Source organism: Archocentrus centrarchus, chromosome 24 (assembly GCF_007364275.1).
Source record: "Archocentrus centrarchus isolate MPI-CPG fArcCen1 chromosome 24, fArcCen1, whole genome shotgun sequence".
NCBI classification, from domain to species: Eukaryota; Metazoa; Chordata; class Actinopteri; order Cichliformes; family Cichlidae; genus Archocentrus; species Archocentrus centrarchus.
In genome coordinates this window covers 648,486-792,664 of record NC_044369.1, presented here as the reverse complement: position 1 = coordinate 792,664, position 144,179 = coordinate 648,486, and the positions used below count along the sequence as shown (strand labels likewise).

General features: G+C 43.4%; 3 protein-coding genes and 1 long non-coding RNA gene across 12 annotated transcripts in view; 2 read left to right on the top strand and 2 right to left on the bottom strand.

The window, feature by feature from the left end:
- Nucleotides 1-28,169: 28,169 nt before the first annotated feature.
- nmbr (neuromedin B receptor) lies at nucleotides 28,170-96,702 on the bottom strand. The gene is made up of 5 exons (XM_030722043.1): nucleotides 96,293-96,702; nucleotides 66,759-66,900; nucleotides 64,742-64,957; nucleotides 31,224-31,462; nucleotides 28,170-28,329 (listed from the first exon to the last, which is right to left on the bottom strand). Exons 1-5 carry the CDS (start codon nucleotides 96,700-96,702, stop codon nucleotides 28,170-28,172), a joined length of 1,167 nt encoding a protein of 388 aa, XP_030577903.1.
- Nucleotides 96,703-111,745: 15,043 nt separating this feature from the next.
- On the top strand, nucleotides 111,746-118,701 carry gje1a (gap junction protein epsilon 1a). 6 transcript variants are annotated; one of them, XR_004019159.1, is made up of 5 exons: nucleotides 112,350-112,723; nucleotides 113,292-113,474; nucleotides 114,224-114,421; nucleotides 116,273-116,611; nucleotides 116,735-118,701. XR_004019159.1 is itself a non-coding variant. In XM_030721143.1 (4 exons), the coding sequence occupies exons 2-4, from the start codon at nucleotides 113,349-113,351 to the stop codon at nucleotides 116,468-116,470; spliced, it is 522 nt and encodes a 173-aa protein (XP_030577003.1). In that variant the 5' UTR covers nucleotides 111,746-111,833; nucleotides 113,292-113,348; the 3' UTR covers nucleotides 116,471-118,701. The 6 variants fall into 6 exon arrangements, 4 of the variants coding, with proteins under 4 accessions (XP_030577003.1, XP_030577001.1, XP_030577002.1 ...); XR_004019160.1 differs by having other exon boundaries at nucleotides 116,273-116,615; XM_030721143.1 differs by lacking the exon at nucleotides 112,350-112,723 and adding an exon at nucleotides 111,746-111,833 and having other exon boundaries at nucleotides 116,273-118,701.
- Nucleotides 118,240-126,008, bottom strand: LOC115774082 (uncharacterized). Of its 2 annotated transcripts, none has more exons than XR_004019162.1 (3): nucleotides 125,887-126,008; nucleotides 124,434-124,654; nucleotides 118,240-119,638 (listed from the first exon to the last, which is right to left on the bottom strand). It is a non-coding gene; the product is annotated as an uncharacterized LOC115774082 (long non-coding RNA). The 2 variants fall into 2 exon arrangements; XR_004019161.1 differs by lacking the exon at nucleotides 118,240-119,638 and adding an exon at nucleotides 123,182-123,558.
- Nucleotides 125,389-144,179, top strand: part of vta1 (vesicle (multivesicular body) trafficking 1) — an 81,115-nt gene continuing 62,324 nt past the window's right edge. For all 3 annotated transcript variants that reach the window (XM_030721139.1, XM_030721138.1, XM_030721137.1), the window contains exon 1: nucleotides 125,389-125,585. In XM_030721139.1, coding sequence (XP_030576999.1) covers nucleotides 125,495-125,585 — 91 coding nt within the window. In that variant the 5' untranslated portion in view covers nucleotides 125,389-125,494. The remainder of the gene's footprint in view (nucleotides 125,586-144,179) is intronic.

Sequence of the window (144,179 nt, the reverse complement as noted above, 5' to 3'; positions counted from 1 at the left end):
CCTTTTAAATATAAGCAAAGGTCTTTTATCCCAAACCACAAATCTCAGAAACCACTCAGCCACCATGTGGCAGTCAGTGGTTGGGAAATCCTCTGAGCGGTTGTGAGTGTTTTCTGGAGATTTCCAGCAGTGATGAGGTGAAATTGATCAGAAAGAAGCATATGGTGCTGCACCACAACCCTCCTTAAGGTTTCTTTGACCACTGGCAGATTACCATTCTAACTACGTGTTATAACCACGAACTAACATGTCTGCAAACACCCTCCAACTGTTCTCCAAGCTGTAGTGAAACTGAAAACTGTGATACAGAAACAGGAAATAGTGGCTATTTGCCAGTGGCCAGTGGCCAGGAATCAAACCACCAACCTTCTGATTAGCAGTGACCTGCTCTACCTCCTCAGCTACAGCCACCCCAGCAGTGCTGCACTTGGTGAGTTGGCGGCAAGTCGACGTTTTCCATGCGAACTAAAGGAAACTGTGGGAGTCTGCGAGACCACGAGGAGGTTTGATGAATTCTTTGCATCTTGGCGACTGTGATCAACCTCCAGCAACCACTCACAGTCGGGTGGAATATGCACAGTTTTCCTGAGCAACCAGAGAGTTGCAGAGGATGCCAGGCTGGCATCTTCGTCTGTGTGACAAAGGCTAGACTGACCCAGTTTAAATCATACCGTTTTTTTATGTGGGGACTCACAGAACTTTATGTTTGCACCTCCTATGGCAGACTTTGCCACCATTGAAAGCAATACATTTATGAACATGAGACCATGAACTGCTGCGAGTCTCTGCTGACTCACAACTCAGCCGTGGAACATTCACATTAAATCATGACTAATGCTTAAAGTGATCTGTGCTTTGTGAAGGTTGCAGCTGAATGAATTTGGGACTAGGAGCTGTCCTCTCCCTCTCTCCTCAGGTGCTGCCTTTTCCTGCCTCTGCAGCAGATGATTGAGCAGAGCTCCCACTACTCTGCTCGTCAAGACCAGTAACACAAAGGTCAAGAGAGAAGGTGCAGTCGGTGCTGGCTGGGCCATTAAGCAGCACTCTGCCAGTGTGTGGCCACTTGTCTCTGCAGGAAGGTGAGGGCTTTGCCTGCTTCCATTAGTTTCCCTTTTTACTCCCTTTCAGTTATTTTTGTGGTTTTCTGTTCTGAGTATTTTTCACCTTCAGTTAATAATACCATTCAGGTTTTACTCATAGTTCTGCCCCCTGCCTTTTCTTCAGTCCCGTTATCAGAACATAGGAACACAGTACTGCATATAAGGACTGACAGTGAGGTCTATGAGGGAAATGCACCCAGATGTCGAACATTCCTTCAAGCAAGCCATCCAAGTAGCCACAAAAAGGAAAAAAGTGGGATCATAGCAGCTGCTTTTTACAAGCATTTTGATTTTGACTCTTAAATCAAGGAGCTCAAAGACGTCATCAACACCTCTCTGAGTCAGGCGGTTCCCACATGCTTCAAAGCTATCACCATAACACTGGGATCCCATCAGGCTTCAGTCCCTGCCACCCTGTTGCACTGACCCCATCACCAGAAAGAGCTTTGACCTCCCTCCCTCTCTGGACTCCTATCACTTTGCATATCGGGTCAACTGGTTGACTGATGATGTCATTTCCTCAGTCGTCCACTCGGCCCTCACTCACCTGGACACAAAAAGTCCTGTGTCAGAATTATGTTCATATACTTCAGCTCAGTATTCAGCACAATCTGAGTATTTAATACACAACTGGGACGAGCTGGGCCTGAACACCTGAGTACCTGGTTGCTCGACTTCCTCACTGGGAGACCACAGGCAGTTTGGGTTGGCACTGGGACCCACGCAGGGATGTGTGCAGAGTCCTCTGCTTCAGCAAACTACAGCAACAACCGCTTCATTGAATGTTAGCAACAATCATGACCAGAACTACTGGACTGAGGTGAACCAGCTGGCTGTGTGGTGCAGTGATCTCTGCTTAAATGTGGAGAAAACAAACGAGGTTGCCATCTGAGGAGAGGGTGAGCAGCACCAAATTTCTGAGGGTGCACATCACAGAGGACCCTCCTGGATGAAGAAAGCACAGCAGCGCCTCTACTTCCTCTGCAAACTGAGGAGAGCGAGGGCCTGGGTACCCATCAGGTGCTTCTTCCACCGAGACACCATCAAAAGCATCCTAACCACCTGCATCACCTCCAGTAAGAGCAGCAGGAAAGATCATTGGTGCCTCCCTCCCCTCCCTCCTAAACATCTACAACACCTGCGTAGCCTGCAAAGCATCACTGTGGGGAACTCCACCCACAGCGTTCTCAGTCCCTGAGACTCCTCCAGACAAAGTACCTGTGTGTGTGTGTGTGTGTGTGTGTGTGTGTGTGTGTGTGCGTGCGTGCGTGCGTGTGTGCGTGCGTGCGTGCGTGCGTGCGTGTGTGTGTGTGTGTGTGCGTGCGTGCGTGCGTGCGTGCGTGTGTGTGTGCGTGCGTGCGTGCGTGCGTGCGTGTGTGTGTGTGTGTGTGTGTGTGTGTGCGTGCGTGCGTGTGTGCGTGCGTGCGTGCGTGCGTGCGTGTGTGCGTGTGTGTGTGTGTGTGTGTGCGTGCGTGCGTGCGTGTGTGCGTGCGTGCGTGTGTGTGTGTGTGTGTGTGTGTGTGTGTGTGTGTGTGTGCGTGTGATAATAACTGAACTGACCAATGAAGTCTGACAGCCCCAAACATTAGTTTCCTTCGGGGGATTTTAATGGCCTCTCTGCCTCATTGCCTGAAAAACTAAATATCACCAAGAGGGATGAGGAAGGAGAAAAGGCCGCCCCTGACTTCCTCTGACAACCAAAGATGTGTGTGTTTGTGGGGAGGATTCAAATATAATCCCAGCCCATAATAATCAGCTGCTATTACCAGTCAGCACAAGAACTTGTCACATCCTGTGTTTTCCAGTTTAGCTGTTTTCATTTGTGATCTCCGGTTTGTTTTGTGTATTTCCCTTTCAGCATCCATTTCTTAGTTCTGAGGTATTGTTTATATTGTTTCATGTGTTTCCTCTCTAGTATACTTAGTTTCCTCTGTGTGTCTGCCTTCCTGTGTCTGTGTTCTTGTCTCCATGTTCGACTGTTTCCTGTTTTACTTTGTCGTCTCGTTTTGTGATTGTGTTCAGCTGTGCTCTTTAGCATTTCAGAGTGCTCCCATTGATTTCTAATTTGGATTGGCTGAACTGTCTTTAGCCTGATCAGACCAGCAGGGGGTTGGGGGTGAACGGCACACAGGGGGTGGTCTGGAGGGTACTTGAACCCAGGACCCTGGGCAGGTGGTCCATACACCAATGGGTATATGGACCACCTGCTCAACCCAGTTACCGCCCTGATAGATCACATGACTGACAAGCCATCAGCCAATGACGATGTAGCCTCTCTGTTTCAGTCAGAGCCACCTGTGGCTCATTATGCCCAGTTAAAAAAAACATGTTGGTACATATTCTCCTTTATGATCACTCCTCTGATAAAGCCCATTAGTTATCTCAAAATGCATTTTAAGGAAACTTTAGTGCTTTGACATAAAAACAAAGAGACTGGCTCTTTTTGTTTGACCCTGTAGAAGTTAGAAGTGTGAAACTATGTGTTTTAATTGTACCACATATAACACACTGATGGATAAGCTTTGGTAAAAGTGGAACCTTTATTCATCCTCCCCTGGATGGTTTCCTGGGACTCTGCTCACATCTGGCTCAGGTTGAACTTTAAATATCAGAAACCTGGTTGTGTGTCTGTTTGTGTGTCTGATGCTGTTTAAAGGATAACATCTCTTCCTGTGCAGCTGTAATCATCATCAGGTGCACCAAAACTGACAGGTTTTTGTTTGTGGCAAAATTAATGTTGATAAAGGATCAAAGTTACCAACTGTTAGTAAAATATGGAAACAGGTTTAACGTCCCGTCATTACCCACACATTACACATTTATTATGATGATGTGTCATTGAGACCATCGTGTTCTCTATTTAAAAAAAGCCAAAGAAGCCCTGAAGACTTCCCTCTAATGAAAAACATGGAAATGAGGAGAAAAACCTGCGAGTTTGAAATCCGGTGGTAAAAAGCTGCTTCCTGAGCTGGAAATTTATCCAGATCCAAATTTATCTTGGATCATTTTGAAATTTTGACAAATCCAGTGGCTAATGGGATTTTTTAAAACAACACGTTCATCCACATCTAAAAGATTCTTCCAGTTTCCTGCTGCTCTGTGATTAATGCTGTACACTTGAAGAGGCAGCATCACTGAAACATGCTACCTGCAAATGGCTACAACTGGATACTGCATTTACATTGTGAGCCAGCCAGTTACAACAAGTACTGCACAACAAAGGATATTTACTGCTCAAAGGGAGGCAGCTCCTCACAACCTGAGATCTGCTTACACACACACACACACACACACACACACACACACACACACACACACACACACACACACACACGCGCGCGCGCAGAGGCACACAGGACTGACCCCAAAGTGCGCTAAAACTCAGGCTGGTGTTGCATTGACCTGTAACGTGTTGTCAAATCAGGCCACTTTAACTGTCTGTGACACACACACACACACACACACACACACACAGATCCCCTGTCAGTGTGATTAGCACTCTTTGACTGTTAATCAGTTTAATTAGGCAGCTGAAAAGGCCAGTCTGTGGTTCACTGGTAGATGAACGAGCATGAACTGGTCGCCCTTTGTTTAATGCAGCTGTGGAGGATTTAGTTTGTAGACCTGCTGTGATAACAGGTTATGACTCTAGTGCGATGGTTAAATCTTGGCCTGCGGATGCAGCCACACATAATGAGGACAGAAGATGATCCTTTATAGTCTGAAGTCCTCCGAGTCCCTGCTGCTCGCTGCAGGCAGCCTGTTTTCTGACAGTCAGTAAAGATCATCCCTGAAATCATATGATCATATGATACACTTGTCATTGAAGAGTTAAAACACAGCATCATTGGTTATTTGTTGACTATATCATTCATGTCCAGATAAATGTGTCACCATCGAGCCGCTCTCTTTCTAAAGCTTCCTTTAGCCCGGAGTCTCTGCAGAGTCAACAGCGTAGCCTACACAAGCTGCCAGCTTTCATGGCCGTGCCGCTCTGCAGTTTTGCTGCCCAAACACAGTTTGTGGTGGAGTTTCTCTCTTTGAGTTTTCCTCCTCCAGTTGATATAAAAATGGTTGTGGAAGAAGTAGCCAAAAATGCAAAGGAAGAATTGAAGGTACTGAACGGGCCAATCACAGTGGCTGTGGGCTGTGATGATGTGACGTACAATTACGTTTCTATGGAGCTGCACGTTTCAGCAGGGATTCCACTGTCAGTCTTTGGAACGTCCTCTTCCCCTTTCGTGTTTTCCAGTTCATGCAGGGATCCGTGAAGCTTCCAGGTCAGATAAGACCATTTATCTCAGTAGTACATTATGGGAGTTTCATACCAGGTTGTATCAAACCTGGAGAACGTGCAACACCACAGGTTTACCTGGGGGCTCGTGTATATCCACACACCTGCCTGATGACCCTCACCTTGCACAACTCTTGAAAAGGAGAGGTTCCAGGTCCTCTTTTTCCATAATAATAGGTCCTGTTGTATTTGTTCAAGCTGCTGTACACAGAGCAGACAGGTCCTTTGAATCCTCCAGTTCTCATAGGAAGGTTCCTAACTGAAAGAAGTGACCTGGAAGCAGCTGCAGGTCAGCTATAAAAGAGCTGTTTGAATTCTCCTTAGGAAGGAAGCTTCAGTGCTTCCTTTATGACCTCCTTTAGCAGAGGATACACTCTTTATAAAGGAGAGGAGACAATGCCATCAGCCTGTGTCCCATATCACCCCCCCCCCCCCCCCCCCATCCAAATAAATAAACAAACACACCTGGGAGCAACAATCACAACTAGATCAGCATTAAATTTAATGCTTTCTGCAGTGAATTTCATGCTGCAAACCTAAATCATGTTTGCATGATTCATTTCAATGTCCTGAAAGGAAACGTGCAGATGCCATAAGGCCAGCAGCACAAACGCCTTTCAGTCAGAAAACTGATCATGTAAATCATGCGTGTGTGTGTGTTTGTGTGTGTGTGTGTGTGTGTGTGTGTGTGTGTGTGTGTGTGTGTGTGTGTGTGTGTGTGTGTGTGTGTGTGTGTGTGTGTGTGTGTGTGATCAGCAGCATACTTCGTGCCGCTGAGCCAGTTGAACACAGTTGCAGTCAGTTGAGAGATGCGGTGGCCTGTATGAGCATCAGTCAACAGCAGGCTTGGGACTGGTGGCTGTCTGAGTGTTCAGCTGTATTGTTTCAGTTTCCAATAAGTGTGTTATTGAAACTGTCACTCTGAAAGTTCAGTTGAAAAGATGCATCTCAAAATGCCTTCAAGCCAATATATGTAATATTGTCAAAGCCATCTGGGTGTCGGGTATACTTGCCTAAAAATGGCCACAGGTATGTAGATATGCACAACCTAAACAGTAAATCTGCAGTCAGTCATTTTAAAGCTGTCATCAGTCTGCAGCATTATCGCACACACAGACTTCTGGCTTTACCCTCTAATGGAGCCAGACCTGGAAAAACTCAAGCAGCCACCCCCTGGGCTGAAAACTGCAGTTCCTCTAATTGCCACCGGAGGCACCAGAGGCAAGTATTTCCCCTTAGATCCCCATCTTAACTTTACAGCGTATTTATGTCTGAAAAACGGTTTGATTTCGATGGATAGAGTCCACCTTTATAACAGCTGTTCGGGGTGAATCTTTTATACTATATAAAATATACTGGACACTGGAGTTAGGGGCGTGGCTGCTTTCACAGGTGTGCAGCACAGGTGGCTGTAGCTGCTAGCTGTCTGCCAGGCTTCTCTAAACAGAACCTCTTATTCGTGATTTTGTCACCTTTAGAGCATTTTAATTATCGCACAGGTGTGTGGTCCAGTCCATCCGAGAGGTTTGTGCCTCAGTTTTGGAGAGTGAAATTCTAGCATTTTATTAGTCTGTTAATTAGCACTAATTAGCAGATATAAATGCACTCCCAGTGCTGTTTCCAAACGTGTGAACATGCAGATCATAAAGAATGAGATTTCCATCCCAGAGAGGGCAAGGCCCAGTTTAATAATGGCTGCCTCCAGTGCTGCTGGTCAGCAGGGTGGAAACTGCTACTTTTGGCTGAAGACAAAGGAAGGGGAGAGGGGGAAAGGTGTGTTAGTAGGCAACAAGAGACAAGGAAAGGCAGCAGGGCAGAGGGGAGAGAAGGGACTGCTAAAGGGGGAGAACTGGCTGATATGATGGAGAGATGGAAGGTAGACCAAGCAGAAGGGAAGCAAAGTCTGAGAACTATTCCTCCATGCAGTGTTGTAGTCAAGACCACCTAACCCGAGACTGAGACAAGACCAAGACTTTTAGGATCCAAGACCAAGCCCAGTGCCTGACCCTATATGACACAATAAAATGTGAAACATGATCAAAATCACTTCTCAAATTGATCTGAAAGATCCACATTCCCATAAAAACAGCTGGATATTAAACACTCAGAGCTGAAATAAATGTAACCATCTTTATTTAATCCTCCTGGGTGACTTCCATCATTTATCACAGATTTAAAACAATTATTCATAGTTCATCACAATAGTCTTAACTGTCCTCTGCCTTTCATAAACAATACATAAAGTTATATTGTTTTTAAAACCAAAAGCAATCTTTGTAAAAATGTGCGCTCTTTCAAAACCACATAGCTAAATGTGTAAAAATGGCAAACAATCATCGACAGTAAGAACTAAAGCCACAAGTTTCTCTCTTATACAGATTAAAGCTGCAGCATGTAACTTTATAAATCTGTTTGTTACATATTTGTTAAAACTGTCACCACGTCAGGACAGTATGAGACAGATAATCTGTGGAAAAAAATCAAGCTCCTCCACCTTCTCCCTGAACTGCTCCTAGTCAAAAACAACCAATCAGAACCAGGATGAGGGTTAATCACTGTCAATCACTCCTCGTGTATGTGCTGCTCAATGTAGTGGTGTACGATACTTCAAGATTTGGTATCGATTCGATGCCAAGTAAACACAGGGCCATTATCACCGATACCCATACCGATACTTTTTAATAATTATGAAGATTTTTCATGAAGTTTAACTGGTTTGAGATTTTGTTCCTTTGGATCATTAATTAGTTAAAACCCAGGATAACCCTTTCTGAATACAAGTAGGGCTGCAACTATCAACTATCAATTATTTTAGTAATCAAATATTCTATTTATCACTCCACTAATTAATCAAGTAATTGGATAAGAAATAATTTTTCATTTTAACAATTCATCAGCATATTTTAACTTCCATACTGCAGATATTTCTGATTTCTGATGATCTATTTCTGATCAGGTGGTTGATGAAGGACCTCCAGCTGTTTTCCAGTAAAGGTTTTAACGTGGTTACAGGAACAAGAGCTCCTTTTGCTCCACCTGAGCTCACCGTTGCTACTTTTCCACCACCGAGGTGCCGGTGCTCGTGCCAGTATTGGTGCTACGAAATGCTTAAGAACGCGCTTTGTGAACTGCTCCTTTACATATGAATGTGGGAGAACACGCTCACCTTTCTACTCACCAAACTCCTGCAGCATGTGTGTGCAGCACAGAGGGAAACACAGACAGATTACGAGCAAGACGACAAGTACGCACTTTGCATTTGTGTCGAGGAATTTTAATAATCGAACTGAGTTACTCCAGGAATTATTGCAGCCCTAAAACTTGCATTAAGTTTTCAATTTGTGTATCAAATACATGAAGGTTGGTATTTACCTTTCATGCTGGGATTTTTTTGTTGAATCGGAAGCCTGAAATTTTCCTTTGATCTTCATTTTCCTTCTTACTTCTCTTCGTGTTCATGCCGTTTGTTATTTCGATTTATGCAGCACACGCGTGACCATAGTGAGATCAAACGTGCACATTGTGAATGAAACTGTCCGTGCTCTGTGGTAGATTGCAAACTGCGGTGAAATGATACAGGCGTAAGCAGCGATAATAGCAGCGACCTAGCCGGGGCGGAGTCTGCGAGGTGCTCCTTTGAGAGGCAGAGGAGCGCAATCTTTGTTGGATTTGAATCAGTACGTTTGTATCCAATAAAAGCAAAGATGTTACCAAATAAATTGGACAGTATTCTGGCAATTTAATGATATTTCCAGAGCTGTGGTCTTGACTGGTCTTGAAATAAAATCCCGAGTCCGCAATGTCCGAGTCCATGACAAGACCGAGACCATCAAAAAGCGGTCTCGAGACCAAGACCGATCTCGAGTACTACAGGACTACCTCCATGGTATAGATGTGGAGAGAAATGGAGTAGGGGTAACCATGAAGGAGCATGTGAATGGTAGTCAGGCCATAAGAAGTTCTGGGCGACACATATTTGCATCTCCTTTTAAACTTTATTATGGATCAGATTGGGTAGTTGGATAGAAAATTCAAAATGATTTCATATATTTTATGTTAAGATAACTGAGCAGTACGGTGGTGACCACTGCTGCATCACAGCAAGAAGGTCCTGGGTTTGAGTCCCTTTGGTGTGGAGTTTGAATCCCGCTTCTTCACAGATGTGTGTGTTGGTTCGTTTGTGATTCTAATTTGGCCGCAGGTGTGAATCTCTCTCTCTGGGTTAATCCTCTGACAGCTGTCACAGGTCACCCTCTGACAGCTGGGGGGAGCCTCCTGACCCCTGCGACCCTGACGTGGATAAGCAGAATAAGATGGATGGATCATTTAATATTATAGGAACAGCTGTTTAATGGACCTTTTGCTTTGATTATATACAGGTTTACCAGAATGGGTTTCAACCATCTGCAAAAAAACATGGAACATATTTCTGCACACATTTTTAAAAGGCTTTAAAACTCCTGACTGTGGTCCAGCTGGTGGTTTGGTGCAAGCTGTGGAAGTAAAGTAGTAAGTAGGTGTGGGTGTTCACCTAAACAATAAACTGGACTGGACTCATAACACTGATGCGCTCTACAGGAAGGGTCAGAGCAGACTCTACCTGCTGAGAAGGCTGAGGTCTTTTGGAGTGCAGGGGACTCCTGAAGACCTTCTATGACTCTGTGGTGGCATCAGCCATCTTCTATGCAGCAGTATGTTGGAGCAGCAGCTTGTCTACAGCTGAGAGGAAGAAGATAGACAAGCTCATCAGGAAAGCCAGCTCTGTCCTAGGATGTCCTCTCGACTCAGTGCAGGTGGTGGGAGACAGAAGGACTCTGACCAAAATAACATCACTGATGGACAAGGTCTCCCATCCCATGCATGAAACTGTTGCTGAGCTGGAGAGCTCCTTCAGTGACAGACTGCTGCATCCTAAATGCACAAAGGAGCGTTACCGCAGATCCTTCCTCCCAGCAGCTGTAAGACTTTATAACCATCACTGCTCCCAACAAAAACCACAATAACCTACACAATGTAGGATAATATATAATATACTGTAAATAGTCCGGCCTGTTAAGGTTCAACACACAGGCACATCATGTACATTGTATATAGTGTTATTATTATTATTAGTAGTATTAAGGTTAATCTTGTTTGTTGATTTTATATATATTTATATTCTTTTCTTAATAGTGTGAATTATTATATTTTTACTTATATTTATAATAACTGCGGCTGCTGTTACACCCAAATTTCCCCTCTGTGGGACAATAAAGGCTGTTTCTTCTTCTTCTTCTTCTTAAAGTCACTGCAAACACCAAACGGCACAGCTTCTGGATTTGGTTATTACTCCTACCAGTCTTCAGGTGTGACGGCGGAGGAAGAGGCGGAGCCGGACGTCACACGGTGGATGCGTGTTTACAGTAATAAGTGGGGGAAATGTACAAATTCTGAGAGTATCACTGATGGATGCTGACAGATGCGGGGCTGTATCCCTCACTCATGGCTCTTTCAGCGCTGTGACATCTTGCTGATGTTACAGCTGCTTACGGAAATCGTGACTTGCAAATACAACTGTTAAGTCATTTGAAATAATTCAGGGACCATGTAAATTCTCCAGTGAGCGTCCTGAAAAGGCGAAGCTGAGCATTCAGTTCTCAGCTTCTCAGGTGTGGAGTGAAGATAGTTGCTGTCATTCTGTGATATTTGCTTTGGCTGCCTCAGCTGCAGCACCGTTACGTGTCCCAGCGTGGGGATACAACTGAATGCTTTTGTGAGTGACTGATAAAGCGTGACAGTGTTGTTAAGTGAATCAAAACCACATCCAAGTCTATTCAAATTCAGCGTTTTTTGTTATTATTTCTTGACAGGTGCAGCCAGCGATAAACGACAGACACTTTGTGGAATTCATCTTTTTGGAACATAAACCCAGAGGTAATAAAATAATAATCCCCTCGTATTTCATGACCGGTTACTCGATTTCAAGTCACTGGATTTCTGAAGTTCAGCTGCAGCAGTTCATCTGCCGACCTGTTTCACAGTGACCGCAGGACAGCAGGGGAACGAAGCAGAGCAGCCCTGAAATCACCGAGGCAGCTATAAAAGTGTGAGCCATCATCTGAAGGTACAGCACTATCCAACCACTCAATGAAATTCAAAGAGCGCTTCACATACATGACCACACACGTCCTAAATTCTTGGAAAGCATCGAGAGACAGTGAATCCAGTCTGGTGGTGCTTTCAAGTACCTCTGTTTCTTTGGAAATTAAAGGAACAATGAAGTAGTGACTCAAGCCTGTGATAATGCACCATTACTAAAGCAGTATGCAACAGTGTACTTTTACATCGTGGTCTTACAGCCTTTATTAAAGAGAACTGAATAGTACATAATGACTGTAACATGCATTGCTTACAGCACTGTTCCCATAAGCTTTCTGTCTGTCTGCCTGTGCAGCAGGCAGGCTGCAGAACTCAGGACACAGGAACATGGAGCGAGTCTTTACTGCTGACTGTTCAAAAATAGCAAAGTCCAAAAGTAATCCAGGCAAACCAAGGGAAACACACCTCTATGGAACCAGGGAGCATGGAAAAGAGGAGCACACAGCACAGAGGGACGACACAGTGAAAGGCAAGAAACATTATATACACACCAGCTACAGGTGGGAAACACAGCGCAAACAAATCAGGGATAACGAGACAACTCAGTTAATTCAATTCAGTTTTATTCATATAGTGCTAAATCCCAAGAAACAGTCGCCTCAAGGTGCTTAACACTGTAAAGGCCCTTCAATGATTACAGGGAAAACCCAACAATCAAAATGACCCCTATGAGCATTTGGTGACAGTGGGAAGGAAAAACTCCCTTTAAACAGGAAAAAACCTCCAGCAGAACCAGGTTCGGGGGGGGCCACACTGTGGACAAGTGAAGGCAAAAGAAATTCAAAACACGAGACCAAGACCACCAAAATAAAATAGTTTACAGTGAGACAAAGACTCAAACATACAAACTCGACACAGAAAACCACGGAGGACTGGAGGAACAGAACGAGAGGGAACTAACGAACCCGCAACGATCCAAAGAAAAGACCTAACAACACAAATAACTCAACAGTGCCAGAATAACAAACAGCAAACCAGCAGTGGCACAGAGGCAGGTTATTGCTCTGAGGCTAAAGCAGGGAGCCGTTTACTGCTGAGAGATTGATGGAAGCTTGGCCACATTCCTCATGTAGTTTTTCTCCTTAGTTTTTTTCTGTTAATGTCTTTCACTTGTGTCTTCCTCCTCTCATTATCGCCTGTCCAAGCATGAGCCAGTGAGAACAGCTTTAATCGGGGAAATCTGATTGGTTATGATGGTAATCTGCCATGATTCTCACATAGCTGCACAGATGCAGATAAAAGTTCGCTGCCTTTGCAGAGCTGTTATTTGCTATGGGGTGTTTTCCACAATCATGTTCAGTGACTTTATCTGTAAATAAGAAATAACAGAACACCCCCCCCCCCCCCCCCCCCCCCCCCCCCCCCAGTCTGCAGACAGGCCCGAGTCTCCAATTTAGCAGCACCAGATAATTTGACTCAGATTGGTGTTTCAAACCATCAGGAAGCAGAAAGCTCCATCTTTCCTTTGGTCAACAGAAGGTCTTAAGAACAAAATCCACTTATGTGATTCGACTTTTCCCAGAGGCGAGGCGGTGCTGGTGATAAGAAACAAACATGAAAACTCAAATCTCTCTTGCACACAGGGATAAAAAATCCACAGTCACTCCTTTTACCTGTTTCTGCTTATTTTCACTTATCTTTTTCACCTTTAATATTTCTTTGGGTTAGAGGAGTAAAATCAGCCTCTATGACCAGCTTCTGCTCATGGCTCAGACATCTCTGAATGTCTATGTGACACATTCATCATCATTAAGAGCCGTCTGCTGACAGGTCAGACCTCACCGTGTCAGCTTTATCCTGCTGAGAAGCTCAGGTGGGTGAAGACATTTAAGATGTGACAGAATGGTTGCCAGATAAGGAATGGTGCTACATTGGGTGCAGCAGTATGCAGTAACTGTACATGTGTGCATGCAGTAACTGTACATGTGTGCATGCAGTAACTGTAACTGCATTTGCATCCTCTGCTTTTTGATTTTACAGCTTCAAATAGATGCTGCATGAACCCAGATGTGTGCTTGTTATTGGTGCTGCTTTTCATCAGTGGGGTTTAACCCTCTTTGTCACTCATGTCCTCCCAGAGACTGATGGTGGCAGTCACTGTTCCAGCAGGTAGCTCATTTATATTCAGCACATGTCAAACTGTGGGAGACTGATCTTGCTCTCAGACTGTATCACTTTCATAAGATTGGCATCAGAAGATTGAAGTTTCTAGCATTGTCCTGCCTTCTTTCATCTCACTGTTGGCGTCTTCTGTTTCCTGTGGGTTGTGTTTAAGTGGCTCTCTTTCTGAGCTATTGGATCCTTTTATCCAGAAGAGGCTGGTGGTGGACAGCAGGAGGCAGGAGCCATAACTCACAGATCAAAATATATATGCTGAAAACTTTTTAAAGTCTAAAAACTTTATTTTATAAGCTTTGAAAGTGTAATGAGCAAAGAGCGTTAATGATATTTTAGACATACAGCTGGAGTTGTCACTCCACCATTTTCTGGTTGGGAACCATGGGCTCATACTGGGATGTACTAATTCTCATCTCAGCCACTCCACACGCACCTGAAAGCATCCCAGTACAAACTGGAAGTGACAACCATCTGCAAAACCTCCGGAGACCACTGAGGCCAACACGATCATCCCTCGGCTGATCGGTGCAGCGTCTGCAGTAATGTGGATGCTTTGCTGACCTGTTGTAATGAAGAGAAAGCTGAGAGTGAAAACAAAGTTATCAATTTACTTCTGGCCGTGAGCTGTGGGTAATGACTGAAAGAATGAGTGCGGGGCAGAAATGAACTTCCTCAGAAAGGTCAGCCTGAGGGGCGGCGCGAGGAGTCATTGTCGAGGTGGTTTGAGCATCTGACCTGGATGCCGCTGAGGTGTTACAGGCATGTCCAACTGAAGATGGGAAGTCCAGGGGCTGACCCAGGATATGCTGTTCACATGTTTTATAGCCTCAGTAAACACTTTCTTTGTTTACATTGTCAATCATGCATGTCAGGCCTTGTTTATTAGAGTCTTCTTCTTTTGGCTGCTTCGTTTAGGGGTCACCAAAGCAGATCGTCCGCCCACGCCAGAGCCAGTGTCTGTGGGTCCAACGCTGCCTATGTCAGAGGTGTTCTGTCGACATCACCCCCCAAAGAATTCCCTTCATCGCCGGCCACCACAGAGCTCCCGTCTTCTTCGTCAGCCACGGTCAAACCATCAGAAGGTCCGGTCGCCTTCCCCGAAGCTAGTCTTCAGCGAGTCTTCTTCTTCCTGCCAAGATGCCGAATGTTTTCGTCTTCAGCACTGGCCACACGGCCGCCCTCCTGAGCTGTTTTTCTTCCTCTGCAGGTTCCCTGATCAGACTCCTGAGCTGCACCCCTGCTCTGCTTCGCCCCCAGCATCCTTGAGCTGCCACCTTTTGTTTTGGTTATATAAATTAATATGAAATCATCAGTAAACATGAGCAACTTTTTCCATGTTCAATATACTGTTTTGTTAAGTGAATACATACAAAGAAAAGCATCAGTCATCTCAGTGGGTTTTCTCTGTATTATTGTAGGGTCTTTACCCACGATGCAAAGCGCCTTGAGGCGACTGTTTGTTGTGATTTGGCGCTATATAAATAAAACTGAACTGAATTGAATCACAAAGTAAATTGGCTCTTTCAGTATGGTTTAAAGTATTCCCTGTTGTTTTTCCATGATCACAAACTGACATGGCAGCACTTTTTTCCCAGTTATTCACATGCAAACACACCGTCGGCCTTCTTATCTCAGCTCTTTAACAGCGCTGATCATGAGGACTTTAATATAAAGAGCTGTTTGACCTCGATGATGAATAAATCTGTGGCAGTCTAAATGGGCCTTATTGATCGGAAACAAACTGTGATGCATTTGAAACTAAAGAACGTATTATGGAAGCTCCCACTCAGCCTCCCCACTCTGTGTTCCACACTGATTACTGCAGTGTGCATGTTTAAGCTGCAATACATCCTCCTGGTTCTTTATTAGCTCTCTGAGCAATTAGTCAACATCTCATAGTAGCACATTATCCTCAGGCTGTTTGCACCACAAAGCTGAATGTGTTTCTATTATAAAGTAATAATCAGACGTCTTTCACTCACGTCTGTGTGCCATTAAAATTCTTGTCTGGTGGGATAGTAATCAGATTACTTGCTTTAAAGCCTGTTGAGCTGATGTTTATGGAGCTCATGGACAGAGAAGAAAATCAGAATCTGTCAGAGGTTAACAACCTGTTCAAGAGTGAATTACAATAAAGACGATCAGACTTTGAATCCAAGGAGGTTTTAGCCTCTTTTTTACATTCAAGAGAAAGAAAATAGATAATAAAGAAGTATTTAAACAATGCAGTTTATGAAGCTGCATCTCCGGCACATCTTTAATGCTGTGCTGTTTAACAAGAAAAAGAGAAACCATCATGGTGGTGTTTGCTGCTCAGCCTTGGCGGCGTGCTCTCTTCCACTTCCTGTCATTTCTCAGGGATCAGCTTTGTTGTGTCCTAAACCAGCCTGGAAGATTGATGAAACCTGAGTGTTCCCAAAAAGGCTTTTTGTCTGCAGCACAAAATCTCCCATTAGCACTCCTGCTTGTCATGTCTGACCACCTTTGAAAGGAAAAAAAAACCCTATTAGCAAGTCTGGAGACCGGGAAGCGTCTCAGCTCACACTGTATGTCATTCAAGATCACAGACATCAAATCCTGTTGCATGACTTCTTCTTTCAGCTGCTCCCTTTAGGGGGCGCCACAGCAGATCATCGGTCTCCATCTCACCCTGAGGTTTTCCTCCTCTTTTCCTCTTCTCCTCCTGCCTGGCAGCTCCATCTTCATCATCCATTGTCCACTATATCCACCAGCAGGTCTCACCACCATCTTTAAACCTCTCCTTTAGTGAGATGCAGCTGTCTTTAGGTACCTCCACAGCCTTTCAGTCTGGACTCTGACTGGCCTGTTGCAGCACTGTGATTCTTTCTCAGTCTTTCTGTTATAGATTTGGTGCCGTGCTTGAAATCACTGCCCAAGTGCAGCAGTTATTGCATGACAGACGGCCTCACATGTGACTGTAGAAAACTTTGGTATCCAGAGGAGTTCATGGTCCACTCAGTGACTGCAGGGAGCCCACATCCTCAGTCCTCCCCCACCGTGCTGACAGCTGCTCTGAGGTGTTTGTGCTGATGTGCTGAGTTTGGTTTCCATGCTGCTGTGTATTATGGACAAACATCTGTCCAAAGGACATCGTTCCAGGAGTCTTGTGATTTGTTCAGATGCAGCTTTGCAAACCTACACTGTGCTGTCACGTTCTGTTAGGCTTTCTGCTGCAGCCCTTCTAAACAGGTTGTACTTGTTCAGTCTGTTTCTAATGTTATTGTCATGACCTTTAACCTTTAACATGCTAACTGAGGCCTGTAGAGTCTCAGATGGAGCTCTTGGGTTTGTTGCAGTTTCTCTGAGTGTTGCACCGTCTGAGCTCGGGGTGAATTTACTGAGACGTCCACTCCTGGGAGGATGTTGTGTTGTGTTAACACACCTGAATGCTTCAGACCAACAAACTTCTGTTCAATGAAATCTTTCTTCATGTGACTGTAGCTGCTGCAAAGTCATGTTAAAGTCACCTTTTTATTTCAGCTCTGAATCTTTAACTCAACTTGGGAGAAATTTGAGTCCAGATAAGAATCAAATGGCAGTAGATTTAGAGGCAGAGCCAGTAAACCACTGCAGGAGAAAAGTGCAGTAACACAGTGTAACAGGTAGAAACATGACAGTGTGTGTCTGTCATGTTCAAGGTTAAAGTTTTCTTTGATGCATTTTGTTCTGATCGAAACTGATGATGAGTGGGAAATATGTTTCAATTAAGGTCAAATCACGCTTTTGACAAATCCCTGAAAATAATCGACATCCTGCAGTGCAAACAGTGTGTTTCTCTCTGCAGTGGTGACAAAAACATGCTCACAGACCATATGAAGAAGGCTTTTCTTTCTCTGGAGAATCAACACTGAACACGTGAATACAGGAGCGTTGGAAACCCTCAGACATTCGCCCCGAACAGCCAGCATGATGAGGATGAATAGAAGCAATAGCTGGAATCAAGTAACCTAACATCAAGTCCCACAATGTTGCTCGCTTTCCCCTTTTTTCCTGCTCTCCACGTTAAAGAAGTTGAACCCAATCAGCTTCAGCTGCCCCACCAAAGGGATCCTTGAGCCTGTCCATCCATACATCCCAGCTGTCAGAGGACGAGAGGCGGGGTACACCTGGACAGGCCTCCCTTTTGCATTTTCAGTGGCATCAAGAGAATCCCAGCTGACGGCTTTTTGTGATGCAACATGAAGCAAATTTTTTGTTACCAAAGTTAAAATATTTGGTAACATTTTACAGTAAGTGTTAGCAAATATGTAAAGAATTCACCTCAGCGAACAGAGTTTGTATGTAGCCACGCTGTGCAGAAACTTCATGTTAGGTGAGAATGCACCGTCAGGACGAACCCATCTGTGAGTCACAGTTTGAAGAGCTTGTCTAATATTTATTGACATGCTCTGACCTGCAGCAGCTGTAGAGCAATAGTCAGAAATTCCCATTTTGTTAAAGGCTCGATGTGCCAGATTATGGCATTATTGAGACGGCCTGTCATTCCCAACTGCAGCAGGAAGAGGAACTGCTGTGAAGGGAATATTTTAACCCAAACATCAGCCTTTCCTTGAACATAGGCAGGAAGTTGTAAATGCCTAAACTGAACCTGGGGGTGAGAGCTAAAGTAACAAAAATGTGTGATAATCAAACTAAACACTAAGTTGGGAAAAACAAAGTGCACCCACAGCAGTGATGAACCTGAAGCTACCTTATACCTAATGAAGTGGCGTGCTTGTTGGTTGAAAACAGTGTCTTTGTGCTTGATAAGAGCTCTGACTGAGTGCATGTTACAGAGTCAGGTGACAGCTTTTTATAATTACAGCTGATGCATTTTACCTGCCATTTTTGTAAAAATCCATAAAAATCCAAAACGGTTTCAAATCAAACGTCTCGTTCATGCACACGTACAAAGCTGGAAGCCAGTGACTGTACTTTATTAAGGTCACATTACAACATGCATCACTGTGATGGCAACACATTCAGAAAAGTAGCATCATCAAAGTGTCAAAATACACAAAGAATCCTAGAAAGAGGAAAAGCTCAGTTTGAACATTATTAAACTAAAACTCTGACATTTAACATCTTTATACATGAGATTCAACACAGTTCAGCTTCATTCATGTGATGCCACGGCTGAGTTTATGCTCTTAATATTAAACTTCAATCGGGCAGAAAGGTTTCCAAGTAGTTTCTTCATCATTCAAGTCGTCAGTGATGCCAATCTTACATAAATCTCACATTCAAACAGGTCGCCTCTCTTTGAACAGCTCTTCTGTTTTCTCCAGGAAGGAGATCAGAACCTGTAATCCTGACTAATTAAAGTCTTTAATGTTATAATTGCATGTCGGTTCCTTTGGACCAACATCAGCCGCATCTTTATCTTCCTTCATACTAATGTAACACAAGCAGTGACTTCTTTAACCCGCTGTCATGGACGCGTTTAGGAGCCGGCTGTGAACTTTTTTCTGTAGCATCTGAAGGTCACTGGGGGTCTCTGGGCCTGTGTGACGAAGGCCCAGGTAACCAGACTACAGGGCTGTCACCTGAATCACCGGCTAACCTAAACCCATGCATGTGTTTGGGAAGAAGCCCGAGTACCTGGAGAGAACCCAAGCAGACTTCACACATAAAGAACCCAATCAAACCCAGGACCTTTGTACTGGGAGCCAACAGTGCTGTTTTAAATCTATATGTCTGTAATTGATCCAACAATCCAACAAAAACGAGCATCTCTTCTCTGACTCTCAGCTTCAGCCACACGCTTTCTCACTGAAGCATGTCTCTGATAAGCAGCTCATAAATGCATGTTTGCCTGTTTGTTTTTTTAAAATATGATCTGTATTTATCTAAAACAGCAGGTCACTGTAATTTCTCTCAGACTCACCGGAGGAAACTATTTTGTTGGCCTTTTGAGAGGAAATAAATTTTGGTGTTCTTGTGAGTATTTGCAGCTGCAGGATGGTCACTGTGAGACTCAATAAAAACACTGCAGTGAACGATCTCACTGAAGATGTCGTAGTAATGAGGATGTGTCAGTGGGAGCCACATGAGGCTCACTCGTGTGTTTGAAGGGAAGTAATGGAGCTGTTTGAAGACTGTGGAAACAGAGACAGTTGGAATGTGAATGAGATCTCACAGATGTATGAAAAATAATCTCTGTAATTGCTGAACTTGATTACATATAATCATCTTTTGTTCGCAGTGACTAATAATGTCGTTTCTGCACTTGCTTTGGGAACTGAGCCGATCAGCTTGAATCACCTTTTGGCTGCATTAACCCGACATTTTCTCAGCTCACAAAGAAGCTTCAGTAACAGCTGCTTTCAGGAGCTTTACAGCATTCAGTGAACTGTGCAGCTACAAACGCCTCATCATTTTTACCTATTTTCCTGTCACTATCTGAAGTTAATAATATAATATAAGCATAATATTCTTTAATATAAAGCTGCTCACGGTGACGACACTTTCTGGTTTCTGGAAGACTGTTTGGTTTATTTAACTGGACGTGACCAAACTTGGTGAAAGGAGTTACCAACTCACGCTGGGAAGCTTCCTCTGATAGTCAGGAAGCAACGTTAATGCCAAAAAGAGAAAATGACCTTAACTGCTTCTTTTACAGTTATGAGGGAGGGAAATCAGCTGTAGAGACCAAACATGAATATTAATTTAATCTGTGGGGATTCACTCACTTTGGAACAAGCCTCACGTGGCCACCGCAGGATCTGAGGTTTGGGTTCATTTTCTGCTCTAATCCAGGCTGTAAAACCAGCAGCTCATCAATAATAATATTAATATTAATAATAATAAGAGTCATCACTGATCCGCTGAGACTTTGCTGTTACTGCACCCACAAACATGCCTGCCCTGAGTCTGACTGTCAGAGGCTTTACTGTCCCCAGCTGCTCACTAACAGCAGTTAATAAGATTCAGCCTCACAGGTTACACATCAACCTCTTCACATCCCCGAGGTCACCAGAAACCAAAGCTGGAGTTTTTATTTATTCCTTTTTTATTTATTTAGCTTCTATTTTTCCAGGTAAAATGTTCTCATTTACAAACATGACCTGGCTAAAGCTCTATCCCAAAGCCTGTGAGGGCCTGAAAAAATGCCTTTTTAAAACTTTGTTTCCTAAGTTTTCACATTTACATTAACATGCAAATAAATAAATATGTGATAAAATAATGATTTTTCTCTTTTTATTGTCCATTTTTAACTTGAAGATGTCAAACAGTCCTTGTTTTGAATTATTGTGGATTAATAACAATGTTAATAGATAGTGACACAATTATAGCTGGTGGCTGTGCCTCAGGAAGTAGAGCAGGTCATCTACTAATCGCAAGGTTGGTGGTTCGATTCCTGGCTGCTCCAGTCTGCCAAAGAATCCTTGGGCAGGACACTGAACCCGAGGTTGCTCTCCAATGTAATCCTGAGAGCGTGGATGTGCAGAACAGAGCTGTATAAGAACGAGTCCATTTACGTTTATTTGATTAAACCTCTGATTGATCTGCTCAGCATCATCTCCACAGCCTAAAGACCACAAAGGGGGCAAAGCCGACGGGCCGATTGGACACCCTGAGCTTTACGTGGCTGTGCTGGGTTTTCCCCTCACAGCTGGGAGGTTTGCTGGGCGAGGATTTGAGGTGCTCTTTATGCAGCAGAAACTATTGAATAATCTAATTTTGACCGAGTTCTTTTATGTGCAGACAGTGAATAAGATAAACAGCAGAAATGCTGGAAAGTTCCTGCTTGGCTGCTTTTGTGTGCAGCTGTGATTTTCACACAGGTGACCCAGCATGTTTATTCTCAGACTCAGGTCCAGTTTGCCGAGCTGCAGTAACCGGGTGATGCTGGAAGAGCACAGACTTCTTTTGCCTCCTGTTATTTAATGATCTCTGTTATGTTAGTTTGTATCTGAGGTTGTGTTACGCTGCTCGCTGGCTCTAATCTGTTGCTGGCATTATCTGCAGTCTGTGCAGTGGTTGTGATCCTTTTATTGAGTTTTAGATAACCATTTGAAGAAGTGGCCGAGGACAGCGGAGGAAAATTAGCCCATGGAACAAACTGTGGCTCATTTACTGTTACCTCTGTCTGGATTAATGCACACTGCCCCTGTTAAATAAATGAAATGAGGAGGAGGGAGGGTTCTTGGACCTAATGTTCTCACCCAGATATTCTCAGTCAGACCTGTTTTAGAATCATCTCATTATCACCTGCACAGAGGTAATATACGTCCATGCAGCGCCTCATTTCCAGCCCTCTCATATGAGAGCTAATGCAAATATGCATTCAGCACTGCATGAGCTTTCAATTATATTCAGGCCATATCTTTTGATTATGCAGAAGTCTCATCCACACTATGATCTCAAGTGTGACAGGAAACGAAAGAAATGAGCAAAGCAGTTTTTAGTGCTATAGGTTAGCGCAGCGAAGCATGATGGGACACGGGGCCCTCGGCCCTGCACGGCATCCATGTTAATCCATCCAAGCTCCCAGCTTCATGTTAGTGATTTCCAGGTTATCATCATGTCTCTGATGTTTGTCTTTGAATAAACCTCATCACTAAAATTCTAATCTTCAGTACTGTGACACATGCAGAACTGAAATTTCCTTTGTTAGCTCTTAATGTAAATTCAACCAGTCCATGTAAAGTTAGAGCGCGGGCTCGAGTGCTGCTCCTCTGTGAGCAGGGGCTTCGTGGCCGAGCACCACCTGCGGGTTTGTCCACGCAGCAGTGTGATGAACCAACAGACTCCTCAGTGCTGTTTTTAATGGGCCAATTCTTTTAAAATGACCTCAAACACATTTTTGGCATTTTGCTGCTAAATATTGTAACTTTTCAGGTGAAATGAAAACCGGAGTTTATTAAATTAAGCCGATGTGGAAGAACCAAACACTGCTCCAAAAATGAGTCTGTCCCCATAGACGTGCATGTTGACATTTATAGCAGAAATAAGCATCTTTACAGCCTGCAGGTCAATAACACTTCATTAAAACTAAAATTAAAAATCAATCAGGAGTTTGGGACATGTGACTGATTTGACTGAGTTCAAAGTGGCTTCAAAAGTCCAGCTTGGAAGCAAACCAGTGTATGACATCACTGCTGATAAATCCATCTTTTACAGCCTGTGGTTAAAGTCCAAAATAATAACATACTGATAAAGTATATGTTTAATAAAACACTAAAGTTCCTCACCAGCCCATCTTTCTCACAGTGCTGTGGAAAAGTATTTGCCCCCTTCCTGATTCCTTACTTCCTTCCATATTTGTAAAACTTACATGTTTCAGGTCATTGAACACATTTTAATGACAAAATGCAGTTTCTAAATAATGGGTTCATTTATTAAGGGGGAACAAAGCTCTCCAAACCCACCTGCCCCATGTGTGAAAAAGTAACTGCCCCCCTTTGTGAAATCATGAATTAACTGTGATTAACCACCTTCTTAGGAAAGCTGAGTTCAGTTTCAGTGCCACACTCAGGCCTGATCACTGCAGACCTGCTCAATCAGCAACAAATCCCTTAAATAGAGCCTGTCTGACAAAGTGAAGCAGGCTAAAAGGGCTCAAACAGCAGCACATCATCCACGATCTAAAGAAGCACTGACATCTATCAGTCTGAGAGGGTTACAGAGACATTTCTGAGGCTTTGGGACTCCAGAGAACCACGGTGAGAGCCGTTATCCACACACGGAGAAAACCTGGAACAGTGGGAACCTTCCCAGGCTACCAAAATTACTCCAAGAGCATCGAGGACTCATCCAAGAGGTCACAGAAGAACCCAGAACAACATCTAAAGAACTACAGGCCTCACTTGGCTCAGCTAAGGTCAGAGTTCACGATTCAACAATCAGACAGAGACAAAGATGGCCTCCATGGGAGAGCTCCAAGGAGAAAACCACTGCTGACCAACAAGAACACAAAGGCTCGTCTCACATCTGCCAACAAACATCTGGATGAACCCCGAGACTTCTGGGAAAATATTCTGTGGACCGACGAGACCGAAGCGGAACTTTCTGGAAGGTTTGAGTCCCGTTACATCTGCAGAAACTAACACAGGGTTTCATAAAGAACACCAACAGTCAGACATGGAGGTGGGAGTCTGAGCAGGTAGAATATCAGTTGGGTTTTTTTTAATGGCTTTTTTGTGGTGCTAAAAAAAGAGTGTGAAGATGACACAGGACCCGTGATCTGGGAACCTTGAATGAGCCACTGCTGAAGAGACGTCCTCTAAAAGGAAGTTTGATTATAGAGTGAAGTTTGCAGAGACAAACGCAGCAAAGTCAAAGAGGTGAAACAGGAAACGGAGGATTTCAGATTTCAGGAGCGGAACAGCTTTTTCTCATTACGTTTGTCATGGACACAGTTTGATAGATTGGAGATGATTGGATGCAGCAGGGCTGCTGTTCTCACACAGTGCTTAAATAATGCTTAAATAATCAGATTAAATAGTTGTTAATGCCTAGCTCATTTTAATAACATTCAATCAATTTAAAATATCTCCTGATCTCAGTTTGTGAAACGCTCAGAGTGTCGCTGCTGCTTTTATGATGCTGAACAAACAGATGAGACGTTTGTGATCATCCACATGAAAACAGCATTTCCCTCCTTCTAACAGGCCTGTGAGCTCCTCTTTGAGTTTCTCTGTTCTCCAGTTTACAGCACAGACCCGAGCGAAGACGCTTTCCTCACAATCAACAGCTCAACAGAACAGGTGTGACTGCTCCCTTCAGGCGTGCCCGTTCCAGACCAGTGCTGTTTCCTGTCTCAGAAAAAAAAAGTATTTTGCACTGGAAAAATAAAATGATTGGAAAAACCAATATGAACCAACATGGTCAATGAGCCAAGCAACAACAGCTAATCACATAAAGATTACTAATCAGAAAACAGATGAGCTGAGTCGGAATCATCAGCCTGTAGTTCTCAGATCTGAAATCCTGCAGCTAAAGTTGGGCCTGTTGGTCTGATATATAAAAGGGTGTGTGAAAAAAAAGACAAATTTCCTGACGTTTGGTGGAACATGAAATCATTCTTTTATATGGATATGAGTCTTTCAAACTGCTAAAAAGCTCACTGACCTCGGAGGAAGCAGCGGAGTGTCCTTCTCATTCTTCAGAAAGTTTGGAGCTGCACTAAAACCTACAATGTTCCTCTTTGTTCTGTGGACGCATGTTTTGATGTGACTGTGAGCACGCTAAGAGATGCGACTAAATCAATAACTGTTACCCCGGCAACAATGTTGGTATATTTTGAATCAACAGCACGCAGGAAGTTTACTGCCGGCTTCATCCGGAGCACAAATACTGCTCACCCTGCTCAACACACACACAGAATCAGTTCACTTGAATGATTATTAAAGAGGTCGTGATTAACTTTCGAGCCTTTCGTGGTTCAGCAGCTGCCTACAGCTCCATACAGCTCTTCTGATGAAGGTCAGTCTAGACTCAGTCCTGTTACGCTGTGAAATCGGGTGGTGCTGAAACCATTCACATATCTGAGTGAATCACCGAACCTCACTTTTAATGAACCAGCTTTTTCCTTATTCAAACCTCCTCCAGATGTTGTGATGAACCAGCCGCCGACTCTGCAGCCACTGCACACCGACAGCCGCCTGCTTGCTGTCATTCCAGCTCTTTATATTTGATTGTCTACTTTAAAGCTAAGAGCCTGAGGTGACAACCAGCAGCCAGGCTGCCCTGAAACATCTCCTCTCTCGCCCTTTAATCTGCCTTTAAAAATACGTTTCTATGAGAAAGATGCTGCAGGGAGCTGATGTGTGAATGTGTCTGTGCAGAAACATTTATTACACGAGTGTCTGAGATTCAAACATGAATTTCTAGCACAGGAAGGTGAAGCATGCATGACATCAAAGAAAAAACTCAGTTTAAAGGAGAATAAAAACGATATCAAAGACAGCATCTCTTTGAGTATGCAGCACATTGATCTGTGCACACAGACTCCATCCAAAGCACAGACATCCACATGCACAGCTCTGTTAGCCTGTGCATCCACCAGGAACCTTTGTTAGCAGCTCAGATTCTTCAGTGACTCATTTGTAAAGCAGCTGGGCGGCTTCGGTTTTCCAGCGGTTCTCCTCATCCCGACAGCTTTTTAGCACTTCCAGTACTGGAGATTGTAGGGCACTGCTGGTAAACTAGTTCCATGGATGGAACCTAAAGGTTAATAATTGGAACAGGATTTATTGAGGATATCAAAAAATTGAGTGTGACCTCAGAAAAATGTGGATTGTCACAGCTCTGTCCTCAAGAGCATGAGTCTGAGTAATTCTTCACTTCATAGGTCCATAAAAATGCAATTAGTTGGGAAGGAAAAGGCAGACTGAGTTCAAATGAGCGACTTTTCCTTGATTAATTCCAAATATCACCTAAGGAGTCCTCATAAAGTGTAGAGCAGAGCAATGCTGTGCACAAATGTAGGATCTCTCTGCAGGCAGGCACACGATTAATTCACCAAATCATGTTTGTTTTTCAGCAAAGCGTCTGCTGTAATTTAGCTCATCTTAAGCATCCGAGGAAATATTTGGAAAACACCCCGAATCCGTATTTAAAGCCCTCCAGTTTCTAAGTTTAACAGCTTCTTAAATTGGACTTTTTCTGATATATCTCCTGTTCTGATGCCAAATACTCACATCAACCATGACCAAAGTAACAAATAATGAGGTCAGTGTAATAACTCCAGAGGTCCCCTGTGAGTGTAATCCAGTGTGTAAGTAATTTGGAAAGATTAAGTCTGCGTCGCGTTTCAACCAATAATAAAGTCTTTTTCGGCCTCATTCGTGCCTTTGGTCCGATTCTCTCCTGCATCAGAGTTGTTGAGACTGCGTCGGCTGATTTAAATGAAAGTTTGGAATCGTGCCGCTACACACAGCACGTAAACCATTCACAGAAGAAGACATTTCAAACCTATCAGCAGAGCAAAAGCCTCAAAGCTTCGAGGATAATGAGACGGATGACGTGAAAAGCGAGACGCTTTAAGGAACATTTTGCTGTCTTTCAAAGGACTCAGCAGCTATTGGCAGCTAAATAACAGCAATGTTAAGGTCTGCAGCTTAAAGACAGAAATGTCAGGAAATGCTGAGCAAACACTGAAACGCAGGCGGGGGTTCAGAGCTCTGCTAACACCAAATCATGTTCACACCGAAACTACAGCAACACTAGCATTTCTTTTTAAATAAAAACAAGAATTGTTTGATGGAATCTCTCTTGTACAAATATACATTAAATTAAATCAACTGTCTCAGCTTTTAATTAGGTCACTTGTAACAAGGTCATGATCTTCTCAGTGTAGACTGATGGGTTAATGGAGAGCTTTGACTGAAGGCTCAGTGGAAACCGTCTGCCTGTTGATCACCTTCTATCTTTGTCACACTTGTGAACAAGACCCGAGACTTCCAGCGGAGAATAATGGCTGGACTTTCTCCGGTCGATGATGCCGGCAGCGAGTACTGCCCTCAAAAACAGGCCGTACTGGGTGCTTCCCTAACACCCAGCTGCACCTTGAGATTTCTCCATGAAAACACAAACAGGACCTTGGTGAAGACAAATGCCTGCTGGCTTCCTGCTGAAAGCACCTGCATTATTTTTCAAGGACTAGAGGGCTAATAAGAGCAGCCCTGACAGACCCTGTTCTCATCAAAGGTCCTACAAGTTCAACAAACACAGCAAGTTAAAGAGTTTAAGGCTGCTTGCACTAATGTGACATCCAGAAAAACAGAAGCCAGAACCAGAGTCGCACTTTTCGCAAAAATGTGTTGAACACATTAGCTGCTAAAACCTGGTGGATACAGTGAGCAACAGACCAAACAAAGAGTTACAAAACAGATTTAGGTTCACAAGGCGTCACAAGTTTACAGCTGAACTCATTAATCTCTGAAGGCGTCTTAGCAGGAGTTCAGATAAAGAGCGATGGCATCCTATAACTGTGGAGTCGGTTGTTAAAGCATCCGGTGGTCCAGAGCGTCCCCGGTGATATCCCTGGATAAGATGTTTTTCCTGTGCGGATGTTCAGACCCTCCAGACAAAAAAAGACCCGCTCGGTGAAATCAATACAGGGTCAGCAAACAGACGAAAATGGCTTTTTAGATGAATCGATCGGCGGCGAGCTTTCCTGCAGCAAAGCACAGAGAATCAAGCATTAGCGGTGGACGTGCTAGCGTGGCAGTCCGCTCTCAGCTGTAAAACAGTTTGTATTCCATCCATCTTTTTTTTAATCCAACAACTTTGACAAAATCTGGAGAATCGAGGCTGTAAAAGTCAAAAATTCTCCGTCTTCATACTGTTCATGTTGACCATTTCCAAGAGGCACTTTCTGTTTGTTTGCCAAGGATGTAAATGATTAGTCTGATGGGACAGGACCAACTGGTGCTTGTACAAGGCTTGCTGACTTTCTTCTGTCCATCTGTAGTTACTCTGCACCAGAATACTTCTCCTGCATTCTCCTACGTTTGGAGAACACTCAGGAAGAGGTGAAGCCCAAAACGTCAGACTCCCAGCGTCCTGCTTCACAGAGCCACTTCTTGTCTGTTGGGGTTGCCGTTGGCTGCTGGAGCGAGGGCAGCAGTGGGTGTGTTCTTCTTGATGGAGGTGAGACGGATGTGGGAGGTGCTGTGCAGGTAGCTTGCTTGGCGCTCAGGGCGAGGACCTCGACCACATCGCAGCTGACTGAGAAGGAAGAAAAAGGCAAAACTGAGTGCAGATTTTAGTGGTGTGGATTTCTCTACCAGACTTTTTTATCAGTAGGATTTTGTGTATTTGGTGCATGAATGGGAGCTTGAGATGTAATTGTCCGAGTGGTCAGTAAGGCTGGAAAATCCCTCTATGAACACCAGCCCATCTACTGTTTAATAGATGAAGTGCAATTCATGGAGAAAGTGCAGCGTGACTGCTGAAGCTGAAAGCATGCAAGATTATAGCATCAAAGTTTGACAGAACTATAGTTTTTTAACTGAAGGGGCAAAAAGAAATCAGTTCTAGTTTTATTTTATTTATTATTCACTGGATTCTGTTTTCATAAGCTGGCATTTAAAACTTTTTGCTGCTTTGTTCCATAAAAAGTTTTTATGCATTTGTTTCATTATCTTGTCTCTGAAAGGTCTGAATAACTCTGACAGAGAAGAATTCACAGTAACTGCTTAAATATCAAGATTTCTAAGTTTTCCATGCAGTTTAAAACCTGCTTTGTTTGCAGCAGCTAGCAGTCGCCTTCTCTGACTTTCTCTGGCCTACTGCTGTGACTCTTGGTGCTCCTGCAGTCAGCTGTTGACCATTACAACAACTTTAAACCACGAGCACCAAATCACAAAGGATCCAAGTGAACATGCTCAATAGCACCACTAGTGGTCAAAAACCCAACAGGTAACTTTAATGTGACAAGTAAAGAAGACAAGTCAAAGTAGATGAATCAACCCAAAACATCCAAAACACTCACACTGAGACATGAAACAAAAGGAGCACAGCGAAGGCAGAGACACTGAACTACTGACACTCTGCTTTCTAAGGAAGCTCAGATCCTTTAATGTATGCAGCAGATGTTGGAGATCTTCTACCAGTCTGTGATAGCAAGAGCCTACTCTGCTGTTGTCTGTTGGGGGGGGGGGGGGGGGGGGGGGGGGGGGTGCCAGAGATGCCAGCAGGATCAACAAACTGATTCACAGGGCTGGAACCATCACAGGGCAGAATTTGGAGCTGTTGGAGTGGGTGAGGGCGCTTGCAGCTGTCTTTCAGATTCTTAGTGTACATATTACTTATTAATGCAAATTATTAATGCACAATGTCAGTCTTACTATGACTCTTCTTTACCTACATTTAGATATTTTATTTATTTTTATCACTGTTGTATATGTACTCAGAGTTTTGGACTCTGTGCCTGTGGCACTTCTACTCTCACTTGTTATTTATTGTAGATTTTTCTATTTTCTTTCTGCTGTTACACAATAATTTCCCTTCCGGGATCAATAAAGCATCAATAAATCAATAAATCATACATCAATAAATATGTATGTATGTATGTATGTATGTATCTCTGTATCTATCTGATCCTCAGGAGCAGGAAAACATGTAAATTGGCTCTTTATGTGCAAAAGGTGAAGAAACGTTTCTGTACTTGAAGTAAATCCTCACTTGGACCGATTCAGTTGTTCACCTGGTTACATTCTTTGAAGCAGCCAAAGAGCTATAATTGCTTCCCAAAGGCACATTTTCTTTTTCCTGCAGCTTCTCTGCAGCATCTTGATTTGCTGCAAATCCAACCTAAATGGCAACAAAGCCCAGGTCACGGTTTCCCAGTTTTTGGGAAAGTTGTGGCAATGTTATGGTGAAGAGTTTAATCCATCCCACAGAGGCAGAAACATGATGAGTTTCAGGATGTTTAGTGGGAGTGGGAACACTCAGTTCCTGGTTATTTTTCAGGAGTTACAGAATCCATTCAGAGTAACGAGTGAAATACTCACTCTGTTTTATATGAATCCTTTTCTGAATACTCAGTGTTGTACAAATGTTCACCCTTGTAGAAAGTTTTGATTAGCCTGCAACTGCATTTTAGCACAATGTGCACACTCAGAGTGCGAAACAACACGCTGCCAGTGCTGAGCAGCAGGAGACGAAGCGAAGCCTCAGCGCTCTGCACACGTTTCCTCCAAACGTCCATAAATCATGTGCATTTGCAGCTTTGATACAATCAGTAACTCATTGGAGCCTTCAGCCTTTGCTTGTTCTCCACCGTTTTATAGTGACAGCAGTAAATGTGAACAGTGCGCTCTTTCTCTCTGCAGGCTCCAGTAAATCAGCAGCTGTGAATGTTTCTGCCGATAGTGAAACTAAATGGCAGCATGCAAACTTAAATTCTTCTTCCTATTACGGAAGCTTATAAAGTAATAAAATATGTTTTATGTGTATTTTTTCCTTACAGCACAGCCGGGATGAGTTCCTGCATTCACCGACTGACATCGAGCATCTGTCTCGATGTTTGAAGCTCATATTTGTATGTGTGAGTTTAACACACAGTAACTATCCTGACACAGTGACGTTTAAATTAATGCAGAGCAAAACCATCTTCACTGACAGGCTGTCTGACTGAAGTACTCACATGTTTGGGATTATTTAGAGGCTGAGGTGAGACAGGGTTAGGGTAGTTAGGGGAAGTTAGTTCTGGTCTTTCTAAGACAGCAGCAAAAATAAAGCAAGAGAAACATTCAAATTAATTTTTTTCCATGTGGTTATTTTGATTTTGTGTTTTTATTGTATTTTTCCATTTCTTTCTGGGAGATTTGTGTGTTAAAAAAGTGCCTGTCTAATATTTTTTTAATCTAAACACTGCAGCGCCATCATGAATAAAATCCTGTAGGAGCTCCGCAGCGTGCAGTCTTTCCATTTTTCCTGCTATGAATATATTAAATGTAGAACTTTCCCAACTTATTCTTCATGAAATGTTTGTATTATTGTGCTGAAAAATGAGATATGCTGTCTGTAAACTTCTGCCAACACGGTTGGTCTGTTCTCTGCTGGCGAACATAAGGATGAGGTTCAGAAGTCACAGACACATGTTGGGAAACTCTGACCTGTTGAAGTGTCTGCGGAAACTCTCACTGAGCAGGTAGAGGGCGAAGGGGTTGACGCAGGAGGAGGAGAAGCTGAGGACCCGAGCCAGAAGAGTGATGACGAGGTGGGCGAGCGACAGATCCATCTGGTGGTAGTGGAAGGAGCGGTACATGTAGAGGACGTGGTTCGGGAACCAGCACAGGGCGAACAGGCCCACGAAAACCAGCACGATCTTGGCCAGACGCTTCCTCGTCTCCATCTGGAAAAAAGGATTTAAAAGGAAACAATGAGGTGTGATAAGCTGAGTGGACTGAAGGGGCGGAGGAATACTAAACACTTTGGTCCCACAGCTGAAAGCTTTCAGGCTTCAAATGGATCTCACACATCGAGCTGGTCATTCAGTCTGACTGATGAAAGAAATCTGTTTGCACGTTGGACTGCCTGATTCTCACACTTTGGCCGAAGTCGGTGTCAGAACACGAGGACCGGACACGGCGGCAAATGGCAACTTTGCTATTTCATTAAAAAAAACATTAAAAAGACTTAGTAGCACTTCCACATACCCACAATGTTCATAAAGCAGAGGTTATAAACTAAATGTACATTTAAGAGAAGCAGTTCTGTACTCAGCTACTCTGTATGCAGGGCTCAAAGGCACACAGACAGGAGCCTGTTCACCATCTTTGTGAGGACATTTATTGGCTTTAGAAGCATGTTTAATCTGAGGATCAATGGGGGATATGGGACTCCTCCCACACATTTTATTTATTGTTGCTTAACCTTGTGATTTTTTTTCCTTTACATTGATTTATAATGGAAAGATCTTTGTAAAGAAAAGCACAGAGAATCAGGAACCAGGTGACAGTTCACACACACACACACACACACACACACACACACACACACACACACACACACACACACACACACACACACACACACACACACACACACACACACGTGATGCTTAAATAACTCCGCCTGCTTGAGTTTTTAGTCTTTGGAGGATAAAGTCATCACTGCATGGATTGTCTCACTAATGAGTGTTTTTGAAAACAAAAAGAGTCGACTAATTAGAATTGAAGAAAAACCCACCATCTCCTCCCAGAACACCACAAAAGAACACTTGTCACACAGGTTGAGTACGAGCATTTTGTGACAGCTGGGAAGTCCACGAAAAGCTTTCCATCAGCATGTTTTTTTTCCTTAAGTGGAGCCGGCTCTTTGCAAAGAAGTTTTCAGTTGGAAGTGAGTTGCATTTAAAGAGGAAGAAGAAACCTGTCTGGAGACCAAAGCAGAAAAAGCTGTGAGGGAGGATGGTGAGGTGGAGGGATGGGTCAGCAGAGGGTGAAGGTTCACTGGTTTCTGTTCCATCCTGTATCCCACCAGTCAAACATGTTGGTTCATGTTAATAACAGCAAAAGTCTTCCCACAACCTCAGTTTGCTTTGTGGTTGCTGATCAGAAAACAGTCGTGCAATTCTCTGGTTAAAGCACTCTCACTCATCTAGGTAATTCTTTTAGATTTACCTGCATGCTCAGGTTACCTGAATGATGTTTTACCTCTCACCTGAAAGAGAGGTCAAACCTGAAAGGCGAGAGGTCTTCGAGAACCTTAAAGAAGTCCAGTTGCCTTTTTCAAGCTCCACAGATGACCTTGACCTGGATGACTGAGAACCTACACAGACAAACTATCATCTGCATAGCAATGATAGGAGAGTCCATTAAAACATTAAGCAGATGGCCCAGAGGTAACATACATATAAAAACAAACAAAACAGAATTGGTCCAAGGATTGAGCCCAGGGGTGCAGATGAGGACATAAATTGGTTAATATGAATTCTGAAGAGTCTGATGATCGACTGTATGAAAGGCTGCAAATAAGTCGAGGAAGACTAAAGGGGAATGCTCCCTTTTATCTGTGACATCGTCACAGTAAAAACACCCAGTTAAATGCAGCAGTTTTGCACCCACAGTCATTTATTCTGGTGTAAAAATCCCGCTGGGGTCTGCATGCTAAAAGCTTCCAAATGTCCAGTGATGAGCGGAAACAGAAAAAGAGCAGAGAATCCAGAAAATGGATTTAGGATTATTATACCAGCAGATATATGGCGTGCACACCATCATATGGGAAGCTTGACTTTGTCAGGCCAATGCTTGGAGATCGTCAGAGACATACGAAAAAAGGTCAGTCGTGTCAGCCAAATACATTTTACACAGGTCACCCATCTCTGCACGCCAGACTCCAACTCGACACAAACACACAAAAAATGTCAGCAGCTTTTCTTTAAAGAGCTTCTCTGTGTGCTGCAGACGTCACACGTGTCAGATCTGCCGACTTTTTGATGCTCACGATCCTTCAGAGCGGCACACGGCCCGTATCCTTTGGCTTCACTGTTTTCTTTTTAAATTCCTCATGTGCACAAATTAAACTCTGAGTGAATTCAACCACTGTGAACACAGAAAGAAGCAGAAAATCAGCTCTGCAGTATGATGCTTGACACAAAAGGCCACACAGAGCACTCGTGGAGGATTGTATTCCCCCTCAGGTGCGCAGAGGTTGGGTTTTTTTTTGTTTTCCTTCTCTTTGCATGCATCTCTTTGATAACTTGGTGACTCACTGTAAACGTCACAGCACTGCAGTGAAGTGGAAGCAGAGACGCAGACTGTCAGTAACAATCAACCGGTGCAGAGAAACAAGGTCCGGGGGCGATCTGTGTGTCGACTTCATCATATCCTCTGCTGATTGGCTGTCAGAAGAGTCACCGAAAGCCTCTCAAGACTTGTTTAAGTCTTTGAAGTTTAATTTATTTTAGTCATTTGACCAGAATCCCAGTTAGTTTTCAATTCTTTGTTATTTGATGTGTGAGTTTTAGTCAAAGTTCAGTATTAATAATCTTTACCCTCAGTAAATCCACTTATGAAATAAGCTCTGTTGTTCCTGTTCACTAACTCACAGACCTGTACCACATACCTGTGTCAAAGAAATACTGTAAGGACTTCTAGTTTCATTCAGAGCACTTGCAAGCCTCCATGAAGCCGTAGTCTAAAAGCCTAAAAGCCTAAATTTCATGGCTTAGAGGATTTTTCTTCTGGAAGTTTTCATGTTGTGATTTGCGAGGTAGAGACATAGATTTTTAAACAGATTTTAATTGCAGTAAAACCCCTTCTGTGACCATCTGCCAGTTTGATTAGAGGCATTTGTAGCAGCGGCCTCCCAACAGCATCACCTGCAACCACCACAACCAGCTGCTCCTTCTACACACATGGAAGTTTCTGATGAGCTTTACCTGTGCTCCCAACACCTGTCTTACTTTTCGCCATTAAGGGAGTTTGTCCTGTTATTTAACCAACCAGTTAGCATGTGTTAACAGAATGCTAGTATTTTATTCTTTATGAACTGTAATTTCCCCATTGTGGGATCAATAAAGTATCATCATGAATTAGTGTTTTTCATGTTTTATTTGGTGTTTTATGTTTTTATGGTGTTTTATTTCAGGCATCATCTGTACATTCTCTATCTGCCTCTGTAGTAAAAACTTCCATAATGTAGTGGTTAGGGAGCTGCATGAGGAAGGGTATCTGAAAAATATGCATCTTCTGCAGCTGAGCACAGCAGAGGACTCTTGTTAGCAGGCTGGCTAAAATGTAGCTAATTTCTGTACAGTGGTATTAACAATTTCATCAAGCACCTGTGTTTGATGACAAGGAAGGTTTTCTGATTCTGATGTGTTTGTTTATTTGTTTGTTTGTTTATTTGTTTGTTTGTTTGGCTGGTTGGTTGGTTGGTTGGTTGGATGGCTGGTATTTGTTAGTATTTGTTGGCCTCCTTGAAAATTCAACTTGTAGAATAATTAACTTGTGTATTAATCAGGGTTTTGTCATATTACCAGTTGAGTATTTATTGTTCTGATGTGATGCTGAACAGTGGCATAAGTTGGGTCTCCTTCCTTTTTTGTTGTGTTTAGTACACACACCTCCACAAATATAATAAGTGTTAGCAACTCTTTGACTAGGAGAGCAGCTGGAAAGTTCTTTTACATTTGTTAGCATGTTGTCCAAATGCCAAGTTCATTTCAAAAAACATTAAATTTTAGTTTTTATTAGTTGGCAGACAGATCGTGAAATTTCTCTTCTTGTTTTCAGAGGTTTCTTTTAGTCGTTTGTGTGTTTTTGTTTTTAAAATGCTTCCATAGGGTGACAGCAACACTAGTTAAACATCTGCAGAGATTTCCCAGGTCCTGAAATCTCCACATATGTTTAAATGATGTATCAAAGTGTAATTTGTGCACAATAAGAGGATTATCAAAGTATGGAAAAAATAAATGGAGGATTACATTTGTTTTTGTGGGCTTTTTCTACAATGAACTTCTTTCATTAATACGTTGTGCTGAGTGAAGACCAGATGTGGTTTCCAGCTAAGCATCATTAAAAGTGTGCAGCTGCTTCTCACTTCGTCTGACTCGACTCTTAAAGATGAGAAACGTTTGGGAAATAAAAAAGTTAAACTAACAGCAAACTCTGCTGATTGCAGAGCAGGAATCATCTCAGTGCTGCAGGCTGGCTGCTGATTTGTGTTTGCTCTGATTTGCTGCCAGCACTCGGACAGAATTTGGCATCCTTCCCAAGATCCTCTTACTGTAGGCACCTGCTGCTCCAGGCCACTACTCATCTGGACGGGTGGATTATGTCACTGTGTGTTTGCTGTGTGTGAACTTTTAGAGCTACAAATGAACTTTTTTACTTGTAATTTCTTTACAATTTATAATTTATTTATTCTTGTGTGTGCCTGTGCATGTGTGTGTTTGTGCATAGATCTAGTTAGTCTGTAATCATAAGAGAAAAGTAAAGTAGCCAGAGGAGGCAACTGCCCCTCCTTGCTTCTGAAGCCATCTGGGAGTTGAGAGCTGTCGGATCCCATTAGAGTTACGGCTGAGACAGATTGACAGCTGAGGTGAGGTGAGCCATCAAGCTGTCGTTTTTCTATCATGCTCCACACACTGAAAAATGCCAAAATCCAGAGAAGCCACTTCTTCATTTGTGTACTTGCTAACCTGTTGGGTTGGAGATGAAGTGTAGTTTCTCTATGGCAACTAAAGAAGCCTCCCATCATGCACTAGTGGAAAAAGCTGCCATCAAGTGTTTTCTGCATCTATCATGTAGTTAGTCATCTCTTGGTTGATAAGATAAAACCATTTACATTACAGGCAGTAGCAGAAAGACGGGTGAAAAAGGGGAATAAAGTAAGCAGGCTTCAACATGAGCAACACCAGGGACAGAATTAGAGTGTGTCAGGCAGCTGCTGGGCTATTTGGGCCAGTGAGAGTGTTTCTATCAAAGTCTAGCTGAGACAAAAAACTTATTTCCTGTAGTCAACATTCTTCTGGTGTTTTCAGACAAAATATTTATCAAAGATTATCTACAAAGTCATAATTATAAGCTTATCGTAGCCATTTGGAGGCAGTCGGAGGTAGGTGAGTACAGAGTTTAACTTCACTTTAATGTACAGACAAAAGAAAAGAAAGTAAAAATTTTAACTTCTTGGTAAGTTCTGAATATAGCAACAGTCACCTGATCCAGCCCTAACTATAAGCTTGATCATAAAGGAAAGTTTTAAGCCTAATCTTAAAAATAGAGAGGGTGTCTGTCTCCTGAATCCAAGCTGGAAGTTGGTTCCACAGAAGAGGGGCCTGAAAGCTGAAGGCTCTGCCTCCCATTCTACTCTTAAGTATCCTAGGAACCACAAGTAAGCCAGCAGTCTGAGAGCGAAGTGCTCTGTTGGGGTGATATGGTACTATGAGGTCTTTGAGATAAGATGGGGCCTGATTATTCAAGACCTTGTAGGTGAGGAGAAGGATTTTAAATTCTATTCTAGATTTAACAGGGAGCCAATGAAGAGAAGCCAATATGGGAGAAATCTGCTCTCTCTTTCTAGTCCCTGTCAGTACTCTAGCTGCAGCATTTTGGATCAGCTGAAGGCTTTTCAGGGAGCTTTTAGGACAGCCTGATAATAATGAATTACAATAGTCCAGCCTAGAAGTAATAAATGCATGAATGAGCTTTTCAGCATCACTCTGAGAAAGGATGTTTCTAATTTTAGAAATATTGCACAAATGCAAAAACGTGGTCCTACATATTTGTTTAATATGTGCACTGAAGGACAAGTTATTGGAAAAATGTATTAATTAATTACTTATTAATTATAAATTATCAAATAATCAGGTACACTCAACTAGCTCTCATAGTAAGAGTTTAATTCTTGCAAGAAAAAGAAGCAGCTGCTATCAGCTCAGGCAGCAGTGAATGCACACTGGGCAGTCCCAGCAAATCACTCTTTATGCAAAGAGAATGCATACCATGAAGCCGACAAGCCTGAGAGCAAGGTAAAGACAGGAAACAGGCTCCGTGACTTCCTACAGGACTGGAATGTAATCTTTATGTCCCAGACATTCCAATCTCTGGAACAGCCATGGAGACAGGAACAACTTAAAGGTTGTTTACAATTCACTAGTCTGTCTTTAAAACACCATGCTCCAGGTTCAATAGTTCACACTCCTGCTTACTGTGAGATTAGAACATATCATTTTAACAAAATATCTCCTGAGAGGGCATACAAAGTTTATTTCCTCCAGTAAACACTTCTCTGTTTATATAACAATTCATACAACAATTCATAAAAGTATGAAAATTATAATTAGCAAAGCAACTACTTTTCTGACACATATCCTGGTCCAAAATGACTCCAAGATTTCTCACAGTGTTACTGGAGGCCAAAGTAATGCCATCCAGAGTAAGTATCTGGTTTGACACCATGTTTCTAAGATTTGTGGGGCCGAGAACAAGAACTTCAGTTTGATCTGAATTTAGAAGCAGGAAATTAGAGGTCATCCAGGCCTTAATGTCTTTAAGACATTCCTGCAGTTTAACTAATTGATGTGTGTCATCTGGCTTCATTGATAGGTAAAGCTGAGTATCATCTGCATAACAATGAAAATTGATGCAGTGCTTTCTAATAATACTGCCTAAGGGAAGCATGTATAATGTAAATAAAATTGGTCCTAGCACAGAACCCTGTGGAACTCCATAATTAACCTTAGTGTGTGAAGAAGACTCCCCATATACATGAACAAATTGGAATCTATGAGATAAATATGATTCAAACCACTGCAGTGCAGTACCTTTAATACCTATAGTATGCTCTAATCTCTGTAATAAACTGTTATGGTCAACAGTATCAAAGCTGCACTGAGGTCCAACAGGACAAGCACAGAGATGAGTCCACTGTCAGAGGCTGTAAGAAGATCATTGGTAACCTTCACTAATGCTGTTTCTGTACTGTGATGAATTCTGAAACGTGACTGAAACTCTTCAAATAAACCGTTCCTCTGCAGATGATCAGTGAGCTGTTTTACAACTACTCTTTCAAGAATCTTTGAGAGAAAAGGAAGGTTGGAGATTTAGTCTTTGGTGCTGGTCTGAGAGCAGGCACCGTCTATGGGGATGGGGTTTTGGGGGGATGGCAGGAGGAGAGAAGCTGCAGAGAAGTGTGCACTCTGCTTCCTGGTCTCAACCCTGGGTAGTCAGGTTTTAGGAGGGTTAATAAATTTGGCCAGATTTCTAGAAATGAGAGCTGCTCCATCCAAAGTGGGATGGATGCCGTCTCTCCTAACAAGACCAGGTTTTCCCCAGAAACTTTGCCAATTATCTATGAAGCCCACATTATTCTTTGGACAGCACTCAGACAGCCAGCAATTCAAGGAGAACATGCGGCTAAACATGTCGCTCACAGTGTGTGTTTGTGTGTGTGTGTGTTGGGGTTCCCAGTGACATGGAAAACTCATTAGGAGCAAAATGGTTGATCATGACATCCTTATAGGTATAAGTTATGGTGGAACTGCAGCCTGTCCTCTAAGGCGCAGACACATTTGGGCCTAATCAGTGCTACTTTTGGCCTACAGCAAAGTGCCATAACTGATTTAAAAGCTCCAACAGTCCTGAGCTGTGCTGGAAGTGGGTTACAGAAAGTTTTTATGGCTCATCTGTGACCTAAATGTCACAGCACACCTGACATTTGGCCCATATAAAGTTGACCAGTGGCTGAATTGAGACAGCCAGAGTCAACACCATCAGTCAAACAGAATGCAAATATTGGCTATATTTAGGCCTGACAGTTATTGCTATCTGGGAGCGGGCAGCAAGGAGGTGGCCCTGCCGAGGGGACCGGACTTCAGGTGAAGTGAAAGAAAGCTTTTGTAAAGTTAACAGCTGCACTTTTTACCACAGTCCCAGTCACAGCTCGAAGACACCTTCATCTCACCACCTGTGTGATCACGTAGAAAAGCTTTTCAGTGTCCTCCACGCACCGGCAGCATGTCTGACACAATCACAGCAGGCTTTGTAGCTTGATGGGTTTTTATGATTATGGACATAAAAAGCGTACATAAAGTCACTGATTATATCTGATCAAAACAGCACAATTTAATTCCTGCCCCCAAATGAGGTTGTAAAAAGCTTCTACCACCATCTTTGTTTTAAATTCAGGATTCTTTAAGTACATATCTGTCTCTTATCATGCCTCTAGTTAGGCACTGGGAAAATATCACATTCATTTACAAAAATGTGACCAGAGAAGCAAATGGGAGGTGTGTCAGTGAGAGCGAGTGGGAGATGAGGATGGTGAACAACATTAAGGTTAAATTCTTCAACAAACTCACAACAATGAGTTTGTACAGTGTGATGCTTCCCCGTATCGTAGGCTGTAAACAGGCTGCTTCTTCCGTCCTTGCTCACCTCGCCTCATGTCTCCTTTTCCAGCTACCAAGAATTTCCTTTTCTTTTGTTCATGTCATTTTTCATTTATACATGTCAGTATGCCATTTGTATTTGCCTTTCTGGTTAACACATTAGATGTAATTAGTAATATTTTTTTTTGTGCTTTCAATTTAACTATGATTTTGTTATTCAGCTCTGCTCTGACTCTCAGCCTGAGATAGAATTGACTATCAATCATGCAGATCACAACCACCTGAGCGATGAATGTGTTCCTCTTGCCTGTTCTGCTTTGCAGCATCATGTCTGCAGCACCTGAAAGGATCTCTGTTCGATCAAAATGCAGCTCTATGAAATGAAATTTGCTGAGAGCATCTTATCTGTGCATCTATTGTCTGACTTCTGCCTTCAGCTTGTTTTTGATCCGTACGGCTTGTTTGTCTGAGGAAAAGGCGCAGCGATGATTAAAAGCAACAAACTCTGATTGTTAGCAGGAAACAAGACGGGAATCTGAGCTCACGATCACACACACTGTCAACACATCCATCCACCTGAGCCTCTTCACCTTAAAGGAGTGCTCCACCTTATCAAACATGCAGCACAAATACATTTTGATGCACTGCACTATACAGACTTTAAATGTCTCCAGAGGAAGCCGAGCATTCTGCGGTCATGTCACTAGACTCGGTGCTGCATGGGTGACAAAAACAAGTGTGAAAAGTCAGAGAAATCCAGGAGCATGAAGAGAAAGAGCTCCTCCTGGATACATGAGCCAACGTGAGCATAGATTCATATTTCTGATGATGAACTGTCAGTGTGATCGTAGGTTTTGATAAGAAAGAAACATGTATTAATGTTACATAAAAAACAGCCTGACTTATAGAAACACTCAAGTATTTATGAATAAAGCTAAAAGGATTCTGCTGGAACAAAAAGATTCAGAGCTACATAAAATCCTGAGAAAAGATAATTACAGCCTTTGATTCAATAGCTTATTGAGTCACTTTTACAAGCAATAACTTAAAGCAGTCTGTGTCACTGCTGTGGAGAAATGTAGGTCCTCTCTTTTTCACAGCATTGCTTCAGGTCTTTGAGGTACGCAGCACTCATTTATGCACAGCTCTCTGAAGGTCCAAACGACTTGGTTCCAGAAGTCTGTGGTTTTGTTCAGATGCAGCTTTGCAAACATCATCATGTTTTCTTAGAGAGCAGAGGCTTTTTCCTGCAGCCCTTCCAAACAGGCCGTGCTTGTTCAGTCTGTTTCTAATTGTGCTCTCATGAACTTTAACCTTTAACATGCTGACTGGGGCCTGCACAGCCTGGGATGGAGCTCTTGGTTTTTTGCAGTTTCTCTGAGCGTTGAAGCTCAGCGTGAACTTGATGGGACGCCCACTCCTGGCACTGTGTTACACCTGAGTGCTCCATACCAGCAAACTGCAAAACCTCTGCTTTTATAGAGGTGCTCAACTTACTGATGATCAGTTAATCAAGTGCATTTGATGAGCAGCACCTGGCTGCTACTTATCCTCTTAATTCATGTGGAAGTAGTGAGGGCGCACTTAGTTTTCAGGACTCATGCAGTCTCTTTTAGAACAGACAGAACTCTACATGTGTGCAATGGCAGTCATGCTATTCTGCAGATTTAGCTGCCCTCCTCTGATAGATTATTTACTAATCTTTGTTTAATTGTGGGATATCAGCCAGGCCCCTATCTTCATCTCCATCCAGCTAAATGCACTTACAGTAACTCTAACCTTAATCTATTCTAAACTAATGAATCCTAAAGCCAGGTCTTAACCCTAAAACTCATCCAGGTCCTCATAGAGCCATAGAAGAGCGCCCCTCCACACACATGCACTCAGACTCCATCTACTACAGTTTCGTTTTGTAAACTCTGAGGCTGCAGGGCTTTTCTGGGGGCTTTTCTTTTGTGAGCATTTCATGAATAAACATGAACTTTTGTTGCTGTTTTCATATCACAGACAGAAAATGGAAAAGTCTGAGTTAAACTGCTGCTGCAACAAGCTCTGTCTGTTTTTGAAGTGACAGCTTTTGTGTGTGTTGTTGTTGGCCTTACTGCTGCTGCTGCCATTGTTACAGGTTTAGTTGAAAGCACATGTGACAGCAAAAAATAGAAAGAGACAAATTATGATGTGTACTCCAGTGTTTGAGCAGCTGCTGTGAGACAGAACATATGAAAGCTTGAAACTACTAGAAAGTAGTTCCACCCGTAGGTGAGAGCCACATGTGATTTACACTGTTCAAAGGAAATAAAAGAACACTGAAAACACATCTGATCTCAGTGGTAAAAATAAAAAATCCTGCTGCGCATCCACACTGACATGTCTGCGTAATGTGTCAGGAATGAAAGGATTCCACATCGTTTGATGCAAATGAAAATGATGAACCTACAGAGGCTGAATTCAAAGACACCCTGAAAAATGATGCAGCAGCTGGAACACTGCATTCACTGCAGCAGCTCAAAATGGTGCTCAGTGTTTGTATGACCCCCTGGGTGCTTGAATTTAGTGTCGGGGCTCCTAATGAAATGATGGATGCACTGTAAACCCAGATTTTGATTCCACTTAAAAATATTGAGTTCATATTACTTAAAATTGCCTAGAATGTGAACATTACTTGTTAATGCTGAGTAGACTGTACTTTGTGATGGTCTATCTTATTGTAATCATGTGTTTGACTTCAAACAACTTAATATCATCAAGTTTTGCACCTGCAAAAAATCTAGTTTATACCAGTTTTAACAGAGTGGATTAAAACGCTGCTGCATGGTGGCATGATGGTTAGCAGTGCTACCTCACAGCTAGAATAGCTATCTGATAGTCTGGGTTCAATTCCACCTTAGCCCGGGACTCTTGCTGTGTGGACTCATGTATGTTCTCCCTGTGTCTGTGTGGGTTTCCTCCCACAATCTGAAGACATGCAGTTACTGGGGTTAGGTTAATTGGTCTCTCTAAATTTCCCACAGGTGTGAATGGTTGTCTGTGTCAGCCCTGCAACAGGCTGGTGACCTTTACGGGGTGTACCCTGCATTTTACTGCCTTGTCAGCTGGGATGGGCTCCAGCCCCCACCACCCCCACACAGCCATGAAAAGGATAGGGGGGATTGATTGATCAAAAGACATTTTATTTTTTCATGAACTATAAAAGATGAGTTTGGTCAATTAGAACATACAGTTTAGTTCAATTGGAAATGGAGTAGTGCTTACTTAACAGGCTGAGTTAAATGAACTGTTTCATTACTTAAAAAATTTAAGGCAACGAGTTACCTTGGTTTTTTAAGCAGATTCAACTTATCCGGGTTTACAGTGTGAAGTCTTGGAGGATCTCCTCCCAGATCTGGACCAGTGCAGGGTCTGTCAATGGCTCCAAGGATTTCATACTGATACCTGATGGCAGTCAGGGTGCTTTTGAGAAGGGAAAAATGTGAGTGTCCTCCGCCTGTAAAACCACTCCTGTTTGGAGGTTGTCTCATTGCTGCCCCTCATTGTTGTACAGAGACTGATTAATAACCCCCTCTGATACTTACCTGACCACATCAGTATCACAGAAGTTTAAATGACTTGATGCTAAACTGATTAAAGCGTTCCTTTAATTTTTTTGGAGCAGTGCACTTCAGCATGCATGCATAAACGAAGTGACAATAACTCATGTGGACGTACATGTTCAACCAGATGATGAATGAATTTACTGAAATCACAAACAATTCATAATCAGCCTCATGATGTGTCATACTTTTACCTAGCTAACCTTTTTTGTTAATCCAAAATAATTAATGGAAACTGGAGCTAGCTGAAAACACTGGATTTGTTGTCTTAGAGAAACCATTTGGCTCGCTCCAACAAATCCAGATGGTCCTCCAACCAGCGTATTGTTGCAAAGCAGGCTCGTTTCTGCTCTTTCCAGTTCATTAAGCTAATTCTTTTTCCTTGGAGGCTTCCCAGCATGAAAATAAAGTTTGTAGAAAATCAACATATTGCTTCAAACTTGACAAACTCTCAAACAAAGTGAAAAGTTTTGTTTACTTGTAAGCAAAGCGAACATGAACTAAAACTTCTGTGAACAATCATAACCACAGCTTCAGCAAAGATAATTGTCTTCTTTCTGCTCAATGCTCTGCACATTATTTTGGAGAAAAATGTTTTGCCACACTAAACCACCTGCTGCTCTGAATATTATCGCACTTTTTCTGCTCTGTTGCCAAGATTATCTGGGAAAAATGGACAGCTTCCTCCTCCTGCTCTACCAGGTGCTGATTGGTTATTATTTTCTTGAAGACCATTTTGATTGAACAATAAACGAGTGTGACTAAACCTTTTCATTTTGTCTGTTGGTCTCTGTTTGTGTATAAATAGACTTTATCCTTAGCTAAGCTCCACATGCGCAGAAACAGCGGTGGTGGTTTAGTTACCATGTAAGCTGCTCAGCCACCATTATTGGACAAACATCTACTATCTGAGCCACGGCTTGCGTGTGTGTATACCTTTGTTTCCCCTCAGGCCGCTCTGCCCTGATGCTTCACTGAATGTAAGTGGGAGACCCTAAAAAAGGAGGTGTGTTTGTGTAAAACCACACCCTCTAATTTTAATCTAGCAACACTTTTTGTGATCTCAGTCTCAGAAAACATTTTGGATGCACCTAAAAGAAAAAGCTGCAGCAGCCGTCTTTACACTAAACTGTGTGGAAACAAGATCCAAAGACAGAGTTAAGTTTACCAGCAAGTGCAGCAACCTGTAGATGCTTTCTGTGGGAATAGGATGGGAATAACAGCCAAATTTCATGGCATCCTTCTGAGATAGACCTGTTTAAAATGCAGGATATTTGCAGCTTTCACAAACCTGCTGCTCTGACACTCACACCTGCACACTGTTTGCTGCGGTCATGTTTTTTCTGTTTAGTGTTTTTCAGTCTGTTCCCCTTCATCTCTCTCTGTCTCTCTTTAGTATTCCTTCTCGCTGTTTCTCTGAACGCTCACCTCAGTCACCTGCCACCCCTCTCTCTGCTTACTGTCAGTCTCATTCACTCAGTGGTAGCAACAGTGGAAACAGAGACTGCAGAAAAGCTGCTGCTGACAGAGCTGAGAGATGTGAAAAGCTTCATATGGAAAAAGGCTGGCATTCACATAGCTCTTTTCTGGTGTCACAGACCATTCAAAGAGTTTTATACTAGAAACAAACATTCAAACAGTTTATTCTAGGGAATTCAAGCTTGTTATATATCCTAAATTCACACTGACAGCCAATTTAGAATCACTAATTAACTTAACATGCATGTGTTGGTCTGTGGGAGGATGCTGGAGCAGCTGAGGATGTCATGTTTACACTGTGTGAACCCAAACGCAGGACTCCTGAGACAAAATGTAAACTCAGAAACTCAAAACTTTATTACTGTTATGCAAAAATGAACCAAACACATGCAGAGCAGGGCAGTCTCATCTGGAGACAAAACAGAGGGTCACACACCCATGAGGGGAACAGAGGAAACCTCAGGGCTTAAATTCACACTGGGGTAATTATGGAAATGAGAAACACTACGGGACATGGCTGAAACCAATCAGAGAAAGACAGAGGGAGCAAAAATAAACACACATGACACAGGAGACTATTAAATAAACAGGAAGTAACGAAACACAGGACACAGGAGGGCACGGAGACAAATTTGACACTGCAGCTTAAAAGCATCGTTCCCACAATATGGCACATTACCCTGCAGCCATCAGAAGATGGTACACTGTGGCCATAAAGGGATGGACAGCAACAACAGTCAGGGAGGCTGTTGTAGTTAAATGGCGCTCTATTGGTGCTAAAGGACCCAAAGTGTGGCAGGAAAATATCCCCAACACCATGACGCCAGCAGCAGCCTGAGCTGTAGGTACGAGGCAGGATGGATCCACGCCTTTATGTTGTTTACACCAAATTCTGACCCCATCATCTGAATGTTGCAGCAGAAATCCAGACTTAAACCAGGCAAAGTGGTTCCAATCTTCTGTTATGTTGTGTGTGAACTGTAGCCTCGGTTTCCTGCTCTTAGCTGACAGAAGAAGCACCAGCGTGGTCTTCTGCTGCTGTGTGGACATCTGTTTGTTTGATGTGTTGTGCATTTAGACATGCTCTTCTGCATACCTTGGTTGTAACAAGTGGTTATCTTCCTGTCTACCCAAAGCAGTCTGGCCATTCTCCTTACTGGATATTCTGGGCCATTCTCTGTAAACCCTTTTAATAGTTTTTTTGTGGGAAAATCCCAGTAGATCAGCAGTTTCACTTTCAAAGTCATTCTCTTTGTTGACTAAGCTCCTATAACTTAAATTTCAGTGGGTGGTTTTCTGTAAGATGTGTGTGGAACAAAGGCCACAGAGCAATGGTTCCGGCTCTGTGGGGTGGCAGACGTTTAATCTGGGGTGGCCGTGCTGTGATAGACAGCAGTGATGTAGTGTAAACAGCTATTTTCTGCATGTAGCTTCTTCTCACATGTAGCTCCACAGTGTAGTGGTTTACACATTTGCCTAATATATGAAAGGTCCTCAGTTACAGACCAGAAACTCGAATCAGTGGAGGTACCCACTGTGGCAGCTCCCTGTGAATAAGGGCACAGCCAAAAGCAGCTTCTCAGTTTCTTCTTATAGAATTTCCTTAGACATCAGATTAATGCAGCAGTTCCAGCCTGTGGTTGGTGACCCAACACTAAACTGTGTGTATAGATTTGAGTCACTGACATTACAAATTATATGCATCCATGGGTACAGCCTCACTGGCTGCAGTAGATAAAATTTTCCATGACATTTTGAAGCTTTCAATCTCTGTGTGGAAACTGTATTTGGAGAGTTGAAAATAATTTGAATTAACCCTTTAATGGACAGCTGTCGAGGGCGAGATGCCCCATCTTATTGTTGCCGACATGATTGGGCACTTTGCATTAGCGTAATTACACGACAATTTGTTGCCTTGGAAAAATCCAAATGGTTCCTGAAAGCTGAGCAGGCCAGCAGTCTCGTGGTAAATAAAGGGTTAAAACTGGTTTATTATAGACACAGACAAAACTTAATTGAAAATGTGGTGGCTGTAAAAAGGTGCACGATGACTTTGAGCCACAAACCAAACAATCATGAGGTGGGTACATGCAGTACCTGAGCTCACAGTTCTGCCTCCAGCAAACTTCACAGTGCAGCTCACAACATCTTCAAATGATTTACACGAGCTGTTCAGTTCAGAGCAGCTTAAAGGAAAAGTTTAGACTTATAAAAAGAACGCAGTGAGTTTCATTTATGCTCCTGCTTATGAATGTCAAGACGTTAAAGTTGAGCTGAAAAGCCTTCAGTAGATTGATGATGGTGACAATTTCTGCAGCTGAATGTGCACTGAGTGATTAAACAGGCAATGGGGACAATTTCACCTGCAACAACATCCACACACGGTTTCCAGTGACGTGTGTAATCTGGTGGTTTAGTGTCGAAGGACACTACAGGCATGGAGATATGAGAGATTCTCTGTGGATGGAGAACTCAATCACTGTGGATTATAGGTAGATTTTTCACCTTAATTTGAAAAAATGAGTTCAGGCTTTGGTGAAACGATGTCCGCTGACAGTCTCGGGTCACAGATTCCACATTAACGCTGCTTCATGACGTCGTGGCATTATTGGAAATGCAGCTCGTAGATGTGATGAATTTCTACTCACACTTTGTGCTTTCACAGTCTTTGCTGTATCTGGTGTCATTTAGGTAAGAGTGGACACACACACACTCACACACACAACAGGCAACAGGCAGGATGAAGACTGTGGATGCAAGCTTCCTCTGGAGAGTGTGTGCTCACTCTTTGACACACAGTAACAGTCAAAGGTTTGGACACACTTACCCATTCATATGACTGGGTAAGCTTTGCTAGGATACTGAGTAGATATGCCTACCACCACACAGCTGAAACTGTTCTGAATCCTTTACGTGATTGGCTAATACGTTCTGTGGCTCAGCTGTTGATTGGCTCTTTGGGGACAGGGGAAAGACCACTGCCATCTTTTCCTTTAAGGGAATTCTCCCAAAACAACACAGTGGTGTTGTTAGCACTGCTGCTTCAAGCCAAGAAGTTCCTGGGTTCTAGTCTGCATGTTCTCCCTCCCGGTGCCTTCTGGATACTCCAGCCTCCTCCCACAGTCTGCGACCATGAATTGAATAAATGGTTAAGTGAATGGATGAATGGGCTGGAATCCTTCCATCGATTCATGTGAATTTTTCTCTGAGTGCTTTTATACAGTAGTGGCTCTGCTTGTATCACTGCAACTGTGTTAATTGATACCTGAATATTCCTCTTTTTGATGTGAAATATTATTTCTTCTTTTTTTTTTTTTTGGACGTTTGACAGCTGTTTTAGATTTGTTTTAATTTACATGAATTTTTCTGTAAAGTGATTCCAGAAAACATGCAATTTCAAATCAGCTCGATTTAAGCTGTCAGATACAATTTAGAATAGCGATTTTATGGAGTGCAGTTTAAAATAAAACACATTGTTGCTTTTGTGAAGAGACTGGAGGCAGCTTGTCTTTTCTCTGCAGGAGGAGGCTGTGCACAAACAGTCTCCATCAAAAGAACCATGGTGGTGGCACTGATGATGATGTACAGTGGCAGGTGAAGCAGGAAAGTGATGAGGCCTGTTGAGCTGGTGTATTATATCCCAGAGGAGAAAGTGAGGGAGGTCAGCGCAGACTCAACACTGATTTTCAGTCTCATGAGATGCCGAATGGCACAGAGCGCACTGAAAATATTTGGAGTTTAAAAAAGACTTGAATCCCCTGGAGAAGAAGTCAGACCCAGCAGAGTTTTTTAATAAGTCATCTCAGCAAACTTTTAATTTTTTCTGGTGGAAGCTGTCTGACCTCTGAGGATCCATCCATCCATCCATCCATCCATTTTCTTCTGCTTATCTGGAGCCGGGTCGTGGGGGCAGCAGCCTAAGCAGAGAACCCCAGGCCTCCCTCTCCCAGGTCATCTCCTCCAACTCATCCGGGGAGGGGGGGGGGCAAGGTGTTCCCAGGCCAGCCAAGAGATATAATCTCTCCAGCGTGTCCTGGGTCTGCCCCGGGGCCTCCTCCCAGTAGAACACCCCCAGAAGGCCTCACCCAAGAGGCGTCCAGGAGGAGCAGCAGCTCTACTTTGAGACCCTCCCGAATGGCTGCACTCCTCACCCTATCTCTAAGGGAGAGGCCAGCCACCCTTCAGAGGAAGCTCATTTCTGATGCTTGTATCCACAATCTTGTTCTTTTGGTCACTAACCCAAAGCTGACCATAGGTTTTACGCCCTCTTTACCACGACAGACCAGTGCAGCATCCACATTACTGCAGATGCAGCTCCAATCTGTCTGTCAATCTCCTGTTTCCTTCTCCCGTCACTCGTGAACAAGACCCCGAGATACTTGAACTCCTCCACCTGGGGCAGCAACTTGTCCCTGAGCTGGAGAGGGCACTCCACCCTTTTCCAGCTGAGGACCATGGCCTCCGACTTAGAGGTGCTGATTCTCATGCCAGCCGCTTCACACTCGGCTGCGAACCGTTTCTCTGCGAGCTGGAGGCCACCACCTGATGAAGCCAACAGGACTGCATCATCCTCAAAGAGCAGAGATGAGATTCTGAAGCCACCAAGGAAGAAGCCTTCCTCCACCTGGCTACACCTAGAAATTCTGTCCATAAAAATTATGAACAGAATCGGTGACAAAGGGCAGCCCTGACGGAGTCCAACACCCACAGGAAACGAATCCAACTTATTGCCCACGATATGGACCAAGCTCTCACTGCCGTTGCACAGGGAATGGCCCACAACAACGGGTCAGACACCCCATACTCCCACAGCACCCCCCCCCACAGGATACCCCAAGGGACACAGTCAAATGCCTTCTCCAAGTCCACAAAACACATGTAGACTGAATGGGCAAAGTACCTGTAAAGATGTTTTATAGGTTGGCCAAAGAAATGGTCCACATAAACAGTTTGGGGTTTGCTGCCTTCCTTCAGGGCACACTGGCAATATTTTAAAATAACTGGTGTGATTTAGATTTTGTAAAGTTAACTCAATGAGGACTGCAGAGCTCAAAGTCACCCAAAAAAATAAAAACAAAAAAAATATTTTATTGTTTAATTTCTTCTGATCTTTATACAACAGCTGTATCTGGCCATCGTGAAGGTTCCACATGTTCTGCAAAACTTTCCAGAGACCATAAATGCAGAGATGGTACGGTACTACTATGACTGAGCTTCTTCTGAATAGGATTTGTCAGAGGAGTAACTGAGAAAGCACAAGAAACTGCCATTAATATTTACTGGGTTCTTTCTTTAGTGATCCACCTCTCCACTATGGTTCATGAAAATCAGCCTGGTACTTCATGCCTATACTTGCTGATCGAGAGCTTCAAAACATTTGGCTTTATTGCCTTCATTCAGCTCTACCCTGCTAGTGAAATAAGCATGCTAGCAAATGATGCTTTCCCCCACTGTTTGGACTCAAGTTTGAGTCCAGTCACAAACTTGCTGTTAATATTTACCTTTTTTTATCATCTGTAATCATGATCTCTCCTAAACCTCCATCACAGAAAGTAAAAAGCTGTAAACTATGTGTCTGCAGAACTTGACTCTATATATATATATATATATATATATATATATATATATATATATATATATATATATATATATATATATATATATATATATATATATAATTTTGTACAGAATACATGGAGGTAACTATGCCATTTATAACTGACCTGTAATTTATACATATCTTATAAGTTAAATCCTTGAGACTTTTAATATTTTCCTCTTTTTTTATGAGTTACCTCCCTTTCTTGTTTGATAACTGCTCAGTCCTGAGAGAGTTTGTATTTCTCTCACTTATTTATTTTTAATGCTGCAAGTCGAGTCCATGCAGTGCCGGTCCCAGCATCATTCATGACTTGCTTCAGGCTCATATGCTCCACAGCAGCCACACATCAGCACACACACACATTGGAAACAGGTTTCACGCAGTTCCTTTCACCTGCCCCGTGCATCATTTTGCTAAACTCTGCAGCTGTCAATCACCTGTCACCTGAAGTGAATGAAGCTGTGGCTGCACTGCAGCGCTACTCAGCAGAAACAAGCTACAAACAAGCTGAAAATTCACTTGCATGCAATCATGCTTGTGTTTTTCCCTCAGTTAAACTGAAACATGTAGTAAAGTTTTATCATACTGATCATGGGTTGAGTTTCATTTTTAAGTCCCAATAATGATCATTTTGGCAGTTACACATGAAATTTACCAAACCATACAGAAACCTGATTAGGGTAAGACAGGGAGCAAAGTTTGGTTTAAAGTAAAGTCGTTAAAGTGAGCGGAACTGTAAAGGTTTCAAAGAACTGTGCTGACAATGAGACCAAAACCAAAGAAAAATCTTTGTTTCTGGTTGACCCGTCCAACCATCCAACTTCCTCCCTATCAGTCAGCTTTATATTACCTGACTTCCTTGTTTCCTTCCATCATAATTACAACAATCAATTCAATTCAATTTTATTTATATAGCGCCAAATCACAACAAACAGTCGCCTCAAGGCGCTTTGTATTGTGGGTAAAGACCCTACAATAATACAGAGAAACCCCGACAGTCAAAACGACCCCCTATGAGCAGCACTTAGTGACAGTGGCTTATTAAGTTTGCAGATGACACGACTCTCATCGGACTCATCTCAGACGGGGACGAGTCGGCCTACAGGATGGAGGTCAAACGTCTGGCGTCCTGGTGCAGCCACAATAACCTGGTACTGAACGCCCAGAAGACAGTGGAGATTATAGTGGACTTTAGGAAGCACACAGCCCCTCTACCCTCCATCATCCTGACTGGCACCCCCATCACCACAGTGGACTCATTTCGCTTCCTGGGAACTACCATCACCCAGGACCTCAAGTGGGAGCCCACCATCACCTCTGTCGTCAAAAAGGCCCAGCAGAGGATGTACTTCCTGCGGCAGTTGAAGAAATTCAACTTGCCAGCAAGGACCATGGTGCAGTTCTATACTGCCATCATTGAGTCCATCCTCACCTCCTCCATCACTGTGTGGTACGCTGGAGCCACCACTAGGGACAAACAGAGACTACAGCGCGTTGTGCACTCTGCTGAGAAGGTGATTGGCTGTAACCTCCCATCTCTCCAGGACCTGTACACCTCCAGGACACTGGGGCGTGCAGGTCGGATCACAGCCGACCACTCTCACCCTGGGCACAGACTTTTTGACCCTCTCCCCTCAGGCAGGAGGCTACGGTCCATACGGACCAGAACCTCCCGCCATAAGAACAGTTTCTTCCCCTCTGCTGTTGGACTCATGAACAATAATCCTAAGACTGTTACCACCACCCTCCACAAACACCGATGACCCTATGTTTATGCACCTGTCTGTCTGTCTGCACTGATGTACATATTACTGGAATATAGTTTACATTCTTTTATCTTTTAATTATTCTCTGCACTGTATATTTTATAATATTGTGTTATAGTTATAGTTCTAATATCTCTGTATATTTGTAATTTGCATATTTGTAACATTGTCTTATAGTTTTTATACTTATTTGTTTTTTATGTAAGCATGAAGTACCGCAGCAATTTCCTAATGCTGTGAACCTGTTCACCCATATGGCAATAAAACCTTCTGATTCTGATTCTGATTCTGGGAAGGAAAAACTCCCTTTTAACAGGAAGAAACCTCCAGCAGAACCAGGCTCAGGGAGGGGGGGTCATCTGCTGAGGGGGGGCTGAGGGGAGAGAAAAGACATGCTGTGGAAGAGAGACAGAGATTAATGACAATTAATGATTAAATGCAGAATGGGGTATAAACAAAGTAAATAAGGTGAATGAAAAGAAACAGTGCATTATGGGAACCCCCCCCCCCCAGCAGCCTAGGCCTATAGCAGCATAACTAAGGGAGGGTTCAGGGTCACCTGACCCAGCTCTAACTATAAGCTTGATCATAAAGGAAAGTTTTAAGCCTAATCTTAAAAATAGAGAGGGTGTCTGTCTCCTGAATCCAAGCTGGAAGCTGGTTCCACAGAAGAGGGGCCTGAAAGCTGAAGGCTCTGCCTCCCATTCTACTCTTAAGTATCCTAGGAACCACAAGTAAGCCAGCAGTCTGAGAGCGAAGTGCTCTGTTGGGGTGATATGGTACTATGAGGTCTTTGAGATAAGATGGTGCCTGATTATTCAAGACCTTGTAGGTGATGAGAAGGATTTTAAATTCTATTCTAGATTTAACAGGGAGCCAATGAAGAGAAGCCAATATGGGAGAAATCTGCTCTCTTTCTAGTCCCTGTCAGTACTCTAGCTGCAGCATTTTGGATCAGCTGAAGGCTTTTCAGGAAGCTTTTAGGACAGCCTGATAATAATGAATTACAATAATCCAGCCTAGAAGTAATAAATGCATGAATGAGCTTTTCAGCATCACTCTGAGAAAGGATGTTTCTAATTTTAGAAATATTACACAAATGCAAAAAAGCGGTCCTACATATTTGTTTAATATGTGCATTGAAGGACATATCCTGGTCAAAAATGACTCCAAGATTTCTCACAGTGTTACTGGAGGCCAAAGTAATGCCATCCAGAGAAAGTATCTGGTTTGACACCATGTTTGTGAGATTTGTGGGGCCGAGTACAAGAACTTCAGTTTGATCTGAATTTAGAAGCAGGAAATTAGAGGTCATCCAGGCCTTAATGTCTTTAAGACATTCCTGCAGTTTAACTAACTGATGTGTGTCATCTGGCTTCATTGATAGGTAAAGCTGAGTATTGTCATGTCCTGGGCCAGTGGCCCAGTGTTTTATGTTTTCTTGGTATTGTTTCTGTTCTTGGATTATGTTTTGTTATCTTTTGTATTTGTCCTCAGTTGGTTTCTAGTTCCTTGTGTCTCCCAGTATTCTGTGTCAGGTTTGCGTCTCTGTTCCCTCGTCGTACTTCCTGTTTTGTTTTTATAGTCGTCCAGTCCCTGTCTGTTGTATCCAGTTTTGTGTCCCCTGGTCTCGTCTTGGTAATCAGCGTCACCTGTGTTCCCACCTGTTTCCTCTTCCCTCATCAGTCCTGTGTATTTAAGTCCAGTGTTTTCAGTGCCTGTTGTTTTGTTGTTGTCGTCTGCTCCTGTCATGATCCTGGCCCAGTGGCCCTGCATCTTAGTGTTCTTAATTTTCCTTACAGTCTAGTTCCTCAGTTGTTTTGTATTGTTTTGGTTTTTTGTTAATTATAGGTTATTCTGATTTTACTGGGTTCCCATCTTCCTGTGTCTTTATGCTCCTGTGTCTGTGCTCCTCTGTGTATCTGTCTCCCCGTGTTCTTGTGTGCTGGTGGTTTTCTTCATTGTGTCTCAGGTGTCTGTTTTTTCCCTGTTCAGTTGTTCCCTGTCTGGTGTCAGCTTAGGAGTTGTTGGATTCTGCTGAGTCATGTTTAGAGTCCCTCTGTGTGCCAGTCTCCTTATGTGTCAAGTCTGTGTGTACCATAGTGGGCTACTTCCTGTCTTATTTTGACAGTTCCTTTTCCTGTGTGCTTGTGTTTTGCTTTACCTCCCTGAGTCTCGTTAGTGTTATGCTGTTCTCCTGTTACCCCAGCTGTTCCCACTCACCCCTGGTTTCCTCTGTGTATTTATTGTCTGAGTTTTGCCCTGGTCAGATGTCAGTCTTGTTGTCCTGTGGCTGTGTTTCCCTGTGTTCTCCAGACCTCCTTAGTTATTTTCCAGTGTAGGTTTTTTGTTTGTTTTTGGTGCTCCAGTTTATTTTGCTATTCCTTTTTTCTGTTGCCATAATAAAGGCTCATTTTGGTTCACCTTTTTACATCATCTCCTGCGTCCTGCTTTTGGGTCCTCACCTCTTTCCACGCCACACGGCCTGCACCCTCAAATCGTGACCGCTCCCTGGCTGTGTACCTCCCGTGTTCTTCCTGGTTTTCTGTTCATGCCTGTTAATGTTTCAGTTTTGTTGCTTTTTACTCCCGGCTTTACCCTGCACTACGCCTAATAAAGACTGTTTTCCTTTAACTCGTCTGCCTTGGGGTGCCCTTCCTGCCTGCTACACAGCTGATCCTTGACAAGTATCATCTGCATAACAATGAAAACTGATGCAATGCTTTCTAATAATACTGCCTAAGGGAAGCATGTATAATGTAAATAGAATTGGTCCTAGCACAGAACCCTGTGGAACTCCATAATTAACCTTAGTGTCTGAAGAAGACTCCCATTATAGCACTTTGACTAAAATGTTTTGGAGTATTGCCTCTGGAGCATTATGGAACTTTAGACCTTTTTAGATCATTAGTTTTTGTTTTACTGCACATACACCATTGTGGTTCAGTCATAGTGTTTTCATTCAAATCAGGGTTTTTTTTCCATAAAACAAGCTCTGATAAATCACATGTACACAATGCAAAAAAATATAGACAAGATAGTCAAGAAAGTGAAAGTGATGGAGTTTTATCTCATCAGGATGGTGGAGACCAAACATGGAGCTAAAAGAAGTTCAATTCAGTTCAAATCACAACATCTCTCTTTACCCGAGTGTCCAGAACATACGGCCACAGATCTGATGATACGATTACAAAATCAATCACTGACCTGTGACCTAGGGTGTCCTGGTGCCATGTGCACTTATGGACGTCCTTATCTTCAAACATGGTGTTCTTTATGGACAAACTGTGGTTTGCACAGAAGTCCAATAACAAAACATCATTCAGGTTCAGATCAGGCAGGTCGTTCCTCCCAATCACACCCCTCCAGGTCTCACTGTCACTGCCCACACGAGCGTTGAAGTCTCTCAGTAGGACAATGGAGTCACTGGATGGAGCACCCTCAAGGACCCCACACAGTGAAGAAAGCTGGAGCTATCATTCAGTGTGTAAGCACAAACAAAGCAGAAACCATTCACCGGCCCAGAGACACAGGGAAACAACCCTCTCATTCCACCAGTGAGAACTCCGAGAGGATACAAGGATACCCACCCCAGCCCACCGCCTCTTAACGAGGTAACTCCAGACTGGAACAGAGTCCAGCCCCTCTCCAGGACACTGGTTCCAAAGCCCAGGCCATGCATTGCGGTAATTCTGACTATATCTAGCTGCTATCTCTCACCCTACAACACCACCTGCAGGTGGTGGGCTCAGAGGACGGTGGGGCCACGCCTCCTCCTGCGCACAACCCCCTCAACCTCTGTGAAGTGGCAATTCACAGAGAAAAAAACAACTCAAATCCAAAATAAACAATCTCACTGCTGTTTGAGCTGAACCCTGGATGTTGAGTGGAAATTGATTTAGGAATTATTTAAATTCTGGAAAGCTTTGCAATGATTCTTCCTCCTTTCTTCCCCCTCTTTCTACTATTTATTATCTGCTGGCCTATTTTCGTCATTTTTAGACCTCCCAATTGATGAAGCAAAGCTGAAGTTATTTTCTGGTTTCTTTTAGATGGTGACACTCTGACAAGAGCCAGAGTGCCGCCACAAAGCTCAGTCAATGCAACCTGCCAAGCTGATGGCTGTAATTCCCTCCCATCGGATTGATCTGCAGGTTAATCTCACAGAGAATGATGTCCAACGGCGAACCATCCTTTTGTTATTCTGAGGATGTCACTCAACTGTCACATGAAAATGAAAGGCATGCCAGCTGCTGTGGTAAAGGGACAAAAATGAAAGGTTTGATGTCACGAGTTTAATTTCAAAGGATTCATACGAAACTTCAGCTTAAATTTTAATCTTCAACTGAGGAAGTGAGGTCATCTTTAGAAACGTGTATATTATGTCACATCATAGGCTTTGGTTTTACTGCAATTTTCCCACTTCTAATAACTGCACTATAATGTTTTACTGTGAATCATGCCGTACAGACCTACAAGACTCAGAGAGTTATGAACCAGGCAATGTAGAGGAGCACCTGAATGCAGGACACATAGGAGGAAGATATGAAACAAAAGCAAGCGGTTTATTGGCTGTTCAAGTTCAAACATGAGGCGTGAACAGAGACCACAGACAGTGCTGCAGGGCGCAGAGACAAACAATCTGAGAAGGATGGAGACAGGACTACTTAGGTGCCGTTTACAGGACACCATTTTCATTTTGAATCACACACAAATCATCAATAGAAATCAAATTTATTAACCAATGGAGGCCTGGATTTGGAGTCACACACAAAATTAAAGTGGAAAAACACACTACAGGCTGATCCAACTTTGATGTAATGTCCTTAAAACAAGTCAAAATGAGGCTCAGTATTGTGTGTGGCCTCCACGTGACTGTATGACCTCCCTACAACTCCTGGGCATGCTCCTGATGAGGTGGCGGATGGTCTCCTGAGGGCTCTCCTCACAGACCTGGACTAAAGCATCCACCAACTCCTGGACAGTCTGTGGTGCAACGTGACGTTGGTGGATGGAGCGAGACATGATGTCCCAGATGTGCTTGATCGGATTCAGGTCTGGGGAACGGGCGGGCCAGTCCACAGCTTCAATGCCTTCATCTTGCAGGAACTGCTGACACACTCCAGCCACATAAGGTCTAGCATTGTCCTGCATTAGGAGGAACCCAGGGCCGACCGCACCAGCATATGGTCTCACAAGGGGTCTGAGGATCTCATCTCGGTACCTAATGGCAGTCATGCTACCTCTGGCGAGCACATGGAGGGCTATGCGGCCCTCCAAAGAAATGCCACCCCACACCATTACTGACCCACTGCCAAACCGGTCATGCTGAAGGATGTTGCAGGCAGCAGATCGCTCTCCATGGCGTCTCCAGACTCTGTCACATGTGCTCAGTGTGAACCTGCTTTCATCTGTGAAGAGCACAGGGCGCCAGTGGCGAATTTGCCAATCCTGGTGTTCTCTGGCAAATGCCAAGCGTCCTGCACGGTGTTGGGCTGTGAGCACAACCCCCATCTGTGGACGTCGGGCCCTCATACCATCCTCATGGAGTCGGTTTCTAACCGTTTGCGCAGACACATGCACATTTGTGGCCTGCTGGAGGTCATTTTGCAGGGCTCTGGCAGTGCTCCTCCTGTTCCTCCTTGCACAAAGGCAGAGGTAGCGGTCCTGCTGCTGGGTTGTTGCCCTCCTACGGCCTCCTCCACGTCTCCTGGTGTACTGGCTTGTCTCCTGGTAGCGCCTCCAGCGTCTGGACACTACACTGACAGACAGCAAACCTTCTTGCCACAGCTTGCATTGATGTGCCATCCTGGATGAGCTGCACTACCTGAGTCCGTCTCATGCTACCACGAGTGTGAAAGCACCACCAACTTTCAAAAGTGACCAAACCATCAGCCAGAAAGCATAGGTACTGAGAAGTGGTCTGTGGTCCCCACCTGCAGAACCACTCCTTTATTGAGTGTGTCTTGCTAATTGCCAGTAATTTCCACCTGTTGTCTATTCCATTTGCACAACAGCATGTGAAATTGATTGTCAATCACTGTTGTTTCCTAAGTGGACAGTTTGATTTCACAGAAGTTTGATTTATTTGGAGTTATATTGTGTTGTTTAAGTGTTCCCTTTATTTTTTTAAGCAGTGTACATGTCAAGAAGCACTTTGAGAGTGCAAACCTCGAAGGCAGCTCACTCTCTGGGCAGTGTTTACTTTTAAGGGAGTAATATTATATTTTGTATATATTCATTTTGTTTTCTTTTTTTTTTTTAAATGTACTTTAAGAAGTTTGTAGTGCAGTAAACTCAACCAGAAGAGTTTGAATGTCATTCCTACCATGTCAAAGCCAACAACAGTTCCACAAACTCCTCCTGCTAAACTGTCAGAGACGTCAGTGTTCACAGTCACCATCACTCTGGCACCCACAGCAAACTTCTCTCAGCCTCTATAGGCAGAACATGGATGCACAAACATGCTGCTTTCAGGGACGGTGGGACAATGTTTGCAGCCCAGATATCCAAATCTTATGTCCCTGGTACTGATCTCTGTGTGGATGAACAGTTGGTAGCTTTCAGAGCAGGTGCAGTTTCATCTAAAACAGCTAATTATGGCATAAAAATCTGGCAGATGTGGTCATAAATGTCATTTTATCAGCTCAAATAGCTTGGTGACATTTTAATTTAGGAGTCCTGAATGACTGTTTCTTAAATTAATTGATTCTGTACAGCTAGGAGTACTCAGATCTGCAGGCAGCATCACTGTGGTGGCTGATGAGCTCTCGTTCATCAGTCAGTCAGCATTCATGGCTGATGAAAGAGATCAGTTTGCTTCCAGTTACAGATGTTTGGATCAATGAGGAGCTTTCTAAACATTTGGTTCCTGTGCTGCTCTGTTTAAAACATTACACAGGAACAATGTTTCATCAGGCACAGCAGTAATCAAGGCAGGCCAAGAAATTAGCTTTAGCCTGCCCGCAGAGCACAGATGCAAGCAGCTTTGCAACCCACCTCCACCTTAGATCTGCTGTCATTGAAGCCTCAGAGCAGAGTCACACAGAAAATCTCATACAAATAATCTTCTTCCTTTCACTTCAGTTTTCCTGACTGGAATCTCTGAGTTCTGCTGAAGCCTTTTATTTTCTGTCACTACATACCATTGTGAGGAGTTCGTTTGAGCTGTCAGGCTCAGAGAGGAAGAGCTGGGCTGCATTAATCTGCAGGAAGTGGGAATTTATTTACTGTCACATGTCTGAAGTAATTCATCTCATCAACGATAATGGCATCACTCTGTAGGGGATTTCTCCAAATGAGAAATATCACAGTCTAAACACAATGAGACACACGTTGTGTGTCTCATTGTGTTTTAAGTTTTGTTTTATTTATTTTTGTTTCTGTGTGTGTGTGTGTCTCTTATCTTAGGGAGTGTAATGAATTAGTTCTGCCCTCTGATAAGAGAATAGGCGGGTTTGGAACTGATGTGTTTGCAGTTAATCTCGCATGCTGGTAGTGAACTCAAACTCCACCATCTTGGACTGCAGCTAGCAGCCCTTGTGCTCTGCAGCCTCAGAGAGACTCGTGCTTAGCAGCACATAAACCTCGTCTCCACCTGCTGCATCTCCAGTTTAGACCAACCCTCCAGAGCAGAACCAGGACCATCAGCAGCAGCTGCAGTCCAAGAGGGTGGAGCTGGAGTCCAACCATGAGACAAGATCCGCTCTGTGGAAGCAGCTAAATTACATCAGTGACACTATCACAGCAACCGGACCGCTGTGCCAGCTGCTGGGTAGAAAGCATGAAGGTCCTGAGCGAGCTGATTGGCAGAATTTGAAGTTAAAATACAAGATTGTTGGGTTTTCTCTGTATTATCTGTATTTCTCTGTATTATTGTAGGGTCTTTACCTGCAATACAAAGTGCCTTGAGGAGACTGTTTGTTGTGATTTGGTGCTATATAAATAAAATTGAATTGAATTGAAAGATTGAAAGTAGCAGATCAATCATGGAACCAAAAAACTAAAAAGAGCCACCAGAACAAAAAATATGAGACAGTCTGCACGGGGTCAGCTGATGGTGTGTTGGTTAAACTGGGTATCATATCCCAACAATTTTAGCATAAATTCTTTCATTGGTTTTATTAAAAAATTTTTTTGCATTTTCAGTCGACCTCTGAATTTCACTGTGGTGTGTGGAAGGTTAACATTTAAGCCCATTCTATGTTTTTAACTTTGTGCAGGTAAAAACCTGATGAGAGAGGCCATAAAATGAAAAAGGTCCTTTATGGCTAACGTGTTACAGCACAGTATCAGAGTGTGAGGAAAGCAGCAGCTACCAGACACAACCTGATTTAAGACCTAACAGCTGATCAGCCTTAAACTATTTAATGCTTCATAAACTAATAGCAGGATTTTGAGGTCAGTTCTTTAACAAACAGGAAGCAGAATGATGTGATCAACAGTCCGAGTGATGATGTCACTGTGTGCATCCGAGTGCTTCTGGAAGAGCTTCCACTCTGCAGGGATTAACTCCCACAGGAGAGCTCCAGCTCTGCTGCCAGCTGATAAGGATGGAAACATTACTTTATATTTATTTTGCAGATTGACTGGAATGTCGTTCATACTTTTAGTTACATTTGGATGGAAACTGTATTAAGATTAATGGTCAGTGACGAGCCAAACATACAGAGAAACATCAGGTCATAGTTTATATTTAATCTTCCCTGTTTTTTCCTCTACTGCAGACTCAGGAACATTTTAACAAGCTTTTCAGTTCTTTCAGTCAGAAACTGTGGCCTGTGATGGTCTGTGATAGACTGTGATGGTCTGTGATAGACTGTGATAGACTGTGATAGACTATGGTGGTCTGTGATAGACTGTGATAGACTGTGATAGACTATGATGGTCTGTGATAGACTGTGATAGACTGTGATAGACTATGGTGGTCTGTGATAGACTGTGATAGACTGTGATAGACTATGATGGTCTGTGATAGACTATGGTGGTCTGTGATAGACTGTGATAGACTATGATGGTCTGTGATAGACTATGATGGTCTGTGATAGACTGTGATAGACTATGATGGTCTGTGATGGTCTGTGATAGACTGTGATAGACTATGATGGTCTGTGATAGACTGTGATGGTCTGTGATAGACTGTGATGGTCTGTGATAGACTGTGATAGACTGTGATAGACTATGGTGGTCTGTGATAGACTGTGATAGACTGTGATAGACTATGATGGTCTTTGATAGACTATGGTGGTCTGTGATAGACTGTGATAGACTATGATGGTCTGTGATAGACTGTGATAGACTGTGATAGACTGTGATGGTCTGTGATGGTCTGTGATAGACTGTGATAGACTATGATGGTCTGTGATAGACTGTGATGGTCTGTGATAGACTGTGATGGTCTGTGATAGACTGTGATAGACTGTGATAGACTGTGATGGTCTGTGATGGTCTGTGATAGACTGTGATAGACTATGGTGGTCTGTGATAGACTGTGATAGACTGTGATAGACTATGATGGTCTGTGATAGACTGTGATGGTCTGTGATAGACTGTGATGGTCTGTGATAGACTGTGATAGACTGTGATAGACTGTGATGGTCTGTGATGGTCTGTGATAGACTGTGATAGACTATGGTGGTCTGTGATAGACTGTGATAGACTGTGATAGACTATGATGGTCTGTGATAGACTTTGATGGTCTGTGATAGACTATGGTGGTCTGTGATAGACTGTGATAGACTGTGATAGACTATGATGGTCTGTGATAGACTGTGATGGTCTGTGATAGACTGTGATAGACTGTGATAGACTGTGATTGTCTGTGATGGTCTGTGATAGACTGTGATAGACTATGATGGTCTTTGATAGACTGTGATGGTCTGTGATAGACTGTGATGGTCTGTGATAGACTGTGATGGTCTGTGATAGACTGTGATAGACTGTGATAGACTGTGATAGACTGTGATAGACTGTGATAGACTGTGATGGACTGTGATAGACTGTGATAGACTGTGATGGTCTGTGATAGACTGTGATAGACTGTGATGGTCTGTGAGATACTGTGATAGACTATGATGGTCTGTGATAGACTGTGATGGTCTGTGATAGACTGTGATAGACTGTGATGGTCTGTGAGATACTGTGATAGACTATGATGGTCTGTGATAGACTGTGATGGTCTGTGATAGACTGTGATAGACTGTGATGGTCTGTGATAGACTGTGATAGACTGTGATGGTCTGTGATGGTCTGTGATAGACTGTGATGGTCTGTAATAGACTGTGATAGACTGTGATAGACTATGGTGGTCTGTGATAGACTATGGTGGTCTGTGATAGACTGTGATGGTCTGTGATAGACTGTGATAGACTGTGATGGTCTGTAATAGACTGTGATAGACTGTGATAGACTGTGATGGTCTGTGATGGTCTGTGATTGTCTGTGATGGCCTGTGATAGACTGTGATGGTCTGCCAGAGTCTGTGCTTCAGAGCCAGGCAGACCATCGCAGTTTTTTCCATGTTACAGGGAGAAGCTTCGACTGTCCTCGTCTCTGAGGAGCTGATTCAGGACTGCATTAACCCTGAGTTCAGCTGCAGCTGAACTTTCTTTCAGTATTCATTAGTTTTTGGGGAGATGGTGCACTCAGTTAAACTCTTCTTCAGGACTGTGTCAGGATGGTGGGACCAGATCTCACAAAGGATGACTTCTGTTTTATCAGCATGAGTCAAATTTAAGACTTTGTGAAGAAAGTTCAAATAAAGTGTGTCCAGATCACAGAGACACAAATCAAATGTGGAGAATCAGTGTGGGAGATTTTTGGTCAAACTGAGTTTTCTGTTCTCTCAGTTGACTAATCATGTTTAAGGGTTAGTTTGTATCCAGAGACAAAGGCTGACCCTCACCGTCTCTGCCTCCCTCTCATTTACACACATGGATTTTGTCTTGTTTCTACTGACGTTCATTCCTCTTTTCTAGTGAAAACTCAAAATCCCTGACTATCATTTGGTGTTGGATGGATTTTTTTAGATTCATCTGTGTTTATAGTATGACTGCTGGATGTCAGCGGGCTCCACCAAAGCTGCAAGACATTATCTCAATTCCCCCCCGAGACAAAGTCATTAACTCAGTGGGCTCTCAGACAGAGTCTGAGGCAATTCAAAGGTCTCAGGTTAGTCTTTAACAAGCTCAGTTCAAGTCCTGAGCTTAAACAAGTCCAGCTGAAGTTAAACGTGATTAGTAAAACCTAATTTCCAAATCATGTTTCTCTCAACTGAAACAAGTCTGAGCCTCATCTCCGCTCTGGATGGATGTAGCTGCTCATCATACTGCATTTAAAACTCTTTTTACATCTCGAGTTTTTACACGTGGCTTTTAAGGCAAAATCCAAAGAGATCACCGGAAAAGAAAGGAAACATTTTTGCATGTGTCAAACTCTGTGAAACAGGTCCGAGTGATGCTGAAGGTCCACACATTTATATGTTTATGTGTGTGATGCAGTCAGATTTCAGATCTCTGAGCCCAGTCCATATTTCAGGTCAAAGCTGAGTGAGCAAAGAAAAAGTCCACATCTGAATGTTTTCACCCAGTCAAAGCTGTAACGAGCCTGCTGTTGCTAATACTAACAGGTCTGCTCATGTCTGACTGCCACCAAGTGCCCCAAATTCAGACTCACTGAACTCTGCACAGACTGCATGAAAATAAAAGGCTTCCAGCAGACTGCCACAATCGGGCCTTTTCTCATCAGGCTTTTAATGTGGAAAAGCTCCAGGAAGTGTCAGCTCTGACTGACGGCTCAACAAAAATGGGAAAATAGGAAGTAAAAACTTATTTCCGTGGAAAAGAGAAACTCAAATTGATGAGTATGACCAGACTCTGACTGTATTAGTGCAACGAACTTTCCATCAGCAGTGATTATTGTCGTGAAGCACTCTGCAGAGACAGCACTGCCTCCCAGCTTTGCCATCACTGAGCATGTACACCTGATCTGACCTGCTGCTGGTGGGATGTTAATAATTCAGCTCCCCCTCCCTCTGACCTCTCCTCCATCTGTGAAGATCAAGCTTGTGTAAAGTGATTACTCACTCTGGCTGACACAGTCGGCCACTGAGCCTCCCTCATGACCGAGCTGTGTATGGAGGCCACTGAAACTGTGGAGTGGGAGGTGTGGGTGCAAAAAGCATCATGTCTGAGTTGATCCCGCCTTAACTCAACTTCAGATGCCTGATCTTCCCCAAGATTTAGAAATCACAGGCGCTATCAATTTATTTTGCTCCTGCTGGACATCATCTGTCCAGAGAAATTCTTTCTATGACACACTCGACACTGTTTCACTCGTCCATTCACCATCTGCTGCTCACCTGTCTCTTGGTGTGCTCGCTGACTTCCCCTGGCATGTCGTGGGCGCTCTTGATGAGCGTTCGGGCGATGTGGTAGTAGTACACCGAGATGATGGCAAGAGGGATGAGGAAGTAAACCAGGAAGATCATCACTGAGTGGATCTTAGGGTGCATCTGATTGGACAGCGGGTAGGGCACACAATTCACAAAGGTGACATTGGTGTTGTCCCTGTGACCCTGAGAGGAAATAAGGAGAGGAAATTAGGAAAGGCGAGAAAACAAGGAAAGGAAAGGAAAGGAAATATTGAACAATTTTTTGAAAAGTTGTTGTAGAAGACAAGACAAAAGGAAGGGAAAGAAGGAGATGAAATCAGTGTGAAAATGAGGGCAGGAAAGAAGGAGATGAAATCAGTGTGAAAATGAGGGCAGGAAAGAAGGAGATGAAATCAGTGTGAAAATGAGGGAAGGAAAGAAGGAGATGAAATCAGTGTGACGATGAGGGAAGGAAAGGAGATGAAATCAGTGTGAAAATGAGGGAAGAAAAGAAGGAAATGAAATCAGTGTGAAAATGAGAGAAGGATAGAAGGAGATGAAATCAGTGTGAAGATGAGGGAAGGAAAGGAGATGAAATCAGTGTGAAAATGAGGGAAGGAAAGAAGGAGATGAAATCAGTGTGACAATGAGGGAAGGAAAGGAGATGAAATCAGTGTGAAAATGAGGAAAGGAAAGAAGGAAATGAAATCAGTGTGAAAATGAGAGAAGGATAGAAGGAGATGAAATCAGTGTGAAGATGAGGGAAGGAAAGGAGATGAAATCAGTGTGAAAATGAGGGAAGGAAAGAAGGAAATGAAATCAGTGTGAAAATGAGGGAAGAAAAGGAGATGAAATCAGTGTGAAAATGAGGAAAGGAAAGAAGGAAATGAAATCAGTGTGAAAATGAGAGGATAGAAGGAGATGAAATCAGTGTGAAGATGAGGAAAGGAAAGAAGGAGATGAAATCAGTGTGAAGATGAGGAAAGGAAAGAAGGAGATGAAATCAGTGTGAAAATGAGGGAAGGAAAGAAGGAGATGAAATCAGTGTGAAGATTAGGAAAGAGGAAGAAAAATCAAATCGATAGCCAGAGAATGAAGCAAGCAGTAAGGAGACACATGAAAACCAAAAAGAAAAGAGGATGTAGAACAGAAGAGTCCAGGAGGAGGAGGAGGAAGAGGAGGAGGAGGAGGAGACGTGGGACAAACGTGAGCGAAGATCATAAAGGAACAGCAGAATAAAAAGCACAAACTCATCATTCATAACTCTGACTGAAAGAATCTTTAGAGGAGTCGGGGAGAAGCCCGCAGAGGCGACGCTGCACACACACAAACTGCTGTAAGTGATGAAGAGCACAGATTCACTGTGAATGTAGAGAAGGTCTGCAGTACATGGCAGAGCGACGGCTGAAGCTTCAGTCACGATCAGCAGCTCTGGTTTGATTGATCCTGCGCTCTTACTGCAGACTGAACACACTGAATGCTGTGATGCTCAGAGTCTCGGCCTCTTACAGGTTTGCTCTGGATTAGTGTTACTGTTAGTGTGTTTGTTTATTGAATTGGATTTCCATCAGCATCGATGCAGCAGGAACACAAAACGAATGCTTTCTATGACAAAGATAATGCAGCATGTTAATGTTCTATGAGGCTTTAAAATGTGCAGAAACAACAATCCTACAAGTTTATGTCACACTGTGTAAGATGGCTGTAACACGTCTTGTGTGTTTCATCAGCGCTCATCATCCCTCTGCTCAGCTTGAAAATGCAGCAGATCGATGAGCAGCCTGTGGCCGCTGAGGTGAAGGGGAGAGTGTGAAGACAAAGAGGGTAAAATGGACTGTAAAGTGGAATGTTTGCCACTTTATTCTGCAGCATTTTACACTTGAATGACACGTTTCTCTTAAGATGCTGTGCACATGAGGGCAGAATTTTCTAGGACTTGCTTTCTTGTCTGCAGGTAAAAGTGTTGTTTGCAGGATTTGATCAACTTCCTCTCTCTTTATTTTACCTGCATGGTGACGACTTGGGAGAAAATAGCCTCAGGAATAGCCAGCAGGACGGACAGCAGCCAGATGGAAACAGCTTTCAGACACGTCCAGAAGACAGCGCTGGACGTCTGGATGTCCATCGGGTTCACTATGGCCTTATACCTGCAGGGGATGGGAGGAAATGTCATTTACAGAATAAACAAAAACTTCACGATAAAACACTTCACGTGCAATCAGGCAACAACCAACAAATCCAGTTACACTTATATAAAATCTTAAGTGCAAGCAAAACTGTTCCTCCACCTGTTCCTCACAGGTGAGTTTCCCTCTCTAAGCTTTTATGCTGTACTCCAAATTTAACCCACAGACTGTGAAAAACAATTCAATAACTTGTAGAATCATCTTTTTTCCCACAGCACTCAGCAGGCTGAGGTCTGGGTCGTTGCAGCTCCTTCATTATTGCTGCTGTGCTTGGATCATCATCTTGCTGAAGACACCAGTTTGGTCCAAGCTTCAGCTGTGGGACAGACGGCCTCACATGTGACTCTAGAATACTTTGGTCTACAGAGGAGTTCATGGTCCACTCAGTGACTGCAAGGAGCCCAGATCCTCCGCCCTCCTCCACCGTGCTGACAGCTGCTCTGAGGTGTTTGTGCTGATGTGCTGAGTTTGGTTTCCTCCAAACGTGCTGCTGTACTGTCTCAGCTGTCCAAAGGTTCCAGAAGTCTTGTTTGGTTTGTTCAGATGCAGCTTTGCAAACCCAAACTGTGCTGCCATGTTCTTTTAGAGAGAGGAGGCTTTCTGCTGCAGTCCTTCCAACTTTGACATGGGGGACTTCAGCTGAAGTGCATAAGTATAACCATACACACATAGTTATAATAATGCAACTATAAATGATCTTAGATGCAGAGGCAAAGCTAGGGATGTTCTCCGGGTGCAGAAGTGGATCAGTGAATTCACCACACACTATGACAGCTGACTGAGCGCACGGTGTCCTCAACACATTTCTATTTGTTTTACAATTTTCAAGTAGGATTGTGCTTTAAGACTCGCTGCACAACCTGACCTGTGACCTCTTCCAAAGAGACACGAGGGGCACCTCCCCAACTCTGACCTGCTCAGTGTCTCCAGTCATGCTGGTTACCACTAACACAGCAGAAGCAATAAACTACTGTGAACTGATTCATTAAAACCGAGCTCACAATGCAATAACGTATCGGTGATGTGAGTGTTTAAGTTTGTCATTAGCAAATTGTATGAATTAGTGTAACGAGATGTATATGAGTAGAATTCAGCTGAGGAAGAACACCAATGGAAGCAGTAAGGATGTGCTTCGTTATTTCAGCCTCTGTGCACTCACAAAGGGAAGAACATAGCAGTCGCCTACAACAGCTGAAACATTCACACTTTAATGTTTGTTTGAAGGAGTTGTTAAAATGACACCTGCAAATTTAAAGGGAATGAATTCAGTGGAAAACTGTGTACTGTGTAGCTGCTAATTTGGGGAAAGATGGAGTTACAGTTAGTGAAATTACTAAGCAGAGTGTGAGACATCTGCAGGCATTTTTATTGGTTTCTGATGTCTGACAGCATTATCCCAATAAAAATCACCCATTCCTGGCTGTTTAATACTGTGCACCTGCTGCAGCTTTCCAGCCTTTCCTCTCTGATCAGCTCCCAGTTTTTGCTGCCCTGTTTCTTGACTTCTTGCCTGCCCCTTCTGATTCCCGCCACTCTCTGATTGAAGCTCATCCACTGGCTTTGCCCCTCGGTCATTTTTACTTGTTTCAACATTGTTTCCATGTCTGTGAGCAATGCATTTGACTCCTCTGCACAAGTCAGCATAATAAACTGCTCCCACGTTAACAGAGGCAGCGTATCTAAACGATGAAATGAAGCCTCATCAGAGTACAAGATGCAAATAATAGAATTTGACCTACTGCTCAGGTCTGCATGTTTACACCCCTCAGATATGTACATATATTTATGTGATCTGCTTCATGTAAACATGATGGATGCCTGTCATCACTCCAGACAAATCTTGTTAATTTGATTTTTTATGCACTTTGTTGCTTGTTTATTTTATTGATTATTTATTTATATTACAGCCTTTCCACATCAGCAAAAACATGCTAGCAGATTTCTTCTTACATCCATTTGAAAATCCTGAGAAACAGGTGGAATAGACCCACTGTGGACATAATGACCGATACTTCCTCTGCACTGTGCTGGGAAAGGCTTCTCTCTCTTTAAGCAAACAATGCGGAAAAAATGGGTCATTGTTGAAGATAAGCAGTGCCCCCCCATTACTCTTCATTAAACTCATACAAACACAGGTGAAACACCTTGCAGCAGTTCTGAAGGGTACACCTCCCATGGTGCATTGCTTCCCTGTCCAAACAATTTAGTCCAACCTGCAGCCGTGAGGAGAAACTCAAACAGTGGAGCTGAAGGACTGAAGGACTCAACAGCCTTCAAACAGCTTTTTATTGTTCAGCAGAACCCACAAAAATTTAAAAACTATTTCTATGAAAACTCAATTTTAAATTATCATCAAGATCCTTCCACTGTGCATATCTACACCAATAAAAGGCTGAAAACCATCATAACATTGACCACTGGGCACACTGATCACAGTTTTTGGACTGGATCCAAACATAAATCATTTAATAACCACATCATTTTCTTTTGACAGCAGTCGTGGCTTCAGACTCTTTGTTACTTAATGAGAAACCACATCAGCCATCAGATGAGAGGAAGCAATAATACTTTATCACACTAATTACAATTATTCTTTATGTGTAATCATGGAGCTGCATTTGAAATTCCTCATTAGACCAAGCAGATCAGTCATTCAGCTGACAGGGACACAGTAACACAGCAACAGATACCAGTGACCCACCACCATCTGTTAATCCACAGGAGCTGGATGAGGATGAGGTTAGTTTTAATAAAGACATTAGCTAGCTTGGTGAGTAAGCTGCATCCATCAGCTGTGCAGGTGCATCACACAGTTACAGATATCTGCAGATTACTGCTGCATAACATTGAAATAAATAACTGTATCACACAGCATGCAGAGGTCCACTTCATTGCTCCAGTTAGCCTAGCAGACAGCTAGCAGCTACAGATGCTGCTGTTAGCTCAAACGCTGCACCTGAGCCAAAAACTGGGCAACCTGCTCACATCTATCAGTTAGGTTTAAAAGCAACAATATAATCTGGTCAGGAAACGGGGCTGTACCTGATTAAAAGCAGCAGAAGAAGAAAACATGTAAGATTTTGGTAGATGCTTCTGTGCTCTGTATAGCATGAAGCAAACTGCACTTTATCATCAATTATGGACACAACCTCATTTTGAATTTGTCTTTATATTAAGGTTTTGATCACAGTGCCACTGGTTTAAACTCATTTAGGTCTCCTGGCTGTTTTGGACTATGGAGCAGGTGTGTTCTATATACTGAGCATGCTGCTGCCCTCTGCACACCTCTGAAACAGTGTAAACCTCAGTGAGCAGGTCAGTGTGGCATCAGGGCCAGCAGTCTCAGGGGAGTTAGGGGAGTGGTGGCCTAGGGGAGAAGAAGAGGGTTCGTCACTGAGAGGATCCTGGTTCAAATCCTCGGGCTGGCATCACTGTGGGTCCCTGAGCAAGCCCACCCCCCCAGGTTACTCCCCGGGCGCCCCTTGGCTGCCCCCTGCTCCATGCTGTGCTGTGTGTACTACATACTCCATGTGTGTGATGGGTTAAATGCAGAGAATGAATCTCACTGCATGTATATGTATGTGACAAATAAAGCTCTTTCTTCTTTCATCAGCTGTGATGTTACAGTATCACTGTGAGGTCATTTGGCAGGTCAGCAGCGTCCACAGCGTGCACAGAAATAAGCTGCTTTGTCTGACGAGAGGCTGCTCTGGGGTCAGCAGGACTGTAATGCTTTTCAGTTTCCTTACTTCATTCCTTACCTCTCTGAAGACAGAATCACCTGTGTGACACACAAAAACATTTGGCTCCTTTCTGCAGTTAAAATGTGTCCAGGAACAAAGCTTCGCTGCTGTCACTGAGGGCGGGATGTCACAGACTCACGGTCACAGGTGGTACTCAGGATTCAAACCTGCTCTCTTCCTGCTGGACTCACAGGAAGGTCTGCACAATGATTCATTCATAGACCTCACACTCATACTTGCCCATAAATCTTACATCATATCACTGTAGCTCACTTTATGTTTTATTAATGTAATCATTTATTTATTATTTATGTGACACATGAGCTCCAGGTTTAAAGCTTTGTCCTGGCTGAAAATGTTGGAGGGAAAAACATGTAAATTGTAAATAGCGGTTGGTGTGATGCAGATGTTTTTATGGTGGTAAAAATGGAAAATTTTGGTGTTGGCAGCAGGTGAGAGTGTGAATGAGAACAGATGTAACCCGGACAGAAACCAGGATTTCAGTGTGAGAAGAAGTGAGAGAGTGATCTTCTCTGTGGGGAGAGCCTGCTCTCAGCGCAGATCAGGAAACTGCTGGACATCAGTTTGTTCATGTGGACACAAATTTCCCTTTCTCTGACAGTCAGCTATGAAATTAATTTATTTTAATTTGGGTGACCAGGCACAGCATTTTATCCCCTACCCACAGACATAGATCTGGGAACGAGACCTTAAATGGTTTCTCCTGCGTCACACCCTGACACACAGCCAGAGACTCGGCACTCATCACTGGGATCATCTCCACAGATGATCCTTCACATGAAATTCACGTCAGTTTGAAACAGAACTTAATGTCGACTCTCGGGGCGAGTTTGCTGTTGGAGGTGAGATCACAGAGTGCGCAGTAATGTTTCTGTGTGTTTCTTGAGCCTTTTATTATTTGGGTAATGCCTTTCAGCTCTGTGATCACCTTCTAGCTTTCATCTTCTGATAGTTATTATTATTCCAGCCTTCCCAGTGTCTCCCTGTATTATGTCTGTGTGAGTTTTCTTGTCTCTTTATTCTCTTGTTACCTGTTCTACCATTTCTTGCATGTCTTGTCTTGATTTTTACTCCTATTTGTCGACTTTCTTGATTGTGTTCAGTTGTGTCTAGGTTCCCTCCTGCTAGTGTATAAATAGTCCTGTCTGCCCTTGTCTTTTGTCAGAGCATCTGTTTATCCAGCTTCATGTGTTTCCTGGTTATTCACTGAAATTCTGATTTCTTCCTTGTGGCGTTTGTATGTTGGACTTTGCATCAGCCTAAAGAAAAAGTTCATTTTTGTGCCTTTCTGCTTGCCTTTTGGAGTCCTGAGTCTGAGTCCTCAACCTGTAATTCATCACATCATCACAGCAGGACAGACACTTTTCTAAAGTCTGGCTTTTATCCAGGCTGTTATCATGGGTCAACTGCAGAAAAGCTGAATGCAGCTAAAAGAGATTCTCAGAGACCTTCTGCCAGAGTTATTCTTTACTCGGCCACAGAGCAGAGTATGAACGTTTCATCTGCGTCTCAGAAGGATCTGTGGATAAATGTGGTAAATGCTCTTTTCTCCAAGCTAACCAAAGATAAATGCAGCCTCGACATACACAATAGCTGCAGGTCAAAATCAACAATAAATGATTTAATTTCTGCTTTTTTCTGCTCTCCCTCACCTTTATCTGTGAACAGATAAAGGTGAGGGAGCTCCACACTGACCCACATCAGGAAGCTGCTGATCAGAAGACCAGTTTTCAACAGTTTTGCCTTTCCAAGCAGCTCCTCTGCAGTGCTGTGGCAGACTGGGTGAGTGGAAGTGGACAAATGCCCCGCAGAGGCAACAGAAGACTTATTTCCTGTTGCTGACCAACTGCTGCAGAACTGGACAAATTCATGATTCTCACTAAATGTAAAGGAGGAAAAAGGACTTTTTATGTGCTCTGGGTCAAACTTCCATCTCCACTGTGAAAGAATCAGAGCCAGCTTTACTGAGGCCACGTTTGTGTTTTCAGGACTCTGCAGCAGTGAAACATCTTCATTCCTGTGTGTGTGCACAATGTATGCCAGCAAATGCACAACCAACAGAGATGAAACAACTGAACCACGATGCTGAGAACAAGGATGCTGCCAAACATCTGAGGTACTAACTCACATACTGAGTGTCAGCATGTGTCTCACACAATGATCCCACTCTTCCTTGGCCCAGTTACACCACAGTCTGAGGCAAACTGGTCGTTTCAGCTGATCTTCTGGTTCTGACTGATGATATGTGCAGTTTCAAGCACGTTCCACTCCATGCAGCTCACAGCACAGCGCTGCACCTACAGTAACCATCAAGTCCACTGGCAGTGCTTGTTCTCAGTTCTTCTACATGAGGAACACTTTTCTGCTATCCAGGTACTGCTCGCTCCATTTGTTTTTAGACAGGTATACAAGCTCTTTAATCTTTGCCTCAGTACACCACCACAGAGGATTTTAAATCAAACAAGACCTGCGCCCTCATTATTCCATGACAAATTAAGCAGGTTAAAAACATCTGGAGTTGATTCCAAGCATTGAACTTGCATTTCGTGGCTTTTCGCTGGAACTTTAAAAATGAGGTCCAACAAGCTGCAAAACGAGTTAGACTCAAGAACAAGAAGAACAGACTGGACTTTACCCGAGAACATCTCAAAGAGCCTGCACAGTTGTTTGGACAGATGAAACCAAGATGAAGCTGTAGCAGAATGGCTCATGATCTGAAGCATACCACATCATCTGGCTAACATGTGGAGGCAGGGTGATGGCGTGGGCACGTATGGCTGCCAGTGGAACCAGCTCACTGGTGTTTATTGATGAGCAGTTATGATTTTTTAAAGCAGGCTCATTAACATGACGTATTATAATAGACCTGCTGTGATTGTATCAGGTTTCACACTGACAAAGTTACCAAAAATAATTTTCACAATAAAAGTTAAAAAAATATCTCTGAAAAGTGATAAATGTACAAGAAAAGACTCATAACTGACACCAACTTAAATTTCAATTCAGACTAAAACATTGAATACTTCTGACATTATGCAGTCATTAAAAAACTGAGATGTTCCTCTTCTGCACAGATGGCGCCACATTTTCTTCAGTCACGTTGTTATAATGCAGAATTCAGCGCTCGGTCCTTCAGGCAGCAGAACAGCTCGAAACCAGAACATTTGCAGCAGCACAGGTGCTGTGAGGGCTCTGCATGAATGGATGGTTTCTCTGCTGTGAGGCTGTGAAACAACCGTACACAACAGAGGTTTGCCTTCAGAGCTTTCTGCTGATGAGCTTTAGCATCCTTTCAAATCCTAACCAACTGCAGCAACCACACGCCTGGCGGTTAGCACCATTGCCTCACAGCAAGAAGGTCCTGCGTTTGAATCCGGTCTGCGACTGTGCTGTGTGGCGTTTGCATGTTCTCCCCATGTCCCCCCCCCCCCCCCCCACAGTCCAAAGACGTGAGTGGAGTGGGGTTCACTGTGATTCTAAACTGGCCGTAGGTATGAATATGAGTGTGAATGGCTGTTTGTCTCTATATGCTATCCCTGTGATTCAGGGTGTACCCTGCCTCTGACATCATGGCAGCTGTAATACCACCCCCCTCACCACCCATAGCCCCAACACCACCCATAGCCCCACCCTCAAACTGGATGAGCAAATGGATGGAAGCATTTTTTTAAGTTACCAACTTCTAAAGGAAACCATGGAGCCCTGATTCCTGGTTTCAGACAGGACTCAAACCTCAGACTCCTGCATGAAAGTTTGACTACATCTACACCGTGGGTTTTTCCACTGTTTCTCCCACTGTGGGATGAGCTGTGTCTGTGTATTTTCCAAACTTTTTTCTCCAGGATGACATCACATTAATAATTGGAGTCATAATGATGATGCTGGAGTTAAGGTAAAAGGGGGTCAGTGCCTAAAATGTCAACTATCACACATAATTCATCTGCCCAGAGCTCATTATTCACAATAAGATTAGAGACATTAGAGACTGGAAAATTATACAAGATTACATGTAAATGACATATAATTCTATGTATTATAGTCATTCAAATTTCTCTTAGGTTATTATGGGTGTTAATCACACTGAGCAACTGTTATCACATAAAAACAATGACTGCTGCTTTCATCTTTGGGAGCCACGTCAGACACATTCATGAAAGTCAGCACAAACGCAGCTTCTCCATCACGTCGCAGTTCCCTCAGAAGCAGCGTTACACTTTATCTCAAAGTCACCAGACGCTGACATTTTAATCACTTTCAAATCTGTGCTGAAGGAGATGCTCCGCTTTGTTTGGCCTTCCCTCAGTTACTGTGAAACAGGAGGTTACAGTGCTGACTCCGTCCTGCTGTGCATCACCACAAACTGCAGAATAATGAGAAAGCAGCTTTTCTTTACTAAGCCCAGAAAACCATTTCTCCAATGTGAACAATCGTTTTTAACTAATTAACGACATCATTGCTGTGTCATGTGCTACGAGTAGATACTGGAGGAAACAAAAGTGCTTGGTTATGAATATGTAACGCCTTCATTGGTCCAATTTCAGGTGCAACAAACTGTGACCACTGTAGTACAACAGGATGAGCACACCTGCTGCTGTCTGCAGCATGATGGATTTAACATGAACTCCCTAAAAAAAGCCCACACAGTTAGGGTGGGCTTGAGGCTCTGAACACCAGGCTTCGATGTTCTCACAGCAGCTTCATTCACTGACCATCGAGGACCATAAATATCACCTGAAGCTCTCTTGTGTCTTTCCAGCAGGTGTCACATGGCTCTCTAACCCATTGACATGGACTTATCAGCTGTACAAGTCCCCACCCACCAAAACATCAGTTACCACAGCAACTACTGCAAGAAGATCCACAAGTTATCTTTTTAAGAAAGGCTTCGTCATGAGGCTGTAACTGCAGCCCCGAATGCCTCTCAGCATGTGAAGGAGGTAATTTCCTCGACTTTGCTGCCCCGCTGATATAACCGCAATATTGGTGAGTCATGAGTCATCCTGTGGACGCAGAGGCTGGCCAGCTGTTTTCTGAATGTGTCCTCTCTCACAACAGTAAATTGTCCTCTTCAGACACATTTGCACTTCTCAGATTGCTTGTTTGGTTTAGTCCAGCAAGTTGCCAGTTGCCTGTTGCCAGTCAAACAGGCTTTGGTTGCAGCTGCTAAATGTGATTTGAGGACCAACGTTAAAGAAAAGGCGCTGTCACTGACACCAACACAAGAGAGTTTTACAGTCAGTGAAGACGTGGACTCGAAAATAAATAAATGATTGTTCTGACTCGGGCAGCCTCAGAGGCATCAGAGAAGGTGGAGAGGCCGTCTGAGAGACAGAATGAAATGCCTTTGAAAACTACATCTATCAAACCAACAGAAACCAACATCAGTATTGATCTGAGCTGACCAGCTGCTGGTTTCTGGTCCAACACAAACTGCATGCCTGGCTTTCAGCAGTTCAAACTAATATCTGACCTTCAAGCCTGTCACTCAGCTCCTGATCACTGCAGCTGTCCACTGGACTTCAAAAAAATGCCCCCCTGTCTGAAAGCCTGCTGCTGTAAACATGACAGGCATTGCCTGTTACAAGCTGCACAGGGCTCCAACATGCTTTGCATACTGCTGTCTATATGTTGTAGCTGTTTATGGTCACCAGGGGGCAGTGTCACAAACCACAGGCCTGTGGGCTCTTTGCTCGAGCTGTTGTTGGTCTGTGGCAGCCAGAGAATTCCAAAGATCTGAATGAATGACGTGTCCTCTGCAGACTCCACCGTGCTGTATTTTTATCTGTTTTCACACCCATTCTTGTTCCACCTGTGCAAACAGACACAAACACCACCTGCAATATCATCACCTGGGTGCACTGAGAGATCAGAGGGTTTTAAGCAGGCGGCAGGTCAAAGGCCATTTCACTCGTGCACCTCTGGGTGCAGCGAGGAGTGAAAGCAGAAAGGAAGGCAGCGTGCTTGAGGAGCAAATTCAGGTTTTGCAGGTTTAATACATTGTTTGGGTTTCTGGGATTTGGGAATTTTTTGAGAAATTGCTGGAGGAAAAAGAAGTCGCCTGAAATTTAGGACAAGGGTAAAGAAAATGAGGAAGGTGAGTGCTGATGATCACTTTAATCACAGCTGAGAGATTCCTGACATGTTTCTTTTCTTCAGGAGTTTCTCTCCAAAGCACTTCCTCCTGAGGCCACCTTTCATGTCACTAAACCACTTCATCAGATGATTTTATAATAACACCAGAAAGCAGAGCAGCACATTTCCTCCTTTTTTATTGCACTTTTCAGAACTCCTGCTGCAGGGCTTCGGTGGCAGACAGCTGAAAGAAAAATCAATGCCACAAACAAGGGCTGAAAGAAATACTTTCTTCCTCTTCAGCTCAGCTTTGATTCCTTTCCCTGCACATTCCTGATCACTCAAACCCATCCTCCAGGCCTGCAGGGGCTGCTCTCTCTGCTATAAGGTGGATATGACATTTGAGAGTGGGGCTCTCAATAAGAAACCCAGACCATCGTCTTCTGTCTCCAGAAAACATAAAAGTGGCAGTGCCTTTCTGTAGTGGCTGTAAGGTGTTTGTCTAATAAAAGATTCTTTGGTGTCTGCAAATTAAAATCTAATCCAGAATTCCTCTTGGAATCAGACTGGAGATCTTTTGCTTGTTAGGTAAATGTGTAAACCACCACACTATTGAACCACTATGAAAAATGCTGAATCCTGCTTGATGTTACACATTAATTAGTCCCATCATGGTTTTGTTAAGGTCGGCTGTGGCAGGCGGGATGTGGACCCAGATGCTGGACTCGGAAGACTGACGTAGACTTAAAGCAGCTTTAATGTTTTCAATTCAGTTCAATTTATTTCAATTCATTTCAATTTTATTTATATAGCGCCAGATCACAACAAACAGTCACCTCAAGACACTTTGTATTGTGGGTAAAGACCCTACAATAATACAGAGAATTTATATGCTGAGCTCTTTCACAAAAACACATCACATCAAGTTTATTTCTAAAGCACATTTAAAAACAGCAGCAGCTGACCAAAGTGCTGTACATTTAAAATAAATAACTTAAAACACAAGATAAAGGAGACAGTTAAAACAGGAAGCATAAAATAATAAAACATAAGTACAAGAAAACAGCATCACTAATGTATCCAGGACTCATTCTGATTTAAAAGCCAAAGAATAAAAATGGGTTTTCAAACGGGTTTTAAAGATGTGAACTGTTGGAGAGGTCCTGATATGAAGGGGCAACTTGTTCCACAGTTTCGGAGCAACAGCTGCAAAGGCCCGATCACCTCTATGTTTTAATCTTGACCTCGGTACTGTTAGGAGCATTTGCTCAGCAGACCTCAGTGATCTAGTGGGAGCATGCAGGGTTATAAGATCAGAGAGGTAGGAAGGTGCTAACCCATGCAACGCCTTAAAAACAAATAGTAAAACCTTAAAATCAATTCTAAAACTGACTGGTAACCAGTGCAGGGATGCTAGTATGGGGGATATATGGTCTCGTTTACGAGTGCCGTTAGTAACCGTGCTGCTGCATTTTGGATCAGTTGTAGTTGAGGAAGTAGCGTCAGACTGACACCTGAATAGAGACGATTACAGTAATCGAGTTGGGACGAAATGAAAGCATAGCATGGATAGCTCTCTCAAAGTCCATGAAACAGAGAAATGGCTTCACCTTTGCAAGTAGACGAAGGTGAAAGAAGCTAGATTTGATAACAGTATTAATGTGTTTGTCAAAACTAAAACTAGTGTCAAGGATCACCCCCAAGTTCCTTGCAAAGGGTTTATTATATATCTTTAAGGGGCCGAGATCACAGAGGTCAGGGGTACCAAACACGAGGACCTCAGTTTTCTGCTCATTCAAATTAAGAAAGTTTAGAGCATCCATGTTTTAACTTCCTCCAGACAATCCAGTAAGACCTTCAAAGGGCTCATTGAATTTTGTTTCAGTGGCAGACAGATCTGTGAGTCATCTGTGTAACAGTGAAAGGGGATGCAATGTTTTTTAAAAACTGAGCCCAAGGGCAGCATATAAATTGATAAGAGGGCTGGGCCAAGAATGGACCCCTGGGGCACCCCACATGAGAGCAGGCTTCAGAGGAAGAAGCATCTCCCAGCCTAACTGTAAAACGTCTGTTTGTTAAATAGGATTTAAATCCATTCAAGTGCGGTCCCTCTGATTCCAACAAAGCGCTCCAGTCGAGATAAAAGGATACCATGATCTACAGCAGGGATCCTCACATCCAGGCCTCAAGAGCCGGTGTCCTGCAGGTTTTAGATGTGCCTCTGCTTCAACACACCTGAGTCAAATATAGAAGTCATTAGCAGGACTCGGGAGAACTTGACTGCATACTGAGGAGGTAATTCAGCCATTTGATTCAGGTGTGTTGGATCAGGGAAACATCTAAAAGCTGCAGGACACCGGCTCTCGAGGCCTGGATGTGAGGATCCTGATCTACAGTATCAAAGGCAGCACTGAGGTCTAAAAGCAGCACATGGAGAAGCTGAACAGAAGTGTGACCCACACAGATATGTGCTCACATTTGTGAATTAAATTTGATTATATGTATAAAATCTTGTATGTTCTTGTATGTTAAGTCTCCCAAGCGCTGTGCTGCAAGTGACTGTGTGTCACTATGGACAGTAGAGGGCAGCAGAATGCCTGCCGCGGGAATGAGCTGCCTTAGCTGTCGTAAGCTTGTCATTCTGGCAAGACTGACCAGGCGAACGGCAGCACGTTTCTTCAGCTCATTATTTCTCCAGTTTTACAGGAGTGTAATCTGTCTTCACGCCCTCTGTAATGGGATCTGTTACAGAAGCAAATAATCCAGAACTTGGGAATCACAGAGAAACACGGAACAAGGAAACACCCAACAAAGAGCAGAAGGAGACTCCGCAACTTATACAAACACAGGATAAGGCTGGGAAACAGGCGGGAACACAGCTAGGAAAAAACTAACATAATGACTCATAAAGGAAGTTAAACTAAACACAGTAGCTGCCAAAATAAAACAGGAAGTGACTCACAACTAAATGGAGAAACATGATTAACTAGACCAAACACAGAGACGAAAACTGAGCCCGACACTGAAAAACGAGGAAGGCTGGAACAGGGGTTCAAGGAGAAACACAAACAGACTGAAACCAAGAACAGAAGTAGATGAGAACTAAAAACCTGAAAATACAAATACAACAAAATAAACCAGGAAATGCTGCAATTAGAAAAAACAAATGCAGAAAATCAAAAGCAAAAAGCTAAAGAAACCTCGACATCCCAGAAACTCAAAACCACGGATTAAAGTACTGAGAGCTGAAGTTACAGGACAATCTGGCAATCTAATTATATGCCATCGACACAGCTGGGACCATTTAAGAGAGAGAGACTGCAAAGGCTTGCTGGGAATTCCCATGAGGAATGGCAGCCAGCTAGCTTTCCACTTTCCTAGTTTTTCCATTGTGAAACCTTTTTTCCATTCCCATTAGGAAATCTCAGAGGACAGAGGGTAACTATCCTATAACCTGTTTTTCCTGTTTTATGGAATATGTTCATGTGCCTGCACCACAACAAAACACGACCACGAACACGTGACCAAAAAATGAAGAGGTTGACTTCGCAGGTGAAGACCTCTGAACTTTGATGCAACATTACATCATTGGCATCAAGTCTTTCTAACTTTCTGACTCATGATAAATTTCTCCAAAATTCACCTCAGCAGTTAACATTTCTGCTTTATGGAAGCACATCAGAGGTCAAAGAAGCTCCAGTAAGAAATAACTAGATGTTCAGTTGAACTGCATATGGTACATGGAGCTATGTGGATGATTAATGTGACATTTCTATTACAGCTATCATCCAAGCCGATAGAAAGGTTGCCCGATGATCAGGACCTAAAGTCACCAGAGGTTCCTGCCTCTCAGTGTTGGGAACAGACAGGCTGAAGGAGGAAAATGTGCAGAAAGAAAAGCCGGCTAAACAGCCGAGCTTAAGTCCTGCACAGAAGCCCCGACACTTATGTTTTTAAATGTGTTCTCATGTACTGTGAGGTGGCAGGCTTTACCGCCAAATCCCCCCGTAGGTTTGAGAACATATCCAACTGAATAGGATACTTTTGTGCATCATCTTGACAGGAAACAATTGAGGCTCCAGTAGCCACTCCAATCACCATGCTAATTATGCAATAAGCTTGTTATCCTCTTCAAGGACCTTCAAGTGAGTTAAGAGCCATTGTGGGCTCGTTAGTGGACTTTAGTTTCGTTAGGGGCTCATCATCCATTAGGGTCAGACACACAGCTGGATGGCTGCTCGCAGCTGTGTGATCAGGAAATGAGTTTCAGGTTAACAGGCTGATATCATGGCGTCATAGATGCGGGTCAATAAACTGGAACAGGAGAACCTGCGAGGCTTCTGATTACAGCAGCTTCCTTTCATGTCAAACAAGAACATTTTCAATATCTAGTCATTTATTCTGGATCACCTCTACTTGTTTCAGCAATTTTAAAAAATTACACTGCAAACAGTCATCATGGATAAAATGCTGACATTGTTTCCAGTTGTCAGTGTTGGTTTTATCACCACCTTCCCCCAAACCATTTTTGTACCCACACCTTTCATAAAATTATTAACCATGGTACTGTCACACCAGAAATACTCATGCTGTATGATAGCCATTTATAGGACCTAAAATATTCATACATTTCATATCAAACCTGCTTCCATCTGTCTCTGTAAGTGCATTAATGTACCTGACAGAGCTCATTATTGGACCTTAAAGTAAATATGTGTCATTTTAAGGGCCAAAAGGTACATAAACTGTATGTTCCAATCAGTACATATTATTTACACCATTTCTTTTAGACATAAAGTTTAATAACCAGAGTCTGTGTTTAGCCAAATACAAGAAGAAAATTGGTAAATTATCTATTTTACAATTTTTAGTTTTTATTATTAGTGTATTTAGAGTAAAGAAGTGCCGTCACCTCACAGAGAGATGGTTCTGGGCTTGAACCTTTCTGGGAAGTTAGCTTTAGGTGCACATTGTCCTGGTCCTGGACCGTTTGCCCGGTTCTGTCTGTGAGGTCCCGATTTTCCTTGTATCACTGCTGTGTTTTTCAGTTTGCTTACAGTTATATTTTCTGAACTCTGTTTTTAGTTATAGTTATCATAATTCATTCCTGTTTCCCTTTGCTCTTGTCTTCCCCACGTCTCTGTGTTCCAGTGTCTGTTTTGTCCCTGTGTGTCTTTGTTCCTTGTCACGTGTTCTTTAGTTTTACTTCTTGTGTCCATGTTTTGTTTCCGGGTCTACCCCAGGCTTGCCTGTCTCTGTGTTGTATCATCAGCCCTTGTGTGTGTGATGTCAGCTCTGTCTGTGTTTATCAGCTTGTCCTGCTGTCAAGTTTGGATGTGTGAGTCTGTGTCCCAGTTTTGGTCTTTTCCTGTTTTATTTTGACAGTTTTCTGCTCCTTGTGTGTTGTGTAAAGTTTTGCTTCCCCTGTCTCGTTAGTGTCGTTCAGTCCACCTGCCTTCCCAGCTCTTTCCTCTTGTCTCGTTACCGTGTGTGTATGTATTGTCTTTTGTTGTGTGCTCTTTACAGTGTTTTCTCTTTTGTTTATAAGGCCTTTGTATTTTTGGACCTGGCTCTCACCTTGACCTTGGGATTTTGTATTTTTGTACATTCAAGCATTAAAGCTACGTTTCAAGTTAAGTTATTTCTCCAGGCGTCCTGCAATTGGGTCCCATCGTGACTGCCACACAGCCTACGTGGTTACGAGGTTAAAGACTGATAAAAGCCACAGGGGTACAAATAAAGTAAGTACTCCCTCTAAAGAGTACAATGGGAGTACAATAGACAGTACCAACCAAGTGTACTATAAAGGTACAGGCGTTGTAGTTTCTGCATCTGTGAGTGTGCTAGGATCTGCTTGGGTCCGAGTGACAAATTTTATCATCAAACAAGGAGCGCGAGGTCCTGAATGGACGTCCACATGCATGCAGCTTTTTTGTAACTGCACAGACTTGTCCATGAAGACTTTACATTACACTGCGCTAAGTCTGCCCTTCAAAGAACTACAAGAGGAGTGACTAATTCTGTGTGGTGTCTCCAGCTGTCTGTGTCCTCAGTAATCACCACTTAAGGCCTCAATCACACAGGCCTAGAGACCAGTTGGAGAACCCCTGGCAACTTCTGTTTGTTAGGGAAAACTGTTTGTTCCCCAACCCATTAATGAGTGGTTGCCGCAGGCTGCTGGCAGTTACCAAGTGTAATTGGTCATAAAGAGGGCTAGGGCTGCAACGATTGGACGTAATCGATCACATCGACTACAAAAATTTGTCAACGGGGAATTTCAGTGTTGAAGCATCGTATTTTAAAACCCATCCATTTAGTGTGTTCCGCTTATCATGTGATTTTGTAGCTGCAATACACTACAGGAAGATATGGAGACCAATAACAACAACACCAACGAAGAAGAACGTAATGTGAACAGCATAACGGTGGTGGAGCAGAGAGGAGGGTGGAGAAAATGAAAGAAAATGGAGACAGACTGTCAAAGGTGTGAAACCAAAATAAAGCTGAATGCAGAGCAGAGCTTTCCTTCCAGCAGCATCGCTGCAGCGCTGAGTTTAAAACCCTGGAGCTGTGACGTCAGCTCTGCATGTACGTCAGTGCGTCGCTGATACCTGTTCATGTTTGTACAGGTATGTTTCTGAGCTCTCATGGATGATGTTAGCTAAGCGCCATCATTTCAGTGATGTGAGCTAACGAGTGAAGGACAACAGGAGCAGCTACACTGGCTCCTATTTTTTCCTTGCATTAATATCATTCTGAATAATAAACCTCTGTCTGAACTGAATCATCTCTAAACTTTTGCTTTGGACTTATTTTAAACTTTTTGGGTTTTTGATTTAATTTGAAGCCTTATTTGAACTTTTGGACTGAGGCCATTTTTGTTCATTTGCACATTATATTTTCATTTAAAAATAAAAACTGCATTCACTTTAATGTGCATTGTTTATTTGATATTTATTGTGATGTCACAATAATGTTAAAAATACATTTGATTAGTTTCCAACTTGTATTTTTATGGGTCATTATTTTAATTGTGAGAAGAGACAACAAGGTGATGTTAACAGGTGGGCAGGCTTAAACAGGTGAGGTAAGACTGAAATAATCGTCGACTAATTGACAGATTATTCAACTACCAAAGTAATTTTTAGTTGCAGCTCTAAAGAGGGCATTGGACCCAAAACCTCCTTGTGGTCACTTTGGTCACCTAAAGATAGTCATGGTCACCCATAGGTTGCCAAATTGTCTGCAAGCAATTGCAATTTACTCACTAAGCTGTAGTGAAACTTGAAAAAGAGCAAAGCAAAGGTGAAATACAGAAGGTGCAATTTTAACTTTGACGTCAATATTCTCTATTTCCAGTTTCCATCACACTTTTCAGTTTCACTACTGCTTGGTGTGTAGTTCATAAGTTTGCAGACAAGATGGTGTCTTCTATGCAAACTGCTGGCGACTGTAGCAGCCTGCTAGAGTCCACAGTAATCACAGGGAAGCTTTCACTGCAGAACTACAGACCTCTTTGTGACCAGGTTCATGCAAACCAGAAACCACTTATAACCGGCCAGGGAATGCACATCTGGTGGTTACCAGATGGTCGCCAAAGTCTCGAGGCCTGTGTGACTGAGCCCTAAGATACTCAATTTGTTGAGTGCGCAACAAGATCCCCACCCTGCTTGACAAGCTTTTGGACGTTTGCCTTCCTGCAAGCCTTTGTAACCTACAGATATCTGCTATAGCCTTGTTTGTGCAGACAGATCTTCATGTACTTTTGGAAAAGGATGAGCACAGGATAAGAAACTACATCAGTTACCAAAGTATACACAAAAAACATTCTTCTTGATTATTATTATTAATGATAAGACATCAAACTCGACACTCAGAGAGTGAGGATGAGCGTCCTTCAACAGCCAGATGCTGTACAAATGTAGATCTGCTGGTGTTTCCCTTCTCCCTCTCTGAGTTTGCATGCAAAGGTCAAGCCCTGGGTTTAAAGTGGATTCCAGCTGCATTAACATTGTGCAGGTTTGATCTGGTCCCATGCATTTCACATAAAGAACTGACCTTTAGCTTGATTGTATCAGACAAACACACACAGACATGCATGTACTCTGTTCCACAAGTCACTTCCTTGAGCTCCGTGACCTTCAGTCAGAGCACAAGCATCTCTTCACGTGACAGTGGGATCAGACTAAATACATAACACTAAAAAAGGGAACGGAAACTGCAAGTCTGAGCTGACATGTAATGAGGTGTACAGTAATATTTTGTTTTAACTCACCATCCAGCACAGTATTGGCCACCAAGAAATAACAGTCCTGCTTCAGTCCTACAAAGGTCATGCGACCAGGTTGGAGGGTGGTGGTTGCATACGTCACAGGCTGAACCAGAAGACTCTGGCTCACATACTGCAATCTGTTTCTTTTTTTACCCTCACGCTTTACTTTTGATTTCATTCTCTGGTGTCATAAAATGCTGTGAAGCAGGCCGGTTGTGGACCCAGAATGCAGGACTCGAGAGACGTGAACTGAAAAAGGCAGCTTTAATGCTGAGGGCTTTTCCAAAAACAGAATTCACAGAGCTGGAAGCAAGAATACAAACTAGCAACATGAGAACAAAACCCGGGCAGGACACAGCACTGGGGAATGAGGGGCAACGTGATGAAGAACAAAGGCTCGGATAATATATACATGTGAGGTCACGAGAGGAAACAGGTGGGGGCATAGCTGGGGCTCGTCACTGAAGACGAGATGAGGGAAGTAAAACTAAATACCAAAAACGAGGCACAGAGGCTTTCAAAATCAGACAGGAAATCACTAATACTGAGGCCACAACTAAGACATACGAACAGAGAAGAGGAGGACAGAACGGGAAAACAACAGGGAATAACAACCTATCCACTGGAGCAGGCAGGGAACTAAGGGCACAAAGACAGGAAGAGAGACATGACTGACTGAGGACGCAGGATTAAACTACACAGGGAAGCAGACAGAAAACAGACGACACAGACACAGACTGCACAGGAAAGGGAACTAACATCATCTAACGGGAAACACGTGAGGTACAGAATCCAGCAACTTACAACCAAGAACAGAACCAGGTAACTAAGAGGGCCTGACAATATAAATGCTAAACACAAAGGACTAAACACTGATGCATTATGACTAACTATACACAAAATACATAAGAAACCAAATGTGACCCACACAAATATGTTACACAAACACAGAGACAAAGACTAAACCAGACACAGAAACATAAGGGAGGCAGGAACTCAGGGAATAAAATATCAAACCCCAAACCCAGGAATAAATATAAGGAAACAAACCAGGAACTACTTTAATAAGACACAAAACTCAGAACTCTGGGTCCTAGACCCAAAGACCATGACAACAGGTTATGTTTAAGAGCAAAAATACTACCTGGTTAGGTTCAGGAAAACATGGTGATTTGAACAGAAGGCTCCACACTGAAGAGTCAGACCCATCTCACTATGTTTATGCACACGTGTGATCACTGATGGTGACAGAGAGTAAAGATCTTTGCACTGACTGACCAACACACAGAGCGCTGACACTGCCTATATGTAAAAATAAAAGTAGTGTGCAGAATATTAGGATGCTGGTGTAAAAATAAGCAGTTGCCCTGAGATCCCACTGAATAATTAAAGCAGAATAAGTTGTAAGAAATAGTACATTTGAGCAAAATGCTGACCTTTCAACATTCATCTGTTCAAGTGGCGATTTATGATCTCACTGTGGGTGAACGGGCACTCATAATGCAAACAGACGCCGTCTGTTTTTCACTCCTGTTCATTTTCATTGTCTCTCTGACTCTTTTCTCAGTGGTGTCTTCAGCTCACATGTGAAATGTCGGCTGGTTTAAAAAAATCCTCAGAAACTTTCGTCTGAAGGTCATCACTGATGTTCTTCACATGCAGCAGCACTTCATTGCGGCTCTTAGCAGCAGATGGGCTCACTTTAAGAGCCACCCTTCCACACAAACGCTCCTCGGCAGCTTTTTCCACTGGACACATTCTCAATTCATATATTTCTCCCACTTTCTATTAATGTTCAACCACCAAACACATGATTGATTCATAACCTGCTTGACTTACTGCAAAGCCAAACAAAGGGTTCATTATTCGAGGAGGCGTGACACATCATCACAGCACGTTATGACTTAATTCAAACCTGTTGCCCTGCTTCATTTACAGCATTCATGGACGGGTCAGTCTGAGAGAAACGGCTGCAGATGCAGATGAACATGTTAAAAAAGGTTAGGGGGGTCTCTGAACACTGTGCACGTGTGTGCACATTTGGTCATCTGCTACCTTCAGTTGTGACCAAAGGTTTTAAATATTCCTTTGCACAAAGTTTGCTGCTTCAAATGTCTCTATAATATACATATACATACTTGATGTTTCTCCTGGAGAGAAGTGGCTTCTTTGTTGACCTTCTTGACATGAGGCCATCCTCCAAACATCTTTGTCTCACTGCACATACAGATGCACTCACACCAACTGCCACCACTCCTCAGGAGGCTCTGCACTGCTGGTGCCCCAAGCCTGCAGCTCAGTCACCTGTAGGTCATGGCCCTGGTGCTTGCTGGACTTTCTCTGGTACCCTGAAGCCTTCTTCACAACAATTGAACCTCTCCCCTTGATGATCAGGACTGGCAACCCTACAATTTATGCCACCCCTACAGTACTGTGCAAAAGTCTTAAGCCACCACTCGTGAATATATTTGGCTTCCAAGGAGCCAGACTGTTTGTAATTTTATGGTCGTGAGCAATCGTTCTCCAAGCTTTCCGAAGATCTTTCAAAGTATTTCCTTTGGACATTGGCTGCTTTTTCACTCAGCTATTAGTTGAAAACTGAAAACCTGACATATCTCAGCATGGTGTGCAGTGTGTCCTTAAAAAATCTGAAACTGGGTAAGAGGAGGGCAAAAGAACAAGTGTCAGGCCTACAAACTCTACAGCAGATGACCAGCATCTGAAAGTCACATCCTTCAGAAACAGGAACAAATCCAGCAAAGACCTGAAACAGGACCAGAGAGCTGCACCTGGACCTTCAGCTGATCCATCTGCTGTTCACTGAAGCCTCATCAGAGATGGGATCAGTGGAAGGATGGCTGTCAGGAAGCTGTTCTTAAGGAAGGGAAACACGGAGGAAAGGCTGAGGTCTGTCACATTACGCAAGAACTGGAGCAAACATTAGTGACAGCAGGTCTGATAGATCCATATTTTTGGTTCAAATCATCATCAATAAGTAAAGAAGATGCCAGGAGAGGTCCAACAGTGAGCGTCTACAATCATCTGTAAAACATGGTGGAGGCGCTGTTGTGGCTGCAGTTCAGCCAGTGCTGTTGGAGATCTTACTGATGGAATTATGAACAAAGTACCATCAGATTTGGATCCACTATCCACAAATCAGCTAAAAAGGATCTGATTGGTTGTATTTCCATGTTTCAATAAACCTGTTTCCCATTTTCCTGGCAAAATATAAAGAAATGATGGTGGCCCAAGACTTTTGCACAGTACTGTACCTCCTAACATCAACTCGATAGTTCTGAGCAGTGTGATGAGCTGCAGGTGGAGTCTGATTAAAAAGTGGATTTTTGTGGATAAATTAAACATCCAAGTATGAATTTATCCACTAAGAGCACAGAAGCTTTTCCCTCCTGATCAGCAGAATGATAACTGCTGCAAGCTTCATTCCTGTGTGTTTATTTTTTTAATTTCCAAACTGTTGTTCCATATGAAAGACCTATTATAAATCTGCAACCAAGCCCTGCCACATATCAGACAGCTGGAAATGTGGGTTTAATAGATTTTAGACGAGTTTACATGTCAGGCTCTACAAAGCCAAATCCTGCTTGCTGTATTGATCTAACAACATTTTCAGCTTATTTTCACGTATCTGAAAATCCGAGTTTCTCCCATGCCCACCCGTGGCCCGACACATACACTTTATTGGACGTTACGCTGCTTTATGTGGTTTATAAATGTCGCAAGCAAATTGAATTTCACTTCAGAAGCCCATTAGTCCCTGTGGCGCCCAGAGGGAGATGTGGCTGTCAGCTCCAGTTTACGTCCCGAAACACTTCCAGGTTCTGGCATTTTCTTGTTTTCTCTCCACTGTTTGTTTCCAGACGGAGCTGACCTTGGACTTAAAGCACAGAGGACTCCCTGCTTTATCTTACCACGGCGAGTGGTAGTGAGTCAGAGGGCAGAATATTTCACAGAGAATTAGACTATTAAGAGCTAATTAAAGGCGTGTTTCATGCGTCATCAGAGTCTCATTGGTTAGGAAGCATTAGCTGGTTTCTCTCCGCTCTTCAGACACAGAGTGATCGCTGGTCAGGAGTAATGAGATGACGAGCAGATAGGAAATAACACACACACACACACACACACACACACACACACACACACAGAAACCTCTGTGCATCCTGAGTGTTTGTGGGGTGCCAGCTGCTGAGTTGCTGCTGTGTGCAGAGCCTGAGTCGGCTCGCAGGTCGCACCGCTGAGAGCATAAATTAAAAAGCGGTTCTGCTCTGAAGCACAGGGACACCAGCGTCTTAGCTCCATCTGACGGAGGACGGACATGACAGGATTTACAGCCAGAGGAGGGTAGTGTAGTGATCGTGTAGTATTTACTGATGAAAACTGAAATGGTTTTGAGAACTTAACAGTACAGTGCCTTGCGAAAGTATTCGGCCCCTTGAACTTTTCAACCTTTTGCCACATTTCAGGCTTCAAACATAAAGATATAAAATTTAAATTTTTTGTGAAGAATCAACAACAAGTGGGACACAATCGTGAAGTGGAATGAAATTTATTGGATGTGTCAAACTTTTTTAACAAATAAAAAACTGAAAAGTGGGGCGTGCAATATTATTTGGCCCCCTTGCGTTAATCCTTTGTAGCGCCACCTTTTGCTGCAATTACAGCTGCAAGTCACTTGGGGTATATCTCTATCAGTTTTGCACATGGAGAGACTGAACTTCTTGCCCATTCTTCCTTACAAAACAGCTCGAGCTCAGTGAGGTTGGATGGAGAGCGTTTGTGAACAGCGGTCTTCAGCTCTTTCCGCAGATTCTCGATTGGATTCGGGTCTGGACTTTGACTTGGCCGTTCCAACACCTGGATACATTTATATGTGAACCATTCCATTGTAGATTTGGCGTTATGTTTTGGATCGTTGTCTTGTTGGAAGATAAATCTCCGTCCCAGTCTCAGGTCTCTTGCAGAATGGTCCTGTATTTGGCCCCATCCATCTTCCCATCAATTTTGACCATCTTCCCTGTCCCTGCTGATGAAAAGCAGGCCCAAACCATGATGCTGCCACCACCATGTTTGACAGTGGGGATGGTGTGTTCAGGGTGATGAGCTGTGTTGCTTTTACGCCAAACATATCGTTTTGCATTGTGGCCAAACAGTTTGATTTTGGTTAGATCTGACCAGAGCACCTTCTTACACATGTTTGGTGTGTCTCCCTTGTGGCTTGTGGCAAACTTTAAACGAGACTTTTTATGGATATCTTTGAGAAATGGCTTTCTTCTTGCCACTCTTCCATAAAGGCCAGATTTGTGCAGTGTACGACTGATTGTTGTCCTATGGACAGACTCTCCCACCTCAGCTGTAGATCTCTGCAGTTCATCCAGAGTGATCATGGGCCTCCTGGCTGCATCTCTGATCGGTCTTCTCCTTGTTTGAGATGAAAGTTTAGAGGGACGGCCGGGTCTTGGTAGATTTGCAGTGGTCTGATACTCCTTCCATTTCAATATGATTGCTTGCACAGTGCTCCTTGAGATGTTTAAAGCTTGGGAAATCTTTTTGTATCCAAATCCAGCTTTGAACTTCTCCACAACAGTATCTCGGACCTGCCTGGTGTGTTCCTTGAGCTTCGTGATGCTCTCTGTGCTTTGAACAGAACCCTGAGACTATCACAGAGCAGGTGCATTTATATGGAGACTTGATTACACACAGGTGGATTCTATTTATCATCATCAGTCATTTGGGACAACATTGGATCATTCAGAGATCCTCACTGAACTTCTGGAGTGAGTTTTCTGCACTGAAAGTAAAGGGGCCCAATAATATTGCACGCCCCACTTTTCAGTTTTTTATTTGTTAAAAAAGTTTGACATCCAATAAATTTCATTCCACTTCACGATTGTGTCTCACTTGTTGTTGATTCTTCACAAAAAATTAAAATTTTATATCTTTATGTTTGAAGCCCGAAATGTGGCAAAAGGTTGAAAAGTTCAAGGGGGCCGAATACTTTCGCAAGGCACTGTACCTCAGCAGGGGAGCGTTCTTCACTCGTCACACAGGAGAACCACCGACAGCCGACTGTTCTTAGCACTGCTAACAACAGTTTTCAAGCTAACGCGACAGCAGATTTTGACTCAAGATTTAAAAATCACAAACCAGTTTATTTTACAGAATCATAGTAAACTGCAACACACCTCTGGTTTTTCAGTCTAGTTTTGGAGAGCCTGTTCTCACTCAGCCCAGTTCATTCTGGTGGCATCAGCTCATGGCACCATACGAGATGTTCCCTGATGTTGATGCTGATGGTCACTCCCAGCCCTGTCAGCTGGAAATAAGCTAAAAGCTATGCTAAGCTAGCAAATTCCTAAGAACCCACTAAGTGAATAATGTGGATATAATTTGCAAGTGACTCAGCAAAGAGAGTGCTTTGGATAAAGTATGTGAAGATTTTATTTTTAAATATGCCGTTATCTAGATAATTCGAGCTACACAATAACACGACTGTGCTCTACAACAGGAACAGGAAGTGATACAATACCACAGTGAGAGTCAACACCAAGCTGTGTGCTCTTAAAAATAAATTTGAGTGAAAAGGATATTTTGTGTCTTGTTCAGGAGGAGCTTGGTTCCCCTGTTGCTGGTTGTTCTTTATCAGGTTTGGGTACTAGTTTGAGATTTGAACAGGCCAAGCTGGCTGTGGAGAAATATAGGCTTGATTTGATTAGACGTGGACAGCTGACATCTGAGCTCCAGGCTTACTCTTCTTCGTCCAAAAGTACTCCGCTGTAAAAGGAACTGTTTTAAAGGCTTGAGTTTGTTCCTGAGGCGTACAGGCAATGGTTTTGGGCTTGGAAAAAGGGTGAAAAGCAAACACATCCTGAGTTTGCGCAGGGTTTATCGGTGTTCAGCCCTGCAGGTAGATAGTTTTGAAAAGCTGTGTGACTTCTGGAGCAGTTTAGAAATTTCATCCCTGAGGCCGTCATCACAGCAAATTACTATTGGATTAGATTTGCAGCAGTAACCAAGAGTGCTGTCTCGGCCTCTTCCTCCTGCTGACACACATTTCACACAGCACCACACAAACCTTAGAACTACCCATACCTCTGCAGCTTGAGTAATCACACTTAGCTGCTCCTGATGGTCCTGATGCTGATCTGCAGTCACAGACATCACGGCTCCATCTGCAGGAGTGATGAAGGAGCCGTGATGTTGATCTACTTCTGATCCTTCCGAACATCTCTGTCGTGGGTTGGGGTGGGCTGTGTAGTTTGTCTGTCTTCCAGGTGATCTGTTGGGGCAGACAGCTGTTTTCTGTTGTCATAGCGCTGCCTGGGCGCACACCTGTTCCTGGTGGTCATCAAGGTCGGGAGTATTTAGGAGGAGCTGAGACGCTGACTCGCCGCCAGATTTTTCATCCTCCCTGTGGTAAACCAGGCTGCTTTGCGTTTTGGAATACACCCTCGCTTACCCGTTATTTACTGTGTCGTTTCCTGTTGCTTCATCATCTCCACTCGTGCAGCATCACCTTCCCTCGTAGTGGCGAAATAAGCCTCCACCACGCCGGAGCCTGTCTTCTGGGCCACCTGCTCTCCCACTTCCGCCCGCCTGCCCCACGGACATCCTCAGCCCTGATTCACTCTGCCAGTCACGTCCCCGACCAGTCACTAAACCTGAGTCCCTCTGAGTAAGCTTTCTACCCCCCCCCGACCATCACCTTTTCAGTTAGTTAATTCCTCCCTGACCCTGTTTGCTTTCTCTTTTCAGATTCTTGCCAGACTATTCACAACCCCCGTCTGCCTTGTTATATCTGTTTTTGTAATAAACCTTGTTTCCGGTGAACTGTTGCCTCTCCGTCCTGGTCCATTTCCACCGGCCGACATGACAATCTCTGGACCAAGCCTGGCAGGACAGAGTGCTTATCTTACACAAAATCCCTTTATATTACTGTGACTGTTCTGCTTCTGTATCGTGTAGTTAACCAATTTAAATTTCATGCAGCACAAAGCACTTAACCTGTGCTGGTGCTTTGCTGGGACACTGATTAAAGTTTAAAGAGCACTCTGGGTTTTATATGAATGGCAAACATGAGAAACGTTTAATTTGGGGAAAATGCATGTGCATTATACCAGGTGGAAGAATACACGACGGAACAAAACCACATTCTGGCTCTTTTCGATTACCTCGGTCTCATTATTCTGTATCTCTGCTTTCTCTCACACATGCTCTTTCTAATCTTGTCTTTCCACCAGATTCAACTTTTCAATCAGAATTTTCTGATTTCTTTCTTGCCAGCTGCTCCTCTTCCTCATCTCTCCTCCTCCTTATGAATAACACTGCGCAGGTACATCTTATACATCTGTGGACAGACCTGAATAGTAGACTGGTGTCAGAGTTGGACAGAAGATGTTAAACATGCAGCAATCATACATATTTAATGTTATGAATGAGCTGCTGTAAGGGCCCAGACCTCTTTCTGTGTGTGTGGCTCCTCATTGTTGTAAGCTTAAGCCAAGAACTGCACCCAGCTGATAGAGGACTTTATTATTTGGTGGTTTAAAAATTTGACATATCTGCTGATATTTTTTCTTTGTTGCTTTCAAACACAAAACATGAACAGATTTCCATCACATTTATTATGTGTACTTATTTATGAGTCCTTACTAAGATAATACGACAATGGAATTTAAAAATAACTTTGTTTTATTGTTGCGACTCAATTTGGATCAGCTGCTTGTTGTTTTTGTGGCGTTCCAAACACGTGTTGCAGTGTGCTGCAGAGCGCCCTGCGGTGGACAAATTAGGCAACCTTGACACTCATGGCTTAAAGATATTTCTCTCGTCTGTGCTTTACGTTTTACATTTTCATTTATTGCTCATTATAAATGCAGATTCCACTAATAGTTCATATCGACCAATATCATCCCTGTCAACATACCGGTCATGCCATGGTCCTGGGCTGTTGGCCCAGTGTTCTTGTGTTTTCAAATTCTTTTGTTGTAAAGATGTGTTTCTGAGTTTGCTTAAGGTTTTGATTCTTTGTTTTAGTTTCTGAATCATGTTCTTAGTTCTAGTTATCTGTACTGAGTTCCTGTTTCCTTTGGTTCCTTTCTCCCTCGTCTCTTGTGTTCTGTATTTAGCTTTACTCCCAGTGTTTCTATTTCCTCCTCCTGTTTTATTTTTCTGGTTCCCTGATCTGTCTCCATTGTGTTTAGTTTTGCTTCCTGTGTTGTTCCAGCTGTTTCCACTCCCTCTGTGTATTTGTTGTCTGCGTTTCCCCTTGTTCTTCGTCGGGTCCATTTGTGTCCGTCAGTGTCTCCGTGTGTCTCAGTGTCGCACAGTGTCTTCAGCAAATAAAGCTGTTATTTAAGTTCCACGTCGCAGGCAGGTAGAGGACTGCAATGCAGGACAGAGGAGTCCTCTACCTGCTTGCCACAGTGTTATATGGCAGGTCGTGCTCTTCCAAAAATGTCCATACTTTCCTTTCAGACATTCCTACTATAATAAAGAGCATGAAGTTTGAGTGCTGCCAGGCTCTGCTGTAATTCCAGAGAAAGGATGAAGGTGTAAGGAAAGAAGAGTGAAAGGAGCTCAGGATGTAACAGCAGCACCAAAAACATCCAGAAAATGAAGAAGCTACAAATAAATGAAAATTTCAAGAAGAGTGAATGAAAAGGAACTGATTCAGAGGCAGCCCAGTGCTCCTCCCATAATGATCTTATAATAATATTCAAGGACTGAAGAAACACAAAATAACCATGACACATAACACAAACACAGTTTAGTGGCCCCTGGTCTCCAGGTTCCTCCATTACATAACTCATGAATTTGTCAGGCCAGCAGTGGAGACTTCCGCACTGCTTCTTAACCTGGACCAGTACAATGCCAGGTCTCCGTCAGTCTGTCTGCATTATTCAGCATTGCAGCAGAACTGCATGAACTATATTTCAATATGTGCATTGTCTGATTTGAAACTGCTGACCATGGTGCTTTGCACTCTGAGATGGTGGTGTGGGCCGCGCTGGAAAAGGTTTTCACTCTACAAAGATGGTGAAACTAATTAAAAGGTGAAGAGCGACTCTCCTGCGCTGTAATCCTGCAGAGCCTTTTCTCGTCCTCTTCAGCGTTTCCTTCATATCTGCTATCATTCAGACACGAATGGACATTATCTAATACTAATCAGTGCTACAAATCAGCTTAAGCAGCTATATTTATGCTGCATTGTGCACACAAGGCTCAGAGCCTTTTTGTGTGCGGCTCCAGATAAACCACACATTCACACAGTGTCATTTTACAGCAGTTTAATCTAATAACGTCTCCTCCCACAGAACATCCATTGCTGAACATCTCAGCCTAATTAGATGTATCACTAATATTTTCCCACAGGGAGAACATAGAAAATGTAACTGTTATTCATTCAGCTGCTCCACAGCAATCAGGTCAGAGTTAGTCTGAACAGAGCGAAGACCTGCAGAGTCAGAGCACAGAGTCCTGCAGAAACCGGTGGATATTTCAGAGCTGCACCCAAGAGGAGGAGGCGGGATGCTGTCAAAGGTTCTAACAGGAGTCTGAGGAGACCTTAAAGCTGGCGAAGCCAAAGTTAATTATAATCAAAGTAAAAGGACTTTAATGCAGACCAGCTTCTTATATGAAGGAAGCAGCAGCCACACACAGCATCCCACAAACCAATCAATCAGCTGCATGTGGCAGATTATTTATAGTGAAGCACATTTAAGCAGGTCATTTGTTTTTATGCCAATCTTCAATTATGAAAGCAGTGAGTATAAAATTACAACCAACCAACTGGCCAAAGTATGACACATAAAATATGGAAACCCAAGAGAACAAAGAGCAGTGATGCTGTATCATAACAGGGTCATTTCAGTTCACTCTGCACCTGATGTTAAAGCAGGAATGCAGCACCGTGACCAGAGTATATACTCTGAAAACGCTCCTCAGTATCAGCTGTTACTGATGCGCTCACAGTGCCGCTGGTTTGAATCCCTTCATGTTCGTTACTCTAGTTTTGACAGCAGGAAAGTTCAGCTGTGCGCTGACATATGACAACATTATTATTACTATAAAATGTCCCTGACTGATATCAGTGACTGAAAAAACAGCAGCTGTCTCTCACGTTTCATGTGAATGTAATAAGTGCGCCGCTGATTTCCAGCCAAACTTTGGGGTCATTCAAAGAGAAAACTTAAAAAGTCATGAGAGTGGCAGGAAAGCGTCCTCCTACCTGTCAGCGCTGAGCGCCGTGAGCGTGAACACGGACACTCCGACCGAGGTGAGCTGAATGACCGGGATGAGTTTGCACGCCGCCTCTCCGAACACCCACTCCTCGGAGAAGTAGCGGAAGGCGTCCACGGGCACGCAGGTGACGAGCAGCAGCAGGTCCCCCGCCGCCAGGCTGGAGATGAAGATGTTGGGCACGCTCCGCATGGCGCTGTTGGTGATGAAGATTTTCACCAGGGTGATGTTGCCCAGCAGACCCACGATGATGATCAGAATGTACACGGAGGTCATGACGCAGCGCACGACGAAGTGCACCGTCTCCGCGCTGTCGGAGGATGCCCACCAGCCGGGCTCTTCGGTGGAGTTGGGGCTCAGACCCTCTGGAGGAAGGTTGGAGAGGAACTCGTCGTCCATGGCCGGGGTGCGCTCTTGCTGAGGGGCGCAGAAATATCCACAGAGGAGCGCTCCGGCGATCGGGCGGGCAGAGAAGCTCGCGCGTAAAGACGCAGCGGCAGCGGGGAGGCTTTCACACCGGCACAACCTGCCGCGAGAGAAGGAAACTTTTCCCAACTGCTCCTCTGACAAGCTTCTGGAGGCTGAGAGGCGACTGAGGCGCGTAAAGAAAATGAGGCACTTCTATGACACTGCGCGCTTTCTCTCTGACTGCGAGTGAGAGAGAGAGAGGAGGATCAGAATGGTGGGGGTCGGAGTGTGTGTGTGTGTGTGTGGGGGGGGGGGGGGGGGGGGGGGGGGGGCAGAGTTTCCTTTATAGCAATAATACAGCAGTGCAAACCGCTGCAGTCTGGTTCTGGTTCTGTTTTAGTTCAGTTTCACTGGAAGAGTCTGAGAGCAGCTTTCACTCTTCCTCACTGTGACCGCTTCACTGCACCAGTGCAGGTTCAGCTAAAGACAGTTTCTGTACAGCTTGTTTTATATTCAGTTAGTCTGGTTTTGTGTTCATTGCTTTGAACTAAAATGTTTCCTTAGTTTGAGTTTTTCATTAATAACCTTGTTTCACGACATTAACCTCATTTTGTCCTGTTTCCCTCCCAGAGAACTGCAGACACGCCACAGTTTGATACTCTGAGTTAGAACAATGTGACTGTTGCACTCTTAAATAGAAATATGTCTTAAAAACATGGTGAAAGACATTTACTGGCTTCTATTTGATCAAGTTCAGCTCTCCTCCGTTCATAAACACATAACTATTATTTCCATCTTTTTCTTCCCTCCCAGCCTCCATCCTCACTTCTATTCTCCTTTCATCCCCTTTTCCCTCCTGCCATCACTTCACCTTTTCTTCATCATCAGTTTTCATCTTCCTCATTCCTTATTTTAGCTTTAAATTTGATTAGATGAATTATAGACTCTGATGGTTTCAGAGTCTCCTTCTCAGTGACAGAATTTTAAAATGTGGTTAACAAACATCTGTGCATTTGTAACTTATCGTTTCCAAACAGCTGCATTTCAAAAGAGAGAGAAAGCAGCAGCTGGCTCTGCCTGTGGACTAATTCACCGTATCACTAAATGTCCAGGCTTCCTCTTCATGCTTTAACCTCTGCCAGACTCTCAGGGAAAAACACAAATCAATCAATATACTTTATTATCCCCGCGGGGCAATTTGTTTTGCAGCCAACAGCAAAATAAATAAATCAACAAGTCAATCAAACAATCAAACATACAACCAGGGACACAGAATCACTTAAAAGAATTCAAAACGTTAATAGTGGTGGGAATAAATGAGAATTTCAATCTGTTTGTTCTGCAATGTGGCAGAGAGTACCTCCTTCCTGAAGGCAGTAGCTGATACTTTGAAGACGGGGGTGAGTGCTGTCACCCTGAATCCTCGCTGCCTTCTTGGTGCTCTGACCCTGTACAGGAGGGCAAGAGCATTACGCCTTATACCTGCCACTTTGCTACACAGTTTCACAATGTCCTCTAACCTCCTTTTCTTCTTGAGGCTCAGAGATCCGAACCAACAGATTAAAGATCCCATCAATAACCCGTTCTGTAAAACGTCATATTTTTATAGGACTAATGCTGCATATTTGAACATGAGAGCAGATAAGAGTGCAGGGGTGGAACAGCTCTGGAGTCAGTCCAGTGTTTTTAAATGAGCACGAGTGTTCAGGAATAATAAGACAAAGCAGATTCATACATTAGGAGATGATTCAGTGAACATGATTCACGACTTCTTTCAGTTTTTCTAACTTTTGTCCCAGAACTGTGAGGTTCTAGATGAAGGCTGCCATCTGTGAGCTCATAAAGTCCACTTTCCCGGGCTGGGCGCATCTCTGTCTGTCACAGATGGCAGAGTCAGAGGTGCTGTAGAGTAATTTGATCCAATGTGATTTGCTTTAAAAGATCCAATCTGTCATCCGATCGCTTTCATTTCAGGTTCAAATAATTAAAAACAGCACGTGGGTGTAATTTAAAATCAGCCTTTTATCAGCTGTTTGGATTTTTCTGCTCAGCTTCTAACTCTGAATATGTGAAGGATGCAGGTTCAGTCCAGCATGAGTCTCCTGCCTCCCTGGAGGGCTCTGTACCTGTTATAGAAACAAAGCCAGCAGCACTTTCACTGAAGAGCCGCCCATTATTATTATTATTACAGTGGTTACACTCATTCAGCATTTCATGCTTTATTTTCTAGGGGATCAAATTTGGAAGCCGAAATGTTCAGACCGTGTTCTCCCAGTAAGGCTGTCATTATCTCAGAGTCATTATCAAAGTAAAACTGTGATGTTCTTTATTTGGGTTAGGGTTTCAGGTCTCAGTCTGACCTGGTGAGCTTATTGAATGACCATTACCTATTTATCACTAACAGCAGCCTCCTGCACTGAGCTGTTAGCCCCTCATTGACTGGCAGCTCTAAACAGAAATGGGAATGAGAAAGCACTTCAGTCACATGAAGGTTTGACTCCTTTATGTCAAATATATCCAGCGTGCTGTATGAATAAAGGCAGTTATGGAGGCAGAGTCTGGAAGCAGATGAATTTTATCCTGCAGACTTGAGTTTTTCACCCATTGTGGGCTTAAAACTGTGGAAAGTTTGGTTTCCTGTGCTGTTAAGAAGCAGAATTGTTAGTAAAAGCTGGTTTGAATTAAACTCTGCCTGTTTCCAACATGAGCCCAGGTCATACCTGTTCACCTCCTCACAAAGAGACGGCAGCTACAACATCTCTGGACGAATCAAACCAAATGTTTCCTCTGCTCTGAAGTCCTTCCTCCTGCTCCAGGGTCTCAGCAGTGGCTCCACAGTGAAGGCCATGAGTAACGAGGTCAGTGGCTTATGCTGACATGCGTCTGCTGCTTGAACTCTGGAAAGTACTGAAAGCAGGCTGTCTGTAACACATCACGCCTTCATGTTCTCCCTCTGCTGGTTCCTGCTCTCTGTGCATGTCTGTGGAGGGTTCTCTGCAGCTGTGAGGTCCTCTCAGAGGTATGGTTACCCACCAATTCCAGCTGATCTCAATCCAGTACACCTGCACCTCATCACCACCTGGCTCACCTGCAGTATTTAAGGATCGGCTCATCCACCCGTCCTCTGTTGTTACAGCAGTTGAAGTCATTTCTGTCATTTGTGAGTCAGCAGTCCATCCCTCTGAGAGCTTACCTGTGTGCTCACTCTCTCCTCCTGCCGCAGATATCTCACATGATCTCTGACTTACTCTGAATTACCTCTCTGAAGCTTCTCCATGGTGTCAACATCTGAGTTAATCATCTCATCAGTCCACATTAGAGCCGGTTTCATCTCAGCATCTGTGGGTGTTTGAAGATCCCTCCACCCATCATCCCTTTATTATTATAACTATCTTTATTTAACTAGGAAGTCCCATTGAATATTTTTACAAAGTAGACCTGACCGAGCTGGAACTAATAAGATTCAATTCAGTTCGATTCAATTCAATTTTATTTATATAGCACCAAATCACAGCAAACAGTCGCCTCAAGGCGCTTTGTATTGTGGGTAAAGACCCTACAATAATACAGAGAAAACCCAACAGTCAGAATGACCCCCTATGAGCAGCACTTGGTGACAGTGGGAAGGAAAAACTCCCTTTAACAGGAAGAAACCTCCAGCAGAACCAGGCTCAGGGAGGGAAGGGGGGGGGGCATGCTGTGGAAGAGAGCCAGATGTTAATAACAATTAATGATTAAATGCAGAGTGTAGAATAAACAAAGTAAAGTAAATAAGTGAATGAAAAGAAACAGTCTATTGTGGGAACCCCCCCAGCAGCCTAGGCCTATAGCAGCATAACTAAGGGAGGGTTCAGGGTCACCTGATCCAGCCCTAACTATAAGCTTGATCATAAAGGAACGTTTTAAGCCTAATCTTAAAAATAGAGAGGGTGTCTGTCTCCTGAATCCAAGCTGGAAGCTGGTTCCACAGAAGAGGGGCCTGAAAGCTGAAGGCTCTGCCTCCCATTCTACTCTTAAGTATCCGAGGAACCACAAGTAAGCCAGCAGTCTGAGAGCGAAGTGCTCTGTTGGGGTGATATGTTACTATGAGGTCTTTGAGATAAGATGGTGCCTGATTATTCAAGACCTTGTAGGTGAGGAGAAGGATTTTAAATTCTATTCTAGATTTAACAGGGAGCCAATGAAGAGAAGCCAATATGGGAGAAATCTGCTCTCTCTTTCTAGTCCCTGTCAGTACTCTAGCTGCAGCATTTTGGATCAGCTGAAGGCTTTTCAGGGAGCTTTTAGGACAGCCTGATAATAATGAATTACAATAGTCCAGCCTAGAAGTAATAAATGCATGAATGAGCTTTTCAGCATCACTCTGAGAAAGGATGTAACCCTAATTTTAGAAATATTGCGCAAATACAAAAAAGCGGTCCTACATATTTGTTTAATATGTGCATTGAAGGACATATCCTGGTCAAAAATGACTCCAAGATTTCTTACAGTGTGACTGGAGGCCAAAGTAATGCCATCCAGAGTAAGTATCTGGTTAGACACCATGTTTCTAAGATTTGTGGGGCCGAGTACAAGAACTTCAGTTTGATCTGAGTTTAGAAGCAGGAAATTAGAGGTCATCCAGGCCTTAATGTCTTTAAAATACAACTTAAAATACAAGCTCCACAGCATGACGTACGTGACACAAATACCCACGGCCTAAAACACCAGTGGCCTCTTAAAAAAACATCACCACATTCCTTAGAATGGTTTTTAATTCACCAACAGAGATGAGTGTGTTTCAGTTCAGGTCCATGTCCAGTGTGCATCACTCTTGGTACTGGGACTGAGATGGTGCAGAGACAAAGTTAGTGACTTATAATAAAACATAGCGATGCATTACACACTGAATCAGGACTCCATAAAACTGAGGAGCGTTACAGCTGGCTCAAAGGCTGTGGGCAGCAACAGGAAGTGAGCCCACATGGACCGAGTAGAATAGAACTTTAGAACTTTATTGTCATTATACATACAACGAAATTCATTCAGAACAACCATCCAAGAGTAGGACAGACAAGACTAACATAGGGGAGATGGGTATCTGCAGGCACAGCCACTAGGGGCGCCGCCAGCACAATCAATCCCAGGAAAAGGGAAAACAGAAACAATGGGAGAGTTAGATTTTTTTTAAAAAATCATCTTGTACTGTGCTCATAATGAGCACAGTACAAGATGACAGTACAAGGTTATCAAAAAACACCTCAGCAAAAGCATATCGCACATTCAAAGCCTGGGATAGCAACATGGGGCGGTAGAGGTGGGGATGCCGACAGAAGACGAGAGGGTCAGGGCATCGTGGAGCCAGGACCTATATCCTGCCTAAACAGTTTGCTGATAATGATGGACGTGTGTCAACGGTCGTGGTAGTCCAGATCCCAGTTCACCCAAATCACCGAAGGAAGGTAGGAGCGGGGAAGTGCATCTGCTGTCACGTCGACCCAGAGAGATATGATTACCAGCCCCAAGGCCGGCTTAGGGAGCCGAATTCCTGATAATACAAATGTTTTGGGACAGACTGCCTTGTTATTTTTCTCGGCAGCCTTCAGTTTCTATGGGACACTCTCAGTATATCCAATGGTCCAAATTTGCTCTGTGCCCAACCTCACTGTGCAGAACTGTACCCTTATCTCCAGATCTAATCCTTTCCACCTGCGAGCATGTTTGCAGCTGGACTGTGACCATCCAGCCTGTGGCTCAGGTCCATCAGGTATTGAGTTTGAGTCTGTGCGGCTCTGCATAGCCCATCCGTCTGGTTTTGCAGTCTCGCCAAATGCCGAACTGCTGCCCAGATTCTCTTAATTTCCCTGTAAAGCAGATATCCTCCAAGCCCAGACAGGAGAGATCCTGCCACCAAAAGGCCAACTATGTATACGTCTTCCACATCCTCAACTGACAGAGCTGAAAGACACACAGGTCTCCACACACTCCACGAGTCGTCTACGTATCCAACGAGGTCTGTTCCACTAGGGCATGCGGGCTCCCTTTTCCCCGATCTCATAGTGGAAAAAGTACGATCAATGGTGTTGAGGGCCCAGTTTGCCAGATCCATATTGATTCTTATTCAGTCGATGTGAGAGTGAGGCACTCACAGCAAGCAGCAGAGGGGGTTAGAAAGGGGAGGGCAGGAGAGAGAGAGAGAAAGATGCGACCGTCCCCATCGAGAGCAGGAGGGAAAGTGCAAAAACACAAACCTTTAATTTGAAATGAACAAAACCAAATAAATAAAGATGTTAGTCAGTAAGACTGTTGGTGTGTCTGTGGTGTTGTGTGTCCGTAGTGGGGGACGTGCTGACAGAAAAGCAAACTCAGGAGCAGAGATGTTGTCCTCCCAGAGTGTGTGCTATACTGGGAACACTGGGCCCAGGTGTTTCCCATCTCTCACAACGCAACCACACCCACTGGGCACCTGCAACACAAAGCACAAAGACAAAATGCCACCCCAGCGGTGGGGGTGTCACAGGTGGAGGTGTGATTGATTAGTGCATCAGCATAATCAATGCATGTGATTGATTAGTGCATCAGCATAATCAATCACAGGCAGAAATTTAGCTTCCATGAGTTTTTTCCTTAGAATAAAAAGTAAATCCAGATTTATTTCTACACTGTTTTCTTCCATCTATTCAGTTCAAGGTTGCAGGGAGGCTGGAGCCAATCCCAGCTGACACAGGGCACACCTGGACAGGTCACCAATCTGTCACAGAGAGGCCGATGACCTCATGCTCACATTCACAGCTATGGCCTAGAAATTCAGGCTTAACCTAACCCATATGTCTTTGGACTGGCAGGAAGCCAGTGTAGCTGGAGAGAAGCTGCACGAGCACCAGGAGAACATGCAAATGAAGGACCCCAGTTACCCGCAGATTTGAACCCACAACCTTCTCTGACTGACTGACCTTCATGCCTCAAAGTACAGGTTTCTTTTGCTCTAACATCAGTGAAACAGAAGTTGAACGCTTCATTTTGTGTGTCTAACACTCCCTCGACATAACTCATGGAAGTCCCAGCAGTGAAGCTGTGACAGAGCTCACCTGCTACCTGGAGGCTTGCAGGTTCACATGCTGGCAAATATGGTTAAATATTTATGACACATTATTTACTGGAGATGTATTAATGTGATAGCCCTTTTGTTATCAGAGATCCACAATCTTCTAAGTTATATGAAGACCAAAATGTTATAATACAGCACTTTTATTATTATTATTATTACTGTGTTGCATATGTTTGATGTTGTGCCAAATAGTGATTTCCAATGTTTCTGTGTTTTTGATGTAAATAGACTGCAGTCAGGATTTATGAGGGCCTCATATATCAAATAATGAAATGACCTGTTTATAATCAAGCCAGACCTTCAAATATCTTTATAGACTTGTGATATTATATTTGGCCAGAGCTCTGTGAAAAAGACATTTTTAATGTCAGTGACAGTTTTTACCTGAATCTGTAAAGAATATATAAAAATCACTTCCGCCCAGGGACCGGAAGGATCTTTCTGGCTCAAAATATTCCTCACACAGATGTGTGTGACAGATGTTTCACAGACAGGCTAATGAGTCATTTACAGCGATTTAAATCCTCTTTGGCAAATACTGGAAGTCACTTTTCGACGCACCGCGCGCCGCTTTCTTTAGGGGCGCGCGCGCCTTTCCGCGCGGTCTCCGTCCCGCGGCTCCTCTGGTCCGTCTTAGGGGCTCGACACACGGGGAGCGACAAACGACAGCGACGAATGGGTCGCATCGCCACTGGGGTGAAACCGAACACACGGGACGCGATAGCGACGGCAGCATTGCGAATCGCGCTCTCACGTCACTCATCTCCAAGAAATGTGATTGGTTATGAAACTGGAGGGATTTAGACATTTTCAAAGCAGTCCGTGTCAGACACGGCAATAAAGATGAGTCTGAAGATTTTAATGGAACTGACAGAAATCTTGCTGTTAAGTCTCCTCTACAAAAGAAAAAGAAAACCTCGCGTTCATCCTATATTAGCACAAAAGTCCTCTCCATCCGTCTGTTTAACGTTAGTCTTGCACCAGCACGTTCCCATACGGCTGCCTTTTATGTGGAAGTCGATAATCACTGCGTGAAGTGTCATATAATATAGGAAAGTCAAAAAGATAAAACGATGCTTTCCTTCGTGCTGAAAGTGGTTGCAGACTGCAGCGTGTAGCATACTCTCTGCTCATTGGTCAGTCAATGAAACCCTCGCTGATTGGTTTAGTGCCACGCGACAGCGACAAAAGTAGAACATTTTTCAGCTTTGTTGTGTCGCGTCACCTGGTCGCGTGTGCACGTCTACGTGTACGAGCTTGAAATTTCACATGCACGAATGCCACCGGTCGCTTAGCTGGAGGAGGGCAAGCGATTGTCGCCTTATCGCACAAGCTCCATAGGAAATGAATGGAGAGCGAGCGACGTCGCTCCCCGTGTGTCGAGCCCCTTAGGCTGTGTCCAAAATCAGGGTCCGCGTCCTTCGAAGGCCGCATTTGTAGGCCGATTACGTCACAGCGAGGCGACGAAGGCTCCTCCAAATGCGGTCAACGAATGCGTCCTTCTTTTCTCGAATTTAATTAATGAAGGTTTTATTGCCATGTGGGTGAACAGGTTCACACATTGGAAATTGCAGTTAACAGAGCACCCATCCAAGAATACAACAAACACAACACGGGGGGACAGGTGTCCTGAGGTTATGCAGCCGACTTGCAGCGCTACCTTTACAGTTCCCCGAAAAAGAAAACAACACACATCATGGTGTAGTTAGGTTAAAAAAAAGTCATCTGGTACAGTGCTCAAAATGAGCACCATACCAGGGTCCAAAAAAACCACCTTAGCAAAGCATATTTGCACATTTAAAGCCAGGATAGCAATGTGGTGGGTGAGGTCAGGTCAGGAGGGGATGCAGACGGAGACGAGAAGGTGGGGGCATTGTGGAGCCAGATGCCAGCTCCTAGCCAAAACAGTTTGCTGATAGTGATGGAATTTCATCGGCGGCCGTGGTACACCAGATCCAGCTTCACAAATCACAAAGCGGAGCGGGGGGGGAAAGAGCGACCGTCACACATAGTCCTGGAGAGATATGGTTGCCAGCCAAGGCCGGCAGGGGAGCCGAATTCCTGATAATGCAGATGTTTTGGAACAGGCTGCTTGTTTTTTTTTTTTTTTACCAACAGCCTTCAGTCTCACTGGGAACCATTCAGTAATCCAATATTCCAAATTCATTAGTTACTGTCCTCACTGTGCAGAACCGAACCTTATCTCCAGATCTAACCCCTCTCGCCTGTGAGCACGTTAACTTTACGGCTCAGGTCCACCAGGCTTTGAGTCTGAGTCTGTACGGCTCTGGACAGGCCGTCCACCTGGGTCGGCAGCCTCTGCAGATGTCGAACTGCCGCCCAGATTTTCTTGATTTCCCGGTAAATCAGGTATCCTCCGAGCCCAAACAGAGAAGATACCGCTACCAAAAGGCCGAATATGTAGGCGTCTTCCACGTCTTCAACCTCAAGGGCCGAGAAGCACACAGGTCTCCACGAGCTCCAAGAATCGATGACGTATCCAACCGGGTCTGTTCCACTCGGACACGCAGGCTCCCCTTTCCCCGATCTCATAGTGGAAAAAATTCGATCAATGATGGTGAAGGCCCAGTTTGCCAGATCCATGTTGCTCTCAATCTTATTCTTATTCGGACAGTGTGTAAGAGACGCTCTCACAGCAAGCAGGAGAGATAGGGAGGGCAGGGAGAGAGAGATAGTGCGACCGTCTCCGACAAGAGCAGGAAGAGAAAGACCCATTTGAAGGATGGGTCCGGTGTATCCTTCGTGGCCTACCATATCCCATGATTCATTGCGCATCAAAACTCAAATACAACAATGGTGGAAGAGAGCGGCCAAAAAGTTTGAAAAATAACTGTTTCTGTGGCTGTGTCCAAATTCAGGGGCCGCATCCTTCGAAGGACCCGTCCTACGCAGACCGGGTCCTTCGCGGCCCATGAAGAGCGCAAAGGCCGGAAGTGAGCGGCTGTGAAATTGGACAGTCTAGCCTTCATATCAGCATCACCTGCCCCCACCTCAGCGTAGCTCATGTCGCCTAGCAACCGTGACAGTGCCAAGCGCAGCTGTGGAAAAGCAGCTGGTTAAACAGAGAACAAACTTTTGCTCCTTTTTGTGGTTTAATTTAAAGCGGTTAAAACAAGCATAGCACATTTCAACATTAAGGCATACAGCTGAGCGAATGATTAATATCCAACTATATTAAGTGAGACATTAATGTTGAATAAAACTATCCAGTTATGATGCTTAACTTTAATTTCAGGCAAACCGATTTGCTGAAGAACAAATGAAAAACTGAAATCAGAATCAGAATCAGAATCAGAAGGTTTTTATTGCCATATGGGTGAACAGGTTCACAGCATTAGGAAATTGCTGCGGTACTTCGTGCTTACAGAAAAAAAAACAAATAAGTATAAAAACTATAAGACAATATACAAGTATACAAATTGCAAATATACAGAGATATTAGAGCTATAACTATAGCACAATATTACAAAATTACAAAATATACAGTGCAGAGACTAATTAAAAGATAAAAGAATGTAGACTATATTCCACTAATATGTACATCAGTGCAGTCAGACAGGTGCATAGACATAGGGTCATCAGCGTTTGTGGAGGGTGGTGGTAGCAGTCTTAGGGTTATTGTTCATGAGTCCAACAGCAGAGGGGAAGAAACTGTTCTTATGGCGGGAGGTTCTGGTCCGTATGGACCGTAGCCTCCTGCCTGAGGGGAGAGGGTCAAAAAGTCTGTGCCCAGGGTGAGAGTGGTCGGCTGTGATCCGACCTGCACGCCCCAGTGTCCTGGAGGTGTACAGGTCCTGGAGAGATGGGAGGTTACAGCCAATCACCTTCTCAGCAGAGTGCACAACGCGCTGTAGTCTCTGTTTGTCCCTAGTGGTGGCTCCAGCGTACCACACAGTGATGGAGGAGGTGAGGATGGACTCAATGATGGCAGTATAGAACTGCACCATGGTCCTTGCTGGCAAGTTGAATTTCTTCAACTGCCGCAGGAAGTACATCCTCTGCTGGGCCTTTTTGATGACAGAGGTGATGGTGGGCTCCCACTTGAGGTCCTGGGTGATGGTAGTTCCCAGGAAGCGAGAAGAGTCCACTGTGGTGATGGGGGTGTCAGTCAGGATGATGGAGGGTAGAGGGGCTGTGTGCTTCCTAAAGTCCACTATAATCTCCACTGTCTTCTGGGCGTTCAGTACCAGGTTATTGTGGCTGCACCAGGACGCCAGACGTTTGACCTCCATCCTGTAGGCCGACTCGTCCCCGTCTGAGATGAGTCCGATGAGAGTCATGTCGTCTGCAAACTTAATAAGCTTGACAGACTGGTGGTCAGAGGTGCAGCAGTTGGTATACAGGGAGAAGAGCAGAGGAGAGAGGACACAGCCCTGAGGAGTGCCAGTGCTGATGGTCCGGGAGTCCGAGACATTCTTCCCCAGCCTCACGTGCTGCTTCCTGTTCGTCAGGAAGTCAGTGATCCACCTGCAGATGGGATCAGGCACGTTCATCTGGGACAGCTTTTCTTGGAGGAGATCAGGGATGATGGTGTTGAAGGCAGAGCTGAAGTCCACAAACAGGATCCTGGCGTAGGTTCCCTGGGAGTCCAGATGCTGTAGGATGAAGTGCAGAGTCAGGTTGATGGCGTCGTCCACAGACCTGTTGGCTCTGTAGGCAAACTGCAGGGGGTCCAGAAGGGGGGCTGTGAGGGACTTGAGGTGGGACAGCACCAGACGCTCAAATGACTTCATGACCACAGAAGTCAGTGCCACAGGTCTGTAGTCATTTAGTCTAGTGATCCTTGGCTTCTTGGGGACAGGAACAATGGTAGCATTGGTAGCATTCCCACGCCTGCTATTTGAACGAACTCGTCCTAGGGCATTTCACCCACTGACACCAAATTGGCTCTAGATCATCTACACAAGTAGCCCATCAAATATTGTGGAAATCTTTACAAAATATTAAACGGCCTTGTCACACCAGGCCATTAAATTTGGCCTTTGTTTTTCTCCCTCACCACCAAAATTGTTTGTGCACTTGTTCGCACATGCTTTGTCTGATCAGGCTGAAAATTTAATCACTCATGTACACACCCAGGCTGAATCCATAACTACAGATTCAAGACTGTAGGCGCAATAGCGCCCCCTACAGAAGCAAATGACAATTTGTATGACCGTCCACAGAATTAGTTTTGCTCTGAAATACATGAAATATCTTTCACCATTCCTTACAAATCCTCATCTATTTGATAAGCCTCCTGCCCTGAACACATTGATATGCATAAAGTCCATAAACGTTAGAGCGCCCCCTACTGGCAGCTTTAAATATCATAATATACCATGTTTTTTAGCTAGCCCCTGAGTTACATTTTATCTAAAGCTCTGAAATTTTGCACACTCATGTAACATCCTAAGACATACAAAAAAGTCTCTTGGAGCCATACTCCAAACCCTACAGGAAGTCCAGCATCTTCAATTGAACGTGTCAATTTTTGCCATTTTCAGGCCTGCTATTTGAATGAACTCCTCCTAGGGCATTTCACCCAGTGAGACCAAATTGGCTCCACATCATCTAGACAAACAGCCCATCAAAAAAGTCAATCAGACCCATGCCCTATTTTGCATGCTGGAGCCGTGACCACACCCCCAAATATTCCATTGCGTCTATGCCGAGAGCAAAAGATACCTTTTCCTATAAAAGAATTCAACTTTCTAGAGACCCATCACGATCACAAAACCTCCGAGTGCGGCACGGGGCGACGAGCGCCACGGGTCGACGAGCGCCACAGGTCGACGCGCGCGGAGTGCGAGGGCCCGATATCACCGCTTGCGGTTTTAATTTGAATTGGATCTGCTGTTGATTGAAATGCATCATAACCAAACATCAGCCGTTAGAGATCATCTGAGTGAGTTTTAACTGTGCTTAACTTCCACTCAGAGGAAAAAAAAAAAAACTTCCACTCAGCGGCGAAAGCCAGCGGGGGTTTGAAAAGGATGTGCCGGCAGTCGGGTGTTCCGGTCAGCTGGCAGTTAGCGAGGTGAGCTGCTGGTAGAGCAGCGGCAATGGACAGCTCCGAAAACGTCGGAGCATTTTTTGCAATTAAGCGATATCTTGACAAAACGAGCTGATATATGAGGTTTACACATTTACATTCTCACCTGAAAACATCTTAAAAGTTTATTTTATGTCACAGAAACAGTTATTTTTCAAACTTTTTGGCTGCTCTCCTCCGCCATTGTTGTATTTGAGTTTTGATGCGCAATGAACCATGGGATATGGTAGGCCACGAAGGATACACTGGACCCATCCTTCAAATTCGAGAAAAGAAGGACGCATTTGTCGACCGCATTTGGAGGAGCCTTCGAATTTGGACAGCCTTCGTCGCCTCGCTGTGACGTAATCGGCCTACAAATGCGGCCTTTGAAGGATGCGGCCCCTGAATTTGGACACAGCCTTAGTGATGGGTCGGTCGCGAACGATCCGAGCTCTTTGAAGTGAACGACGGGAGCCGGCTCCTGATCGTGAGCCGTTTCTTTTTTCTTTTCGTTTGGTTCTTTTTTTTTTTTTTTTTTTGGAAGCCGCACGTGATTGGTTAAGATGATTGGTAGCATATGATCGTCTACACTGAGCGGGAGGAGGAGGGTCCACGGACACACTGTGCAGTGAGTAAACAAACACCAGAGAAGGAGGGGCTCCTGCAAAATGCGCTCGGAGACAGGAAAGAGCCAGAGGAAGTTGCGCGTTACATAGAGGCTACACATGAGAACGGTGAGGAAAATGAGTGACGGAAAGCGTAGCAAAGATTGGACACATTTTAACCTTATACCTCCAAACATGTCAAACGAGACACAGCGTACTTCAAAAGTGCCGGCGTTTGTGAACTTCTGGTCAAAAATACCGTAATACCACTACATGACTGTGAAGTGTAATTTCTGAGCTTTCAGGAACCGTTTGAATTTTTTCAATAGCACGAATGGTCGCAGAGTTAGGGTGAAAAGTCAGCTGATCAGGTTCCTTGGACCAGCTGACTCTGGTGAGACCCTATGTCTTAATCAGCTGTTCGCGCCTTGTAAGGTCAGGAAACCCGAGATTCAGCAGCGATTACCTGGCATTAAGTGATTATTCTGATAGAGTGTAGACTGCAAATTTAAAATTTAATATCGAGCAGGCGGCACAAACAACCTACATAGGTATACTGTATACGAATTGTTCATCCCTCAGTGGAATTAGAAGAACAAAACAGGGCAGGTCATCAGGCAGGAGAAACAGGATCAACTCCTCAAAGGCCCTTGTTTTTCTGATTTCCAATCTTTTGTTTTATAATTTGTATTTGGAGCACTCTATTATATGTTGAGTATATAAAGAAATGTTTGATATAGGCCTAATGTATGCTTTTACATTAGTAATTCATTTTACATTTTTTTTGTTTTAAATTAAAATCTAAGGAGCCATTTGGGAGCCGAAAGAGCCGGCTCTTCTTTGGGAGCCGAGCCTAAAGAGCCGGCTCACTGAAAAGAGCCGAATTCCCATCACTAGTCCGTCTGTGGGTGCACACCTGGCTGCGGACGAGGTGTCAAACTTCACAAAGGCAGAACGGGGACAGCCGGATGCGCTAAGGCTTGACCTTCAAATTAAAAGCCGACAAGCTCCAAATAACTATTTCACTTTTTTTTTGTTTTGTTTTTTTTTTTAGCGTTTGTGTATATTGCAAACATTAGTTTGTTATGTGTCTTAAGTGCGTTGATTTTATTTTTTGTTATCGTGCCGCTTTATTTATCTAAGTTTTCTTAGTTTAACACTGAAAGTTTTGATTTTTCTCCAGTATTTTGGGTTTCATGCTACATACTTTCATGTTTTTCATGTTTATTTTTCCTGAGACAGTTTTATTTTAGGATATATCTCACATATATTGGTGATTTTCTTTTTCGTGCTGTCACTCCGAATCTCGGTTATTTCGACGCTCAGGTGTGCTTTATTGATCCCTGTGCTCGCGCCTCTGATCGGTTCAGAGCCGTGACCGGAAGCGCAGCAGGTTAGTTCCGCGTGGCTTGACTCTGCTCTCTGTCCCGCGGGGTTCCGCAGCTGGCATGAGTTTAGGCTCCGTGATTGGAAAAAAGAGGGGGGAATGAACAACACGCCGCCAGGATTACGGTTGGTGTGTGGATTTTATTTCACTTTGTCGGCTTTTGGTTTTCGGGATGTGAACTTGGGGGTTTCTTTCTGTGTGGCTGGCTGGTCCTCGGAGCTCGCCAAAGGATGACAGCAGCTCCGTGAATGTTTGCGGTGCGGGGTGTGCTGTCATCGCTCGTTTTGGACTTTTTTGTAATGAAGTGTCCACTTAAACAAACTCCATAAAGCCAAAAGCAGGACTCTTTCGTTAAGTTTTAAAGTCCATCATTTTTTAGAATCACATTAAAGCAGCCTGTGTGTGAAAATGTTGCTGTTTTTCAAAATAAAGCCCAAATCATAATAAGAACTGTTGGTTCTCCCCTGGTTCTGTAAAGAACTCCCCCGGTTCTTTACCTAACTCTGTGCATTGTATTTTGTTGCATGTTTGCCATCTCTGTCTGCATTGTGTTGAACAGGAGGGCTTTTTTCGCTGACATCGTGCTGTAGGGATTATAATGCAGGGAGCACATGCCCTCCCAGGCCATTGTTGGCCCCTCTGTCTCTGTTGTCTTTTTTTCTACTGAGCGAGTCAATTGATGGAGGGATAAAAGGCAAAAAATATGCACTGACATGGCTTTCAGGACAGAGGCAGAGGGGTCAGTTGCAGATTTGGTAGACCTACTGTTGGTGGCCTGGAACGGGTGCCAGCAGCAAACCGACCATGAGGGCCCAGAGCAGCCCTGGAAATAAACAGGGGACATCTACAAGCAAGCCATGTCTTTAAACTACATCAAAAATTTCTATGAAGGATGTGTAAGTAGATTGCCGAGGCTCTTTATGGATATTACCCAGCTGAGGGTCCTCAGGCTTTGACAGAGAGGAGCAGTGCTTAACAAATGTCCCTCTCCAGACTTAAAATGAAAAGATATTGACTTGTCGTTTTTAAATCGATCTCCTTTTGCTTCCGTCTTCATGTGGCTGAGTGACGTGTTGGTGAGCCAAAAGGCTCTCTGCTTTGTGAAAGTGCCCTTTTTGTGTTAAACATGACTCAGTGTTAGTGTGAGGACAGAGCAGGTAAAGAGATGAGGTGGCACCTGTTTCCTCTCAGTGGGTTTTATTTTAGCCTTCAGAGCTCAGGGCCTCTGCAGCAGCTGCTTTTATGTGGCTGACAAAAGCTGTTCTCTCTTTGTCTCTGTGTGTGTGTGTGTGTGTGTGTGTGTGTCTCTATGCATTTGTGTGTTGCACGTCTGTATCATGAAAATGTGTATGGGAATGATGTACAATGTAAATATCCTTATATGTGCACATATGGCCGTCTGCTTTAATGTGTCCACATGCTGCATTGTGTAACTGTGTGTGTGTGTGTGTGTGTGTGTTCCAGCTCAGGCCTCCTACAGTGATAGGCCAGTTCCACACCCTGTTCTTCGGCTCAGTGCGGATGTTCTTCCTGGGCGTCCTCGGCTTTGCTGTCTATGGGAATGAAGCGCTGCACTTCAGCTGCGACCCCGACCGACGAGAACTCAACCTTTACTGCTACAACCAGTTCAGACCCATAACACCACAGGTAGGAGCAGCAATCCAAGCGCTCCAGCCTGAAGCTGAAGGAGCTTTTAGGAGTGGCATCGGCTTATATTAAATAACCGTACTAGAGAAGAACAAACCTAAACCCAAAGACTACTAAGCCTCAGATCATTTCTAAATATCCAAAAATGTCTTCATCATTTTTATCTCCATTACAGATCATACTCAGCTACAATGGTACATTCTGTTCAGTTCTAAGAAATCACGTGTAAAATTAAGGAGTTTGGATAAAGTCTGAAGAATACAGGCTCGTGCATGAATCATGGACGTTTTCAGTGTTCCAGCTGAGGCATCTTTGGGTACAGATGGTGGCATGTCCGATCCAGCAAAAACCATTTGCAGTCAGAAAGCGGTCGCAGGTGGTAATCAGCATGAATGGGGTTTCCTTACTGGTGGGAAAGCCAATTTGGGAGAGAACATTTCAGCAAACATTGAACTCCAATCGACCAGATTCCTGCCCGCTCCATTTCCAATCACAGATCCTGTTTTACTTATGTTCACCATCTGGAGGGCCAATTTCAAACCAATGTGTGAAGTCATAAATGGGCAAATGTTCTTTTCTCTGTTTGTTCTTGAACTTTCTGTCCCTGCTTCACCTTTTTTGCTTCCCTTTATCTCCCCAGCAAAAACGTTCATCCTTTGCTCGCTCCTGTTGAAGGCCTCTTCTTCCATTTTGTTTTATTTCCATGAGATTTTCTCACTTTCCCTCCATGTTTTTTCTATCCTCTCCAGGTCTTCTGGGCATTGCAGCTGGTAACAGTGTTGGTTCCCGGAGCAGTATTCCACCTCTATGCTGCCTGTAAGAACATTGACCAGGAGGAGATCCTGGAGCGACCCATCTACACCGTCTTTTACATCATTTCTGTTCTCCTACGCATCATTTTGGAAGTCATTGCCTTCTGGCTACAAAGCCATCTATTCGGCTTTCAGGTCTGTCCATTAGTCATTATTTCAGAGTTGATGTAGTGCAGGGCTGAGTGATGATAATTATCCTGAAATAACTTTTCCTCCATAGCATGACAGGATAGTGCTGCTGGAATATTGTTTATTTGGAAATGATCAATAATTTACTTTTCCATTGTGTTTGTGTTCTTCTATAATAGTTGATACTTCTGACCTGTCAGAATTAAGATTTAAGGTTATTATATATGCTTACAGTGCGTTAGAGATGGATTAAACCATGGTCATAAAAACAAGAATAAATTAAAGGTATTTTTTAGACATTCATGTTTTTGAGTTGCTGGACGTCTGTCAGAAATGAACCCAGCATCACGTCCAACCTCTAAAACTCATTTTTCTCTTCAGGACCTGAATAACTCTAATTTGTCCTCTTAATTAAAAAAAAATCCTAATGTGCTTTACTATTTTTCTTTTTTGGTAAAACAGTAAATTGGATGATAATAATAATTCTATTTGAGGATTAAAAATATGATTTAAATTAAGGAGCTTGCGCATACTGATGTATTAATGATTACCAAAACATAAAAAATTATTTTGGTATTACGGTACTGTTAATTTAGGGGAGCAGTGGCATGAACCTTAGCACTGTAAATTATTTATGTATAATAGAGTTATGTAATGCTCTACAGTACACTCATCATGGAAAATCATATTTAATTCAAAGCTATATTTTCACTTAGGAGTCTAAAACAACTTTTAGGCTTGACAGAAACAGCGATTTAATTTGTATCGAGATTTAAACCGATATCGACCGATATGAAAAGATTATCATGAGATTTTTCAGCCAGCCCTAATTTATGTAATGAGCACCCATTTAGCCTCTTACAGTCAGTCATGGAGACAAAAGGTGGCGTCCTTACATTCAGGCTGCTGTTTGCATTGAGACAAGCTTCAAATGTGCCAAAATAACATGAATGATGTCAGTGAGACGACAAAAGGACTGAAATAACTGCTGAGTAGCTTTTTGATGTGTTAGCTCAGAAAGGGAATTTTACGTTGTTGATGGAGACGTTTGAAAGAACAACAGTTTGCTGCTCTCTCACCGCCTCTTCTGAGTTTCGTGCTAAGCCACGGCCTGCAGTTCTTGCAGGGCCGCGGCCTTTCAGAGTTCCTGTAATTGCACTTCCTATCAGTGCGTGTGTGAAAATGTCCGACTGCTTTGTGGTGGAAAAAGACCTCATAAAATTCCTGATGTTCCTCCTCGGCATGTTGACAGTTGCCTTTACCATTTCTGGAGCATCACAAATAAATTGAAATAATGGACCTCGCTGCAAAGAAGCAGCAACTTAATAGTGGCTCTGTTTTGGTGGTTTTCTCATGATAGCTAACTTCAGGAAGTGCCGTTCCCAGTGGTTTATTACAAAAAACATCAATTGTACCAGCTATTATTAGTGGGAAATTGCCAAGGTCTGACCTTTGCATGGTTATTATGCCAGCAGAATGCTCAACTATCACTGTCTATTTCCTGGCACATTACCCTGTAACAGTACAAGATAAGTCCCTTTGGGCATGATGTACCAAGAGAAGTTTGCAGCTATACTTTTACTTTTAACTTTCACACAGGGATGGCTTAAATGCTCCGTGTGAACACTCATTTCACTTTTTAACTCTGTTAGATGCTGTGTCGATGGTCCAGTACATAATAGGTACAGCTTAAGGTACAGCCAGCCCTACTCAGCAGTGCCCAACAAGAGTCAATCAGTAATTACTGTGGCAACATTGCACATCTGATTCCTGTCTTTGTGGGGATTGTTAGTCTTTAGAAGTTCAGACAATAATGGAAGTATTCATGCCTCACGTTTCTTTCTTTTTTTCCCCCAGGTTCACCCACTGTACATGTGCGATGCCAGTGCTCTGGAAAAGGCTTTTAATGTGACAAAGTGCATGGTACCCGAACACTTTGAAAAAACCATCTTCCTCAGTGCCATGTACACCTTCACCATAATCACCATACTTCTCTGTATCGCGGAGATATTTGAGATACTCTGCCGACGGCTCGGTTATCTCAACAACCAATGACATAAATGTGCAGATACAGTGACTGGGGGTGAACATGTATGACACCATATCTGCCAGTTTTACTGGGCTCCTGTTAGCTACTGCTGGACTTTTATAAAACAGGAAGCAAACAGAAGAGCTAACCCTCACCTGTGGTCCATCGTAAGTGAGTAGCACCAAGAAATTTGAGAAAGTTCAGCAGTGTCAGAGCTGGCAAGTCTGAAACAATCTCTAGTTGTTTTTGACCGTAACTATAGATTATGATGATCCCTGGTTGTATTTCAGATATCAGTGGGTCAGTACTGGCTGTGTCCAGAGGTCTTGTGTGGACGTGATGGCCAGACGATATTTACCTCTTACTGAACACTTGAGAGATGGGATAGAAAGATTTCTGGTTTTCTTTTTTTTTCCCCCTAAAAGACAGCAAAACGTCATGTTGCTCCTAAAACCTCTTTCCAGATGGATTACAGCCCAAGGAAAGCCCAGTGTCAAAGGCCTCATGGCCTGTGACACCTCAGAGGCCCCTAACAATCTTTTCTTGGAGATGTACTTCAGATCTGACTATACAGAAGAAACCCTGGAAGCATTAGCTGCACGCATTTTTCTTCAGGGCCTGGCATGCACTAAATGCATCACGGTTCATCAAACCAACCTGATGAATCTTCTGTGGACTTTATTCACTTATGGAGTGCCAGCAGGGGGGCCAATTCTACTTCAAGGTGCAAAAGGATTTGATAGGAAGACATAAGGTCTTCTTGTAGTCTGTTAACAATGCAATTAACTGAAGAGCTATCACATCATTCTGTATAAAGTGCAGATGAACATAATTGTCTAGCTTGTCTTTCAGGTGCTGACCAAATGTGACAGGCACACCACAGAGCTGGCCACAGACTGTCACTCGCACCATTCATAAGAAACTGTGATCCAGTAGCCTTACCCATGGGCGGGTGCATTGCAGGTGCCATTGCTTCTGACACTTGCATGTGTGACAGTTATCACTTCCAATGTGTGTCCGATGTTGCTTCCGGTCTGTTCTGACCTTCACTTTGATCAACACGAGCACCACAACTTTGTTGTGGATTTTTGATGGAGTTTTGTCTTTTCATATAGAAAAAGATGGTTCTTAAACAACGTTCAACTTGATTGTTGAGCTCTCATGTGCTGGTCAGACCTAAAATGCTTGAGTTTACCTCAGTGAGATGAAAAGGCATCTTCCTAGACCATCGACGTGTCTTAACAAAGATGCCATTGCTGAAATGGTTGCGATGTAGTGTTTTACTCTTCAAGGTCAAGATCTCCCCGAAGACACAAATGAATATGAAATGGGTTTGATGTAATGAACTACCAAAAGAAAGGAAGGAAACTTTGTAATTTATATTTTAAACATTTTTATCAAAATGTATCCCCTGAAAAATCAGGTGGTTAAAGTAGTAATTGCATTTGGATAAACAAATGTGTTGGAATGAAAATGTTTCAGGTATATAGCACTACTGCAAGTTGTAATGATTTTGAAGTATCTGGAAAACATCAATTATCAGTAAGAAGAAATCCTGCTAATTTTTTGTGATTGGGAATTTAATACAGTCCTGACAAACTAGTTGAAATCCACGATGGAGAAGGTTCGAGGCACCGTCAGTACTTCACTTAATTGGCATTGAACCTTCTTGTACAACAAAAAGCTGAGACACCAGAAGAGGTTAAAAGATGTTACTGCTGTAAAGTTCTCAACTGACATGGACAAACTCAAAGTGGAAACTTGATTTTTTTTAAACATATATTTATTAGCTGTTTTATGTAGAACACACCAAGAACAAGCAAAACAAAGCCAGTAATACAAACATTACACCCACACACCCACATTGACCCTGCACCAGTGCTAAATAAAGATGCATATTAACACACTTAAAGGTTTTTGAGACTCAAGACCCGACTGCTCTCATAAGCTGTAATAAAGTAAGTGCACACTCGCTCCAGTCGGCAGCAGTTGGGCTTTTGTCCATGTCTGATTCTGAACTCTTCCCTCTTCAGTGGAACTTATGAAGGGTGTCCTCTGCCCTCCACCCTTGCTTCACCTTTTTTCTTTGCTTGAAGTATTGATATGTTCTGTAAATTTTCCTTTGGTGTCATTGTTGATGTATTTTGAAAATGATTACCTCTCATGTTTTATTTTTATCAGACATCCATCCAACTTTTATGAAGTTTTCAGCAATTTGTTCATCTCAGGTACAAAATTGCATTACCAGACAAAAGTGGATCAAACCCTCTTTCCAAACCCTTTTAAACCCTTTTCCTCTCACTGTGGCAACACTCCAGTTGATCTGAAATAACTTCTACCATTACTGTTCTGTCAGGGTTTAGGAGGGTTTGAACCAGGTATGTGACTCCTGTGATTTGGGTTTGTCTGCGTTCTGGTATCAGTGACTGGAGAATGGGTTTTAAATTTCGCCTCTCAAAGTTCTGTCACCAAGACTAAGGCCTTGTTTACATTAACACATGCAGGTGAATTTGGCAGGATAGAGTTTCATTTTGGTGCACGTGATGCCCTAATCCAGGAATGTCACAGGATAAAATGGGATAAAACAGCTTTTTTTAAGCACATATCACTTGCCTCGTGTTTGTCCTCTTCACTAGTTACTACAACTTGGTCACACCAGCATTTTGAATCAAGCTATCTCAATCTGTTCACATTACCTTTGAGGTAATGAATTTCTTATATAACCCTGTTTTTCTGCTACCAAACTAACATCAAGCTTCAATGCTACGCCTCAATCATCCCAATGGCAGTTTACGCCTCAGAAATGTGGAAAGCATCGGCCAGTATTACCCGAAAGGTAGGCGTCTTTCATCAACGCTGCCTCAGAAGAATACTGAAGGTCTGATACTTTGGCCACATCACCAACAAAGAGGTGTTACAACAAAACAAACTGCCCAGCTTCAGCATCATTATTGCAAGCTGCCGCCTGAAACTTGTTGGACACATCATCCACATGGACAACAGGCGAATCCTGAAGAAGATATTTTGATGGGTTCCACCTGGAGGCAGACCAGGCAGAGGCCAGCCACGACTGACCCGGCGTCGGACTTTTATCAACGACCTCAAAACACCCAACATCTCTTAGAGGAAGCTGAAGACCTCATGGCTGACTGTGACTGATGGAGAGCCCTTGTTGCCCAATGTGCGCATTAGTGCTGGTGGAAGAAAAGAAGAGTTCTTCTGCTCAGAACAAGTTCAGAAACTGTTGATAAAAAGCAAAACCTATAACTTATTTCAACTTGGCTAACATCCCCGTCACAGTAGTCACCTTGAAGAGTGATTCATTGTTTCAGTTCATGAACCACACCTGGTACGCTCCCTGAGGTCCCATTTTTGTCTCTAATGGTGCAAATCATGAAAATTCACCTGCAAGGTAACAAAACGTATGTAACAGAACCGGTTAGCATTGCTCAATAATGATGCATCCGAGTTGCTTCCGGCACCTGCTGCATGCTAAGAATCAGACTTTGACTCTTTTGGACAGCAGTCAAACACTGCAGTTGATTCTGAGACAGGAGTCTTTACCAGACTGCACACTCACTGTCTAGTTGCTAGACAAGCTAGTTAGCTTACTAACAGTTAGCAGTTTAGCTACCGTAAACAGCTCATGTTACTTTTACCTTTTTTCACTAACTAGCAAATTAGTGGTCAACTTGCCAGAGCACATGGCATTTGTAAAGTTTCCAGCCTCTGGTAGTTTCAGAGGGATGTGTTGATGAAAGGGCTGTCCTGCTTTCTGGTGTGACCAGGCTAATATGCTAGTTTTATGCTATCATCTGTAATTTTGAATAACAAAGCCCACAATGAACCCAAGAAGACAATGTTTTTCTCAGGTTGGCCAAAGTTCAGGGTTTACTTGTTAGCTTATGGTAAAATTTATTTACCAGGTATAAACCTCCAGAGTAGTCTTGGTTGAGAACTTGCTCACATTTGTACATGAAGCTGTTTATCTGTCTTTGAGTGATTAACCTGGAAAGTAGAGCTTGGTGTATTTTACAAGGTTGAGTCGTTGATAATTGAGAGAATTGTAGAGGTTGGAAATGGGGGTAGGGGCGTCTGTGATATTAAACATCCAATCCAATTTTTAAAAACAGGCCACAAACTCCCACTTTGTTCTTTCAATGAACTCGCATGTAAAATAATAAGCTGTAAAGTGTAACATTGGGCAGGGAGGTCTGTGGGGTTTACAGCACTGTAACCTAGTTTTGACCACTAATATTGGGGTCAAAGTTCAACTATGGCACATACATACAGTACACAACACTGTACATTCATCTTTCATTTGTTTTATATCTGATTTTTACTGTTACATGTTGTGAAAATGGAGTTTTACATTTTTTCAGCAGTCTGTCTCTATATTGAAACCATTTTGTCCTTTTAGAGCTGCATCAAAGAAAAAGAGGCACACTTTATGACCAATGCATACATATTAAAACAGAAATCTGTTTGCTACTGTTTACTGAAGGTGACCAGTAAATTCTCCAACTTGTTTTGTCTTGAGATGATTATTAAAAATTTCCTACAGTCGTCTTTGTTTCGTTTTTGGATGGCTTGACTATTCATAGCTATCCTGGAGACATGCTGGCTGTACTACATGATTTACATAAATGATGGATACAGTTTCCAGGTCTGAAAAGATGAGAAATATGAGATGAGGAGAAATAATTTCTAATCCCATATTTGGTAAATTATTTTGTTACAGCTGTTGAAAAGATAAATTATTACTATAATCTGGCCGATCCCTCTCAGCCACATGATAGCATGTGGTATGAAGGATTCCCCGTATCTGTCCTTGTGGCAGCAGAGCTGAATCAGTCTGTTAGAGAAGGCTGTCCAGCATGTGGTGCAGAGGTTGGTCGGGATGATCCATGATGGATAACGGTTTGTTCTGGGACCACCTCTCCACCACAGTTTCAGAAGTGTCCGGTTTGCCACCAATCACAGATCTAGCCTTCCTGATCAGTTGATTCAGTGTCACTGGCTCCGGTGCTGCTCCCCCAGCAGACACGCTTCACTTAGCTGTCCTTTCTGAAGTCCATCAGCATCTCCCTGGTCCTATTCACATTCAGAATGTGAGTGCTCCGTACTCATCACTAACACATCCAAAGACTACAATCAATATTTCTGTAGGTGTCATGACCCAGAGTTGTACTGAAACCCGAGGTGGACGGGTGAACAGGAATGGAGACGGTACAATCCTCTGTCCTACACTTCACCAAATCAGACAGCACTGTCCAGTCTCATGTGGCCTGTGGGGTAGTCGGTAATCCATGTGTACTGAGATTTCCTGCAATGGCTGAATCACAATAAATACACTTAAAAATTCAAAGACGATCCTTTCCATTCAGCCCTTACTATCCATACAGGTCCAGAGAAAATAGCCCATTGCTGAGTTTATTTGTAACCCTACCAAACATTTTTTCTGATGAGTTTAAGAATTGAATCTCTACGGTCAAACATGATGTAAACTACGGTCCTGTCTGGAGACAAAAAGCGATAAAGTAAGTTATGTTTTTGGACAATTTAGCACTTTGATGAGTTGCTGCTGGCTGACTTTGCACTTTCTCTCAGTTTCTTTAGTCGCATCCATCCATTACATGGAGTTTCTAAACAGTGAGATGGCAGCATTATGACCCTCAGAGGGTGAATCCTAGTGACACTGGTATTTCCCTCATTTATAATACAGCACTGCCACTATACCAACTTTTAAATTGTTCATTTCCTGCTGGTGCACCTGACCTCAGTAATTCTTGGCTGAACTTTGTGCGAATAAGCCTGCATAAAAACACCTTCCTGTGTATGTTGAGCTGTCAGATTAGAGAATCTCTGAGTGAACAGCACAGTGTGCTTACAGAGTGTTATAAGCAGGAAGGGCTTTATGGATAATTTGTGTCCAGATTTTTACCTGTTAATCTACATGCTGACTGGCTGGAACATATTTCATGAATCCAGACACGCTGCAGATGGTACTTACAGCTGAAGAAAGAGAAACATGTTCTCATATCATCTTGAACATCAATCAAAAAGGGGAGTGAAGGAATATATATTTTGTCTTCTTTTGTTCATCACCCATCTCCAAATCGAAGCCCACACCCTGTTTCAGACATTTGGATTCAACCTCAGTCTGTGTGTCTGTGTGTCTGTGTGTAGCAACTCAGCTCCTCTGATCCCATGAACAAAAACTATAAAATACAGCAGGAGCCAAAAAGTGCAAAACAAGGAAGTGGGTGGGCTTGGACCAGAGCGCCTCATCAATCAGTCAGCCAGCAGATTCTTCAGGCCTCCTTACCCAAAGCCCTGACCACATCCGCTTTCCAACCCTCGTGTGACTTGAGTCCAAGTCATGGTTCAGTGGGAACTGGGCAGTGTGAAGCTAAACAAACCACATATAAACATAGAACAGCCTTTCCCACTAGGGTCTGGACCAGAGAAAACAGTGGTACCCCTCAGACGTACCGTAGGCCAGGCTTAATGAAAAATCCAGAGAAGCTGTTGTGCTGTACCTTTGTTGAGCCTCAGAAGTCAAAGGATCATTCAACCACAGGCTGAACCAAACAGATTGCAGTTCTCATTTTTACCACGGCCCTTAAACTCTCTGAACTGGAACAGACGTCTCTGCTCCAAGCCCACCCGCTTTGCTGGAAATGCATCATTGCGAATGTTCCCTTTGATTTACCTCGTTCAGTATCAGTCTTCATTTGCTCGCTGGTACACCTGACCTCAGACTCAGTTTGTGGCTTTAACTTGACCTTAGTCCAAATGTCCTGGGTGGAACTTTTTAATGAGTCGTATCCTGAATGATCCAAACTCCATCTCACTGACTCCAAATCTGCTTTAACAGATAAATATTTCAATATAGTCACAGCGTTGTGAGTGTGGGAACGGAGTGTGGTTTGTGGCTCTGCTGGGGGGGCAGGTGGTTCAGGGTGCAGAGGCTGTGTGGGACACCTGTTACATGTTGTCTAATCAGTCTCCTCTATTTATGTGGTAGCAAGCTGGGAGCAGACAGAGAGGAGAGAGCGCAGGGAGACGAAGAGCTGAACACGCCGGGCAGAATCGAGGCGTCCAATGAGAGCTGAGCACAAAAACAAAAGCACAGCAGGCGCTGCAGTAATTGTGTCTGTGTGCGGTGTTGGGAACCCACAGAGTTCTGATTTGTTACTCTGAGCTACTTGGTTGTGTACTTATTCAACAGGTTTAATTTTTAGTAACAGAGACAAATGCATTAATTGAAGGCAAACTCAGTTTTCAAACAATCTGACATAATTGGAAAAAAAGACAGTTCAATGATAGATTAAAAATGCATCAATGTTAATAATTATTTAGAATATATATTTATAAACAGTTCATTTCATTTTAATTTTCATTTGCACTGCAATCATTAACTTGGTGCTCTACTGGGGTGATACAGAACTATGAGGTCTTTGAGATAAGATGGTGCCTGATTATTCAAGACCTTGTAGGTGAGGAGAAGGATTTTAAATTCTATTCTAGATTTAACAGGGAGCCAATGAAGAGAAGCCAATATGGCCTCTAACCACTTATTGATGTCTGTATTATCTTTTGCATTGTGTTAAATTTCTATCAATGACAGGGGCATATTTTCAGGTTAAAAAAAAACAAAAACAAATAAATGTACATAAATAGAAAGGGTTATGACAAGGACACAAAATTAAATATCAGCTTATCAGATAATAATAATAATTATATATATATGTTTAATTCTTCATATTTTTGTGTTTTGCCAGTTTTGAAGAATAAGAACTTTATTGATGCCAGAGGGAAATTCATGTGTCTGACAACTCATCTACTGTTTGTATGAGACTTTGTAAAGCATCTCTGTCTGAACGAATGAGGGTGAAAGCAGGTAGATCCACATTAGAGTCTGAGATGTTTGGATTCAACCATGTTTCAGTAAAACACATGAGACTGCACTCACACTTTACTTACTGAGTCTTCAAGGGTCTTCAGAGTTGACATTTCCCATGATGACTGTTGGCAGAAATGGCTTATATCTCCACTTCCAAGTCCAAAAACACCTCTTTATCTCAGATGGAATAGGGCAGGATCTTCCAGATTTGCTCCATGTCAGTGAATACAGCTCTTCTCATGAGTAAACTCTTCTCCCCACAGAAGGATCCATCAGTACTTGACAAAAACAAACAAAAAACCTATAAAAATACAAAAAGTAAAGTTTGAGTAAAGAACAGAGCTACCAGACTTTGCTGCTAGCAGCGTGTGTTCTTTTGGTGTTGCATTATAGAAATTAATCAGACACATTTGTTAAATTACTACTTTTTTCTCATTAATATTTTTCTCATGCATATTGTGAGAATAAAGAAATATTCTCAAAACAAACAAAATTCATTCAAATAGCAGCCATTAAAGCATAAATGGTAAATGCCCATTTTTTAAAATATATATTAATAAAAAATGATTTTATTATTTTGAATCAATCTAATACAAAATAAGTTATACTGGGTAACTTAAACCTGTTTTAAATCACACTTTCTCCCTTTACTTTTTTCTTTCAGGATTCACATTCCTCTTTTATATATGAAAAATTAAAAAATATGAAAAATAACAACAACAGACAGACCCTTTGACATAAACACGTATACTTTAGCTACTGACATGCATTTCATGTTTGTTACATATCTTAACAAATTAGAAACTATTTAAATCATGGGGTCCAACTGACAGTTCTGGCTTTAATAAACGAAAATGTTCATGTAAATGCTTAAACTGTTGTATTCACATTCACAATGAATGATTATATTGTTAGTTTGTTGTCCCACTGTACTCCTCTGTAGGTCTTGAATTTAATGAAGCCACGCCTTCGATTCAAACTGTCATCCATCTACTTGAGCGAGATCGTGACGTAATTTGTCCCGCCTAGGCGGCCGCTCCTATTGGATAAACACGCGGAAGTACGGGGGCACTCTCGCTAACAACAATAACAGTTCCTTGTGGTGATTTACTGGAGTTCACTGGATGGTTTTACTCCAACTATGGCTCTGCCGGCTCAGTTCAGATCCATCCAGCACCACCTGCGGACGGCGCAGGAGCACGAGAAGCGGGACCCGGTGGTGACTTATTACTGTGAGTGTGTTCTGACTGACGTTAGCGGCTACTGCTGTTAGCATGGCAGCTTTGTTTATCTGAGAGCTGGCAGGGCGTCAGCTTAGCAGTCGAGGTTTGGGTCTAAAGGGCAACTTTAGACAAAAAGTCCTCACACAGTGTGGGAGATCTTTAGAGGCCGCCGAGCTGCGGCGTTAAATCAGTCCGTTTTTTTAGCGTCTCACGGCGTTAGCTCCGACAGCTTCATTAGCCTGCTAACGTTTCCTTAACAACTGGGATCGTTTGGGAATTTCATAGACTGTTCCCTCACTGACTCAAATACCTGTCGCTGGTAAATCATGTAGTCCTCCAGGTTCTGTTCTGTAAGGCTGTAAACCTGCTGTACTTCTCTCCTGCTAACTTAAGCTGAAGTTAGGAATTGCTCAGAAACTGTCCAGGTAATCACACCTGGCAGGCTGCCAGAGAGTTCTGACGTCAGCAGAGAGGAAGTACCAGTCAGACTATTACTGAGTTGGTTCAAAGGCCGACGTAAATTCCTTGTCCAGCTAGTTTTTTTTCTTCTTCATGCTGCTGTGTCACAGTCATGAGATTTCAGTCAGCTGTGAAGAATGGCCTCCACCCCCCCTGAGCTGCCTGCTTTACTTTTTTTCCCCCAAAGCCTTTATTCAGATTATTTGGCAAATAAATTAAATAGTTACATCACAAAATAAATTCACAGTGCATTTGCATCATTGCATTCCTTTTATATCTTTAAAATATTCCAAAAGAGGGGCTGTTGTTCATCTGTCCAATAGTTTTCTTCCTCCTCAGATCCGCGATAATATTTCTAAAAATAACGTTGCTGTTGATCATTTTTGATCATTGTTGAGCTGCCTGCTTTACCTCCACAGTGACTTATGGGTTTGTTTAACAGTGTTTTCACTGTGATTCACACCACTATAATACATGAGCCAATATCACTTCCTGATCCTGGAGAAATATCCAGCTGACAATCCCAGAAGGTTGATTCTGTTCATCTGGACGGAGTGTTTTCAGTGGGAGGAACGTTTCATCATTCATCCAAGTCGCTTCGTGACTGGACAGAATCAACATTCCAGGATTTCCTTGCCTGGGTTATTGAGCATGCATCAAGTCACTAACAGTAACATCTACAGTATGGTAATCAAAGATGACAGTCTCTCCCTGTCTTTCAGTGCTACACCAAAATATAAGTGTACTGGAGGTCATTATTGGTCTATTCACTTTTGATCCTTATTATGTGAATTGTTTTTGTGTTGACATGTTATTATCACAGAGAGCTACGTACGCTTTGATTTATGAGCTGAACATCATCAGTATTCACCCTGTGACTGTAATTAGCCACTTCATAGATTTTTAGGGGACATTCAGAGCTGGTGTAATGAAGGGTTGAAAACAGTATTAACGGTAAGTTTTATTTGTAGTACTGATTTCTTTCCTTCACTGTCACAAAAGGTGGAATACATACCCGGGTTCTAGCCAGCAGTGGCTCGCCCGGCGCTGCGTCGGGCTGAGAATTTCACCTGTTTTCTATCAGTACTGCAACAATTAGCAAGCGGGCCCGGCTTTTAGGACTAGCAAGTGGTTGTCTGATACTGTGACTTTTTCTGGTTAGATTGCTGCATACAATGCACACCACACATAAAACCTCACCATTACTGGCTTGGGGGGCATGGTGGTGTGATGGTAAGCGCTGTCACTTGATAGCAGGAAGGCTGTGGGTTTGAATCCACCGTCCTACGGGCCCTTCTGTGCAGAGTTTGCATGTTCTCCCCTGTGCCTGCGTGGGTTCATCCCACAGTCTAAAGCAGTGGTTCTCAAATCCAGGCTTCATGGCCCAGTGTCCTGCAGGTTTTAGATGTGTCCCTGATCCAACACACCTGAATCAAATGGCTGAATTACCTCCTCAGTATGCAGTCAAGTTTTCTAGAGTCCTGCTAATGACTTCTATATTTGACTCAGGTGTGTTGAAGCAGAGACACATCTAAAACCTGCAGGACACCGGCCCTCGAGGCCTGGATTTGAGAACCACTGGTCTAAAGACTTGTGCTTGGTTAACAGGTGATTCTAAATCAGATGTAGGTGTGAACTTCAGGTTCTGTCTCTCTGTGTTGCTCTGTGATGTACTGGCAGCCTGTTGAGGGTGTTCTCAGGTGTGCTGGGAGATTATTTCTTATTAACTTCACTTGTACAACATTTCTGACCAAGCAGAACCAGTGAAAGTAAAAGGACCTGTGAGAGAAGCTAAAGCACTGTTGTCACTCACAGTTTGAACATACAAAGAAAAGCGAGACGTGTGAAGTCCCTCCAAACAACGCAGAGCTGAAATGAATCATCTCCTTGTCTCTGATATCTGATCCACCTTTTTGTGTCAGTATCATCTGATAATATCACATCAGTGCAGCTGTTATCCACCAACAATCTACATATTCTGTTGAAACTTCACATTTTCGAATTGAAGGTTGCCAAGAGTACAGCCTCGATTCCTTGAACATATGTTTGCATTGTTAATCACTGAGATTGTAATAAGGCTTTGTGCTTGGTTAATTACTACTGCTGTGTCCTGATGGAGTGCTTAAAGCTACCTGAGGAGTGTCCTGTTGCAGTCACTGTGATCAGCCTGTGAATGCACACAGTGCTTTGTGAGACTGAGATGGGAGGTGATCTGTGAATGTAGTGACAAAGAAAGTGAGAAAGAAGGAAGGATGGAGAAAGAGTACAGTCTGCATTGCTGTACATAAAGTTATTATACTCCATCTCAAAACCACATTTTTCCCCGTCTTGAATTTGGCTAATTTTCACTTAATGGTCAAACGAAACTCATTTCATAGCAAATTTTAAATTTATTTTATTTTTAAATTAGTGTATGTCCTGTTCTGTCACACTGGATCACCCCAGGTGACCTTTCAACTAGACTTTTATTTTGAAACAAGGAGGAAGTCACAGAGAACTGGTGAGGTCATAAACTGAAGGTTCTCCAGCTGACGGTTCTCCTCAGGAACAGGTTACAGGGGGGTGTTCCTTGATATTAAGATTAAGTTCATGTTGTGAAACTCCAGCTGTTCAGTGCAGCAGATCCTCGTACTGTTTGCTCCCACAGTCCAAAGATGTGTCATTACCTCGCCCACTGATAGGTGGAGGGAGGTTGCGTTTTAGGTCATGTTGGTGTGTCTGTCTTTCTGTTAGCTGGATAACTCGGAAAATTATTAAGAGAGTTGTTGGGGGTGGTACAAGGAACAACTGATCCGGATCACAATCTGGATCCAGGATTTTTTACTGCTGCCGAAGGACGATTCCAGATCTAATGATCCAGAAGGCTGAACATTATTTATTGAGCATGACAACATTGGGTGGTATCTTTTGCAGCATGTTGGTTTCCAACACCAAATCTAACCTGAGCGTCTGCCCCCAGTAGCTACATCTCAGGGTACCCACACTGAGGTGCCGTTTACACGAGACCGTTTTCATTTTGAAACGGTGTCGTTTTGATGAGTTTCGGCCTTGCGTTTACACGACAACGGTGTCGTTTTGATGCGTTTCGCCCTTCTGTTTACACGACAACAGAGTGAAAACGATGTGTTTCAGAAACGGGGTCCAGAGTGGAGCGTTTCAGAAACGCACCGGCTTGCGTTTTCGTGTAAACACTTGAAACCGGGGTGATTTGAAAACGCTCGACTCGCACATGCGCACTATGGTTGCGACGGCCAGTTTTTCGCGCACGCGCAAACTGATAAACAGTACTCGTGGATTCACGAGTGCTTCTTATGCTTTTCCTGTGTTTTTACCGTTTTGTAATTCAGCGTTGTGTGCAGCAGCGATCCAACCTCATCATCGGTCCACACAAAACCTCTCACATTGGCCGTTTTGTAAGTAATGAACAATTTGCCGCACTACCTACTGTGTCACTCCACGCATGCGCGTCTTGCGTAAACAAACTTTGCAAAGAGAAAACCAACGCCAACTTGTGGCCTGGCATGGGAACTACATCGTTTTCATCGTTTCACATGTCCTCGTGTAAACGCGGATCGTTTCTGAAACGCCATCGTGTAAACGAAAGGCTGAAACGCATCAAAACGACACCGTTTCCAGTGAAAACGGCTTCGTGTAAACGGCACCTGAGTGAGTAGAGTTAATCAGTCTCTCATTTGAGTCTAGAAAGAGTCTGGTCGCTGCAGCAGTTCTTCCTGTGTTCGAGTACGGTGGTGTTCTGTATATGCGTGCTTCCTCTCAGTCTGCATGCTCTGCCGCTGTGTATCATGGAGCACTGAAGCTCTTACATCAGTGTTTGCTGTATGAATGTGTCCCCCCATGTGTTCGCAGATTCAAACATGGGTGTGTCCTTACATTTAAGTATGTATTTGGTCTGCTTCCCTTGTATCTTCAGACCTACAAGAGTTCAGCTGCTTACACTTTGAGTTCTCGGGACTATCTGTTCTCGTTCTACATGGAAAGAATTACAAAAAGACCTCAAACATCAGGTCTCGATGAATGAGTTTAAAGCCCTTTTAAATAATCTGGAGGTGCAGATGTTTTGCTTGACATTTTTTCACCACCTGCTGATCACCTTCCTGTATCTAGCTGTCCTGTGTTTAGTCTTATCCTGTTTGTATGTGGGGCTGTTCTCTGCTTCAAACTCTGTTAATTCTGCTGCTGCAGGACACTCTTGAAAAAGACATTTTAGTCGCAGTGTGTTTTTTCCTGGTTCAATAAAGGTTAAAAAAGTTCTCGGCACACAGAAAATTTGGGTTGGGCGATGTACGCTCTCCTGAGTGAGAACTGCTGGATGTCTCACAGCTTCACAGCCAGTCAGAAACGTAATGCGGTGTGTGTCAGGGGAGCTCTTGGTTTCAGTTTTTATGAATCACTGCAGATCCTGCAGGGCACACAGGATCCAGCATGTGTAGTCTGGTCATTTAGTTTGTTGTTTGTGGTTGCAGCATATTTCCCATCGTGCACTCTGCTCATATTTACACTGAGACATAGCAGCCAGTACCTGCAGGCTGGACATCACTCCTGTCTATTTGAGGTGTTTGTATTTATTTAATTAAAAAAGTCTTTTGGAGGCACCACTCAGCCTCAGCCCATCACAAACTCAGCATGACTCATTACTGATCCCTGATTGGCTGCAGATGAGTGAGGGTGAGGGTGATGGAGTGAAGGGATAGCAGAGGGCCAGCTGGGAAGTGGAATACACGAGCATAATGATGATGATCATGGAACCATAACTTTCTGTGCTGAACTGATGTCTGTGTGACTGTGTAGTAAAAGTATTCTGAATTTCCTGCTCTGTCTGAGATGGAGGCGGCGTCTTTTTCCTCAGGTGCGTCTCAGAGGTGAAGCTGTGAGATTTTTTTCTGCGATATGTTACAGCTGACAGTGAAGAAGAAGCTCCTGTAACTCCAGGGGACAGTCATTATCGTTCCTCAGGAGTGACGGCGCTCTCTCTGTGGTGCTTCTGCAGAGCAATTTGCTGAACGCCGTCTGTGAGGACGCCGGCATGAGCAGCGATGTGGCTTCTTCATTTCTGACCGTGTCGGGTGAAGAATACTCTGCTGCTGCTCACATTATACCATTAAATTGACTCACCTCTACAAGTCTGTTCCCTTTTTTATACCAAATCTTCTTTTTGGGTGTTTTTCACCCATGCTGTGTTCACTCAGTAACAGCAAACTCTGTGGAGTGAATAGAGTTCAAAAACAAAACCCTGTGAGCACCATGTGAATGTTCTACCAGATGACTTCTTCTGTGAAAAAGGAGTTTTTCTTGACTTGTTTGTGTTCATTTGTCCTTGACATTTCACATGGATATATTGCAGTGTTGGTGCTGCAGCTGATGGTTTGGCTCCCACAGAGCCCTGTTCTCACCATAGAGTCCAACAGGTACCACAGTCTCTAGGGGAGGGGCAAGAATGTTAAAGTACTATCAACCAGTAATGTTTGAGGAGGTTCAAAGTCATCTACCATTTAAATTTGTCCCTTTTCTTTTTCCAGTGGATCTTTATAAAGTATGAGCAGCGCATAGAACAGATGTTCTGGCCCTGAATGTCCGCTGGCTGCACCAGAGGATCTGAAATGGGGGCTGTTGTCCCCAGAGACCACGGTCTCAGAGACCATGTTTTGACTGACGAGGTGCCGGTGCTTGTGCTAGTTCCAATCAGCCGGTGAACTCGTCTGGACACGGAAGCCGAAGCGCACAAACGTGGGAGAACACGCTCCCCTTTCTGTGCTGCAAATACGTTTTAGGGTCCAAACCAAACTACTGCAGCATCTGTGTGCAGCACAGAGGGAAACACAGACAGCGATTAGAGCAAGACGACAAGTACGCACTTTGTGTCCTTTTATCTGTGATATGAACTGATACAAAGCAGCAAGTTCAGCCTTAGAGCCCAACCTGATTCACAGCCGTGAAAATCGCTGCGCTTTTCTCGTGCAGTACACACCATGCAGTAGAAAACTACATGGAGATGGCAGAGTCACGCCCCTCTGCCACTTACGTCACACATTCTTGGTTCGAGACCAGCTAGCTCGGTGCTGGAGCTGAACCCGTTTTTCGGCCGAGCACAGAGTGAGTTCGCAGGGGAAAAAACGCTGAACGGTTCGAGCGCTTGGCACCGGGTCTGTGGCAAAAGGGCCACATTGGTTTGGGATTTCTTGGAGAGACTCACCAGGTCAGGCTTTTCTTTTATAAACCACGACAACGTTAACTGCAGCATCTTTCCTCACCTCTGTTACCTGGAGTCACTGGACTGGACCTGTCTTTCTTTCTGTTGAATTAGCTGACAAATAAAATGGCGTTCTTTGTGGTTAACTGGACTAAGAGACTGACACAGACACGTGTACTGTCTCCTGCAGTTTTGGTGAGGTTTTTTTTAAAAGTCTGTTACGTAGCACTAATTAGTGGGTACCTGGGTCTTTGGTTAGCAAGCATCCATAAACAATCTTGCTAACATCAGTTGATAACTTTGCACTGTACCTCCTCATCCAAATACTTCTGGCTCCGGTCAAACCTGGTCGTGGCAAAGACACTAATGTTGGAGTTTCAAACCAATGGGTGACATGCGGCCATCTTTTATATACAGCCTGTCCCTCACTGCATTCATAAACATGGGCAGACCTGCCAGAGGAGAGGAGAGGGAGTCTGAGCTCATTTTCTTCCAGAGCACTGATTATGGGGACGTCCCTGTTAGTGACTACAAAGTCCAGTTTCAGCAGAAAAGGGCCATCCTGCTTTTTTTATCAGCAGGTACGCTGTGGCTTTGGTTTACATCAGACCAGTTCAGGTTTCAACCTTCTGTTAATGTGTTAAATTCAGCTGATCTGGACGCTGTCTGTCACACAGACACTGAATCACAGAGAGAGCACACAGGTCTTATTGTCCATGCTCGTAATTTCCCTTTGACCTTCAGGGCTTTCAAATTGTTTCGGAGTAGCAGGGGGGCATGCCAAAGTAGCAGGCACCTTATGACTGAGACTGAAGCCATGACGGCAGCAGACGATATGAATAGTCACATGGCAGTCGTGAACCAATCAAATGGCTCAGATTGAAAGAACGTAAATTTTGCAACATGCATCCACATGGCGCTGGAAATGGAGACGGCGAACGGCGCAAAAATTTTTTTTAGGAAAATTAAAAAGTAGACGGTGCAGAGTGGTGGAGTAGGTGGAAAATGCGCCTGCCGCCAGCATAATTTGAAAGCCCTGGCCCTTTAAGCTGAGGTCAAGGTCACAGAGAGTCAAACTTGTCGACATTTTTAGTAGATACTTCTATGGTATGAATTTGAACATCCTCGGTCACATTATCGTGTCCTCTCACCTCTGACCAATTATGGCAAAAATGTAATCAGGTGATCTAGGGGTCATCTTTCATTCAGGTGTATTATGAATCGGACTGTATTTTTAATATTAACAGACAGACGGGTGGGGGGGGGGGGGGGGGGGGGGGGGTAGTTAAAAACCAGTTTTTGGGAATGTTTGGAGCTGTCAGTGAAGTCCTGTGGCTGCTCCTGTGATGTGTGTGTCCTTTGAAAAGGTGCTTAATGGATTTATCAAAAACGACTGCTGGGGACCTGTTTTTATCCTGCTGAGGTTCAGAACATGACTGACTGGGCAGATAAGCAGTTTAACTTTATCTCACAGCAGCAACAACAAGCTTTATCACTGAAGTTGATCCTGAGAGATAGACGTGACTGATGAGACTCCTACAAGGAGAAGGCGACTTATAAGGTGATTAATCAAAGTTGCCTATACTGAGTGAGTGTGTGTGGTTGTTTGTGGTGTAACTGGTGGCCCTGTCTGTGGGGATGTATGCTGTTTGGCATGTGGTGGACCAGTGACCCAGCCAGACCACTGGAGGTCAGCAGCACCATGTGTCTGTGACTCAGAGAGGGGGGAGGTAGGTTAACTTTTCTAGGGAAGGAGTTGGCGTGTGCATTTGAGGCACAGAGACTATGAATATGTTTTCTGTCACCATATTGATCCACATTAACAGGAAGAAGGTTTTTAAGAATACCAGTGATGAGTGAGCCAAGGCTTAAAAGAAGGAAAAGTGTTGACTTGAAAGGGTGTTCCTCGTGTATACCGCTTAATAGACCAATACAACTAGGGCTGGAATAATGGACCAGCTTGGAGTGCATGTCACAGTCACATCTGCAGTTCAGTGCAAAGTTTTGGTTGCAGGAAAAACAGGAACCCCTGGAATAAGTTAATAAAATCTTTGGCAGACATCCAATGAAACAAAACAGAGTTTTCTGGTTAAACTGATCGACTGGACTGAATCCAATCAGTGAGAATTAGTGTGTAGTTCATACCAGGCATGCTTACACCCTCGGGCTGTATGATGTGACCCTTTGTTAGTGAAGTTATGGAGGCTTTGAAACCTTGAGTTCTGCATTTTTGTTATGAAACTGATGTAATGATTGAGAGATGGATCCGACTGTGAATCTGCACACTCATTGGTTAATGACATAATTCAAAAGATGGACCTCATTTTTTTATTCAGTATGGCCTGAAAATAGTGGCTGAGCCAATAAAATCCTCAGCAGTCACAGAAAAAGGGAGCTGAGGGCCATTTTCCCATAGGCTTCAGGGTTCCAGCCAGCGGTTGATGGCCCGGATGTGTGTCATGCGGAGTATTTTACCGGATCGCTATCTCTTCCCTATCACGGCAATTAGCAAGCCAGCACACACTCCGCCCCGCTGTGACTTTGTCACTAGATTTAGTGAGTTTTCAGACTCTTCTAGTGACTTTTTTTCCCCCAAAAAAGTGACAAATTTAGCGACTTTTTCTCTGACTTTGGTGATTTTTGGAGATAGCCCAGAAACCCAAAATCCTCCACAGATGCCGTGTTTTGTGTACATGCAGCGCTCATACCGCATCCCTTCGTATATTTCAGCATCACCTAGACCTCATTTCAGACAACCCCCACCCTCCCTCCCCAATTTAGCACGTTAATTAGCATTAGCAAGAAAATTAGCATTATCCCTCCCCACACACAGGCACCGAGCTGAAATTATTTTCTTATTTCAACATTAGGGTCAGGACTGCAGCCATTTGGGAGGGGCTCAAAGTAGAGCCACTGCTCCCCCACATTGAAAGGAGCCAGCTGAGGTGGTTCAGGCATCTGACTAGGATGCCTCCTGGGCGCCCTTTGGGTGAGGTGTTCAGGCATGAATTACCGAGAGGAGACCCCGGGACAGACCCAGGACACGCTGGAGAGATTATATTCCTCAGCTGGCCTGGGAACGCCTTGGGGTCCCCCCGGAGGAGCTGGAAGAGGTGACTGGGGAGAGGGAGGTCTGGGCATCTCTGCTTAGGCTGCTGCCCCCACCACCCGCCCCTGGATAAGTAGAAGAAAATGGATGAATGGAAATTTTTAACATGCATGAAGACAAAGTCACTGATGAAGTTAATAAAAACAAATTGTCATTGTAGCAGACATCATGTTACCGTTGTGTTAGCAGAAGTAGCATGGAAACTAACCAAAGTCCTCAGGTTGTTCATCCGTAACATCGTATGATAGGATGTTTACTTTCTGTTGAGACTGAACACAAAGCTCGCCATGGCTACAGCATGATCACAGAGGAGGTCTTAAAGGCAGGCCTCCGTGGATCCACTCCATCCACACTTTGTTCCCTCGTTGTTCACTTAATTCAGGCTGTCAGTGTGTGGAAGCTCAGGCAGTTTGAACTCTTTAATCACAGCCCACGTCTTCTGCAGCTGCTTTATCTGTCCTAGCCTCTGGCTACAGGCAGCACAAAATCTCGCTATCAGCTACCATGACTGCAAACTGTAAGGAGTTGTAGTTTGTTTTTTTTTGTATAGATTCCAGGTTTTTCCATGAAGTATAGAGAGATGCTGGAGAACTGTCACTTTCAGCTCTGCCCAACATACATGATTGGCATTTATAAAGTTTGATAATGTCTGTACTGTATTGATTAATGGCTCTTCAATGCTGTGCTTGGATACCCATGCTTCTATGGTGCTAGACCCTTAATGTGAGTTTAGCAGGTATGGATAGGCAGGGAAATGTTAACTGGTTAGAGATACTTGGAGTTAAGTGACAGTGACAAAAATGCTCTGCAAGCTCTGCCAAACTGCCAGTTAGAGGAGTGATAAACAGGTGACTTTAATAAACGATCCCAACACGACACAGACGTCCAGGGATATATATAGTGATGCCCACGGGGAAAGACAGCAACGCCAACTGAGTAGCGAACGTACTCGGAGCAGCAGGCGGTGAAAAAGACAGACGCTGACTCACTCCAGTCTGCAGCCTTTGTCAGTTGCTGGTAATGCAGGATTTCATCAGCTTCTGTGAATGAGATTCTCAGCTGTCACAGACTGAATCTCTCTGAATGGGAAACTTTGTGGAAAACACATTTACAGCCTGTTGCTCTTCTTTCAGTTTTGAGCCTCACTGTTGTTTTTTTGGGCCAGCAGCCTGCCCATTATCCCTGATTCAGGCTACGTTCACACTGAAGCCTGAAGTGACCCAATTCCGATTTTTTTGTGAAATCCGATTTTTTTCTGCGTGGCCGTTCACATTTCCAAATATATGCGACTTGGATGTGAGCTGTGTGTGAACAGCAGATGAACCTGAAAGTGTCCCGCATGCGCAGTAGAGGACGCGATAACGTCACATGTAGCGAGCGCGCCCAATGTTTGCGGAAGTCACACGTTTTCCTTCCCGCGTCCGTGTAACGGGACGCAGAATAGTGACGTTTGTCGAGTATCAATGACGTGCCGGTCGGATGAATGCGACCTGGCCGTACAGACTCAGGTTGCATTTGAAAAGATCGGATACGTATCGGATTTTGGACCACATATCCAAGTGGCCTGGGTCGCATTTGGAAAAATCCGATCTTTGTTGTTCAGACTGGCATGAAAAGATCGGATACAGGTCGCATGAGGGCGAAAAAATCAGATTTGAGTCACTTCAGGCTGCAGTGTGAACGTAGCCTTAGATTCACTGTGCAGTGAATGCCAGCTCCCACTACAAAGGTACTACTAAGGTAGAAATCCTTCATTAAGAGGGCAGCAGTCTTGAGATTGTTTGACCGAATGGCCAACTTGCTCTTGTCCAACCAAAGACTCATTGGTTGTACAAGAAGAAAAATGATGCAGCCTTTCCTGATTTTTAGCAGAGAGAAGCACAGATTAACTGTGGAAAACACCACTGCGTACATCATACAGACACACAACTGCTAATTAGTTATTAAAAACCAAAAAATTAAAATGCAGGCAGATCAGATACTGGAATAAAAATGCTCCAAAAGGCACTCTGTCAAAGTGGTTACATCCATAATTTTATGCATGAAAAATCCCCTACTTACAGTTGTTGTGAAGTAGTTATAAAGACCAAAACCACTTTGCAGCAGGCTGTTTATTTCTGCTGTAAAGTTGGGAGTCTATGGTCCCCATAGACATATTTTGTCTATGATGGGGACTTACTGTTAGAGCCTCAAGTGGACAGTAGAGGAACTGCAGTTTCTAGCATTACAGCGTTGGCTTCATATCAGTACTTCCTGTCAGCAAGTGACAAAATCAGGACTTCTGATTAGATTTTAAAGAGTACATCCCTAAAGAAAACCTAATCTACTCCCCACCTCCACTCACACTGAGATAATGATGCTTCTTTCTCTGATAGGCTCTTTGTCTCAATCACTGAAACAAGTCGAAAACTGCCACTAATTGGCTAACAGATGGTTACAAATCTGGCCCTCCAGAGAAATAAATATTGTATTAAATTGGAAATCTGACTCTTGTCTCTAACACAGTGTGTGTGTGTGTGTGTGTGTGTGTGTGTGTGTGTGTGTGTGTGTGTGTGTGTGTGTGTGTGTGTGTGTGTGTGTGTGTGTGTGTGTGTGTGTGTGTAACATAATTGTATTAGAGCCAAGGTGTACTTTCTTGAGGCACTTTGAGCCGTTGTGGCTGGCAGTGCCGAGTGAGCGAACATTAAAACATACAGAACTTCATATATATATAAAGAGGCCGTTCGTTATGTGGGGCCCATCAGGCCCCCACATAACGAACATGCACTGCCATCCTTTTTGTCTGACTGCAGGTGCATTTACCATCACTCAGCCTCAGCCCTACATCAGCAGGGCCATCTAAATTACCCAGCTAATACCAGGCAATATTTTATCTCACCTCCACCCCAGAACAGGCCAGTCAATGGAGGTTTGAGTCAACGCCATGATTTGTTCAGTTGTAATGAAGCTGCGTAATTCACCTGCAGCTCCCCGGCTGACAGCATTTGGCTGTGCTACAAACGCCGTTTCACACTGATTGGACTGTCGACATTATAAATGAGAAGAGGGTGAACACAGGTACCATCCCTGTGTCTGAGACACACACACACACACACACACACACTGCTTTTTATGCAGTTTTTAGTGTAATATCCAAACATGCAGGCAACTTATTCAAAGTTGAAATGTTCTTCGTCAGTGAAATGATTGATTCTGTTGTTTGTTGGTCTGCAGTGAAATGGCTGTAGGTATTTGTCTTGAATGATTTGTAGTCACTGGATTCTAATAAACAGCACTGAAGTGTTTGGCATTAATGAATCCATACAGGGAGGCACAGCTTGGAGAGATGTTCAGATGTTTCCCCTCAAAGCTCAGAAACCAGGAACATTAAGTCCAACACTCAAGCCTCCGTCCCTTCCCCACTAACATGTAATTAGTTTAAACTGCAGGGAAGTCGGCACAGTGCACAGACTGCAATGGTTCAGCCATCGCTGGGTCCACATGCTGGCTGTAATTACATGATTTCAGAGTTTGCAGCTGAGCGTGATGATTATCTCTTCAGCATGAAGGGAATGATATGAGTGTGGTGACAGTGGTATAGATTTTCCTAATGACCCTCACTGTAATAGAAGACATGACCTCATTGATGACTTATAACTTGGTCTGTTTCCAACTAAGTTCACAGAGAACAGGCTCAGACTTCCAGCTGATTTCCCAAAAGTTTTAACGAATGAAGTCAGCCTGGAAATTGAATGATTTGTGGAAAACTGCAGTTGACATCAGGGATCAGAAGTCACCCTCACGTCACACACTTAGAAACCTAAGGCTCAGACAGCCTGTCACACTGAACCAGCTTTCCACGAGGGGCACGGAGACGGAGACTATGCTGTAGTCACGCGAGACTTTGTGAATCTCGGCAGTATCGTTAATGGCGGCGTGACTCTATCAGCAAACATTTGCGTGATTAGCCTTTTTTTTTCTCGCCAATTTATAACTAGACAGGCTTAAAACTAAAAAAATATAGGTAGTTTCTTAGCCTAACTTAAATTATTTTCAACAATCTGGAGGACGGTGGAGAGGACCTGGATAGTTTGCTGCGGTACATCGACGGGTGTTTTGAGCGAGTCGTCATGGGGAAAACAGACAAGACGCCGACTCCCTCCACCAGCAAAGCAACGCCGTCCACAAAAAGAAGCCGCCCAGAAGATTCCCCAGAGGCAACTTCGCCACCCACCACCAATATTGTGGACATTCTGGAGTCCATTAATAACAAATTGTCCAGCTTTGACGCCCGCTTGGCCCTGGTTGAAATCCTTCACAAGGAGTTTCAGGCCCTGCGGGAGTCAGTCGAGTTCAGCCAGCATCAGGTGGAAACACTGGCTGCTGAAAACGCGGTCCTCAGAGAGTCGGTGAATTCCCTCACCGAGGAAACGACCCGGCTCTCAGAAGAAAATAAGAAAATTAAAGAATCGATTATCGAGCTTCAGGCCCGCAGCATGAGAGAAAATCTTGTGTTTTCAGGTATCCCGGAGAAGGCAGAGGAGGACCCGGAGGCTACAGTGAAGGAATTTATCCAAACTCACCTGAAGCTCCCGGAGGACGCCGTGAAGACCATCGCCTTCCATAGAGTCCACCGCCTGGGAGGGAAGCGACCCGGAGCACGCAGACCCAGACCGATCGTGGCCAAATTCGAACACTTCAAAGAAAAAGAGCTGGTGAAGAGCCGCGGCCGGGAGCTGAGAGGGACGGACTTCAGCGTCAACGACCAGTTTCCAAAGGAGATTCTGGAGCGACGCAAGGCCCTATTCCCCATCCGGAAGAAGCTCATGCAGGAAGGCTCCCGGGCTGTCATCGCCGTGGACAAACTGTATGTAAACGGACAGCTTTACCGAGACAAAAACACCACGCCATGGCTCAGCTGATCGATCAGGTGATCTGTGTCCATATTAACGTTCTTTTCTGAGTTTTTTTTTCAACTATCTAAACAGTACCATTAAATAGTCTAAATCTGTCTAAGTAGTACCATTAACGCCGACGAGTCAGCATAGTACCGTGATCGTTTGTTTGGTTGTTTGTTCTGTTTTGTTTTCCCCTCATCTAATTTCATTCTTATGTCACTTAGTTCACTTTTTACACGTCTTTTTTCTTTCTGCACTCAGCAATATGTTTACGTCACTTACAATGCTACAGTTTACTACACTAACATACAGCGCAGATGCACACACACCAACATACAGCGCACATACACACGCACACATCAATATAAAGGGCACACGCCAACATACAGAACATATGTACACACACACACACATCCTTAGTGAGCACACAACAGTCCATCAGTTAGTTTAAATATGAGCACACTCAGATTTGTCTCATGGAATGTGCACGGAGCTGGTTCGAGGGAAAAGAGACTAAAAATTTTTAATCGGTTAAAAGACTTAAAAGCAGATGTTGTTTTTCTACAGGAGACACATGTGTCCAAAACATCTGTGCTCACTCTTTCCTCTCCACAGTTCCCTCACACGTACTCAGCCTGCTATAACTCCAAACAAAGAGGTGTAGCTATATTGATTAACAAGAAGATAAACTTTAACATTAGCAACAGTACAATAGACCCTGAAGGTAGATTTATAATACTTAATTTATCTATACAGAATACAGATTTATGTATTGCTAGTATATATGGACCAAACGTTGATGACCACTCCTTCTTTCATGCTTTGTTCACTTCACTCTCAGATCACTCTGACACCACACTTGTAATAGGAGGAGACTTCAACCTGGTACTTAATGCAGATATTGACAGGCTCAGTACAGCAGCGAGTCAGAGGAACTGGCAGTCTGCAGACATTCTTAAACAGTACATGAAGGATTTTGGACTTTGCGATGCTTGGCGTTCACATCACCCTACTTTGAGAGATTATAGTTATTTCTCACAAGTACACAAATCTCATTCCCGCTTAGATTACTTTTTAGTTAGCAGCTCCATAATGATGGATATCACAGACACTCAGATTCACCCTATCACTATTAGCGATCATGCACCGGTGTCTATGTCTCTGACACAGAAAAGAGTCACACCACCAATCAGGAACTGGAGATTTAATACATCATTACTTAAAGAAGAAGATTTTATTAATTATTTCAAAAAGGAATGGTCAGCATACTTAGAATATAATGATATTCCAGGAATATCACCATGTGTTCTTTGGGAAGCAGGAAAGGCAGTAATGCGGGGCAAAATAATATCTTACTGCTCGCATAGGAAAAATAAAGAAAAAGCACTTGTGTTAGAATTAGAACAAAAAATTAAATCTTTAGAAACTGCTTATGCCGCTTCACCACAAGAACATACAATTATCAGCCTGAGGAAACTGAAACTGGAGCTAAATGAAATAATTGATAAAAGGACACAATTTATGTTGCAGAGGCTGCGTTTGGAAAACTTTGAGCATGGAAATAAATCTGGAAAATTCCTGGCCAAGCAATTAAAACTGAATAAAGAAAAAACAGCTATTTTTTCTATTAAAGACTCGACTGGTATTATTACTCATGACCCACAACAAATAAATAACTCTTTCAGAGACTTCTATGAAGCCTTATATTCACCACAGATTAACCCATCTGATACTGAAATTGAAGAATTTCTTAATAATATAAATCTACCAAAACTAAATGACAGCCAGGCTGCAGCTCTGGATTTACCTCTTTCATTGTCTGAACTTAGTGAAGCCCTACAGCATCTCCCAAATAATAAAGCCCCAGGCCCAGATGGTTTTCCAGCCGAGTTTTATAAAGAATTTTGGTCTGAGCTAGCTCCCATTTTTTTCAGAATGGTAACTCAGATTCAGAATGACCACATCTTATCTCCAACCTTAAACTCTGCTAACATTAGCCTGCTTCTTAAACCAGGCAAAGACCCCACACTCCCATCCAGCTACAGGCCAATCTCTCTCATTAATGTAGATCTTAAAATAATTTGCAAAGCCCTTGCCAAAAGATTAGAAAGTATTACTCCATTTATTGTACATCCAGATCAAACAGGCTTTATCAAGGGTCGGCACTCAGCCAATAATACACGTCGACTGATAAATATAATAGACTATTGTTCTATTAACAAATTAGAGACGACAATCGTGTCTTTAGATGCAGAGAAAGCATTTGATCGGGTAAATTGGAAATTCTTACTAGCAGTTCTGCAAAAATTTGGATTCGGTTCATCCTTTATAAACTGGATCAGAACACTACACAGCTCTCCGAATGCGCGAGTTAGGACAAATGATCTCATTTCACAAAGTTTCAGTCTGCAGAGGGGCACTAGGCAGGGCTGCCCACTCTCTCCCTCTCTTTTTGTAATTTTCATTGAGCCGCTAGCAGCAGCAATCCGTCAAAATGCAAATATTAAAGGGATTCAAACTGAAAATATGGACCATAAACTTAGCCTTTATGCTGATGATGTATTACTTTTCCTTGGGAATTCACAAGGCTCTCTTTTGAAGACTATCACACTGATAGATAAGTTCTCATCTATATCTGATTACTCTATCAATTGGAGTAAATCAACAGTTTTGCCTCTGAATTGTAATTTCCAGAGAACCTCTAGGACCCCACTAAAGTCAGGAAATATTAGATATTTAGGCATAAATTTTTCCGCCAGGCTCTCAGACTTGGTACGATTAAATCATATCCCCTTATTAAAAACAATAGAGGATGATCTCACACGTTGGAACAGTTTACCTATATCACTTATGGGGAGAGTTGCTGCCATTAAAATGATGGTTTTACCAAAAATTAATTATCTATTTTCATTGATCCCTAATAAACCTTCTATTCCTTGGTTCAAGTCACTAGATTCAAACATCTCAAAATTTTTATGGAAAAACAAACCGTCAAGAATAAGCTTAAAAACTTTACAAAAGCCAAAACACAGTGGAGGTCTAGAATTACCAAACTTTTATTACTATTTCTTAAGCAGTAGATTGCAGTATATTTCAAAGTGGATCAAATCCAACTCATTAGACAACCCATGGCTGGATCTAGAACAGGCGTTTTGTGGAAAAATAAAAATCTCAGATTTACCTTTCATTAGTTCCAGTATTAAACATCATAACTGCTATAAAGTCCTTAGTATAAATACCTCTCTGACAGCCTGGTGGGAATTTTTAAAAATAACTAAGTCTTCACTCATCCCCTGTAAACTAACACCCATTTGGAACAATCCAGATATTTGTCAGAAAAAGAAAATGCTGAATTTTCCGTTATGGCGTGATAAGGGTATAAATAACTTAGAACATATTATCCAAGATGGAAATTTTATCACGTTCCAAGAACTTATATCAAAATATAGAATTGACAACGGTAGATTTCTGGAATATCAACAAGTTAAGTCCGTCCTACAGGGAAGATTTAACCTTAATCAATTGAATCTAGAAATGCCTACTTGGGTAACAGAATTTCTTAACCTCTGTACCCCAAAATTGTTATCAAAATTATATAAATTATTAATAAAAACTGATGATTCAGTTTCCCTCCCAATTACAAAATGGGAGCGTGATCTTTCTGTCAACCTGGATCAAAATTTATGGACAGAAATATGTTTAAATATCTTCAAAATGACTAAAAGACCCCAAATACAACTTGTACAATATAAGATTCTCCATAGAACATACTACACTGGACAAAGGATGTTCCAAATGGGCCTTACACACTCAAACATATGCACCCACTGTACAAGCAATTCAGAGGATAATCATCTACACGCTCTGTGGTCTTGTGTACCAGTTCAGAGATTTTGGCAGAGGATTTGTGAAGATCTATCCACATGGTTTAGCTGTCATATCCCAACTTC

Coding starts and splice junctions, on each gene's coding strand:
- nmbr (XM_030722043.1), bottom strand. CDS start 96,702: ATGGACGACGAGTTCCTCTCCAACCTTCCTCCAGAGGGTCTGAGCCCC. Junction 66,901..96,292: donor ACGGCGCTCAGCGCTGACAG/GTAGGAGGACGC, acceptor CATCCCCTGCAG/GTATAAGGCCATAGTGAACC. Junction 31,463..64,741: donor GCGAGCACACCAAGAGACAG/GTGAGCAGCAGA, acceptor CCTTTTTTCCAG/ATGGAGACGAGGAAGCGTCT.
- gje1a (XM_030721140.1), top strand. CDS start 112,685: ATGTCTTTAAACTACATCAAAAATTTCTATGAAGGATGT. Junction 112,724..113,291: donor AAAATTTCTATGAAGGATGT/GTAAGTAGATTG, acceptor TGTGTGTTCCAG/CTCAGGCCTCCTACAGTGAT. Junction 113,475..114,223: donor TCAGACCCATAACACCACAG/GTAGGAGCAGCA, acceptor TATCCTCTCCAG/GTCTTCTGGGCATTGCAGCT.